Source organism: Meriones unguiculatus, chromosome 1, assembly GCF_030254825.1.
Source record: "Meriones unguiculatus strain TT.TT164.6M chromosome 1, Bangor_MerUng_6.1, whole genome shotgun sequence".
Taxonomy (NCBI): Eukaryota; Metazoa; Chordata; class Mammalia; order Rodentia; family Muridae; genus Meriones; species Meriones unguiculatus.
In genome coordinates, this window is record NC_083349.1 from 70,726,029 (window position 1) to 70,843,459 (window position 117,431).

At 44.4% G+C, this 117,431-nt stretch overlaps 2 protein-coding genes across 7 annotated transcripts; one reads left to right on the forward strand and one right to left on the reverse strand.

The window, feature by feature from the left end:
* Window positions 1–303: 303 nt before the first annotated feature.
* On the reverse strand, window positions 304–20,344 carry Dclre1a (DNA cross-link repair 1A). 5 transcript variants are annotated; one of them, XM_060391553.1, is made up of 10 exons: window positions 20,087–20,344; window positions 18,592–19,653; window positions 16,007–17,620; window positions 14,629–14,762; window positions 13,630–13,748; window positions 12,360–12,500; window positions 10,476–10,621; window positions 9,466–9,620; window positions 1,945–2,086; window positions 304–827 (listed from the first exon to the last, which is right to left on the reverse strand). In XM_060391553.1, exons 2-10 carry the CDS (start codon window positions 19,040–19,042, stop codon window positions 667–669), a joined length of 3,063 nt encoding a protein of 1,020 aa, XP_060247536.1. In that variant the 5' UTR covers window positions 19,043–19,653; window positions 20,087–20,344; the 3' UTR covers window positions 304–666. The 5 variants fall into 5 exon arrangements, with proteins under 5 accessions (XP_060247536.1, XP_021486668.1, XP_060247543.1 ...); XM_021630993.2 differs by lacking the exon at window positions 20,087–20,344 and adding an exon at window positions 19,901–20,039; XM_060391560.1 differs by lacking the exon at window positions 20,087–20,344 and adding an exon at window positions 19,760–19,895.
* A 79-nt stretch (window positions 20,345–20,423) lies between these two features.
* Nhlrc2 (NHL repeat containing 2) lies at window positions 20,424–74,286 on the forward strand. 2 transcript variants are annotated; one of them, XM_021630994.2, is made up of 11 exons: window positions 20,424–20,741; window positions 23,476–23,628; window positions 38,968–39,423; window positions 43,184–43,305; window positions 45,273–45,402; window positions 58,662–58,761; window positions 62,271–62,502; window positions 63,006–63,128; window positions 64,242–64,448; window positions 65,326–65,542; window positions 67,797–74,286. In XM_021630994.2, the coding sequence occupies exons 1-11, from the start codon at window positions 20,564–20,566 to the stop codon at window positions 68,051–68,053; spliced, it is 2,175 nt and encodes a 724-aa protein (XP_021486669.1). In that variant the 5' UTR covers window positions 20,424–20,563; the 3' UTR covers window positions 68,054–74,286. The 2 variants fall into 2 exon arrangements, with proteins under 2 accessions (XP_021486669.1, XP_060247567.1); XM_060391584.1 differs by having other exon boundaries at window positions 74,120–74,286.
* Window positions 74,287–117,431: the final 43,145 nt, after the last annotated feature.

The window sequence follows — 117,431 nt, forward strand, 5'->3', positions numbered from 1 at the left end:
CCCTAAGGGTGATGTGTTACATATGTGTCAAAGCCCATAGGATGTGCACCACCAACAGTGAATCTAGTGCAAGCTGTGGATGATGGTTACAGAGTCAACGTATATTCAGCAGTGTTCGTATGTGTACCATTTTGGGAAAGGATGCTATAACGGGAGAGGCTATAATCAGTATGGGGCTTGATGCAGACGGAACTGTACTTTCTATTCAGTTTTGCAGTGAATATAAAACTGTTCTAAAAAATAAAGTCTACTAAAAAAAAACAAAAACAAAACAGGAACAAAACTCACCAAAAGATGCTACAGTAAATTCCATACTAATTTTTATTTAAGAATATATATCATATAAAAGATTTATTTCATAATTACATAGATAATGTTTTGTGTCTAGTATCCATTAACATGAATCGTTTTGGTTTCCAGCCCTCATGTTGCTGCAAATTACTATTGCCTCCGTGGAAAAAGCGATTAAGAGTTGAAGGAACTGGGAAGGCCCACTCTCAGCTGTCACTGAGGATTCTGAGGGGCATCCGTTTCCTTGGGTGTATTATTATTCAAGGACAAATGAGAAGCAGTCCTGAGACTGTTTTCATGGCACATACTCGTGCCTGCTTAGGCTAGACTGCTAACACTTGCTTGTGCACGATTCAGCTGACTTCTGTGGCAGGTTCAGTATCCAGCTTCCAACCTCCACTCTTTAAAGTATTTCTCCATTGTGCTCCGAGACTTAAAGGTGCCGACATTTACAGTGGGTATGATTTTCTGTGGCTTCAGCCACTGGACAAAACGTTTCATTTCTAAATAGCTGCTGTGTTCACTATAGGGAATTCCTGTAAGAGCAAAGGGAAGAGATTTATGAAAAACCTAACTAATAAAAGAAGATAGAAAAGCAAGCTATATTACTGCTGTCAAAGAAACTCCGGTGCTTTACTTATGATAATAAACTTTGATGTCTCGCTGGCTGGTGGTGGCCCATACCTTTAACCCCAGCACTCAAGGCAGAGGCAGAGGGGCAGAGGGGCAGAGGGGCAGAGGGGCAAAGAAGCAGAGGTAGGCAGATCTCTGAGCTCCAGGCCAGCCTGGTCTACAGATTGAGTTTGAGCATAGCCAGGGCAGAAAAACTGGTCTTGAAGAAAAAAACAACAAAAACTTGATGTCTTTATGATTAGTAAAGATTAAAACATTAAGGGTAAGCCAACCCCAATGCTAAGCTGTACATAAAAAGCAAGAAGGGAAAAAGGAGAATTCTAAAATCCTTTATTGTGTTTTTATATTTGGAGAACCGTGGCGGGAGGTCGCGAGAGAACTCCTGCAGGAAGTCCTCAGTGGAGCGAGCCAGCAGCCTGGTGACCCCCAAATCATCTGTACCCACCGTCAAGGTGCTAAGCCAGCTCTGAGGGTGTGCTGCCACCCGTGCCACCACCACATCTAAGCCACCTCTTCCTGCCACAACCTCACTGCTTCCTGTCAGCTAAGCACAGACAGAACCACAGCGTGCCTTTACAAGCAGTTCTATCATTTCCTCTAAAATCACGGAGAACTGCAGGCAGTGAGTGATGTGCACTGGCCAGCATCGGAGCCAGCTCTTCCGAGCCGGCTGACCATAGACTGGGCGGGCTTCAGAGTCAGAGAGGGATGGGGCCTGGAACGCCGGAGCTGCTCAATGCTTTGCCACCTGCTTTCCTTGGTTGTTGATTTTATAGCGCTTTTAAGTAACACAAGTATTAAAGGTGAGAGACACACTCTGGACCAGAGAGAGGGTCTGGTGGTCAGGACCCTTGCTAGCACACCTGACAACCAAGTGTGACCCCAGGACCCACACAGGAGGAGAGCCAACTCCGACAAATAGCCCTCTGACCCCCACATCCACACATGGTACGTGCACACAAAGAAAGAGGGGAAGGAAAAGGAGAAACTTCTGACAATAGGGAACTTGGGTAATTTTACCATATATTGATATATTTCCTTTCATCTGGGGAGTGATACCCGCTATGCTCGTTATGTTGTTAGAGTGGGTCCATCCTGTAGGTCGAAAAGCCAAAATCTGATCGTATTTCCCACCACACTTCTTCAAATGGCTCTGTAAGCCCTGTTGAATAAAAACAGTGAGTTCATTTGCTAGTCAGTTGTCAATAAAGTCAGACCATGAGCAATTAACGGGTGAGATCAGAGACATGGGCTGATGGTCACGGACAGCAGCTGCTGTTCACACTGATGTGAACAGCACAGAAACCTGGTGCCCTGCTTCTCAGGAAACAGTCCTGGAGAGTACATTCCAGCTTCTCTTTTTGGCTTTTCGAGCAAGCTAAGGCAGTGCCTAGGAAGAAGTACGATGGGTCATTTGAAACCTACTTAACGGAGTTAAATGAATTACGGTCTGAGTTAGCTACAAAAGCCCCACCTCTTTCCAAACCCACATACAGACACTACTGAGAAATAATAGAATAAATAAATAAATAAATAAGTAAGCAGAAATAGAGAGTAAGTCTGGGAGCACACGCTGAGGGCCCTGAGGAGGGGCATTGGAGTCAGAGTGGCACTGCCCTCAGCACAGACCACAGTCTGAAGACGCAGCTCAGCATTCTCCTGGGCATTTGCTTTTTACCCCTCAGCTGTGGACTGGAGTCACCTCCTGTCTTCAGGTTACTGTAATCACAAGTAACGTGCTTAGTGATTGTTTTTTTTTTTTTTTTGCTGGTTGGTTTTATGAGACATGTTTTCTTTGTATAGCCCTGGCTGCCCTGGACTCACTCTGTAGACTAGGCTGGCTTCAAACTCAGAGATCTACCCACCTCTACCTCCCATGAGCTGGGATTAAAGGCTCATGCTACCACCACCCCAGTTGAATACTTAAAAAAAAAAAAAATATTAGTTACTTAGTTATTTTGTTTTTTAAAAACAGGTTTTCTCTGTGTAGCCCTGGCTGTCCTGGAACTCACTAGGTAGATCAGGCTGACCTTCAACTCTGAGATCCACCTGCCTCTGTCTCCCAAGTACTGGAATTGCCACCACCACCAGGCTTAGTTACCATTTTATTGCTGCAAAGAGACACCATGACCAAAGCAACTCTTATAAAAGAAGCTTGCTTACAGTTTCAGAGGCTTTGTCCATTATCACTAAGGCAGGGAGCATGATGCAGGTAGGCAGGGTGCTGGAGAAGTAGCTGAGAGTCCTACATCCTGAACCAAAAGCAGAGAGAGACTGGGCCCATCACAGGCGATCAAACCCTCAAAACCCACCCCAAATGATACACTTCCTCCCACAAAGCCACATCTACTCCAACAGGACCACCTCTTCTAATCTTTTAGTGCTACTCCCTAGTGACTAAGCATTCAAATATATGAGCTTCTGGCGACCATTCTTATTCAGGCCACCACACTCCCCTCCCCAGACTCCATAGCTTTATAGCCATATCGTAATGCAAATATATCTGGTCCAACTCAAAAGTCCCCAAATGGTCTACCACAGTCTCAGCACTGCTTAAAAGTCCAAAGTCTCTTCTGAGACTCAAGGCAATCTCTTAACATAATTCCTATAAAATCAAACTAAAAAGGATTACATATTTCCCATACACAATGGCACAGAACACATATTACTATTCCAAAATGGAAGAAAGAGCATAGTGAGAAAATATGTGGCCAAAGCAAGACTGAAAACTCAGCAGGTCAAACTCCAAATTCTACAACCTCATGTCTAATGCTTCAAAGTGCTCTTCAGATTCCAACTCCTTTCGGCTTTGTTGACTGCAACACAAGTCTCTTGCCTGGCCTGGTTCCACCTTTGGTCTGCAGCTCTTCCTGGCAGGGATCCTGACTCTGGCATCTCCCACATCTTGGAGTCATCAAGGCAATCCAGGCTTCACCTTCACAGCTTCACATCCATGCAGGGATATCCTTGACACACTGCTGGCCTCAGTGGCTGTCTTTAGCCATGAAGGGAGACTCACAATTCCTTTCTTCTATTCTTGACTCTAAAGCCAGAACCACGTGGCCAAAGTTGCCAAGTTCTTCTGCTTGCTAGAGCTAGAACATGGTTCCCTCTTCAATTCCATTTTCATCAGCTTTCTGTTTCCGATGGTTTTCTTCACTACTAAAGCTTTTCTGTAATTCCCTTTCACAAGCTGGAAGCTCAGCTGTGTGAGGTCTTGCCCGGAGAGCACCACTCCTTTTACTCCACTGAGCATCAGGCTGTTCTTTAAAGTTCCTTTCTCCTTGAGCACTCAACTTGCTCCATTACACTTCCTGGTGCTCCCCTTTCCTACAAACTGCACATTTTGCCTTTCTCTTTTTCTAGCTTGCTCCTTTTCACTATAGTCTGCAGAAGAGTGACCATGATTTACCATGTGACATAGTCAATACTGGGCTGTCTTAAGATTTCCTGTCAATGACATTACTCCAAAATGCTTTAATTTAGCCTACGCAGATTTTTAGGATAAGGGCAAAAGCAGCCATATTCTTTGTCAAAATATCTCAAGAATGGTTTCTAGGCCATTACTAATGTCCTTACCCTCTGAGACTTGTTAAGCTGGGCTGCCATAGTTGGAATCGCCCTCAGCACGGTCGTTTGTGCTCCCTACCAGAATGGCCTATCACGCCCTATTAAAATGCCCAACTACTTTTCTAGTGCAAACTTCGGAGTGTTCCATATCCCCCAACGAGCAGCATGTTTAGGGCTGACACAGCAACACCCCAGTCCCTGGTATAAGCTTTTGTAGTCACTGTTCTGTTGCTGTGAAGGGCACCACAACTATGGCAACTCTTATAAAAGAAAACATCTAATCAGAAGCTGGCTTACGGATTCAGAGCTTTAGTCCATTACCATCAAAGCCAGGAGCATGGCAAGTGTGGTGCTGGAGAAGTGGTTCAGAGCTACGACGGCCTGATCCTCAGAGACAAAGGCACTGGGGCTATCATGGGCTTTGAAAACGCAGCAAGACAATTCCTCCAAAAGAGCCACAGCTTCTCATCCTTCTCAAACAGTGCCACTTCCTGATGATCATGCATCCAAATATGTAAACCTAATGGGCCAATCCTACTCACCACCTCACATGCTCCTCTTGCAAGTGTTGAGTAGAATAAAGTGTCTCAGCTAACATCATAAGCAACTACAGCATTTCAAAACCTCAAGAATCCATTCCAAGTCAAATCTTTAAAAGGAGGGATAAATTCAGCTCAAGAGAACAGAGGGGTGAGAATGGTGATGGTGACATAAGGGATTTTTTTTTTAAGGTCAATGGTTTTGATTGTAAGGTTGAAACCTGGGATTTCAAAAGCTTAGAATGAATTAAAATTCATTTTGTTGATGAGATAATCTCATTTTCGTGTGTGGGGGGTGGGGTGTGTATACACACATGTATAGAGGACATGGGTATCTTGCTCTATTGTGCTCTGCCTTGTTCCCTTGAGTCAGAGTGAATCATCAGACCTGCAGCAGGCTGGTGGCCAGTAACCCAGCTACCCTTCGATCTTTGCTCCCACAGCTCTGGGGCTGTAAGCACTTGCACCTGTGCCCAGCTTTGTACAGGGTGCTAGAGACTTGAGCGCAGTCCTCCTTGACCTCCTTTTGAACCAACCAAAACCCTTCTATTAATTTGAAACAAATATAAAAATACCTATCATGAAAAGACGGTATTTCTAGTCAACTCCTAAACTTGCTATTAAGAGCTGGAGTTATAACAGTGTTTCCATCACACCATCCCTGCACTGTAGTTTTCAAGTTTTTGTTTTGGTTACTTGTTTAATTACTATGTTTCCTCACTTTACTCTCAGCCAGAAAGGAAGTAACTGAACAGAGCCAGTGGGTAGTAATACACATTAACTATACTCTACTCCCATAAACTGGGGTCTAGTGTGCAGTATTTATCACCAATTTATCTATTTTTATTTGTTCCTTCAAAACTACCTGAAAGAATTAAATGGAAACCAATTTTTGGTTCCTATGAGACAAATTGGTTATTCTAAAAATAGCTCATGAGAGAAACCAGTGCTACAAATAGAAACCCACAGTTACAGGAGCGAAGTCTACAGAGAAGGCTGCCAGAAGCCCACTGTACATTAACCACACTGCAGGACTGCTCTCATGAGGAAAGTTATTACAAACAATTCAGTCAACACAAAATCCCTGATTTATGACTGTCTCTCTCTGTTTATTAGTAACCAGTTTGGGAGAAAAATGCCTTGGCAATGTCACTAAAGTTTCCTTCAGAATGCCAACAGCCCCATAGCCTCTCTGTATTGTTTTACCACACCTAGTTAATAAGCGTTGAACCAGAGGTGGTGGTCGGCCAGATAACATCTCTAAGACCTCAGGATGAGTCAGAGAGGAGGAAGCAAGTATCACCGGCAGCATTTCGGCCTTCATTCTTAGATATGAGAGTACAGGAGCCTGAGTGTGAGTCATGCATATGGTCAGGTATGTATGTGTACACACTTGTGGTGGTCAGAGGGCAGCCTGTGTGTAGTTCACTGGGACCCACCTACCTTTAAGACAGGTTGTCTCACTACCTGAAGCTTGCCAAGTGTCCTAAGCCACTTGGCAGGGAGCCCCAGAGATTCAGCTGCCTCTACTTCCCAGTGCTGCACTGCAAAGCACACCCTATGTCCAGTTGTTTTGTTTGCTTTTACCATGGGTCTAGAGATAGAACTCAAGTCCTTGTACAGCAAGCACTTTACTGAGGCCACATTCCAAAGCTTTCTGAGGATGCCCTGAACACCCTGAAAACAATTAGGTTTATATTTTAACAGAAGCCATTATGTCTGTTGTGTCAGATGCTTGGGGCCAGTACATTTGGCCATGATCATCACCACACAGCATTCCAATAACCACCAGATTCTTCTCCTGTGTTTATTAGGCAAGGTGCTTCAAATGTCACTCTCTGCTCACTTTCAGGGAGAACGGCGGAGTCCTAAAGGCAGAACCAGGGGATACCTGCTCTAGTTCTACACCCGGCATGGGCGAGCAAAGAGGGCATGGCTGACTTTCTGGAGCCTCACAGCCTCATCTCTCAGATGTGTCTGACCATTCTTAACTTTGCTACACACTCATCATCTGGGAGCCCTAAAAACACTGCCTTTTCAGAAAGGAGTGATTTTTAATATAAACTTCCAGAAGTGGTGAAATACCCTTAGTGAATATTAAAATCCTGACAATGGTACCAAGTCCCTCCCTCTTCAAGGACACCAGCCTAAATCGTGCTCAGAATAAAGGCTTCCAAATCTTAAAGCCAGTTTGAGTTCCTGCATAAAAACTGTACTTGAGTTTGCAGTTGCCTCAAGATTTATTTCTGTTTAGGTCTGGAAGGATAAAAATACAATCTAAAAGAAGGCCACGAGGACCAGACAACAGTCTGTGAAGCTATTGGCTCTTCAGGAGCATTGACTCCTCTTTCTGAGGAAGGCTGCTGAGAAGCTTGACTTCACCAATTACTGCCTTACCTCAGTGCCACCAGTTTCTCCCTTGCCCCACCCACAGCTAAAACAGTCACTTCCCTAAGGAGCTCTGGCTCCATGTGCTATGGCTGCCTCTTAACAGCCTGGGCTTGGCTTCTGGACTCCACTTCTTTATTCTCCTTTTCTTGTTCATTGTTTGTTCTTTTCTCTTGACTTCGAGGCAGTGTTAAAATCACACAATTCAGCACTTTTAGTCTGTTTACAAAATCAGCGTTATGCAACATTATCATTATCAAATTCTAGGACATTTACATCATCCTTAAAAGAAATCATTTGCCCCTGGCAGGCACTCTCCACTGTCTTTCTTCTAAACTCTAGCAAACCTGGGCCCGTAGATTTACACACTCTGGGTATTTCAGATGAATCAAATCATTTAATATATAGAATTTACATTTGTCTTTTTTATCTTGCATATTTTTCTCATATTTCATTCAGTAGTATGTACTATGATTCCATTCCATTGTATAGATGACGAAGATCCTGTTTTATGGATGCATCACATTTAATTAGTTCATTTACTATTTAATGGGCATTGCAGTTGTCTCTACTTTTTGGCGGCTATGGATCAGACTACTGTGAATATTTTCACAGTTTTATGCAAGGTGATGCTTTTGATTTTCTTAGGACTGGAATATGCTCAGGACTGATCAGGTCAGCACCAAACTGAATGTAAGAACACCATTTCCCAGCCCCATGAGTGAAGAACAGGGTTCATATTTCCCCATACCATCAACAATGGTAGTTACTGTCTATCTGTTTTACTAGAGCTATCCAAGTGCGTGCTGAGGGGTGAGCACGTGTAACGTCCTGACAGAACAGCACTGTGCCTCCTTTAGTATGTGTAGGGGTTGGCCATCGAAGTATGACTTCTCTGGACAGTCTTCTCATTCCTTCCTTAGCTCTCTGCCATCAGGCCCTTCCGTCACTATTTTACTGCACACAGTGGAGCATGGCTGCTCTGGTTGAGGACTGCCTTCCTTCCCTCACTTGGCCTTCTCTGCAGCAGACAGCATTCATGAATACACTTGTGAAAAAAGTTCTAAGCCCTCAATGTCCATAATACTGACTCCCCTGTCCTGATAATCTTCTCCCATGAAACAAGCTGAGTAGGAAATAAAGTAATGCTGCCTGTTCTCCAGGACAGCAGCACGTGTCCTTCTGACCAGCATCTCAGAAGATTCCCCACCACATGGGCAGCTCCAAACTCAAGATGCTCACAAACTGACTCAATTAATTACTAACATGCAAAACCCTGCTTGGCTGTATCTGAAATTTGTGTGGATTATGAACCCAGGAAAACAGGCCCTGAACCTGTGTGTTCACCGTGCACAGCAGGGAGCTCATTTGTTTTCATGATGTCTTGTTACTTGTAAGGCCCAAGCTTCCCAGTTTCAAAGCTTCAGAAACATTATTTCATGATATGATGGCAAAGCAAAACCATGTTTTTGTGCATCATGTTCTAAATCATGTTTATTATACAACATTATTTTATTGGCAGGTGTCAAAATGTTATAATATGGAATGAATCTTAGAACTTAAATCTGAGAGACAGCCCCAGAGCCACAGTGACATCTCAGACATTTCACATGGCATGTTCTATTTTATACTTGGTAGCTCACACTAGACTTTCCTGTTGGGATACACTGCCACTAAGTCATTCCACAAACACCAGTGTTCTAGGGGCCAATATCAGGACTGAGCAGAACAGGCCTGCGGAGGACTCACGACTGCCGAACTCCCTCACTCCCCCAGAAATGACTAGGAAAAATAGGCTTAATGACGACCACATGGCTATATGCTTTTCTATTTGTGCTACTTCCTTTGGGCTAATCCTCTAGTGTCTAAAGTCCTGGTGGGCATGTGACTTTTTCTACAGAGATGCTCACACAGAAAAGCTAAAAACATTAAATATTTCTTTCCCCTGTGGGAAATCTTTATTCTAACAGAATTTCTTAAGAGTTAAACTCAGATAAATACCTTTCCTGGTGTATCTTAAAGGACATACATCTTGAACGCTTACCTTAAAATTAACTTGTGTCATTGGGAGGAGGTGGACCGAAGAATTGCACATGTCTGTAGTTATGAGGGAGCTGATTTCTGGTATATTGAGGCACTGTAAAGTTTTATATTTTTCTTGGGACATGCCCACTTTTGAACCCAAAACATCAGCAATGGCTGTAGGCAAAGCAAAAGAGGAAAAAAAAAAATCCTAGTTTGTTAAATAAACAAAGTTACAATTTACTCAAATATTAAAATAAGTATTTACCAAATAAAAAACAAATTCACAAAACAAACATTCACATTCTAATCACAAATAACCAGTGCAGAGGTGTTGCGATGGTGCAGTGGCTGGGAGCACACACAGCTCTCACAGAGGCCCCATTTGGTTTCCAGCATCCTAGCTGGGTGGCTCACATGTAATTCCGGCTCCCAGGTAATCAGATGTCTTCTGGCCTCTGTGGGCACCTGTACTCACATGCACAGACACAGATACACACAGTCACATGCCTAGAAATCAAACTAATGTTAAAAGAAAGTAGCATGAAAGAGGCAGATGGAAAGGAAGTACATTTGAACATGTCAACGCCCTGGCTTATCATGTCATCTCTTGAGGCTGACACAGTGTCATCATATCTAAGAAGAAATAGGGAGCACTCCGCAGAAACAAAGCAATGTACCTATCACTAGACAAACTACAGGAAGACAGAAGACTCACCGGGAGCACAAGTTAAATTGCTCTCTGCTGGTTCCTGGTAGATCTGCAAGGGATGATACACGAGAGCTGCGCAGTAAGACCAAGCCAGCTGCGAGCACAGTGCCACACGACTTAGCCTTTGTCGGACACTCCCATCATGTTTAGCCTCCTGTTTAAATGCACCAAACCCTACACTTCTCCCCACCTCCAAAGGTGACACTGGATCGTTTCAGAAAACGAATGTCGGGTGCAAGAGTAGAGACTGAAAGGGCCTTTTGCAAGAGAGTCTGATCTTTATAATCTATTAATGTAAATTAGATCCTGCTTCCACCCACCGAGGAAAACTTTCTCCTTTCCGATACAGTAAGTGCCACAGACGACAAGAGCACGCGGGTTTAGGGTTACGGCCTCAAAGGCAGTGTTGATGGCAAACTGGATAACCTCCTGCTGAGACGGGAAAGTGTATTCTGGGCTGCAGTATCTGTGACAAGGAAACACAGTTCTTAACAAGGACTACAGAAGCTGTGCTCTACTGGATATTTCTTTACAAAAAATCAAGCTAGCGAGTTAGATGCAGCAGGAGTACAACCTATTAAAACTACAGTCTCACACTACCTAAAATGAAAATACCTGTTTCCAGCTACTGCCAATTTAGAGTAGAATAACATTTTTTTCACTATTTATTTTTAAATTATTTTTATCATCTGCAAAGAAATTTTCTATTTGAATACTTTTTGATATGCCTATGTACAGTTAATAAGAATAAGAATATATTATATAATAAGATATACCCAGTTATTCACTTTAGTTATGAATGATAAAATTCATTATTTTTAAAACCCAAGTCAGTATCAAAGAAAATACAATTGAAAGAGATTCTATTTGTAGAAAATAATTCTGACTTAATAAATATAAATTCATTAGTGTTCAAATTAAAGTTGATATCTATATGGTTATTACCTTTCACAGATGCATAAATGCATACATCACAAGAATATAGCAAACCCAGGGGCTAGAGAGATGGCTCATGGGTAAAGAGTGCACATTGTTTTTCCAGGGACCTGAGTTCAGTTCTCAGCACCCACAAGAGTCAGATCCCAAGCTGCCCTGTAACTCCAGCTCCTAATGCCTTAGGTCTTCACTGGTACCTGTACTCAAGAGCGCATATTCACACAGACACATAATTAAAAACAAATCTTTAAACAAATACAACAGAATTAGCTGGACCAAGATTCAAAATCACACAGTGAAAGGCTGGCCTCAAGTTATTATTTATATATGTTTTGAGATGAGAAGTGCGATTTTGGCAAAACATAATAAACAATAAATACCACACAAACAATTTTTCTGACTTTCAGAACTGACTTTGCTACTCAATTGTCAAAAAGGGGAAAGACTCTCAGTCCTTTCTTCTGTGAAAACCCACAAAAAAAAATTCGGAATCATGTAGGAGTAAAACTACATGTCTTAAAAACGTATTTCTTTATCTACTATTCAAAGTACACATGGAAGAATGAACTATGTCACTGTGGGCAAATGGCCAAGGAAAGGCTTGTCTTTGATGTTTCTGCTCTTTGGGAAAGATTATCTTTTACTAAAATATCTCATAAAAAAAAAATCCTTGAAATATTTATATAATTAATTCCTAACTAATCAATGAGTCATTTTAAAATATGGAATTACACTGTATACCACAAATATATACAATTTCTGTCAGTTATTCCTTAATAAAGTTGAGACTACATAATTTAAATAAAAACATTTATGTGACTATGTTTGTATCACTGAAGGATTCAAACGTTTAACTTACAAATTACTTTTTTAAGAAAAGGACAAAAGTAATTTCAGACCTGAACTGTGGCCTCTGTTTTCTCTTTACAACTATACAGTAATTACACGGACTCTCCAGAAAAAAAGTAATTTAAAAACTGTTTTCCTAACATTTGTTTCCCCAATTTTTTTTTTTTTAAGTAACAGGACTGTCCTATAAACATTTTCAAAAAAATAACAAAAATTATGACATATAATTCTAAATTTGCCTTTTAGTAGTTTTTTTTTTTTTTTTTTTTTTTTTTAATGCATCCTTTGGTCAAACACTCTTAAAAAATAACTGGCTACAAACCATCATTTAGCTTATCTAAACAAATGCTTAAATTACCCATAAAATGCAGGGCACAACTAACAGTGGGAAAAGGCAGAACTCAAAAAGTGTTTCTCACGTGGTGTCTAAGTACAGCGTGTGGACTTTACGGCCCGCAAGAACAGAGCGCTCCATGCTGGGGTCTGCCCGAAAGTCTCCAGTGTGCAGCAGGACGGCACCATTAGCAAGCTGGAAGAGGATCATGGTAGCACCTGGACAGCTGGACACAAACACTTTAGAGGAACACCCAGAGACACAGAGCACTTGCAGCAAGGGCACTTCTCTCAACATCAACAAGAGAATGCACTTTATCAGCTGACCACCAGAGTGCAGGGAAGGTTGCCCAAGCCTACAGGGTGCACATTCCCAAGACGGTACTGTCTTCAGGACAGGCTGGCCTCTAAGCCCTTAGTACAACCTGCCTGATAAGAGCATTGTCTGAGACACTAGCTTGATTAAACAATCTATGTGAAATATGGAAGCTGTGGTAAATATTTCAATAACAACTCCAAAAAGTATCAGAACTCAAATGGACAATGAAAGAAGAAATATTAGCAAGGCTAGAAGACAACTTCTTTAAAAACAAAACAAAACCATCCAACAAACAAAAAAACAAAAACCAATCTAACATGATAATATTGGCCTGGACTTCAGCAAATCTAAATCTTGCCTTATTTCTTTCCCAAGATGCTTATGGTCTCTATGGAACAGGCTCACATCTCAGAAGCATAGTTGATTGCTACATTGGGGCAGTATGAATCCTGACAGCACCTTACAGTGGGGGTAAGAGGGGTGTAAAGATGAATGCGGAAAAGGGATAGAGAGGGAGAGGGAAGGAGGAAAAAGAGAAAAGATGGGTAGGGGAGGGAGACAGACAGAGACAGAGAGAAATCTATTTCCATGGAGAAAGAAATCTTCCAAATCTTTAGAATCTAAAATTGAATGATTTTTTTAAATTTAAAGGTAGGGTAGGACCAGAGGACCAATCCTCTGGTATCCAAATAGAATATAAGATTTTACTTCATGTAAATTATGTTAAGGAGAATGGAGAACTTCATGTTTAAAGAACAGTAACAAAGTATTTTTTAATATAAAGTATCACAAGTCAACTGCACAAAATGAGTTAGACAACTGAATCTCTGTACATTTAATCTAATAGTAAAATTATTTTCTTCAAAAGTAGAAATAGGATTGACTACAGTTCAAGAATCAAGCTTATTGGCTCTAAGCTCCCAAGACAACCATGCTGCCATTTTCTTTTCCGATACTGTTCAAAACAGGTGCCTTCTATGACACTGGTATGCTGCCTGCTGTGCCAAGCGGGAGACTGAGGTGACCTTCACACTTACTGATTGGCGTCCAGCAAAACAACTTTGACACCATCCACTATACATTCAGTGTCCATTGGCAACTGATGGACGTATTGGGCTTGCACATGAAGCTTCTTCTTCAACAAATTGCCAGTTATCTGCAAGACAGGGTGCATTTGCTAATGGTGCTGTGTTTCACATTCAGTTTAGAGCCACGGTGGGTTAGCACTCTCAGTTTTCCCACTCCTATGCATGTGACCTCTCCACGCCAGGAGAGTCTGGAAGACAACCATATCACTCTTCGCCTGCTCACCTGGGGCAAGCTGGCCATTCCCACAGGCTGCACAAAAACCTTCCTGACCTGGTCCCTGCTCTCTACTGTGGGCTTATCTCCCACAGTTCCTCATGGTATGTTCTAAATATTCTCAACTTTCTGAAAGCCTGAAATAGGTATTTCCAAGGTGCTGTGCCTTTCCACCAACTGTTTTAATCATTCTTTCTTCACTAAGACAAGGGGGTGCGTCATGAGTGCTGTGAGGATTAAATCAAGTTCTCACTAAAGCCCTTGGGAACTGGGATTAAATTCTTCCTGATAACCAGCTCAAGGCATTCTGCACTGTGAAACTTTCTCTCAACTCAGCTGGGGACAGTCTGAGGTACCACTGTGACAGCAGTAAGTCCACCTTGGCTTTATTTTTGAATGTTACCCCTGGAAGCTACACAGCCCTACAGTGAAGTATTTTGCCTCTATATCTACTTAGGCACTCTATACAATGTTTACTGGGTGAAATTTGGCTTCCTGAGTATACTGTAACACCACTTACAGCTCTCATGTAATAAAATACATGTTTGTAAAAATAGGTTGTAACTGCTGGTAGTGACATATTTGATTTTTAAACTTAATGTACAATCAGCTTTAGCCATCTTCTCCAGAACAATGATGGCTCTTCTAGTTTTCAATATTCTATTTTTTTTTAACCAAAGTTTCTCAAAGTCACCACACTCCACAAAGACAGAGTTCAGAACGCTAAAACATACCTCACTACAATAAACTGGCATTGTGAAGTCCTTCGACAGCCCAGCATAGTGATCAGAATGGAAATGTGTGAGGAAATAGGCAGTGCAGCCTTCAACCTCGCCGTACTGAAAAGCATCCACGGTAAAGCCAGTCCCTGCAACGAGACACCACCATGGTGAGCAGCAGCCAGTGTTCCCACACCCGGTGCCTTCTAGAGCCCAGACCTCGCCACTCTGCAGCTCTCACTTAACCCTCAATTTCACTATGGCTTACGTAAAAGCATAAATTTATTGAGAGGTTACAATAATTCCTGTGTCTACTAAGTACCCATCGTAGACACTTGAGAGTAGTTTCACCAAAAAATTAAGCTACAAATCAATCTTTTCTTTGCCCTAATTAATGCTTTGTGGTTCTGACACCTGGGGTGGGGCAAGTGGACTCTAATTTCTGCCAAACAGTGAGAGGAGAATGGCTTAGAACTTTGAAGCCATGAGTTTCAATGAAGGGGTGAGATTGATCCTTGAGCTTCTCAAGGGTCAAAAAGCTTATCAAAGTTTGCAGTCTTCCGAAGGGCCAAAGTTAAATAAAAAAGAGAATATTATCAATAGTCCTTGATTTCATGGTAGCAGAGGAAGAAGGAAATAAGGAATTGTCTCAAAAACTCAAAAAAGATACACAGGGAAACTCAACCTCAAAATGCTGTTGAGGTTATCAATACACAGCACATTTAAGATATAAAAAGTAAATCATAATAATAACTGAAAAACAGAACTAGCACTGGCCGCCACATATATCTGAGAAACATTTTTATGCAATCTTTAGAAGCTGACTATTCTTGCTGTTCTATTGTTTACTCCCAATAGAAGAGTTAGTGATTTCTTTAGCAATCATTTCTGTGCACATTTTGTCTATGAACTCACCTGTGAAGGCATGGGCAGATATCCAGCTGGAATATACGAAAGCAGAAAAACCTAAGTTTCCACATTGCTTTAAAACTGGCATTTGTGGGAGTTACATCCTGCCAGTGCCCCTTTTTTATTCCCTGAGCACTGTGTCCCCTCAGCAGTGCTTAAGTACCAGCTTTTATTCTATTTACACCAATGTTTTACCTTCCTTCAGGTTACGTGGAATCTCCACTATTCGCTCGCCTTTCTATAATCTATAATGACTATCTAATCATTATATATAACATGTATAAAATTTTTAATAAAAATTTGCTGATAATGGAGAAAAAAATTTTAAAAACCAAAAACCCAATCTCATTAAAAGACTCAAAAATATCATAGAGAGCAAAGAGAACATATACTTTATGAAAATGATTTGAAACATATCCACCCAGTGACAAAGAAATGCGCGCCGTGTCTTCATTGATAAGCTGACACTGGTGTTCCAACTTACCAGGGATTCTCTTATAGAATGGACATGATCTTTGCAATTTCCCCGTGCCAGCCGACTCTGAAATGGCCACATTCCCTCTCTGTGGCCTGCCATGAGTCCATCGCACAGAGGCTTTGCCTCTACTTAAGCTGGCTGTCCCCATCTCTGGACTGGTAAGAAGGGGACCTGACCTCTGATACATTCCTTCCCGCAGTGAACTTGACTTTCTAGGTCTCTTTCTTCGATGCTGAGCTGTCTCTCCAGACAGTTCCGTAGGGCACAGACTCTCATTTAAATTCCTTGCATCAAATTCTAAGTCACTTACAGAGTTCTCGGCTTTCCTCTTTCCCAACCGTGGCCTCTTTTCTTTAGGACTCACAATGGGACTCACATTTGGCCTTTCTAAAGCACTTTTCCTTGGCGACGTCTCTTCTTGTCTTTTGGGTGGTAGTCCAAAAAACACACCTATATCCATTTGCCTCATTACTTTCTTAGCAGGTTGGCTTGCATTGTAGCTAGGACTGACAGGTGATGAGCTCACGGACTTGGCAAGAGGCGTGCTTGAACACTTCTCTACCTTTCTGCAGGCACACGTCGAGTTAGCACCCGCAGCATCCATGCCCTTACGCTGTGATCCTTTACTTTGACTTTGGGTTGGGTTCACAGACCGACATTCGCCTTCCTCCTTCTCAAGTGGTTTTGCCATGGTGCTTGTAAGTAACGGCAGGGAAATTTGATTGCCAACAGCTGATGTTTCGATTTTCTGTTTCTGATGACTTGATCCAAGTGAGTGAAATTCTGGCTCTTCAGGTCTTGCCTTAGTGGTCTGACAATTAGAAGCAGCACGTCCCACTGCCAAAGCATGTGAAAACAAGAGAAAGCCAGAGCCTGTGTGTGCTCCGTCATCTTGGGCAAGCCTGCCCTGGGTCTGGGAGATAAGCTGGAAGGAATCATTGAGAGCACGGCCTTTACCCGATCCCCTGAACTCAGCCTGAGTCCACAGGCTCTCCACTGAGGGGCAGACTCCCTCTGGCTCCTTTGGGAAGGAATGGTGAAGCTGCTCAAATATGGCAGAACCATTCTCTAGGCTGCTGTCTTCAGAGCTCTGTGTAAAGAACAGCTCCTGCTGTGAGTCATCCAGCTCTGTGTCTTTATCGTGAGTCTCTTCGTCACTCTGCAGCGGAGAGTACGAGATCTCATAGTCACTTTCCGGCAAACTTGGACCCTGTGAGTTGCTTTGACTCTTTAAAGTGTCCTCCACAGGAGGCAAGCCATCCTCCCACAGCTTGTCTTTCTTAACAAACTCTGCACATTCTGTAACTACTGACATCTGAGAACATGCAGAAGAGGAAATCTTTTTGTTGGTTTCAGCTGGAGGCTGAGATGTTCTTAGGCACTGTACCATAGACAGAGAATCATCTAAAACCTTCCTTAAGTTCTCAGTTCTCAGATGCACAGGCAGTCTCTCCTCAAGGTCACAAGAGTCTGGCTTTGCTGCAGTGAGACGTGCAGCTGGCACGTGGGATGGGCTGTGGACAGGCTCCTTGCTAGCTCTACCCTGAGCAAGCAGGAGATGTGTGTATTTCTTATAATGAGAAGGAATTGTAGAGGAACATAGAAGACCCTCAGGACACTCTGAAAAGTTAAAGACAAACAGAGCATTTTATACAATAAAGTTTGGCAGCGCTGACGTAAAGTAGCCTCTACACACAAAACCATGGGCCACCATTTTGTTTTGTTTTTGAGACAGGGTTTCTCTATGTAACCCTGGCTGACCTAGAACTCACTATGTAAAGCAGGCTGGCCTTGAACTCAAAGATCTACCCACCTCTGCTTCCCAAGTTCTGGGATGAAACGTGTGTGCCACCATACCTAGCTCGCCATGGGTCACCTTTAAGAACTATGGCAATAGCTATGGTGGCCTGCATAATAACAGCTGTTTCCAAGTTCAACACTAAAACACCAAAAATTAATCCAAAATAGTTTTACAAGGCACTACTTATTACACTTAAACATACTTTTAGATTGCTTTTTCAGATCCCCTTTTCACAAGGAAATTTGAAATAACTTAAAAAAAATAAAGTCATAACTCATTTTCTATATAGTCCTAGTAGAATTTTCTATGTTAAATACATTTATCTTAAAATATAATAAAAACACGGCATCACTTCTGTTACTGGCACATTTTTGTGAGACTGAGTCATCTCAGACTACCTTCTAGTTCTTCCGGTGTACCAACATGCACGACGAATACAACATGTCCATAGTTAGAAACCAAATGTATTATAATTTATGATTTGATTCTAAACTAGGATAACAAATCATCCTGGTTACTTAACCTGTAGGAATCTTCATCTACAAAACGTTAATGCCACCCATATGTCTGGTCCTTGTAAGAGTTAAGTAGGAAAATGCGAAAGTTCTTAGCTCATGCAAAAGTTCAGTGAGGAGCTGGGATGATAGCTCAGGCAGTACAGTGCCTGCTGTGCACACAGACACACGAGTTCAGACCACAGCCCTTACAGAAACCAGCCAGGCATGCTTGCACATGCTTACAATCCAGCAATAAGGAGACAGACACAGGAGTATCCCTGGGCTTTTCTTACCTATGTTGGAGACTGGGGGAGAATCCAAACACTCAAAAACATGCCATCGGGGTGTCTGACCAAGCAATGAGGAAAAAGGCACCTGGCAGCTTGGGCAGTATCCTTCATAAACTGGGCGTACTCTTGGGGACAACTGTTTGCTTCTGTGAGCTCTACGGTGCTTTCTTGGAGTAGTATCTTTGCTTTGAGACTGTTGAATCTCATCTCTGCAACTAGAATTCTGACTGGATCCTACAGAAATCTGACTGTTTGTTTCCCCAAGGCACACTTTGTGGTCTTTCGGTGTGCCTTTATCTTCTTTGGTTCTTTTTTTGTTTCCTTTTCGTTTTGTCTGGTATTTTCCATCTGTTGCTTTTTCAACAGATTCTGAAATATTTGGATGCACTGGTTTGGGTTTTCTTTTAGATTTATATTCCCAGATGTCTTCTTCCCAAAATGTGTCTTCTAACATGGCAAAATGGTATTTATGAGTCCAACATTAGTGTTTAGTAAATTCAGAGTCCATTTCTTGTCACAGTTTTTTTAATAGGAAAAAACGTAACCAAAATCGAACTAACTTGGTCAGGACTGAAACTTTGGTGATGATGATATTGGAACACAACACAATCAGCACCTATGCAGACTTGCTGTTCCATTTATAACACAATAAAATTAATTGAAACAAAGGGTGAGATTTGTAATTTTTTGGTTTTTTTTGTTTCGTTTTTTACATTGTGACACTATTTCATTCAAGTTTTTTTTTTTTAATGTTCCAGGATTTGATTTATAAAAATAAGAATCAATGGTGCCTTGAAAGGTAAGCACTGATGAGAAATACAGGCTCCACATCCCCACTAGGAAGCTATCCTGGCTCTCATTTACGTGGTCAAATGTCCATTCACAAGTCCAGTCACAGACCCTAGCCAACGGGGTACTTTAGTTCACTGCTGAAACTAGTCACACCATAATCAAAGAGGTGTTGGTCACAAAACCCGCAACTGCCCTTATTCGTGACTCATGGATATCCAACCAGCTTCAGTTTCCCGGGTCACTCCATTTCTTCCTCCATCACAGGATCAAATCCTGCACAGTGAACAAAGTTCAAACAAGTGAGATCGCGCTGAGGCCTCGCTGTACCCCACACCCCTGGGGCTGTCTGTCCTGAAAGTGGTCGGCCACCCCTCCAGACCTGCAGAGAAGTCGGGTACCAGAAACCTCCTACAGCTCGCCCTCTTTCCCTCGGATCTGGGGTGGGGAAGGCCCCTGCAGGACTCTCAGCGGCTCTCCGAGCGGCCCCTCCTGCCAGCCCCGGCGGGCCCCGCGCGCGCACCTGGCCTGGCAGCGCCGGCACCCGCGGCAGCTGCTTCCTCTCCGCGCCAGCTCCCCGCTCCCGGGGCACTCATTCGCGCCGGCACTTTCGCCACTCCCAGAGTCACGGGATACAGTCGTTAGCGCAAACCCACCGGCCTCACTACCTACGCGACACAACTCTGAAGACTGCTTCACCCCTCTTTACCTTCCGGGTCCTTCTCCGCGGGAACCGTGTCTCGCTGCCACTCCCGTGCCGAATCGGCTAACCCCAGCCTAGGCGTGGGGACACCCGAGGAGCTTTTCCTGAAGTCGGCTCTTTCTAAGTTACAGAGCTCCTTGGATTTTGTTTGCGTTGGGAGCCCTGTCGGGTTTTCCCGGGAAGGGGCTCCCCATCCCCTGCAGAGCCCGCGCCCGGAGGCTTCCCCGTGTCGAATCCGGCGCTCCGAACGTGCAGGCTCGGCGGCGGCCGGGACCTGGAAGGGGCGGGCCGGCACTTCTGGAGTTGAGTTACGCGCGGGGGAAGCTCGGCCCTTCGGACTCCGGCCTCCGGGCGCGGCTGAGCGCAGAGGGAGGCGGGTGTGGCGCAGCTCGGGGCCGGCCGGGCACCGCGCTGAGCAGGAGGGCGGCGCGCGCTTCCCCGGCCCTCGCCCTCCATCCCGGAGCCCTCGGGAGCCCGCACAGCATGGCGGCCCCCGGAGCGCGGGGCGCGAGCCTGTCGGGCCTGCTGCCCGCGCAGACCTCGCTGGAGTACGCCCTGCTGGACGCCGTCACCCAGCAGGAGAAGGATGAGCTGGTCTACCAGTATCTGCAGAAGGTGGACGGCCGGGAGCAGGACCTAGCGGTGCCCGACTTTCCGGAAGGTGAGGGGCTGGCGGGGGTAGGGGCCCCCGGGTCCTCCCCTTCCTCGGGGATGGCTCCCTCCCGTCGGAGGTCTGCTGCCCGGCCACCCGCCCACGTCCCTGAGGTGTTACGGAGTGGCGACACGCCGGGGGAGGGGATCTGGAGGGCGGGGACCAGCGTTTGCTTCTTGGTCTTGAATACTGCTTGGCCTCAAGACCCCGGGGCTTTTTAGCGGCCTCGGTTTTCAGTGACCGGACTACCCAGACAACCCAGCCAGCCCGCAGGTTTTCCATCTTTCTCATCCCCACTGACGTTTGTCGATCATTTTCCACTTGCAACCGACGGTTTTAAGCACTTGGTGATATACCTGGTACAGCCCACTAGGGGTGCTCCTAATTAGTCTTGTTTTACAGGTAAGGAAACTGAGGCACAGGAAGGCTAAGGAACTTGCCCGTCTAATAACTAGTAGAGCTGTATTGCGTTCTGCAGACCTCAGATCTGATGAAAGCAGATGCTTTCATCTGCTTTGTTAGTGCTGCCTGCTTTGTTTCCACGTTCAAAGTACTGAACCTGTTGAGTTTTAAACTTTGGAGTCAGTTTTAGCTTAGTACTCAGGGTTGAATCCTAGCTGTGGGAACTGTTGGAACACGAGGAAATAGATACTCCCAGCAGTGCAGTTTAAACAAAATGCTCCTTTACTTTCTTTAGTTGGGAGTGTCATTGTTTAGTCTGCTGGAGTTGGCATGTATCCTGGCATGACACTGAAACCACATGCATAGTTAATTTGTTACCTGTGGCAGGGTTCAGGTATCTCCCGGAAGGATATATCAGTTCCTCCTCAGTCCCACAACAGTCTTGGATATCTCTCTTCCCCTTTTGCACTTGAGGGGGCATACCCCTCCCCCCTTTATTATACTGGATTTATTTATTATACTGGATTTGAAATACTGCGGAATTGCAGAAGAATTGGCTCCATCCCATCAGAGGTTGGTTTATCCCATCAGAGAAACTTCAAAATGACACATACATATATACAGAAGTATACATATCTTCTGAAAACTTTGTAATAAAGCACATAGTGAATACAGTATTATAAACTAGCAGGCCAGAAGCTAGATTTGTGGGAGAATGTTTTCATTTTCTATTTTTTTCTGTGTTTATAAGTTTACTATATTATTACGGTATTTGACCACTATGACTCAAGTCATACTCACTAGATATTAATCAGGCTTTGTTTCTGATGTACTCTGATATCTGCTGGACCCAATTTTTAAGGACAGAATGTTGAAGACAAAGCAGATTTTCAGGTAAAGTCATGTTCAGTGTGATTGCAGTTACTGATCAGCTTAGAGAACACTCGTTCGTCGAAAGATATCACCTGCAGTAGAACGGTGGATCCAGGCCAGCCTGAACCTAGATCCCTGTACCCTCCTTTGTGAGCTTTTTGATTTTTAGCACATTACTTTATTTTTCCAGGTCTTGATTTTTTTTTTTTTTACTCAGAAAGTGGAGCTAATATTTACCTTTTAATGATATTATGTGCAAGTAATTCAGATAAATTCTTAGAAAACAAGGAGACTTATTAAGTGTTGGGTATTTGTTGTATTCATTGTAATTATTGCTACTTATATACATTATTATCATTAAATCTGGTAAACACCTGGCACAATAACTTACATATAATAACTGTCTCTATGCCCTCACTAAGGCACCCTTAACAATTTAGAGGCAGATTCTTAAATATATTGCAAGTGAGGTGTGAACTACATCTTAATTAGTAGGTATAATTAATAGTTCTGTGTCATCAATTAGGTATATAGTTAATGCTTATCAAAAGGAATAATTAAATGTTCGCTGAACCCTGAATACTTTAGTTGGGAGTATTTAGTGGAAATATAAATTTGTTTGAGACCATTATTTTTAGAGGTATAATTGAACAACCAGTTTTTGTTATTGGTAGTCCTTGCTCCGTTAGTCTGCCCTTATGACTGGGTGTAGGGATCTATTGTTAATCACCTGCTCAAACTATTAAATTGAAAATTCCAGAAATAAACTGCTCATAAGTTTTAAGTGGTACATTCTGAGTAGCATGCTAAAATTGTGTGCCGTCCTCTTGTGTCCTTTCCAGGAAGTAAATCATCCTTCTGTCCATGACACTGGTCAGCCCTTGTCCACATCTCAGCATTGTGTGTGTTGCCCACTGTTAGTCATTAAGCAGTTATTGTGGTTTTCACTGGGACCATGATGCTTGTGCTTAAATAATTCTTATTCCACTTAATAATGGCTCCAGCATTCAAGAGTAATGATGGTGTTTATTGGATACACCACAGAGAAGCCATAAAGTTCCTCTTTTAAGAAAAGGTAAAATCTCTTGACTCCATAAAAAAGAACAACCACATGCTGTGGTTCTAAGATCTCTTGTAAGAGTGATTTTTAGCCCTTCAAATTGTGAGTGAGGAAAAGCAAAGTGTGCAGTTTTGCTGCCGCATCTCAAACTGTGAAGCTGGCTTAAGGATGCAGTATGTAAAGTTGCAGTAGGTCTACTGACAAGGTCCAGGGTCCATTGCAAGGATCTGAGGGGAATCCACCAGAGACAGCTGGGACTGCTGTGTCTGTCCTCTATCCAGCTTCAGCTCTTAGTTTCTTTAAATTGTTTCTAGCTACTTCAAAGTATAGTTAATACTTTAATAGCTGTGTAAATGACCCCGTTGTTGTTTCCTTTAATCGTTGTAATTTGCTTTCTGTGAATTCCAGGGCTGGAATGGCTGAACACAGAGGAGCCCCTTTCTATTTACAAGGATCTATGTGGGAAAGTGGTTGTCCTTGATTTCTTCACGTACTGCTGCATTAACTGTATTCACCTGTTGCCTGATCTCCATGCCCTTGAGCACAAATTCTCTGATAAAGGTACCTGCTTTTTTGATTTGTTCTCACAGACTGTTGTGCAAAGAACTGGAAAGGATCATACTCCTTTCTCGGAGGAGAATGAGCCTTTCGCAAGACTAGGGAGCTTCTGAGTGTGATCTTACCCTGTGAGCTAAAGGCTGTCTCCCTGTCTCCCTGCACTTTCTAATGTGAAGATAAGATAGCACACCACAGCCAGGGTTATCAGGTTGGCAGTGAAGCTCTAGATCCCCTGATTTGCCTCCCAGGCACAGCTTGCCTCACTGTGCCTGATTTTCATGTGCTTTTTCATGAGAAGTTGAACTTAATGATCATGGTTTGCCTAACTGAGAACCAAAATTTAGGATTCAGGTTTTGTCTGAGCCTAATTTACTTTTGTCATGATGAGATATTTAGAAAAGTCTTTTTCTATCCCAGGCTTAACTAAATTTGTTCTGTGAAAAAAAGTGAAACATCTGGCCACATTTTATACTCTTCTCCATATGATGACAGGAGATTTAAATTTCTTAACAGGAAATGTTATTAGACTTCTGACGTGAACCACAGTGGAATGCAAAGTACAGCAGATACTTTTCTTTGACCTTTCGTCATTAACAAATGATTATTAAAGTTAATGTTTTCCAAAGCACGCTAGGAAATCCTCTTAGAGCATTAGTGTTTCTGGAGATAGAAGGTATTATACTTCGTGTTTACTGTCCAAGTTAGAAAATAATCAGACTTTTATTTTCTGTTGACTTCTTTCTAAAAACAATATGAGAGTAAATAAATTGATAAAATGATTTCATTTAATTCAAGTTAAACTAATCAATCAGCCTGGCATCTGTGGGAAAGCAGTAGAGTTGTTGCCTTTGTGAGTAGATATTGGGGTGTGCATGGATGGATGATAGCGAGGAGTGCAGTTGAATAAGGCCACTGATGACGTCTAAAATTAGTAAAGACTGAGACGCTTTTTAGCTGTCATATATTCTGTTTTAAAAACACTAACCAAAAGATTTACAAGTGACTAGATCATCAAAAACTCATGTGTGTAGATTTAAGAACGGTTTTGTTATACCCTAGGTAGCATATGCCTATGTTTCTTACTCTAGCTAGCACACTGGTTGAGCATGGTTATGTCATTATAAGTATGTTTTTAGGAAATGTGTAACAGATCTGAATAAGAGCATTAAGGTGGCAAAATCCATTATTTTGTAAAATTTATGTATGTAAATTTTTTAAAAGTCTTGTGAACCTCTCTACCCCAGACAGTAATAACTCACTTTGCCTGTGACACTTTAAAAAGATTTTCCAGTGAAACAGAATTGACCTAAAATTAAAACTAAGCAAGAATGCATGTGAAATAGAAAATGGGTCGAGAAAGTGTCAGGCAAGTAAGCATAAATGCCAGAAAAAGTAGGATTTTTGGTCCAAGAATAGGTTTATTGTGGCAGGGCTTGTGGTAAAAATAAAGAGACAAGAGCTAGAGAGATGGTTCAGTAGTTAAAAGCACTGGCTGCTCTTCCATAGGTCCTGAGTTCAGTTCCCAGCAACCACATCATGGCTCATAACCATCTATAATGGGTCCTGATGCCTTCTTCTGGCATGCAGGTGTACATGCAGACACAGTACTCACATACCAAAAATATATATAAGTAAATAAATCTTTAAAAAATAAAAGTAAGTAAATAAATAAATGGAGACAAAGACCGATAGGTTAAGGTTATGTTGTGAAGTGCTCTTTAGAGCATTTGTAATAACTCAGAGTGTCTTCTTCCATTGAGGGTATGGCAAAGGTAAACATTGTTTTTTGTTTGGTTTGGTTTGGTTTGGTTTTTTTGTAGGATACATAGTAAAAATGTATTTTAGAACATACTATGTTAAGAATCCCAGTGTTTCTTTATCTAAGGTCACCCTTAAATGACAGTGTAGTTTGTAGAGGAATTTTAATTCAGAACATAGTTGTTCTGGCAAGAGATCACATCCAAAGACCTTCTAGATCTGTGTGATCTGCTGGAATACAAACACAACTTTAATTCAGGAGACAGAGGAGAGCAGATAGCTTGAGTTCAAGGCCAGCCTAGTAAAAAGAAAGGTTCAAGTTACAAAAAGCTTAGTTCCAGGCTTAGTGGTACACACCATTAATCCCAAACAATGAAGGTAAAGTTAGTTTGTAGAAGGAATTACCCATGTTTGAAAATGAGGCCTAGCTGAGTGGCAGAAAAGGTGAGGAATCAGAGAAAGTTTTGACAGAATAGGATATGCCCAGCTCTCACAAGAAGAGAGGGGAAAAGGAAGCTACTGAAGGAGCAGTGCAGAGGAGGGGAAGGAGGGAGGGAGGAAGAAAAATAGGAGGAAGGAAGAAAGGGAGGAGGAGTTGTTTTACCGGGACAGTAATAGAGAGACAGGTTGCAGAGAGAACTCAGGTGAAGGAGCCAGGAGATTAGAGCAGATTGCTTGAGTTAGTTTGAGGCCAAGCAGAACATCTCAGAGGCCAAGAGAAAAGCCAGATTCAGTAAGTCAGCTGGGAGAGGAGTTTGAGCCAGAACAGCTGAGTTGAACCAGCCAGCCCAGAGCTCAGAAAGAACAAGAGAAGGTGAGCTTTTTAAGCAGTAAGTCTCAAGAGGCTGAAAACATTCTAGGTCTAGGTTAGATTGTATGGAGGCTGAAAGCTTCCAGGACTAGGCCTAGGTTAGCAGACAGAGACAGTGAGCCTCCAAGATAACAATTGAACCAGTCAAATAAAAAAGTTCCTTTTTCAGTAGTTAGCCTAATTGGTTGACCCCATACCCAGAGCAAATTCAGTGACTTCCTCTGAGGGATCTTTGTCTTCTGCAAGTTGATGTGTAATTCTGGAATTTCTTTTACAGCACATGTATATATAAATAAGCCTCTGAAAAGTATAATGCTTGTAAGTAGAAAGGATTCTAGGAAGATAGAGGAGGAAGAAGCAACAGAAGTGATGTTGCATAGATAGTTGTGTTGACAGAGTCTGTCTCGGGTAGAACTCTCATTTTATTGAAGGCAGAGCTGCTGAATATTTTCGGCAAAAGTCTTGATAATTTAAAACTAAACAAAAAAGGCAAGAAAAGTAGCCTATTCAAAGAAAATATAAACCCCAGAAATTGTCCCTTTAAAAGACCAAATGGCGGGCGTATGAGACTCTCTGAAACAAATATTAAAGATGCTTAAAGAACAGCAGAGAGATGTAGAAAAGATAAAACAGTACATGATTAAAAGGAGATAACAGTTAAGAGATAGGAGTAGCTCTAAAAAAGCACAGAGCAGACACTGGAGCTGAAGATGGAGCTATTGAAGTGAGCACTTGGAAGCAGACTTAAGCAGCAAGAGAGAGGACTCTGAGCTTATAGCCAGGGCAGCAGAAAGGGTTGAGCACTTTGTAAAATGTTTGAAAAGATTAGAGCCCAAGGAACATGTGGAGTACCATTAAGTAGACCATGCTTTGTAGTACAGGCTTTAAAAAAGTAATGGCCAAAACCTGCCCCTTCATGGAAGACATGAATATAGACCTGTGTGGTTCACTGAATGCTTAAGTAGAATGGATTAGAGAGAACAAGACCAGAATCAATGCTGAGAGACAAAGACAAAGAGAACTCAGCAATAGGAGAGAAGCAGTTCATTGTACTCAGAGAGTTTGGAAAGTCAGCAGTCTCCTCAGATTGCTGGGTTTTGATGAGATTGTAGGCTGAAGGCAGTGGGCCAGCGGATTCAAATTCCTAAAAAAGACGACTTTGTAAAAGAGTTTGCAAGTTATGTTTCTCAAGTGGGAGAGAAAAGAAAACATCCAAATGCACAGGCAAGAACTGAGAGGCTGTCCTTAGAGTCCTGCAGGTGGACATGAACAGAGGCTAGATACTGTTCTGAAGCCTGAGTAGAAACAGGTTTAAAAGTAAATACGTAATAATTATAAAAACTACATTATTGTAACAATGATGTTGTAGCTTTATTTCTGCAAGACTAGTAGGCACATACATAGTAAAAATTAGCCTAAAAGTTATTGGCAGACTTGAGGGGAGAAGTAGACAATTTTATGATAGTAGGTTAAGAATTCAGTGCCCATTCTCAATAATGAATACGATATCCAGACAGAGGGTAAGTAAGGAAATAAAGGACTTAAACGATACAGTAAACCAGCTAGGCCTATAGCCTATAGAGAACACCTTAACAGTGTCAGATTGCACATTTCTTTCAAGTGCACACCACCATTTTCTAGGGCAGACCATATATTAGCTCACAGTTTTTTGGTTTTTTTTCAGTAGGTTTTAAAAGAATATACCAAGTGTCTTCTCTGTAAAGTTTAGAAATCAGTAGAAGGAAAGCTGTAATGAAGAAAGCTTTGTGGAAATTAAACACATCTTTAAATACCAACAGACCAAAAAAGAGGTTACAAGGAAATTAGAAAATACTTAGAAATGAAGATTTATGCCATATTATAAGAAAGAATACTTACAGAAACATAAAAAATATACCAAGCAAACTTAACAGCATAAAGATCCAGAAAAAAAAAAACAAAACTAACTTCCATTAAATTAGCAGACAGAACAAAACAATGAAGGTTTGAGTAGAGAGAAACTGAATAGATAGTAGGAAAATAATAGAAGCTAAAAATTGGTTTCTTGACACTATCATTATAATTGACAATCTAAGCTAGATTACTAAAATCAGAGATGCAAATGAAGCTGTTACTACTCATTCCATTGAAATAATTAAAAGAGCATATATACTTGTGTGTCAGTAATGAAAAAGAACTGTCTGAAAACAGAGCCTACCAAGAGTAAACCATGAAAAAATAGAATCCCCAACAGACCTTTATCTACTCTCGTTAGTCACTGCAGCCAAGCCACAGTAACAACAAAACTTTACTGCAGGGTGAGAGGAAAGAGAGGCATGCACGCTGGGGGCAGCCATTCAGCCTTCAGAAGGAAGGAAATGTTGACAACTTTGAGCACCCTTAAAATATGACATTATGCTAAGTCAGATAAACCAGTCTTAATCTCCACTTTCTTCCACTCCCCCTGTCTCTCGCACACACACAGTCCACTTACGTGAAATATCTAGATTAGCATGAAACATACAGATAGGAAGTAAACTGGTGTGGGACAAGCAATAAAGGCTTACTGTGCAATGACTAGTCACAGGGTTTTATTTGAGACAGATCTCATTCCTAGCCCAGGTTGGCTTGGAACTCTGGTATAGCCCAGGATGGGCTTGGCTTTATGCCTGGCATTTTCAGTTTTGCCAGGCGAGCCGTTCAGATAGGGATGGTGATTGGAGGTAGTTTTCCAACAGGGTGAATGAATTTACTACACTTAAAAGTTGTTACGGTAGTAACACAGAAAACAAACCTGCCTGAACACAGAATGGCTGCATGTGGTAGCGATGCCTGTAGTGCCAGCACTTAGGAACCTGAGGTAGGAAAGTGAGGAGTTTGAGGCCAGCTAGAGCTACAGAGAAAGATGCTGTTTCCAGACGAGGTGTGGAGGTACTTCACTCCTGTTTTTAATTTTATAATTAACATTATAAAGACAAATTTGGGCCCCTTTGGAAGAAATTCAGTCTGTTCACCAAATTCAGTAGCACCAAATCCTCCTGACTAGTGGGACCCATTTGTCAGACATATAGACAGTTTTATGACCCAACTAAGCTCAAAACTGGCCATAGTGGAAGTACTTATAACATAAAAGTTGACAAATCAGGGAATTTAAAAGTAATTTTTGGTCATTTTATCAAATAAAGAGCTTACTAGCATACAGGGGGTGTGATTTGCTACCCAAATGACTTGTTACCCAAATGACTGGTAGACTGTAGACCAGTGGTTCTCAGCCTGTGGGTCGTGACCCCACGACGGGTCACATATCAGATATCCTTCATTACAGTTCGTGATAGTAGCAAAATTACAGTTACGAAGTAGGAATCTAGTGATTTTATGGTTGGGGTCACCACAACATGAGGAATTGTATTAAAGGGTCACAGCATTTGGAAGGTTGAGAACCACTGCTATGGACTGACTAATTTATGTTTCTGCATTTGACTGTTTTAAATACTGTTTGTCTAAGTGTTCTTACCCTTGTAATTTTAAAGAAACATTGCTGAAGTAATATGCTACTATATGAAAATCTGGATAACTCAAGAGCTTTTTAATTGTCAGAAGATAATTCATGTTGAAAAAGACATGCCCAGAAATTATCAAAAGGAAATTCATTGAGCTGTCGCCAGAGTAAACTTGCTCTCTTGCAGCCAAATGTCCTCCACTATCTGATGCGTTTGTGAACATACTGGAGCAAATGTTCTCCCTGCCCTGCTGGCTGGCATCGCATTTTAAATCCCAGCCCACAAGAGCTGCTCAGCAGAGTGAGGAGTTTCTCATTAATTCAAACACCTCAAAAGAGGCTCTGTTTCTACCCACTCTTATCCAGCAATGGTAGTGCAACCTTCACTCAATGAGCAGAGGCTGGAATTACAAATTCCAAGCCAGCCTGGACTCCGTAGCAAGACTTTTATCAAAATGCCAGCATAAACAAACAAACAAATAAATAAACAACAGCTTTTAAACTCAGGTCTGTAATAGTGACCAGTATCATTTTTATAATAGCATATGAAAAACTATTTTCAGCAAAAAGCAAATAATGCTTAATTGTAGTGAGTTACTCTAATGCTTAAACATTTTAAAGGATGTAACAATGCCCTGAGGTCATTAGTTCATAGTAATTCAACACATGTTTATGTTGAATTAGAAAGAGCCCAAGTGATTTCTGCTTGCTACATGAAAATTTCTAAGATTTTTAACTCCTTTATGCTAATACTTGAAAAGTATATTGTTACAGTACTTATTTAGGACAATGGTAGTTATCACATTCTTGATTTATGCAAAAGCATTTTCTTAGGAAAAGCTTTGCCTATTTTAATGTGATGTCTAGGTATATTTAATGTGTTGCTGCATCAGATTTCTTGTTTTGTTTTTTTGTTTGCGTTTTTTTGTTGTTGTTTTGTTTTGAGGCAGGGTTTCTGTGTAACAGCCATGGGTATCCTGGAACTTGCCTCCCAAGTTCTGGGATTAAAGGGATTTGCCATTGCCACCCATCTTGCATCAGGTTTTTTTTTAAACCTGAATTGTTTATTACTGTTGAGTAAACATTAGTACCTGTCATCCAGTATGTGAGGACACTTTACTCAAGTCTACAGAAGTACATCTCTTAACTTTATGTTGAAACCAAACCTTGAAGTGAATTAAGTTTAGTTTCATTTTGAGTCAGTTTCCAAACCACCTCAATGATAATTCATATAGAGGACCAGGTAAGGGCTCAGATTCAGGATTCATAGTATAGTTGCCTTTGTGGTTTCAGTTGATTACAGTGAAAGAACAGGAGCAAGGCCAAGAATGAGGAATTATGAAGGAACAGATCTTGGGAGACCAGATGCAAGGTGCTAATCTTCTCTTGATGGGTATGCATACCACACAAGTCCTCCAGCCAACGAGGAACTTAGGTCTGAGTTGTCAGGCTCACCTCCCAAGATTTTAGTGGAGATGCTCACAGGCAGCTTCTGTGCTGTGTCATATTCCAGAACAGCAGACTCCCAATAGGAAGACATTTGATCAGCATCAGTCTCAGGGTTTGCACACAGAGTGGACGCGGTGAGAGCCCTCCCAAATCGAGATGCTTGGCCAGAGCCCTTCTTACACACAGGCCTTTCAGTCAGTCAGGTCTGCTGTGTTCACTCTTATCCATGTGTAGTTTATATTTTTTCCCACAACTCGTCTATCTATTCTGTGTTCTTAAATAGTTAAGCTCCTATGAAAATGTTGATCATTTTATGGCACATTCTTAGGGATTTAGTCTGACCAGAAGCCTAATGACTGTTTCTTTGTTTTGTTTTTTGTTTTTGTTTTGTTTTGTTTTTGGTCTTTCTGTCTGCTTCTGGATCTCTGCTTCAACTTCATCTTTAGTGGTTTTGATTTCAGTATTTCCACTGCTTTAAGTACATACACCTACTGTACATTGTCTTCTGTGCCTGGGTGCCTTTCTCTCTTTCATTCAGCCTCCCTAGTCTTACCCCAGGTCATCTGTGTTATTGTTGCCTGGTTGAAGGGAGGGGTGCCCATGGGTGTGTATTGAGGCCTCAGGCATCTTCCTCAGCCTCTCTCTGTATCAGTAAGGACTTTCTCTGTCCACCCTTGCTCTGAATAATGACAGGGCTCTGTTAAAAGCTTCAGGCACTGTAGCTAGGCAGATACTTAGCTATTCTAACCTGACAGTACTGATCACGTGGCTCATTACCTGTCTTTCTTAGTCTCGTCTTGGCACTTGCTTCTTCATTGTGTCTGGCTGGTGACCTCTCCTTCCTCTAGTCCCTATCTGAGACCTCTCTCTAGGCTTGGAAGTCCCACATTATCCTCTCCTGCCCAGCTATTGGCTGTTCAGCTCTTTATTTAACCAATCAGAAGGCGATGGAGAACAATGTTTATAGCATACCAAGACAGGAGATGCTTCGTAATGACAATGACAAAGTTCAGACTGCAGCCAGATCTCTGGGTACAGAAATCAGCATTTGAATACACAGTTCACAAAACATCCTCCAACATCTCCCCCTTTTAGTCCAGTAAAAGGCTTTTTCTCTTACATTAATAAACTATATAAAATAGGCAGACACTGCTTGTTTCTAGCTATTTACTCTCTGGTTAACTTTGAAAACATCTATAGAAGGCTAAATAAAGCTTATTTTGTGATTAACTAATCCAGTACCTAATATGACCGTAAGTGTGATTGACTGACTACTAACCTGTGTCTCTTAATAACCCTAAGCAGTTTGTAAGCAGTTAGCTTCATATTGTGTTTTTAAATCAGTTGCATAGGTACAACACCTTAAACAAGTCTTGAAACATTGTATGTTTGTATTGTGGAGATACAGTGATCCATATCAATGTAAAATATTTGAGACTAGTACTTTAGTTTAAAAGTAGATTTCAATAATCTACCCCTTTATCCTATTATTCCTATGCACCCCCTTTCTACTTAACACTAGATAGGAAAGAAGAATAGAGGAAAGAAAAAGAGATACCTGAATCTAACTTCCTTTAATTCATTTCCTCTGACCAAGACCATTAACAATTTGCAACCAACACACCTTTAACGGTGACAAACATCCATCACCTTGCACGACCAAAAACCGCCCACCCCATGTTTTGAGAATGGGACATTGTCCTCTTAAAGTTGCTTGCTGATGTCTAGGGTGACATTCTCTTTTTGAGACCCTAAGAGAACTAAATTGGAGTCCTTCTGAAAGCTGCTATTGCAAACAGTTTGGGATAGTTGTTGAGGAGTTGGGCAGTTGTTTAGTTGGATAGCTGGGCAGGATAGTAGGATAAAAGCTTGTTATAAAGTGCAGACGGCATCTCCCTAAGGATGGATTCTATTGACTGAAGAATGATGCTCAAGATAAAGGTCTAGGGAGGAAGAGTCTGCAGTAAACATAACAGTCTGGGGGATCCTGCTGTGGCCTGTAGGAGCTGGTCGAGATCACTGGGTTATTCACTGCATCTGCTCCTAGCCTTATAGGTGCCCATCTCCTCTCTTGAGGAGACAGCCCTGTGAGTCTCACATTCCTGCGTTCCTTTCCCTAGTGCTATCTGTGAGCACAGGGCTCTCTACAGATGGTAAGAGGAGGTCGGTGGTAAGGCAGTTCTACTCTGTGAGATAGGATAACAGGCTGAAACCAGTTGTAGGAGATAAGATCAATAGGATATGGCCATGAATTATATATGGATGAAGGCAGCTCATGGGATACCACAGAGACATTCTAGATTGAGTTCTTGCATATCCAGTGGATGTATAATAATGCAGTTCTGTAACAGGAAACACCAAAGTACAGATTTAGAGGTAAGATCATGAGGTTAGTTTGAAGTATCTTTGATATGTCCATTTTATTTTCCATGTAATTTCAGTTGCACTTAGAATAAAGGTTTAAATTCTGGCCATGACTTTCGAGGCAGACTGTTTTTCTCTTTTGTCTTTATTGTCTCCAGCTTTCATCCTCTTTGTATGTGCTGTTTTCTTTCCCTGAGTGTCCTTTATCACTGTCTTTACCTCACCGCAAGTTTGTATCATTGAGATGTCACCCCATTCATTGCTTCTTTGGGAAACTACTGGGATATATTGATTTGGGGGGAAGTGGGTAGGAATTATCATAATAAACTTTGATTAATATTATTGTAGTAGCTATGTAATTTGGCTTAACTTGTAAGTTCTTATTTGTATTTGGTGAATTCTGGATCATTACTGTTATTTATTTCCATGTTTGTGTTGTCCCAGATCTCGTCAGTGTCTCGCCCCACAAGCTGCGTCCTGTGCACGTGCCACTTTTGGAGGACTTCCTTTTCATACCAGAATATTTCTAGTTCCTCCTGTGCTTTCAAGTTACCATTTCTCTAAGGAGCTAATGATTCCTAAGCTGTTTTTTGTTTTTAGTTTAGTCCCTCTTAAACAGTTTTTGAGGCAAGTCTTTCCAATTGCCTCCACCCAGAAGTTACAGTGTTCATTTGAAGATCAGGAGGAGTCATTTGTTGCTCCTTATATTCATGTTAGCACCCTTGCCATCTTTGTTGCCTTGATTTGTGTGTGTGTGTGTGTGTGTGTGTGTCTATGTCTCTCTCTGTATGAACAACACAGTATTTACAGTGAGAACGAAATGGAAAAGTTAGTCATTCATGCACCTGTTTCTTTACCTGCTTCTGCCTTGTACTTTATTTCATTTCTTATTACCTTTTCTCTTAAACAGAAAGTGATATACTTAAGACATTTGTGCATAATAGTTCACAGTGTACATGTAGTGTAATTCATTCAGCCATTTTCCTATCTGTTGGCTCTCAGGTTGTTACTCATTAGTTACAATGGATAATTTTGTAGAGGGTTAGTTGTTCATATACTAGTGGTCTGTCTTATGGGGCCATTTCCTAGAAATGAGATTGTAAAAGTAATTTGTTACATATTTCTAAATTCTCCACAAAGAGAGAGACACAAGAGAGACAGAGCAACAGAGAGACAGACAGCAATACAGGGAGTGTGTCTATCTCTCCTCTGCTTCAGCAGAGTTTTAACTTTTACCTATCTAAACATCATTTCATATATCTAATGTGGCAATTTAGCATGCAAGTAGTTTTTTCTATCAAGTTGATAACTGGTTATTTGGCTATGTAAAGGCTGTGTTCATGTATTTTATGTTCAAAATTGCTAAATCTTTAATTGAGTCAAGGATTTTTTTGGTAAACAAATTATATCACGTGCATGCAGATGTCTTTGCAATGTTCTGTCTTTAGATGGTTCTCTTGTGCAGTCGTGTCTGCAGTCCCTGCCTGTGCCTCAGCTCCTTGTCAGATAGTACAGCAAGCAGATGTCTTTGCCTTGTGCCTTACACTACAGCATTCTTCATTTGGAGACTCATTTTGGGACTTGATTACATTTACTTAATCAACTAATAAGATATGGAAGATAAGGGTTTCTTTATGCAAGTTATAAACATGATGTTAAATGTGTTTGTGCTACTTCTAGGATTGAAGGGGAGTGGCAGCCACCTGTGATAGTTAATGCCAACTTGACAGGATAAGGATTATCTAGAAGACCAGTCTCTGGGCATGCCTGAGAGATTTTCCATACTAGGATAACTGATGTGTAGAAACCCACCTTAACTTTGAGGGGCAGCCTTCCATGAGGCTGGCTTCCTTGACTGAATAAAAAGGAGAGAGCTTGCAGAATATTAGTATTCAGTGTTCTTTGCCTCCTGGCTGGATGCATCACCCTCCTGTCACAAGGACATTGCCTTCCATCAGGTTTCTTCTTGTCGAATATTTCATTATTACAATAGGAACGTAGCTAATACACCTAATTTTTAATCTTTCCACTTGACCTCCCAAAGATTAAAATAACAGGGAAAGCATGCAACTCTATTTTACCCTGAGTTTTACAAGATTACTAGACCGACAGTTTCATGGCCTTCATATCACATGTCCAGCAAGAAACAAACTAAATTCTGGTTAAAGGTGCTGCTGATGCAAGCTGAGGACAAGGCCCGCAGAGGCTTAATGAGCACCAGAGGAAAAAGTAGGAGTGCTTGGCAGACACAGAACAAACTCTGTGGGGATTTTGTTTATTTGTTTGTGGGCTTTTTGTTTCTTCTTCTTCTTCTTCTTCTTCTTCTTCTTCTTCTTCTTCTTCTTCTATTTCTTCTTTTCTCCTTCTTCTCCTTCTGCCTTATTGATTTTCTGTTTGTCTTCATATTTGTTTTTTTGTTATTGTTTTGGGGATTTTTTTTGTCGGTTTTTTGAGAAAGAGAGAACATGAAGTTGGGTGGATAGGGAGGTGGGAATCTGAGAGGAATTGGGGGAAGGGAAAACAATAAAAATACATCATATGAAAAAATTTTAAAGAAAAAACAAAATGCAACAGTTTTGAAAAAGAAAAGAAAAAGAGTAGTTCTGAGGACTTAGATAAAATACAAACAGAATAGCCTCATTGGCTCTAGAAAGAAACACCCAATACAAAGTGCAAAATATCAAAATAGATGTGGATGTCCTAGTTATATTGCAGCTCTACAATGTTCAGGAAGGATGAGGATGCTTTGGGACGAGCATCAAATGTATAGGCAGGGTGGGGTTTCCCTCAGATGGATCCTCGAAGCAAACGAGGGGTCTAAAAGGGAAGGTTTAGGATCCAGTATAAACTTAAGGATAATTACATACAGCAACCTGTTCACAAGTGATGTCCATAAATGAAACTGCACAGAAAACAGCTGTCAGAAGAGGGCGCGCTCAAGCTAGGAACCTTGTTTACAACAATGATAACGTGATCATCCATATAAAACTACAGTAAAGAAAATGTATAGAGCTTTGTACTCCATGTTTTAATTGGATTACTTGATTTGTGGGTGTTTAACTTGAGTATTTTATATAGTCTGGATATTAGCCCTCTGTCAGATGTAGGGTTGGTGAAGATCCTTTCCCAGTCTGTAGGCTGTTGTTTTGTTCTGATGACAGTGTCCTTTGCTTTACAGAAGCTTTTTCAGTTTCATGAGGTCCCATTGATTGTTGATCTTAGAGCCTCTGCTGTTGGTGTTCTGTTCAGGAAGTTGTCTCCTATGCCAAAAATAAGTTCAAGGCTCTTCCCCACTTTTTCTTCTAACAGGTTTAGTGTATCTGGTTTTATGTTGAGGTCTTTGATCCACTTGGACTTTAGTTTTGTACAGGGTGATAAATATGGATCTAGTTATATTTTTCTATGTGTACATATCCAGTTAGACCAGCACCATTTGTTGAAGATGCTGTATTTTTTCCATTGTATGGTTTTGACTTCTTTGTTAAAAATCAAGTATCTGTAGGTGTGTGGATTTATGTCAGGGTCTTCTATTCACTTCCATTGATCCACCATTCTGATTCTAGACTGGTCCATGCAGTTTATAGAGGAATAAGAAATGGCAGAGAAACAGTTAAAGAAATGCTCAGCATCCTTAATCATCAGTGAAATGCAAATCAAAACGACCCTGAGATTTTACCTTTCACCCACCAGAATGGCTAAGATTAAAATCTCAAGTGACAACACATGCTGGAGAGAATATGGAGAAAGGGGAACCCTTCTCCATTGCTGATGGAAATGTAAACTTGTACAGCCACTTTGGAAATCAATCTGGCACTTTCTCAGAAAATTAGGAATAGTGCATCCTCAAGATCCAGCTATACCACTCCTAGGAGAATATACAAAATATGCTCAAGTATACAACAAGGACATTTGTTAATGGTTCATAGCAGCTTTATTCGTAATAGCCAGAAGCTGGAAACAACCCAATGTCCCTCAGTTGAGGAATGGATACAGAAATTGTGGTACATTTACACAATGGAATACTACTCAGCAATTAAAAACAAGGAAATCTTGAAATTTGCAGGCAAATGGTGGGAAATAGAAAAGATCATCCTGAATGAGATAACCCAGAAGCAGAAAGACATTAGACATATAATATAGGATATTGGATATTAGACATATAATATAGGATAAACATACTAAAATCTGTACACCTGAAGAAGCTAAGGAAGAAGGAGGACCCTAGGGAAGATGCTTAATCCTCATTCAGAAGGGCAAACGGAATAGACATCATAAGCAGGATAAAGCAGGGAACAGGACAGGAGCCTACCACAGAGGGCCTCTGAAAGACTACCCAGCAGGGTATTAAAGCAGATGCTGAGACTCATAGCCAAACTTTGGGCAGAGTGCAAAGAATCTTATGAAAGAAGGGGGAGATAGAAAGATCTAGAGGGGACAGGAGCTCCACAAGGAAACCAACAGAACCAAGGAATCTGGCCCAGGAGTCTTTTCTGAGACATACTCCAACCAAGGACCATGCATGGAGATAACCTAGAACCCCTGCACAGATGTAGCCTATGGCAGCTCAGTATCCAAGTGGGTTCCCTAGTAAGAGGAGCAGGGCCTGTCCCTAACATGAACTCCGTAGCAGGCTCTTTGATCACAGACCCCTCCCCCATCCCCCACCTCCACCCCCCGATGGGGGAGCAGCCTTACCAGGCCACAGAGGAAGACAGTGAAGTCAGTTCTGATGAGACCTGATAGACTAGGGTCAGATGGAAGGGGAGGAGGCCCTCCCCTATCAGTGGACTGGGGGAGGGACATAGGGGGAGACAAAGAAGGAAGGGTGGGTCTGGGAGGGGATAAGGGAGGAGGCCACAGCTGGGATACAAAGTGAATAAATTATAATAAATAAAAAATAAAATATTTTTTAAAAAAGGAAAAGAAAATGTGTGGCAATCCTCATTGATAGTCACAGACTTGACAACTGTGTTCCTTACTGGAGTAATATCTTCAAACAGCATTTAGCACTAATGAAAACCAACTTGGGTCAGAAATACTAAAAGTATATGTACTTTAGAGACATGGAAGTTGAGACATGAACATTTTCACTGTTTCCCCCAGCTCTCCAGCCTCTGGTTCTCTACCCAGAATGCAGTTGGTTTTCCCTTAGAGTGTTAGCAACCCATGTGGCTTCAGCTGACAGCAGAGCTTCTGGCTTGCTGACACTGGACAACTGTGGTTTACTCCTTCCACTCACTGTAATAGCTTTACCTGAAAAACAAAGTTCTGATCCTGTACATGGATCTGATCCTGTGTGTTTATATGTAGAAGTCAGGATTGTGTGAGATTTAGATTAGCTTTATATACTTGAGTTTAATGGAATTAAACACACTGTTGCAGTTCATTGTTAATCTGTAGATTGTTTATATTAATGAGAAAACTCTGATATATGGATGATTTTAAATTTTCCTGGTGTTTAACATACACTTTTCCTTTGCAGACGGTCTCCTGATTGTCGGTGTTCACTCAGCCAAGTTCCCAAATGAGAAGGTCCTGGACAATATCAAGAGTGCTGTCCTTCGATACAACATAACCCACCCTGTGGTTAACGACACAGATGCCAGCCTTTGGCAGGAGCTTGAGGTCTCCTGCTGGCCAACACTGGTCATCTTGGGACCGCGTGGAAACATGCTATTTTCTTTGATTGGAGAGGGACACAGAGATAAGCTATTTTCATATACTTCTATTGCTTTGAAGTACTACAAAGACAGGGGACAGATCAGAGATGGAAAAATTGGAATAAAGCTCTTCAAAGAGTCTCTGCCGCCTTCACCGTTGCTGTTCCCAGGGAAAGTAGCAGCAGACCGCACAACTGGTAGATTGGTGGTGTCAGATACTGGGCACCACAGGGTCCTGGTCATTCAGAAGAACGGGCAGATCCAGCACAGCATTGGAGGTAGGTCTGCTTCTGATCATGGTCTGGAATACATTTCCAGTTTAAAAATAGCTCAAGTACACACACAAAGGCAGCCTGAGTTGCCTGTGACTTTATCACCAAGTTATTTTGTTATTTAGTCTGTGGGGTCTGAGCTAACCTCCCTGCCCTCTTCAGAACAAACCAAAACCAGAAGCTCCACATCGAAAGCAGGAGATCAGTGAGTTATATAGTTTTTAGGGATATTTGTGTGTTCCAGCCCGTGTTTTCAAATTAAAAGTCACATTTATTTGTTCATGGAAATATATCCCAAGATTTTATGTCAGTGACATTTTATGTGGAAGTTTCATGTTTTCTTCTCTACGAAAATACGTCCATATAGTTTTCAAGACAAGAACTCAGGAAAATGATCAAGAAACTTGATATTTAGAAATAAACAAGCTAGGGTTTTCACACAATTTTACTTTTTTCTTGTTTTGTTCTTCTTAAGAACTACAGCATACATCTGGACCCCTCTTCTTTCCTTGTAAGCACAGCTCATCCCATTCCACATCTCCCTGTTTTAGATAAGAAACTGCCTCTAGCTTCCATCTGCACGATTAGTAAGATCTCCTAAGTACATTCAGACTAATCTGCTTATCTGGGCTGAACTGACACATCACAGATTAGTCAGAGGGAAAGGAACACCACCTCCTTATAGCCAACCCCACTTGATAGCATAGGACTCAGTTCACATAGGGAAGTAGATTAGCCCTGTTCCTAAGCCCTTGTGCTGGGTAGTGGGCCAAGATTCTCTCATCTTTGTGTCATTCTTTACTGTTTTTATTAGAGTATGTGTTGTTTTGTGGAGCTTTTTTGTTGGGGCTACTTGATATTTTCAGTTGTAATAGGCAGTTTTGAAAATTGTTACTTGGAAAATGTCTTGAATGTAACTGGTCCTTTGGGGTTTTGGTGTGTGTGGTATAGATACATGTTCTTGTGAGTCTCTACGCTGATAAATAGGCTGATAAATAGAAGCCAGAGGTGGACACTGTGTATCTTTCTTGATTGCTATCCGCCTTCTTTTGAGACAGGGTCTCTCAGTGAATCTTAAGTGAATCTTGGCCAGGCTTACTGACCCCTGAACCCTAGAAGTTTGCTTGCTTCGCCTCTCTAGCCCACCACATTGTGTTGTTGTTGCCCTTGTTGCTGTCCAAGACGGGGTCTGACTATGAAGTCCTAGGTGGCCTAGAACGCTCTATGTAGACCAGACTTGTCTTAGCTCTCACACGTCTGCCTTCTGGGATTAAAGGCATGTACTGCTGTGCTCGACTTTCTGTGTACACTGGCATCTAGACTCAGATCCTTATGGTTGTAGATAAGGCACATTACCAACTGAGCCATCTTCCCACCCAGATCTATTATGCTGTAACATTCGAGGTGGTGTGGGTTAGTACTCTTCTCTTTTGAACACAGACTTGCAGTGTGCACCTCTGGTTAGCCTGAAGCTCTCTGTAGCTCAGGCTGCTATGGAACTCACAGAGATACACCTGCCTCTGCCTCTTGAGCTGGGATTAAAGGCATGTGTCACCATGCCCAGCCCAACAATATTCTTTGTTAACAGAAAACATCAGTAAGAGATGTTCTCAAGTGTGCTTCCATCTCTGACATAACTCTAACATGCTGCTTTTTACACAGGGTCTTTGTCTCTAGCTCAGGTTGGCCTGGAATTCACTGTGTCCCAGACTCACCTTGAGTTCATAGCACTCTGCCTGCCTCCAGAGTGCTAAGATTACAGGCATATGCCACCATAGCCACCTGATATTATTTCTTACATTTGTTTGTTTGCAGTGTGTTGGGGAGCAGAAGGATGCTGGCATAGAGGTCAGGGGGCAGCTCACAAGAGTCAGCTCTTCCATCTTTTGGTTAAAAAGTCAAACTCAGGCTGTTAGGTCTGGAGGAAGCTCTCTGACCTGCAGCGCCAACTTGCTAGAATTCATTGGTCACATATTTTCAAGAAATATTGGTTTCATGTGACTTAACAGATTTTGTCTGTGGTAGTGTAGTATTGTCAGGGTTCTTAGGCACTTGACTCTGGCAGTGCCTCATGGATATTCAGGTGGTTGAGGTGCATGGTGTTTTCAGATCTGAAGTGCCATAGAGCTCTTCCCCCATCACTATCCTTTTTTGCAAAATTCTTAATGTCAACAATTAACAGTATTAATAGTAATGATGGCAAACCACATCCCTGGCTTCATTCTAAGCGTACTGCCTGCATTTCCTTCTCTTCATTCCTGTGATGCTGTGAATCAGGGTATTATTAGTTCTGCTTTACAGAAGTAAAACTAAGACATAAAGCACGTACTCAGACCGCCAGCTAGAGAAAGCTGGAGCTGGGAATTAATGGGACTTGCATGCATTCCCTAGCCACCAGGTGTACTGCCTCTGCTCCTGCTGTGTACAAGCCTGAGAGTCTACAAAGGAATTGTGAGTGCTGACTTAGAGGCTCCACGTAGCAGAAGTTGTACATTGCTGTGTCAGGCTGTTCCTTCTTGGAGCTATGGTGTTCTAGAACTTGAGAGGATAGCTATGAAGCCAGAGTCACTCTGCCTGTCCTACCATATGCCTGCCACGTTGCGTGGCTTTATGACAGAAGCAGCAGGAGGGAAGGAGTGTTACCCTGGGCTTCTTGACTCAGGAAGACACTGGCTCTCAAGGCACAGGATAGTTTTGAATATGAGTATTTTTCATGAAAAGGAGTGTATATGTAGTTTGGTTTTATTGTCAAAGGAGTCTATTGTTCAAAATTGGGTTTTATTTATTTATTTATTTTTATTATCCCTTTTGGAGCTAGAGAAATGGCTTAGTGGTTAAGAGCACTTGTTCTTCAGAGGGCCCAGATTCCATTCTCAGTACCCACATGGCAATTCACAGCCATCTGTAAGTCCACTTCTGGGAGATGTGATGACCTCTTGTGACCTGTGTGGGCACCAGGCACACACATGGTGCTTATTGTATACACATGCAGGCAAACACACACACATACTTCAAATACATCAGCTTTCTAAAATTATCTTTTTAGCTGCTGAAAGGATAAAGTTATTTTTAACTTTCTAGTTAGGTAATATGTATTTAAATTTTTGTTGTTGCAATATGCTACTGGAGTTCACTAGGACCTACTCTAATACCTGTCTTTACCCAACATAGATAGACACAGAGAAATAGAAGAAAATGGCATTTTCATTTAAAGTTTTTAATGATTTAATTTTTTTTTGTGTGTATGATGTTTTGCCTGCATGTATGTCTATGTACCATGTATGTGCAATGCCCTCCAAGGCCAGAAAAGGACATCATATCTCCCTGGGACTAGTGTTACAGCTAGTTGTGAGCTTCCGTGAGGGTGCTGGGGGTCGAACCCAGTCAGATAGAAGAGTAGCCAGCACTCCTGACTGCTGAGCCATTTCTCCTGCCCTAGATTTTCATTTTTAGAAAAAAATAATTAAATACTGTGTTACTTAATTTTAAAATCCCAGAATTAAATGCTTTTTTTTTTTTTTTTTTTTTTTGAGACTGTTTCTCTATGTAGCCTTGGCTGTCCTGGAATCACTTTGTAGACCAGGCTGGCCTCAAACTCACAGAGATCTGCCTGTCACTGCCTCCCTGAGTACTGTGATTAAAGGTATGTGCCACCACTGCCCTGCTTAAATGCAAAGTTTTAAATTATTTATTTGGAGGATATTACTTTGAAGTTGACTTTTTAATGTAAAGAAAAAAAATGTCTCACAACTCTCTTATCTTTTAGGCCCTAATCCTGGAAGGAAAGATGGAATGTTCTCAGAGTCGTCTTTTAATTCTCCACAGGGTGTGGCTATAGTGGACAACATCATCTTTGTGGCTGACACGGAAAACCACCTCATAAGAAAGGTAATTTTCTGTTTTAAGGCAAAGTTTTTTAAATATTCTTTTCAAGAAACCCTGATGTTTATGAGGGCCCACACTCATCCTGGATTACATGAGTTGGAGGCCAGGCTGTGCTAGTCCTGTATTAAGAAAGAGGAAAGGGTAGGAAGGATGGAGAGAGGAAGAAAGGGAAAAGAAAAAAAAATACAGTAAGGTTTCAGAAAAATTCCCTGTCCATATACTCTTGCAAATTTGGACTTCAAAGACTATTTCTAGAGAGTGTTTTAAGCAAATAGAAATTTTCTAAACAGTATTTTGCAGGTTTTATTTATTCTATATTAGTCACAGAAATCATATTACTATCATATTTAAATTTAGATAAACCAAGTTATTTTAAACATTTCATTAAAGTAGTGATTTTGATATAGTCTATTGGTCACTAAGTTATTGTCAGTTTGGAAAATAACAAATAAAAGTGCCTATAATACACCTTGTTAGGTAAACACAGTGCTCCTGATACTTCACTTTCATTCATTTGGCAAAATGCTCGCATAACGTATGTGTACTAGCAAGCATATATCTAGAATGTAATGATAACACTGCAATATATATCTTAATAAAAGCAATGTGTTTTCTTTGCTTCTGGGTAGGACTTGGCCTGTTAAAATGTTCAGTAGATATTTGTTAAGTAAGTTTATTAACAAATTATATATATTTAATAAAACATTTTGTATGAATTTATTTTTATAAATATATATTGTGACTTAAAGAATTAAATAGGATGTGTTTTTCTGAAACACAGAGTCTCGGAAACTCCTTCTAGACACTTAAATGTGCTAATATGTTGTTGACAAGGTTAGCAGGATACTTATTTGATCACAAACCCCCCTTTTTAGGTAGTACTTTGTTAATGTTGTGTATAGGTTACAAAAAATAATGTGGTTTTAATTACTGACCTCTTAGAAGTCAGTTCTTGTGAATAGTCTTCGCTGGGCGTTATTTCTGTGGTCTGTCAGTGTCAGAGGCGGGGGGGGAGGGCATCACCAGCATTCAGCAGCACTTGTCTGCTGCTATTTGTGCCCCCTGTCCTGCCTCACAACTTGTGATTTCCCAGTTGGACAGGGTGCTGGGTTTAAACCCCTGGTTACTGAAGTAGTGTGATCACAAGAGTCCTGGATTTCCCACAGTCAGTCCATTCTGTGTGACATGACTTAGTGTCTGTCAAGACAGGAAGCGGAACTGTTTCTTCTTTCTTTTTGACAGAAAGAGTTACTGTGTGTATTTTGAAGACCTCATTTGCAGAGGTCTAAGCTTATCATCCTCTCACATTCACACACAAACGTCATTGTTCCATGCACACCCTTCCTTTGGCTAGGATAATTTCTTTATTAATGTATAGATTCCTTATGTCCCCTTTCCTGGCTCCCCTTGCTACTCCCTCACATGAGCAAACTGTAGTTAAGCACCTTAATATGCTTGTCTGTGTACTACCCTGAAACATGCGTGTACTATGCATGTGATTGTCCTAGTGACATCATTGCAGTATGCACCAGACAGTTCACCATTGAAGTGAAAACTTCCTAGGTTTTAACCGGGTTAGCAGGCTTTCTACTCATGACTTGTTTCAGAATGTTTCGGCTCCAAGTAGGAACTGTCACACACAGCCGGTCACCATCCCACCTCACGGCAGTCAGCTTCCTGTCACTGATGCCCTTACTGAGCTTCCCACACAGATAGAATCCTGGAATGTATGGCTTCTTCTTCTTCAGTCCCATTTGTTATTTTAAGGCATGATGTAATATGTCGGTAATCCCTTTCTTTCTATTACTGGGAAATGAGAGGGACTAACTGCACACATTTGAGCGACAAGTCCTTTATAATTAGCATTCTAAAACATTATGTTTTCATATTCTTTATGTTGTTGCAGTTATTCACATATTGAAAGCACACATAACATGCATTGACTAAAAGACGCACTGACTTTGTTGTAGATTGACCTAGACGCTGAGGAGGTGAGCACTGTCGCTGGTGTCGGCATTCAAGGGACAGATACAGAAGGGGGAGGGGAAGGGCAGAAGCAGCCTATCAGCTCCCCTTGGGACGTCGTGCTCGGAACCTCAGGTATGAGAGCTCAACAGCAGATGCGGAAAGATTCTGCATATAGAAATAAAACCTTTAAAAATCCCTTTCTGCTGGGCAGTGGCGGTGCATGTCTTTAATCCCACTCAAGGCAGAGACAAGGAGATCTCTGAGTTTGAGGCCAGCCTGGTCTACAGAGCAAGTTCCAGCACAGCCAGAGCTACACAGAGAAACCCTGTCTTGAAAAACAAAACAAACAAAAAGAAAAAAAATCTTTTCTAATGTTTTTACTTAAAATAGTCTTGAATTTTTTATTTAACTTAATTATGTAGCTTGTTTTGTATATTTGTACTTAATAGCTCAGAGTTGCCTGGTTGTATAAAGCAAAAGCAGCCATAACATATACAAATAGAATACATGTTACGTATAACATTACATTATACTTTACAAAAAAGACAAAAATAACTAGTTAGCTGACTCACCCTTGGATCAGTGCTCAGTACACACTAACTTCTAATTTAAACAATATTATCAACCTGGATCTTCCGATTGATGTAGTTCTAAATATTTTTAAGCTGGCAGGATTGTGGTTTCAGAAATTACAAAGATTATCCATCAGCTACGTACCACTTAACAATATCCTTCCTTACTCTAGTTAAAAAGGCAGTTGTCAAAGAGGAAGCTGCCTTATCTTTTCTATTCTTAAAAAAGTTTTCAAATATTGAAATAGGATAGCATCTTTTGTTTAATTACAAAATACTAACCTCCTGAGTTAGGCCATGCTAGTAATAAATGAGACATGCTTTCTCTGTGATCTGTGTTGCCCGTATGAACACACTAAAAGAAACACCAGTATGCTTATCATCGGTACTCAGCAGTGCTGCTGGCATGATTGTTATCTGTGTGTCTAATATCAGACGTGAAGAAAGTAGGATACCTGGGAAATAGAATTTGAGACTGAATGGTCCATATGATCTTGGCTTATTTGAATGGCTTCACATTTAAAATTCTTGCTTTGCAAGTACCATCTCTCAGGAGAGGGAAAACTCTGTGCTTTATATGTAAGACTGATGGCCAGTAGTTACACAGTGACTTAGTTACTGGTGTTTGCCACTGTGCTTTCTGTATCTATTAGTAATTATCACAGTTATGTCATGTTAGGTAGATTCATCAAGCCTAAGCCCTTATTTTGTACACACAGATAGTGTTGGGGATGAGTCAGCTAAGCCTGAGCTGGCCTGAACTTGCCCCAGCTATGTCTTGAGTCCACATCTAGTTATGTAGTCCTCACATGTGACAAGTAAACTCTGTGTTGGGTGTTTGTTCTTTGACAGAAGGTAAAAAGCACAAGAGAACAATAAGCCTTGGCTCAGATTCTATCTATTGTTACTAAAACAAAGCATAGCGTTGAGACCTGGCATACATTAAGAGTGCTGCTCTTCGAGAGGACCTGTGTTTGGTTTCCAGCACCCATGTTGGGTGCTTCACAACCACCTATAATTCCAGCTTCTGGGGGTCTAAGAATAAAACAGAAACACAAGTCACACAAGCAAGTTAAAATCAGGGGACAGGGATGTTTACTTTGCCCACCAGGAGGCTGTGGAAAGCATGTAGGTATAGAAGACATGTTCAGCTTATAGCATTTCTATCAAAATTTGTGTTGCTTAAAATTACAGTGTGCTTTACTAAGTTAGATGTACATAATGGCTAAGGAATATTTAAAGTTTTATCCATGCTAAGAACTTCTCAGTTACAGCTCATGGTGTGGTATTTATTGCTAGTTGTTTATCTTTGTATTGAAAATCCATCCATCTTGCTTCCTAAGAATCTTAACTATATTTATAGATACTCTGTTAGTGTCTAAGTATATTTTTATTAACCCTGGTTTTCAAGTCCTGCTTTAGCTCAGCTCGTGCCTCTGCATTCAACCTAATTCTGAAAACATCTGTGGTGGTTTGAATGAGAATGACTCCATATGCTCACATCTGGATGCTTGATCCTCTGTTGGTGGGCTGTTGGGGAATGAGTTAGGAGGTGTAGCCTTACTGGAGGAGGTGTGACGGGTGGGCTTTGAGGCTCCAAAAGACCACACCCTTCCCAGTTAGCGCTCTCTGCCTCTTGTTAATGGATCAGACATAAACTGTCAGTTACTGATGAAGCCCCATATCTGCCTACCTCTGCTGTGTGCCTGCTATAATGATTATGAATTTCAGCCTTCTGAACTGTAAGCAAGACCCCAATAAACTCTTTCTTTGGTCATGGTGTCTCTTGAAAGCAATAGAAAAGTAACAAGGACATATTTTCACTACAGAAAGTGGGCAAGAGAAGTAGTCTTGAATCCACTGAAGTGTTGGCTAGTTCAGAAGGTGTGGTGTGAAAACTGTCTGAAGGACCTATTCCCCGTGGTCATGCTAGTTCAGGAGTTATCTATGAGATAGCTAATCTGGCTATCTATACCAAGTCATCGGTAGGAAGGCTTTATAAGATGACTATAAATTACTGGGTATTCCCAGAAATTTTATTTAACATTTGGAACACTTGTTTAGATTCTCATAAGACTTTCAAAGTGATATGTTGCCCAAAGCATCTTAATGACTAATGCTTTGAATTACTTTAAAGTCCTAACCTATATTAATATATAATTCTTTGATAACTGGATCATAGAATTAGATTAATTGTTCTTACCAAATTACATGTTTGCTTGATGTCACTTAAGATGTATTTACTTATAAACATGATATTCATTTATGTTTATATGTGCATATTTATTTCATATTATTTATTAAGTCAAAATATATCCCATATATTTGTAATTATTTTAAGAAATATAAATGTATATTTCAAAGTCGGTTTCTCCTTTGTTGGTGGTGGCTTTTAAGACACAATCGCCATATACTTACATGTAGCCTAGGCTAGCTCAGCATAGTGTGCTTGTGTCTGTACATGTGTACCGTCACACCAGCTAGTCAGTCTCCTGGCTAAGAAAAGAGCCTTTTCTTTAAGCAGGTGCCACTGGCCTCTTTTTCAACCTCAGATAAACTGTCTTTATTTTCTCAAAGTGATGAGAATTTTTAATACATGTAAAGAAATAAATATGAGGGCTAAAACAATTATATTTTTCATACATTCAACAGTTGACTTAGCCACTTGCCCTTATTGTATTTTCTTTAAGCATTCTTCTTCTCAAAGTATGAACAATCTTTCTATTCCCATTTCACAAGTGTGTAGATATTCAAATTATAAGATTATGTAACAGATGCTAGAGTAAATACTTGAAAGTTTCAGCAGCCCAAGAAAATGGTTTTTCTTAAGCTCTTTTCTAATGTTTCAAAAATTTTATAAAACTTTCTCAAATTCTGCCATAGTTCATGAAGTGAGAGGAGAAAACATGAAAAATGGGTTGCTTTGTAATCTTTTTAAATCATAGATTTTTTCTGGTGCACATCAGTGGAACACAGCTACCTGCACTGTGGACAAGCATCAGGAACCTCCATTGAGTTTCGTGTAGAGGTTAAGATACAGGGAGCACTGGAAGATACAGCCGTACAGATGTAAACTTAGAAAGAAAGGAATGAAACAGACAGATTCCGGCACCAGTGACTTCTGAGAAGAAGGGGGACATGCGGTCATAGAGCAAGAAGGGCTGTGGTCATAGGGCAGTGCTTCCAGTTAAATGATGCTCTTTTCAGGTTTGTACACACATGTGCATGTAGGATTTAGAGAGGTAAACTTTCCATGCCACATGTATTCTCTGTATGGTGAATCTAATTAAAGTTAAACATAAAGAAAAATAGGTAAGTAAAAAGAATGACAGTAACAAAGACAGGTAACTGAAATATGTACTTGAATTCAGCTTAGAGAACAGCGTGCCTCAAGGAAACATTAAGGAATAGCCTTAAGGGGCTGGCTCAGCATTTAAGAGCATTGGCTGCTCTTCCAGAGGTCCTGATTCAGTTCCCAGCAAGTACATGGTGGCTCATGACCATCTATAAACAGGATCTGATGCCCTCTCCTGGCATGCTGGAGTACATGCAGACAGAGCACTCATACATAAAAAGAAAAGAAATAGACTTAAAGTGCTTGGTTATTCTAAATATATATGTAATTTTTAAATATGTGTATTTTTAAATAGCTCCAATGCATTTGACCTAATTATACAGTTGCTACAAGAAATAAAAATAATTAGCAAAGTAAATTTCATCTTACCACTTTAAATACGATAACATCACTGTGTAATACTGATGTCTTGATGGATTCATCTTTTAGCAGCTATTTTACCATGCCTCCAGAATGTGTTTTGGTTCTCTCTTGATTCTTCTGATGCCAAACAATGGCCTGTAAAGGGTTTTATTGCAGAGGTCAGATCCCTGCCCATCCTGAGTGCTTCAGCTGGTCCCAGGTTTAGAATCATGTATAGAAAGGCTCCTGTGCTTGAATCCCATTAACCTTGCCTGACTCTGTAACCAGTGTTTTCCCCAGATACAGACTCCACTTTTCCTGTGTCATCTTTAGTGGTTAGAATCCAGCACGAATGCACTCAGCTGATAGTCTGTTAACAAAATATTAACTTACACGCATAGATATATCACGTGACATCCATTAATATTCTATAAGATACCGGTAAATATTTTTGTTTTAAATATAATTTAAGCCTGGTGTGGTGGCCCACGCTTTTAATCCCAGCACTCAGGCAAAGACAGGTCGAGTGCTGTGAGTTTAAGGCTAGACTGGTGTACAAAGTGAGTCCAGGACAGCCAAGGCTCTACAGAGAAACCTATCTCAGGAAAAAAAAAAAAAAAGTAAGCCTGTGATGTAGGCATGTTTAAAGGGATAAATTTTATGCATTGTGGCCTGTGTACTTTTGTTTTGAAGAACAGCCGTATCTTTATATCTAAAATTTGACAGAAGATTCTTCTAGGTCCTCCCCACCACCCCAGCACCACTCCCTTTCTTTTTCTCTCTTTAAAAAAACAAAAAACACACATAAACACAGACACACTAATAATGATAAGCACTAGTAATAACAATCAGAAACCGTATTATATACACAAAAGACCGATAAGACAAAAAGAAAATAATCCTGAACAAAGCAAAATGAGACACAAAAGGTCTACGAAAGTACTGTTGAATTTATTTTGTGTGGCTCATCCACTGCTGGCCGTGGGGTCCACCCTGAAGTTTGGTTTGTGTACCCAGTGAGGCTTCATTGGGGAAAACTAACTTTTCTTTAGCAACCAAATGTCAGTTGCAGATAGCTTCTTGGTTAGGGGTGGGGGTGCTGTGTCTGCTTCCCTCTCTCAGTGCTGGGACCCCATCTTGTTTGAACCTGTGTGGGCCTTGTGCTGCCGTTGTCTGTGTGAATTTTTGTAGTCTTGCTGCATCTGGAGAGTACTTGTTTTCCTTGGAGTCCTCCATCCCCTCTGGCTCTTAAAATCTTTCCACCTTCCCTTCTGCAGAAATCCTTAGGCATGAAGGGAGGGTTTCAGGAAGACATCCATTCCGCTTAGGACTGAGTGCTGCAAAGCCACTCACTCTTTATGCATCATCCAGTTGCAGGGCTCTGTGTTAGTTCCCATGCATTGCAGGAGAAAGCTTCTCTGTCAGAATATTCCTAAACTATCTTGTTTCAAGTTAGTGAGGTAAACTTTACAGAAAGTGGCTTTTATTCTTACTGTATAGATCTGTGACTGTGCCTACAGTCACGATCACCCCGGAAAGTTCCCTGGTGGTACCTTTGCTCAGCCTCCCTGCATCACCACACCCACTCTAGCCACAGGCAGCAGTGGTTTTGTGCTTCTTCAAAACAGATTTTTCTGTCTGTCTTCTTCCACTGACCACACTGTGTTCAGATCCCTGTTGTAGTTTGCTGAGCCCATTGACTGGCACTCAGGTGTCTCTAGTCGCTAAGTTATAAATACAGGACTGCCTCCATCAACATCTGTACTTTCTGTTTGTGTGTGGTAGTGATTCATTTGCTTTTCTTGGGTAAATGCCTAGGAACGAATTGGATTGCCATTTTCCCCCAGTGGTTGTCCTCTTAGGTCCCAAGCATGTGCTTGAGATCATTGCCCCTTTCCATAGGACTTTGCTTCAGATTTCTTTTCAAACTAAGCTGATTTCTTGCCATTTTCTGACCTGAAAAAATGTTCAGCCTTCATGTCAGAAGATACGATCCCTTTGTGGGAACATTTGGACTCTGCTTACATTTAATGAGCAGTCTGCTCTATCTTTTGCTCTTGGGCTTCTCTAAGTAAAGTGTGTTTTTTCTCTGCCCTCAAGCCTTTGCCTTTGGTTTTCAGTAGTTTGGCTGTTAATCTTGAGATTACCCCGCCTGGACTGTTGTGGTTGGATGTCTTTCTTGTTCTGCAGTTTGGTATCCTTCATTGTTTTCAAGGAATCCTCTGTCATCTCCTCACATCCTCACTTTTTGTCCCTTTCTGTATTTCTTGACCTCTAGATATTCAGGTCAAACTACTCAGTATTATATCCCAGGGCCTTTGCACATTTCCTTCTTTTCTACTCACTTCCTTTTTCTACATTTTGGTAACTTCCTCCCAGTCTGCCTTCAGGGTCACTGATTCTTTCCTTGACTCTGTCAGCTGGTGACCCTGTTTTCAAGGATTCTTCATTTTCAGTATCATGCCTTTACAGAAAAGCCACATTTCTGCCTTGCTCTTGGTTCTGAGTTGTGTCTGAAGAAGCTTCCCATTTGGAATGCTGCCTCCCTTTTCTCTGTCCTTAACAGACTAAGTCAGAGTCTCAGCCCACACTTCTGAATTTCAGTTTATTCCTTTCGTGCAGCAAAAGTGGGTGTTGTGGTCATCCACATCTCCTCCCTTCCTCCTCCTTCTCTTCCTCCTCCTCTTGCTTTCATTTTGTCCTCTGGTCACTAATTATGTCATTATAGAACTGTAAAGGCTGAGATAGTAATGCTTTTGTTATCGTGGGGAACTAAGTCAGTTAAGGATGCTGTGCTAGGCTGGGTTTTGTTATTGCTAAGATTACTGTGTGCATAGTGGCCTTCTAGTTCCTCTAGCTGGGCTGGTGGGGTGGCCTCTGGGTAGGAGTTGGAGTCTCCATGCTTGGGGGTCTTCCTGGTGTTGTTCTTTACCCTTGGGGTTCTCTTCTGTCACCCATTACACAGAAACCACATGGTTCTCTGTGAGCTTGCCTCTCCAGGACAGACCTTTGCTCTTTGGTGCTTTGCCCTTGGCTGTCCTTGGTGCTCCACAGTCTTCGGAGACCATCAGCCTAGCTGGGGAAAGAAGAGCCCTCTGCTACTCCTTCCCTCCTCTGAAGCACCACTGTCCTGCTTGTGGCTGCTCTGGGGAGTCCTGCTCTTAACAGAAGTCCTCCACCCACATCATGGAACTTTCTCTGCTGCCCTTCCTGTACCCTGCGGTGTACCCTGGGGTGACTGTCCCTGTTCTTCCCTGGAAGCTCAACGCAGCTTTATTGGCACTTTCAGAGCTGTGGAAACCCATCTGTCAACGTTGCAGATTTTACAGAGGCCAGCAGGAGGATGCTGCTCAGTTGTTGTTTTTTTTTTTTTTTTCCAAAGCTGAACTTCAGGTGTTTTTCAGATTTCTTTTATTGAATTTATTCCTATTTTAAAAATTATTTTAGTGATCTACAATTTTTGGACATTAGAAGGGGTAAACTAGTTTTTCACCCTAGAGTAGGAAGCTACAGGTACATATGAGCATCTCAGCATGAAAATGAGCTAGGTACACTAGCTAGGGCTAAATTCAAAGTCAGAGGCAGATGGAGGCAGGAGGGAAAGGTCCAAGCAAAGTACTGGACAGCACAAGCTCTCTTCCACGGTGCTTTCTTTCTTATCCCAACACTAACGAGTCAGCTCACTCAATTCCAGGTCTAGCTGTGCAAATATTAACAAATACCTAAACTCTCTTTCATAGAATGAAGGCGGTGCTAGGACCTCCCGAGCCCAGTGTCTTCAGCAGGATATATTCTGGTGGGTTTTGATGTCCCTCACTACTGGGTGGCTCTTAGAAGGTCCACAAGAGGACACCCTAAGTGGACACAGCCCATGCATCTGTACTTAGCTCATGGCCTAAGGAGACCAGTGGACGGAGGCCAAGAACAGATGACTGCACACGTTACCTTTGCATGTGCAGGGAACGGCCCCAGCTCTGTTGGCCTGTTGAGAAGCAGGTGGCGGAGGCCGCAGGTAGATGTGCATCAGCAGGGCTGTCCTCTGCAGGAGCAGGCTGAGAAGACTCCTCAAGTTGAGAGGGAAATTTGCCTGATCGCCTCCTCCTGAGGTCTCATCTCTGTGTGTCGTGTTTCTCTTGTCTGTTTGGAGTCAGACTCTTGCTTGTGAAGCACAAACTGGCCTGTAACTGACTGAACTCTGTGATTTCCCTGCCTCAGCTTCCTGAGTGCTGGGGATACAAGTGTGTGCCACACACCCAGCGAAACAGACAGGAGCTGTGTTTAGGTATGAACAGAGTAACACATTAGTTAAGGTGTAATTCTCCAGTAAGCCTTGATGGCATCTCAGATCGAGGTGGAAATGGTTCAGACCGAAGAAATTCCTCATCTGTTTTAAATGAGGAGCCAACAGAAGTTGCTAGTGAATTGTGTGTGGCCTGTAAGAGAAAGTGTCAGTAAGGGTGACAACAGGGTGTATGGCCCAAGAAACAGAATGGGGAACTAGGCTGTTCGTAGTGTTCCATAATGGTGACGGTGAAGAGGACACAGGCCTCTCTTGGCAGGTGTGCATTTACTTGTGTGGTGTTTTATTTTATTTCAGTTTATTTACTTTAAATCCTAAGAGCACTCCCTCCCTCCCCTCTTCTAGTCCCTCCTTTCCCTGTCTCTTTCCCCTCAGAAAAGGGGAGCCCCCCCGTATAAACTTCCCTAACACATCAAGTCACATCAGGACTGAGCTTATCCTCATCCCCTGAGGCCAGGCATGGCAGTGCTGCCAGGGGGAAGTAGTCCAAAAGAGGGGTCCTAGATCCAGACCATGCCTGCTCCTTAGTTGATGTCTCAGTCTCTGTAAGCTCCCATGGGATTGGGTTAGTTGTCTCTATTGGTCTTCTTGTGAGGTTCTTGCCCTCTGTAGGTCTTTCCATTTTTTACCCCCAACACTTCCATAGAATGCCCCGAGCTGTGTCCCATGCTTGGCTGCAAGTCCCAGCATCTATCTCCATTTGTTGCTGGCTGTAGCCTCCCAGAGGACAGTCATGTTAGGTTCCTGTCTGCAAGCACAGCAGAGCATCATTAATAGTGTCAAGGGCTGCTTCTCTACCATGGGGTGGGTCTCAGGTTGGGCCAATTATTGATTGGTCATTTCCTCCATCTTTGTTCCCTCTTTATCCCTGCACTTCTTGTAGTTAGGGTAATTTTTAGATCAATTTGTTGTTCCCCTCCCTCCGCTAGCCCTGCCTGGTGAGGAGGGAATCACTTCAGTCTCCATGCCCCCACCTCCCCCATTAGGAGTCTCTTTAGAGTTACACAAGGACATTTGCTCAACTCCAGCTTTATTCGTAATAGCTGGAAACTGGAAACAACCTAGCTGTCCCTCAGCCGAAGAATGGGTAAGGAAATTGTGGTTTATTTACACAATGGAATACTGCTTGGCTATTAAAAATAAGGAAATCATGAAATTTGCAGGCAAATGGATGGAACTAGAAAAGATCACCCTGAGTGAGGTAACCCAGACCCAGAAAGATGCACATGGTATGTACTCGCTTATAAACACATATTAGACCTATAGTACAGGGTAACTGTACTACAATCCACAGATCCAAAGAAACTAAGTAACAAGGAGGACCCAAGGGAGGGTGCTGGAATGTCATTTAGAAGAGGAAATAGAATAGACAGCAGAAGTGGATGAAGAGAGGGAATGGGGAGGGAAACAAGGGTGAGGATCAAATGTGGGGAGAATGGGAATGAGAGGTAAGAGGATTGGGAACAAGAAGAGAAACTGAGGGGGGGATATCTCTTTGTCAAGCTGAGGCCTACTTGTAAATTCTAATCATTCTTCTGCAGTTTCTTATATATAATCATGTCACCTGCTAATACTTAGTTTCATTTATAATATTTGCATTTATTTTTGCTTTTGTTCCACAAGCTAGGGCCTTCATATGATGCTGTATAAAGGTAATGGTAGGTCTTTTATTTCTGCTGGCAGGAGCATGTTTATAGTGTTTCATCATTAAATATGATGTTTGCTATAAATTCTTTTGAAAGTGTTTATCAAATTAGATAGGTTATCTGTGGATCTTAGTTTTCTTGGCATTTTTATAACTAGAAACATTCAAAGGTACTGAAAACTTGTATTTTCATATGTAACTTGAGAATTCTCAGCCCTCTTAGACTCCAAGTCCAGCCCCATTGTCAGTTACCTGAAAAAGAATGAAAGTAAAATCCACAGATGTATAATCCAACTATACTTACATGTCTTTAAAATAGAAAATGAAATAGAAGTTATTAATAATAAAATAAGGATTTATTCTAGCATGACCTTGGTTACCATGCAAGGTAATGTCTGTCTCCTGTGCTGAGGGGAGAGTCCTAGGGGGAGGAAGAAGGGAGCATACTTGGGGTAGGAGCTGAAGGCCTGCAGATATTGTCTAGGACCCAGCATGGGATGGGACTGTGTGGTGCTTCATTTCCAGAGCTGTGCTCACCCCTTTGGTCATCTTTAGAGATGGGCAGTCATAGCCTCGCTTGACAGGTGAGTAAACTGGGCAGAAGCTGCAGCCAGGATTCAGATCCTGGACTACATGGCTCCCTGGCCTTGGAAGAGACACTTCCTCTTGTTTCACAGGCTGTCACCACACCTGTGCATAATTTAGTTCTATTCAGAGAGAATTGGAGGCCTAGTAGTGGGCTTCAAATGGTAATTGTCTACAGTACTCAGTGTGTTAGTGTAAACATGTTACTGGATAAATACAGGCTTTGGAATACTGTGAGTGGGAAACAGTCCAGATTTTGTAAAAATAAGTATTATTCATTGGTGCCTTTTGTTTATATTACTTACTGAAGCTTTTGTTTTGTTGTTCATTTCCTTTGTTAATAATTATCTAATCAGGAACTTGAGCTCATTTTCATTGTTTGCTATAAAGAGTTTATAGTTTTAGATTGTGATGGCTTTAACAGGAGTAAGCAGTTGTAAACTGAGTGTATTGTTGGGATCTTGTGTTGCAAGTGCAGTGCTTATTATTGATTAGCGGGCTTTTGTGAAAGATGTCATTATAGTCCTCCTCCTCAGTGCCATCCTCTCTAGGCTGTTGAGTTTGTAGACACATTGATGCTTGCCTCATGCTTATGCTATGAAGGCTAGACCCAGATTCATGAAATAATGAACATGGCTGACAATGGAGTGTTACTGCCTGTAAGGACTTTTCATCTGAATGTCATTATATCTGAAATATTGAACTCTTTTATTGGCTTAGATGACATAGTCATTTTAGTAGTCCCAGAGAGTAGCCCTGGAATAACTGATGAAGCAATGTGTGTTAAAAAATTAATTGTGAAGGTCTTTTGGTGTGGTGATAAAGCAGAAAGTGAGTCCCCAGAATATATGGGCAGCAGAATCCTCTTTGGAATCACTTACATCTGTGGAAATGATTGTGTGTGCATGAGGGACACAGAAGTACTTTCCCCTGTACAGCAGTTAAGAACAGAGGAAGGCTCAGCACTTGATGGCTGAGATGTTGTTCTTTTTCTCTCTGCCTTGCTTGGGCCCAGTGTCGACTTCCTTCCTTTGCTAGCTAGTGACCTGGCACGCCTGACTTCCCTGTGCTTGGTTACTCATCTGGAGTTAGACTTTCTAACAGTACTTAGCTCGTGGTCCTTTGAGAAAACCAATGAGTTTTTTTGAAAATGCTTGGGATTATAGCATCCATAATTACTTGAGAACAATCATCATTGAGGGTTGTTTCTAAATTGAAAGGCGCTTAAAAATTATTACTAATTAAGGAAGAAATACCCTTCTCATCACAAAATTCTTGAAGTTAAAGAAACTACAAATAAAATAACTTTCTATAAGATAATGTCTTACCAGAGTACTTTAGTTAAAATGTCTCAGTTATTTCAGAATACATCCTAATTAAATTAAATATGTTAACAAAATTAATATGAGAACTACAGCTTTGTTCTCTTTTAATAAGTGTGATGTCACTCATTGTCTAAAAATAGAATGATAAAATTAATGGTTGTAAACAGTTACATTGTACTCTTAGTCTGTTAAACTTTTTGAAGGGTTTTTAAACCAGGGCTGAAAAGTGGCTCAGTTGGTAAAGAGCTTGCCATGCAGCGTGAGGATCTGAGTTCAGTCTTCAGCACCCACATACAAGCCCAGCCACAGAGGCATGTGCCTACAGTCCCAACCCTGGGAGGCTAAGGTAGGAGGATCCTTGGGGTTTCCTAGTAGCAGCCAGTCTAGCCAAATCACTGAGCTCCAGGTTCAGTGAGAGCCTGTCTAATAGTACATAAGGTAGAGCATGGTTGAAGGAGACACGCAACATTGCCCACTAGCCTCCACACACATGCACATTCCCACAGACATGCTCCCATAAATGTCACAACCAGCTAGACAAGTGGCTTTTTAAATGACTGTTGTACTTTGTGTCTGAGTCTCAAATCTCATGTGCTGGTGATAAAAAGACACATTCCTTAAGCTTGTTTTCATTGTTACTTTGTTTTAACACAGGGTGTCCACTTTGTAACCCAGGCTGGCCTGGAACGTTCTGTGTAGTCTTAATAGGCTTGAGCTTTTCCTGCCTCTGCATCCCAGCCTCTGAGTGCAGGCATGTGCCACCACACTGCTCTTAAAAGCATCATTTATTTCATGGAAATTGCCAGAGTTTTCTTAGAGAATGTGAGCCCACTTTTTGTGACAAAAAAAAAAAAAATCAGTGTTTAAAAACATTGTTTCCAGAGATGCAGACTGACTTATTGCTATTAAGAATGTGTGGATTTGGTTTAAGGAAATGGAAATGCTAATTTTGTCATTGCACATTGTAAGCATGCATTGAATTATACCCTGACTGCATTTAATTAAAAAAAAAAATTGGACAACTTTGGGTTTTCATGAAATTGTTGCAGGTAAGTATGCAACTGTAGGAACAAATGTCTTGCTGAGGAGTCATTTCAAAAACAACCAGTTTATAAAAATTAGTATCATCCACAGATTTCTTGTTTCTGAATTAAGTATCATATGTATATATGTATACTATATATATATGTATATAATTCTTGCTAAGATATGTATGTAATACTTAGGATATATATATATATAATACTTGCTACTTATTTTCATAAAGGTTCAGAGGTCCAAAACAATGACATCTTGTGGATAGCCATGGCAGGGACTCATCAGATATGGGCGCTCCTCCTGGACACCGGTACGCTGCCAAAGAAAAGGTAAGTGGCTGTGCCCCTAAGGGGACTGTCCTCCTTGGAGCCCCCAGTGCGCAGAAGTGTGGAGCAGGGGTTCTCTTGCTCGCTCATGTGGATTCACAGGGGAACACTGGCCTGCACTCCAGGCTGAGGAAGCAGCTGCTATCAGGAGCTTGGCCAGCCCTTGAGGCAGAGACAGGGAGGAGGAGGTGGTGAGTCACTGACTGGCTCTAAAGCTGCTGCTCAGAAGTGACATGCATCACTTGGGCTTATGTTTCATCAGCCTTGGTTAAGCCTTGTGGCTGCATGTGATTTCTAAGAGTCTGAGAAGAGCTGTTCTTCTGAGCGCCTAGAGAGAGAGAAATGCCAGGTGGGCTCGGATCCTTCACAGCATGAACACAGTACAGGCGTCTGCAGCCACTCTTCCAGGAGCTGAGTGTGCATGGCCAGTGGCTGCCAGTCCCTGCTGCTTCTTCCTGTGCGAGCATAGGAGAGCCAGCCCCTTTACCTCGCTGTCTAGTAGGAAGGAACAGTTAAGAGCTCTTTCATGTTTCACCTCTGGATTGCTGTGTGAAGGGTCTTGCGTAGCATTGGCACATACAGTGGGCGTAGGCACATGCAGCCACTGTCGGGCGTGTGAGGATGAAAGAGCAGTGCCTTGACACGTGTCTCCTGACCCCTCTTCTCCCTCATCCTCAGGCAGAGCAGGTGTGCTCCTTACTGTGGCCTCACTCTACGTCTTCTCTTGCTTCTCTGTTCTCTGTCTCTTGGGTCACACCTGCTCTTAACTGTTCCTTCCTACTAGATTACCTCTTAAAGAAAGGAGCCTCATCCTATTTGTTTTTGTGTCCCTGTGTCTAGTAGTCTGGTACATAACAGCTCAGTTAAAAGCTTATAGAATAATCAAATCTGTGAACATCGGTCCTAGTGAGGTTTCTGTTGCTTTGATAAACACCATGACCAAAAGCAGCTTGGGAAGGGAAGGGTTTATTTCAGCTTAGAGCTTATAGTCAGTCCATCGTGGAGGAGTCTGAGGAAGGGACTCAGCAGAGCCCATTACTGCTGCTCACTGGCTTGCCACGCTTGCTTTCTTGTACACCCAGAGCCACATGTCCAGGGCTGGCACCACCATCAGGGCTAGGGCCTTTCATGTCAAGCATCAGTCAAGAAAATGGATCATAAGTTGTCCACAGGTCGCTCTGATGAGACATGTTCTCAGCTCAAGTTTCCTGTTCATAGATGACTCTTGTTTATGTCAAGTTGACAAAAAAAGGGACTGGACAGACTCATAGAGCATAAAGATGTTGCGTAGCCAAGGAAGCAGGCACTGGCTGTCTTCTTCTGTTTGCTTGCATTATTTTCTGAATTTTGATTTTTTTTTTTTTTTTGGTTTGTTTTGTTTTTTTTTTTTTTTTTTTTTTTTCGTGCAGGGTTTCTCTGTGTAGCCCTGGCTGTCCTGGAACTTGCTCTGTACTCCAAGCTGGCCTCAAGCTCAGAGTTCCTCCACCTTTGCCTCCTGAGTACTGGACTAAAGGTGTGCACCACACTGCCTGGCCAATTACAGTCAAGTTTATTAGTAGAAAGGGACAGCTGCCTAGATGTTCAGGGACAGGTATGGACATAGTTGTATAATGTTTTATGACAATCATGTGTCTCAACCTGTGGGTTGTGACCCCTTTGGGGTCAAATGGCCCTTTCACAGGGGTCACCTAAGACCATTGAAAAACAGATATTTACAATATGACTCATAACAGGAGTGAAATTGTAGTTATGAAATGACAAAAATAATTTTACCGTTAGAAGTCAACACACATGAGGAAGTATACTAAAGGGTCACGGCTTTAGGAAGATTGAGAACCACTGCTCTAAAATGTGTTGAATGTGTTCATTAGGCACGTGTTAGGCAGTGGGGAGGAAAGGAAACGCTGTGGTAAAGACAGGCCTGTCCGCAGGAGAAACAGTCAGCAAACAGTGGAAAGTAGAGAAATGGTGTGGCAGAGCCTCCACAGTGTTCTTTCACACTGTGCTTTCTAGTGAGGGGGATGGAAGTGTCTGGAGGGCTTGTGTGGCAGAGATCTCCCACACAGAGCTGGTGCTAGTGGTATCAGCACATAGTCCTTTTAAGAGATTGGGACATTCCAAGGCTGTTACAGAAAGCCTTAAGCTGGGAGATGACATGATCAGATGTGTTCTTGAGAGAATCCTTCCAGCATTGAGGTGGAGCACGGTGCCATTCAGGAGGTGGTAACTGCCATGCAGGAAGAGGCGGTAGTGGCCTGAGCAATAGATTACCAGAGAGCGCATGAGGTGTAATTACAGCAGCGGCCAGAGTATGCTATCGGGGCTTCCTGCATCTCCTTGTAAGAGGAGTCGCCACTGTCTGTAACAGAAAAATGCAGGAAAGTGGTTGCTCAAGCTACAGTGATCTGCATCTTAATGTTGTGGGTGCATTAGACAAAGATAGTGTCTAATACAGACCTGCAGGAATGGTGACCTTAATGTGTTCGTGTCACTGTTCCTCCTGCTCTTCTCACCACAGATTCCTTTCTAACGTGCTTAGACCCTTTTTTTGCTTGCTGTGTAAGTTTTGCACATATTTCTCTGACCAGCTAATTTGTGTGAGTTCCTTGAATAAATGGCCATGTTTTCTTCATTCTGTTCCTCTTATTCCCTGCTTCCCGCCCTCTTTAGTGTTGGAAAGGTACCAGTCCAGAGTGCTGGTCGTGGTGTGGTGTGCTAGGTTTGGAGATGGTGCACACATAGTTTCTCACTTTATATGTGAAGTCAGCGTCCTCTTTCTCACAGTGCCATAATCCTTATAATCTTTATAATAATCTTTATAATCCTTTTGGCATAAATTTAGAAATCAAAGTGTAAACTTGCTCTGCATTACAAAAGGAACCAGCAGTGGTCCTTTGCACCATCTTGAGACACAATCTGTCTGTAGCTGCAGCTGCCCTGGGCTGGTGACAGTTGTGTGCCAACATGCCCTGTGCTGCAGAAAATTAAATAGACGTTTCCCAGTGTATAGAAGAGGTGGGTTTTGTATGATTGATCATCTAATGCAGTGCAGTCATTATGTCATTTTCTTCAGTGGTCACGCTTAGAGACCTGGCTTCCTTAAATCTACTCTCGGTGTTACAGAAGACACAGACATTTTTTAAAGAAACTTGAAACCTGAAATGATCAAAAAACTGGATCATCTCCTTATTAAGTTCTCTTCTAGAACCTGATATTGTACAAAACTAAGAAGTTAAACTGAGAATAAAACCATCTCGTTATTATATCATAATAATCTGACCATTGTTGTGGCTCCAGGGATTTCTTACCTGGTGTTTGGGGTGACTTCAGCAATGTGTATACTACAGAGGAGTGAGCCAGCCCTGCGTGGTGGCTCACCAGGAGAATGACTAGACCCTTGAGGCGGTGGACAGCAGCAGTTCTGTGATCTGTTTAGCTCTGCTATCACCATGATCTGGTCATTTACATTCCTTTAGTAACTTGTGGACCCCACCCATGAACTTGTCTTTCAGCGAGCTACAGAAAGGAACCTGCCTTCGTTTTGCTGGAAGTGGAAATGAAGAGAACCGGAACAATGCATATCCTCACAAGGCGGGTTTTGCCCAGCCTTCAGGTCTCTCTCTAGCCTCAGAAGATCCCTGGAGCTGCCTCTTTGTGGCAGATAGTGAGAGCAGCACAGTGAGAACCATCTCACTCAAAGATGGAGCTGTGAAGCACCTTGTAGGAGGAGAACGAGATCCCATGGTAAGGAAGTCACTGTGCAATGTGCAGTTCCCTGGACCATGAACCAGTCGTGAATTGTAGGAGGTTCATTCTTGGCCTGTCTGTGATAAAGTGCAGCCAGACCAAAGAAAGTGTGAATATAAAGAAACACAAGGCAAGCCTCTAAGAAAAGGAAACCGGCCCTGCCCGACTGCACATAAATGTTTAGGCTCCAGGGAAAGGAAACGATAAAGTGTCTGCTGTTGGCAACAAAACAGAGATTGCCCTGGGTTTGTAGCAGTGCGTTGGAAAGAGCGCTAGGCTGGCAGATGTGGGGCTGCTGTGAGTGAAGAGGCACGGTGGCACGCGTAGGTCGTGTAGACTGCTGAGCTCACCAGTCTGTTCACATGCCCAGTTCTACCAGGAAGCCAGAGTGTCCCCCGCTAGCAGCACAATGACCTTAGTTTTTACATTCTCTCCTGACAAGACACTGAAATTTTTTAATAACTGCTGTTTCTTTCTCTTTAAAAAAAAAAAAATAAAAGAATCTGTTTGCTTTTGGTGATGTTGATGGAGTAGGCATCAGTGCGAAGCTCCAGCATCCACTTGGGGTTGCCTGGGATGAGAAGAGAAGCATGCTCTATGTGGCCGACTCTTACAACCACAAGGTGAGTCGTGGCCCGAGTTCCTGCCTCGTGTTTGACCCCTGTGCCTCTGCCCAGCACCTCTCTCTCTGAAGAGCACAACCATGGCCCTCAGTGTTGTGCAGCTCACTCTGGGCCTTTCTTGCTGAGGCGTATGATACCTGAACTGAGGACAATGCTAAGCTAATTCCAGTGGCTGTGACCTAATATATGAATTGTGACCCATCAAAGATACTCAGTAATAAAGTCAGGAAATAAGGAAACAATGTTAGGGAGAAAGGATGAGCCAGCTATTCTGGTTTCATTCTGTGATAAAACTGACCAAAAGGAGGGGAAGGTTCTAACACACACCACCACAGTGAGTCCTTCACTGAGGGAGGTCACAGCTGACACTTGAAGGCAAGCTTGCTTGCTGGCATTCTTATGTCACCCTGGACCCAGCCTAGGGACTGGTGCCACCCATAGTGGGATACACCTCCCCACATTAATCAACAAGACAATTCCTCACAGACATGCCCACTGAGAGTCTGCCTAAAGTTCCTTACTTGAGACTTCCTTTCCTGTTGACTCCAGATTGTGTCGAGTTGACAGTTAAAGTTAACTGGGACACAAACAGATGAGGAATATGAGCTGTCACCCAATCAGTGACCATGAGCAAAAAACGTCCATCTTCTGCACCATTTCCATTTCCGTCTGCTGTTTCTGCTCTCACTGCAGAGTTCTCTGCAGTGTGATGAGCAGCCATAACTTAGTGTACTAAGATATAACCAGCATGCCTTGCAGTTGACAGAAGACGCAGTCCTCACACAGTGCTCTCAAGAAGCCAGTGTACCTGTGGAAGTATGTTCCACAGTGGGGAAAAAAAAAGCTGGTTTTAATTCCAGAAAGAAAAAAAAAATCCTGGAATTAACAAGAAAACATGGTCCAACTAAGATTTTATAAAAGGCATACTTTTAGGATGAAATTTCTCTCCTTCAGTGATGTAGTTTGAATATTGGGATTTTTAGGAAAACATGAAAACATCTTTTTTGAGGTTTTTACTGAAAATACTAGGCAGTTGGGAGTCCTCTGGTTTCCCTGGGGCTGCTGTAAACCAAGATGGCTTCAGGGGAAATGTTTATTTGTTTGTTTGTTTAGATTAAAGTTGTGGATCCAAAAACAAAAAGCTGCACAACGTTAGCAGGGACCGGAGATGCAAGTGATGCCACTTCCAGCTTCGCGGAGTCAGCCTTTAATGAGCCCGGGGGCTTGTGTGTCGGCGAGCGTGGGCGGCTGTTATATGTAGCAGACACGAACAATCACCAAATTAAGGTGATGGATTTAGAAGCAAGAACAGTTTCTGTGGTGAGTTATCTTAAAACGTAGCTTAAAGGATGTGGATTTCAAGAGCAACACTGAGCTTTGAAGCATGTTTGCTTTGGCTATGGAGAAAGGGGCCAGAAGTGGATACCCCTGTGGTGTTCTGGGATGACTAGACCAGAAGGCTTGCTTTGAGGATCTCCTGTTAGTCTTAAAATATAGTGTTTTGAGAATTTAAGGAAAACGCTGTAATTTGGAGTGAATTGGATGAACCTTTAATAAAAATAGAGCCCTCAGGTCTGTTTTCAAATGTGTAGAAGTCATGACACACACTATATTTGTGCTGTGTGGACTGGTTGTTTATTGTGATCGTTAGATCTGTTCTTGTGATGAATCCACTACCAAATTGTCAGAAGTCCCAGCCCCCCAAACTCTGAAAATGAGGTGGTCTGAGAAAAAAAGTGACCAAGTTCAGATCAGTTTTCAAAGAGAAAGTTTGTTGCCCACTCACTGCCGTTTAATGTACCGTAGCTTGGGGGAGGAGGGGCAAACCTAAGGAGTGTTTGCAAGGTAATTATTTTAAAATAAAAATTACAGAAGAGCATCAAAAGTGTCATCTCCTGCATAGATTTTTCTTGGCGTGAAAGTTAGGAGTGTATATTGTCCCCATGCCCTTATGTTTGTAAAGCGTTGCTTACTTCCCTCATTTATAGTCGTGGGACAGTTAGTTTAACTCTTTGTCCCCGAGAGTCTGACTGCTGAGGCAGACTGTTTCTGCACTCGGGGAAATACTCTTTAGATTAAATGGCAGCTGAGTTCATTGATGGGAAACTTCATTTTTCTGCCCAAGTCTAAGGCTCAGCTCTCTCCAGCTTTGTCCTAACAGTGCTTCTGCTTTAATGCACGTCCTCTGGTCTTCTAGCTTCCAATTTTCAAGTCTGGCAGTGCGGTGGTAGATGGCCCCTTCCCTAAAGAGAAACAGAGAGTGCCCAAAGTGCCGAAGTCTGCCCCCCACATTAGCCTCCCCGCTGTGACCGTGCATCCTGGCCAGACCCTGCAGCTCAAGCTCAAGCTGGACCTTCCATCAGGGGCAAAGCTGAGCGAAGATGTACCCAGCTGCTGGTTTGTAGCAGCTGAAGGTATGTGCATAGTGCTAAGACTAATTAGGAAACTTCTCCTCTTTAGACTGGTGCTTTCTGTCTGTTAAGTATTTTACTGAGGGTTTGGGCAAGAGTTGAAGGAAGTGATAGGCAAACACATGAATGCAGCTCTAACCCACTTAGATAGTTCTCTCTTGGCCTTTCGTCTTCCCTCTTCCCTTCCATTAAAATGTTGTGGCCTGTGAGACCCCTGGCAGCTGTGTGCATCGTAGGCCCTGGGAATTAGACTTGCTTGCATGTCTGCCACATTCTACCTTCTTCATTTTGTCCCCAAAAAGGACCACTTAAAGCCTCACCTGTGATCCCAGCACTCAGGAGACTGAGGTAGGAGGATCAGGAGTTTGAGGGTAGTGAGCTACATAGTGATTTCCAGGCCAGCTGGGTTACAGAGCAAGAGCCTGCCAAAAAAAACCAAAAATCAAATAAATAAATAAATAAATGAATAAATGAATAAGGGTCCGATGAGAAATAAAGAGGAGCTTCTTTATTTAATATCTTTACTGTAGTCTTCCTTCTCAGCCCCTGTGTATATAAGTCCTCCTTTCAGAGTGGACGGTGAGGAGTCAGTGCTGCTGGACGTTAGACTATGGGAACACAGCGGATAGCAGGTCTAAGGTGAAGCTCTGGCTCCAGAGCTCTCTCGCAGGACTTGCTGTCTCAGATGAGCTTCCTCTGTCCGAGTCTCCCACGCTCTTTCACACGTTCTCACTCAATCTTCATTTCCTCAGTTCCTCCTCTCTCATGCCCTCTCACACACTTGTTCTCAACACAGAAGCGGCTGGTGTGCAGCCTCAGTGAGATGTCAGGACCACGAGGATGCAGCAGGTAGACAGCTGCTCCGAGTGTGAGCTCACTGAGCCTGTGCAGACCCCTCACCTCCTTCCTGGCCCAGGAGGTCCTAGAGGAAGTTGAGCTATTCTGCTCGTGTCTGTGCCTATGGCAGCAAGCCCATAGTAGGGGATCGCATATTTAACTTCTCTCTCTGTAAAGGCTACTATGTTCTTTTTTAAAAATAAGATTTTGACAATTTACCTTTTTAACACTGCGTTCTTAAACATCCAGATTATTGAATGCTGAGTCATTGCCCTGTAAGGTGAAGATGATGTTAAAGTGAAGGAGTCAGATACTGAGATATTTCATTATTTGTGTAAAATATTGGCTCTGTTTTTACTATATAGGACAAATAAGCTTTTATACAAGAATCCAAGTAATTCAAAGATGCTGAAAGTATTACAGGGCCCATGTCTACACTTAGGGATAGAAGAAGCTTTCTCTTTGGGGCTAGTTCTTTAGAAATAGTTAAAGTGGTTAGCATTTGTGAATGTTTTAAAGACATGGGCATCTCGTGTCTTCATAAGCCATAATTGTGATATATGTGAAAAGTACACAAAGAAATGGTTGATGTCCTATTTCTAGATTTGAATGTTAAAATAACAGTTTGTTGTTGTCTTGTCTGGACTTCGAAATCACTGCTGAATTGTGTGGACACTTGTATCCACTAAAGCTCATTTTGTAGTTTTTAGACGTATCCCTGAAGATTGTTTTCCCTTTGGTTAAAAATTATCTACTGCCTCGTGGTTCCTCTGCTTATTAATAAGCAATAGCCCTTACTTTGAGCTGGGTGTGACAGAGCTAAAGAGTCATCCCTTCAGTTGTCAGCTTCATTTCAGTAGAAACCAGGTTGTGGTGTGTTTTATAGATCTCACAGAAGGGAGGACCCTCACTGACGAAACAGGAGCCGTCAGTCTGACCTCATGGCAGAGCGAAATGCCTGCCACTCAGACTCGAAGTAAACACTTGATGGTTGGGGGCAGCTTTTCTTAGAATTTTCTTGGATTTCTTTCAAATACATGTATGTATATTATGCATGTGCGTGTGTCCACATGTGTGAGCACACATGTATGTGTAGGTGTGTGTGTACGTGTTTGTGTGTTCATGTGGCTAATGTCATGTGTCTTCTTTGATCTTGCTCCCCCTGAAATATTGAGGAAGGGTCTCACCAACCCCGAGCTCACTGTTCTGAATAGGCTGACTGGCCAGTCTGCTGCGGGCATGCCCTGTCCCCATCTCCCGTGCTCTGGGGTTACAGGTGCTTGTCACATGCTCCCAGCGTCTGTGGGTCCTAGGGATCTGAACTTTGGCTGTCACACTTGGGCGGCAAGCACTCTGCCCAGAGCCATGCCCCAGCTTCCTGGGTTTTTACAATCTTAATAATATTCTCTCCTTTTTCTAGGCAATGAGTGGCTTCTTCAAGACCAGAACCCATCTGGAGACATAGAGAATCTTTCCCATCAGCCAACAATTTCCTTGCAGATTCCTGCCGATTGCGTGTCACTCGAAGCTGTGGTGTCTGTCGGAGTGTTTTTGTATTACTGCAGTGCAGACAGCAGTGCCTGTATGATGAAGGCTATCTTATTCAGGCAGCCTCTGCAGATAAGCAGTGCCCAGCCAGGCTCTGCAGCTTCTGTGGAGCTCACACACGTATTCTAGAAGCCGGCCAGCAGCCCTGTCCATCCTGCCATCGTCTAGGGAAAAAGCATAGAAACCATTGCTCAGTTGTAACAACTGATACCAAAATAAAATTGTGCTCCTTATTAACATTCCATTCTAAATAAATGTCTTCATTTTAGCTGTGTGCTAGCCAAGTCCTCAACTGTCATTTAAACCACAGTGCTGTGAGCTGTACTGCTATTTGGCATAAGGCTGCAGTCCCTGCAGTACTACAGAATATACTCATAATGCCAGCTACTTAAATAGCCTCTTCAGTGTTTCTCAGCAGCAGCCTATCTCATGTGTAAGTGTCACAGTAACTTCAGGCAGGCCTGAGCTGTACACCTGGCGCTGAGGTCTGGTCAGAGCCAGGGCAGAAGGTATTCATTCAGGGGAAGCTTAGAGTACACAAGTAGGTACTGACCATCTCCTCTGTGGTTTTTATCACTTGAGATATTTTTAAAAGAGAGTTTTAATCTATTTTTATTAAAAATTATTTGTTTTAACATTCTGTTATTAATGCCTTATAACTTTATATGAAAATAAAAAGAAATAGAGAATTTCTAAGGGCGTGCAGACCTACTCTTAACTGTTTTTAATGAACATAATTCATAGCAGGCCATGCCTTGATCCCCAGAGCCATATTGGCCCCTGGGGCGGGTGTCAGGCTGTGTTGCTGCGTGTATGTGTGTCTCTGTGTGTGTGTGTGTGTGTAGTAATGGTTGAGCTTGATAAAAATGAGCATTATGTTGTTTTGGAAATTTACATTGCACTTTTAAGAGTTAAATACGGATTTGTTGGGTCTGGGATTTTATTGTTTTATTTTTACTATTATAAATAGTTCCCTATTTAGAACTTAAATTGTCATTAATTCTGGTATTTTTAAAAAATCATATGTAAGCCTTCAAATTGCTGTTTTCAATGTAAAATGTTTTAATGTGATTGGCAGGTAAAGTTATTTTAAAATACTCCATTTAGAATGTGAGGCTGAACCACAGCGGTTTACTCACACTGCTCTGGTATTTGTTTTCTTGAACCCCGTAAGAAAGAGCATTGAAAGGGATATTGGGAGGCCTGGTTTTCATTGTGACTCTAGTTATCATAGCTTCTCGTCATAACTGTGTAAAAGCCTGTCTTTCAGGGACTAAAATTTGTTTCTGAGTCTGAAACTGACTTGACATTTACTCAGATTACAAGATTTCAGAAGCATCGGCTGAGCTCCACCTATAAATTAACTGAGTGTCTGTAAGAGTCTAGCATAGCCTGCCTCCCCTCCTGCAAAAGTCCTAGATGGAAGTGTAATCATTCAAGTATCACTCTACTTATTTATTGGTTGATTTATGAAGTAGTTTTTGATAGGAAATATTTGCTTGTTTTATTATTGAGTTAGCTAAAAAGAAATCTCTAACATGAGAATGTATAGATCATGACTTTAATTAGTAACTTTCAAAAGCTTTAAGAGAAATGGAAATGTAAACAGAAAGGGATCGTGTTTAGAGTTACACATAGTTATCCCAGAAACCTTTGCTTCCCGGAGCAGCCAAAGCGAAGGCTCTGTGACTCCAGTCTGGCTGATGTTCTGTGGGGAAGGTACCTTCCAGGCATTGCAGCCACATTTGATTTGCTCTATTCCTCATTTCCAGTTGCACAGGATGAGACTATTTCAGCTCAGCCATTCCTTGTTTGAGGACATAAACAGTATCACTCTCTGCAGCAGTTTAACTAGTGTAGAAATAATGGTAACTTAGTTTTCACACTAAAAGCACAAGTATGTATTCAGTAGTTTTATGTACCTTAAAAATCACATAAGTACTCTTTGGGACCCCTTTGCTTCCCGTTTGTTTGGGTAGAATCTTCATTGGTCTTCGGTGACTCAGTAGATCTTCACAGTCTGACTGCTCACTCCCCTGCCTGTCATGCTGCTGTTAGACTAGAGTGTCATTGCTAATGGATTAGTGTGGATTGAGAATACGCACACTGAGTAGTGTGCATTGCTTCCTAGATTCATGAGTGACAGAAGTGTCTGACAAAAGGACACCCTGGAAAGTTTAGTTTAGAAACATCTGGATCTGCAGCTGCCTTCTGTTTCCGCTAAGAGCTTGTTAATTGCTTTATGGCCTGTCCACTTCGGGGCTTATACCAAGAAGATAAGTTATTTTGGTCTATGTTTTACAATGTTGGAAATTTGGGGAGCATAAAGAACATGTGTAACTGTGATGTTTCCACACACGCAGAGTTGACTGTTTTGTCAATCAGTTGTGACGCATCAGCTGAGCTGTTGCCTCTGGCATGATGTTACAGACCAGTCACCAAAGATGACTCGGTTGGAGGATGTGTCTTTGCTATGCGCAGAGGCTCTAGGTTCGGTCCTCAGCCAAAAACAAAGTCATCAAAAGCTCAGTTTTGTCGTGCACATGGCAGGAGAACACATGTAGGGGCTGTGTCGCTGATCCATGCCTAGAGCAGACTCCTGCTGTTTCTACTTCTCTGTGTCTTTCAGCAATCAGCACTTTAGGAAGAAATCTAACGTTGTTAAAGCTAAGCTAATCTGAATTGTCAGCACTAGTGTAGTAGCTTTTCTAAAGCTACTTCCGTCACCAAAGATGGGGACATGTTTTAGAGGACATTTGCCCACTTCCTTTAAAGTGTGAGCTGATAGGGACAGGGATGGTTGTGCTTCTGTTGTGTAGCACAGTGGAGTGGCGTGAGTGTGCACTGTGTGGCTGGCCTAAGCCTGTAAAGCAGGGCTGCTGGGCTGCCTCCTGGGCTTGCTGCCAGGATTCAGTGACACGTACATGCGGCGTTTAGCACGGAGTAATTTATGAACTGCTACTTATCAGTTTAGTTACTAATAGTGACAATAATTTATGGCCACAGACACATGCTTGACATTTTCTTCACAACTCCAGTTTCTACAGCAAAATATTTCTCCACCATTTGACATGTTAGTAGTTCCAACAGAACCTGGGCTCAAGAGTTCTTTATGGTGGAGCGTATTAGTGTCTCATAGACAATATTGTTTATGAAGAAGCATCTCTGTACTGTATTGAAGCATTTAAAATGACCTCCTGGAGCTGGAACCGTAGCTGAACACCACACGCGCTCTTGGGACTTGCACAGAGTTCCCCAGTTGTAGCCTGAGCACCCCGGGCTGTGCTCCTCTCACCTGGATCCTGTTCTCCAGGACCTTCAGAGTGCTTTCACGTGTGTTGCCTGGAGTGGGCTTCGGAACAGTGTTGTAGACTAGGTAGCTGTGTGTGTGCCAGAGAAGAAAGCTGCTTTGGCATGTTGTAGCTGTCGGAGGTCAGGAAGCTCCTAGGCTAGTGCCCGGTGCCTAGGCAGGACCTAGTGCACAGGACGCTGGGTCTCCTCTACTGACTCAGCCGTGGCTAGGGAGCAGTATGCTAGACTGAGGCTCTCCTGCAAGAGGCGGATGGGGAGTCACTGAAGGAGGGGCGTGTCTGTGGCTCCCCCTCGGGCTTCCAGACGGCAGAAGGGTGCTCACCACCTGCCGGTACTTTCCCACATGCTTGGTGTGTGGGGAGCACACCTAACCCTCCCAGCAGCCTTCCTTCTTGAAGCCAGGGCTTAGGCACTTACCCCAGCAGTCAAGGCCATGCCCTAAGACAGTGCCAGCCTGCACAGCTGTCTGCTCCACTGCCTTCGGATTGTCTGTCAGACTTGCGTAGTTTGGCACCTTTATGTAGTAACTTATCAATCCAGAGAATTCCAGGCGCCCTAGGAATGATTGTTTTTGAAATGCAAATAAAGCCATTTAACTTACTCAACATTTCATAGATTCTTATCACCTGGGCCTTGGAATGGTATATAGTTTCCCCAGAAGATTGTCTGTGCCCATAATTTCAGCCATTAGCCACAGTTTTTCTTGGCTGCTGTATGTACTGAAATCCTGGTTAGTTCCAGTGGGACTGTCCCGGTGGCCTTGTCGTAAAGAGCAGGGCAGGTACAGACCTTGAGAAGTCCACTCATATTTGAGACACTGTTTTGTGAGCAGTGAGGTGTAGAATGAAAAGTCTTCTGCCTGTCTGCAGCCTTGGTGGTTTGCTGTGCAGGCTCCTCTAAAGCCTCAGAAGTCGATGTGAGGTCAGCTTGGCATTGTGCAGCAAAGTGTGTTCCAGTGGTGGTGCACAGTAAAGGCCAGCCCAGTGCAGAGGGGCTGTCCGTTGACAAGGAGCTTGGTAGTGAGGTCCTGCTGTGTGGTGCAATGGGGAACGCACACTCTGCCTGTGTCAGAAATGCCGTTCCTGGCATCCATGCGAAACCTGTCAGATCTTACCAAAGCAGTCGACCTTAGGCCTCAGTGCTAACCAGCATGCTGCTTTTCTACCTGTGCCGCAGAGCGCACCTGAAGATTTCGCACTGCCCGAGTCTCTGTTTCACCCTGGCCTAATCATGTTGGCTTTTCTCCCCTTTCTTTGTAATAGGCTAATGGAAAGAATGGTCACAAAAGTTAGAGGCTTGTTAAGAGGACCATGTGGCATTCTAATAAGCCTTGTCTCCTGCATGTGCTGACTGTGTAGACTGGTGCCTCTTCTCTTGGGTGGCCACTGTGAGCTCACAGGCTGGGAGGAATAGGACTCAGCCCTGCCTGCAGGCTTTGCTGGGATAGCCTTTGCCTTAGTGTGCTACTTTGGTTTAATCATTGCCAGGGGTTATAGTGCAAGAGCTAAACCCTCAGATACTGTGGAGTATGTGCCTAGGCGTAGTTACTCATTGCTTGGTGTGTCCTTTCCTCCCTTGCATGTCACTCCAATGTGCCTTTGGACATCCTGCTATTGGCAGCCTCCAGACCCAAAGGAAAGTAGTGCAAGCACTTTCCAATACACTTCTTCCTGGGTCCACATGAGCCTTAGGCTAGAAATGAACACTAAACCCAAAGCTCTCCATCAGAAGTATTCTGTGGCTGTCCTGGCTAAGAAGTGGACCTGGGCAAAAGAGCTTCTTTTAATACTAACTCTGAAACTGTAACTCTTAGGGCACTTGGTCTCAGCTTTGCACTTGAAATAAAACTAAGGGGAGGTCAAGATCAATGCTGAGATCCCCTCACCCCTCAGAGAGGGTCTCTCTGTGTAGCCTTGGCTGTCCTGGCTTTGTAAACCGGGTTGAACTCACAGCAATCCCACCTGCCTCTGCCTCTCTGAGTGCTGGGATCAAAGGGGTGTGTCACCACGCCCAGTTAAAAAGAAATATTATTATTCTGTACCTAGTTTCATGAGAAAACATTTTGAGATAAGAAGGATGAAACAATCAGTCAATTATACTGATAGGGGTAAAAATACTCAAGTTCCTAATATAGCCACTGAGCTATCTTCTATTTTTAGTTAGTTGTCTTTATTTTTAATTCCACCAGAAACATAAAGTAGTTTTGTTTGCATAGCGTTGGGATATATTGTTGATGCATAACTGTGCTGTCATCATTGTAATTTACCTACAGAAAATAAGGCAGAGCCCCTCTCAGCACCTTGCCGTCCGCCCTGAGAGGCAGCTGTGGTTTCTGTAGAGCCTTTGCTGAGGAGCCGGGGTTCCACAGAGCCTGGCGTGGGAGTGCTGGTGCAGAGGTTGTTTCTCTGAAGTTCCTAGAAAGTGCTCAGTTTCCAAAGGCCGGTGACAGGACCCTCTGTGACTTTACACGAGCTGCTCTGCTTTGAAGTTAAGCGTCCTAACTGCACATGCCTGACAGTGTGGTCTTACATCCCTCTGTCATTAATTACTTCATGCCTGCTAGATAATCATGATTTCCATCTGTCACTCCTCCAACAGTTCATAGGTGTGTCACGTTAGAGACTCTTCCAATCATGTATGGATACATTTTGTAATTTAATTTGTGAGCCCAGAGATGGTCTGCTGTGATGACTTCATGCCTCAGCAGTGTAGTGAAAATCCAGTATACAAGTTTAGATGCTGATATTTGTAGACATGGCTTAGTCCTGAGAGAATTCACTTGCTATGCATTTTAAGTGTTTGATGTGGGTGGAATAATATGTTTTTACACAACTGTGTGTTTCACATTTATTTCTAGAGCAAACTCCTCATTGGCTTTTTCAGGTGTGGTGTTGGGTGACAGGACCATGGTGGCCTTTCCAGCTCCAGAGAAGTGGGGAACCTCGGGTCTCGGGAGCACAAGTGTGCTTCTACTGTACATGAAAACCTAAACCTCTTCCAAAGCTCTGTACTTGTTTTTGATGAAACAGATTAAATATTTTCTCTCCAAAGCTGTGTTTCTGTCCTTAATATGCTGTGTGTTTTAAGTATGTCGCTAATTTTACTTCTTCGAAACATGTAAACTGGGGCTGGAGAAACAGCTTAGTGGGTAAAGCTTGGAGTTTGGGCCTCCACACCCACATAACAACTGAGCGTGTGTGGATGACAGGAAATCAGCTCCTCTCTTTGAGTTCTTAGTCTCCTTAATCCAAGAATGTATGAACGGCCTCAAACGGAAGCAGAGGGACATTTTCATTAGAGTTTAAAAGACAAACCCAGGCAGGCAAGCTGGGAATCTCAGCAGCTACATGGGGGGATCATTGAGGCTTGCCTGGAGGGCAGATGTGCTCATGCCGGGGCGGGGGGGGGAGGCAAGCCCCAAATGTTGGGGGAAGGGTTGAGAAGCATACTTGGAAAGGAGAAGGAAAGGAGAAGTTGGCCTTTTGTAGGTAATTTTTAAAAAGCAAGCTGACTTTGGACCTTTGTGTGGCTGTGGCTCAGAAGCTGCTGCAGGAATCCTGGGAAGGAAAAGGCACAGCATCTCACTGAAGCGCTAATTACTCTGTCCATCTCCTTACCATGGCTTAAGGTGAGCCCCTTCCAGGGACAGTCCCTTAAAATGGTTGCGCCCACCCCACCTGGAATGGGAGATTCCACTCAGTCCAAGAGTTCATTCTCTTAACTAGGACTTTTGTTGACTCTTAATATGGTGGCCTGCCTGTAATCCCAGAGGAAGAGATAGGGGATCCAGTGGGCAAGCAGCTGGCTAGAGCAACTGAATTGGGGTGCTCTAGGTTAAGGGAGAGACCCTGCCTCAGTAAGTACTGTGGATATCTTAGTGATCTCTTGCTGTGAAGAGAATTCATGAGCTCAGCCCTGAGTGGGGCTGGCTCAGTTTCAGAGGTTTGGTCCATTGTCATCATCGCGGGAAGCGTGGTGGGATGCAGGCAGACATGGTGCTGGGGAAGGAGCTGCGAGCTCTACATCCCGATCCACAGGCAGCAGGAAGAGACACTGAGCCTGGCTTGGGCATTTGGAACTTGAGCTCCCACTCCCAGTAACACTGCTCAACAAATCCTCACCTCCTCATCCTCCTCTAGTGGCGCTCCCTGATGACTAAGCATTCAAATAGACGCGCCTGTGGGGGCCTTCTTACCCAGACCACCACATCAGGCATCGTCTCTGCCTGCCACATACATGTAGAAAAAGAAGAAACCTTAAGACATGGTTTAATGAACCTTGGAGAGTATAAAGAAGACAAGTTGTTTTTTTTTAACTAAAACTATTATTTATTCTCATTTTCTGTATGAGTGTTATGCCTACATGTATACTTTACATTCAGTGCCTACAAAAGGCCACAAGGTCCCTGGTCCCCTGCAATTGCACAAAGAAATGAAAACTTGAAACCTGAAAGAGACCTAGAGTTAATATTGTAAAATATGTGAAACTTACCAATTATAAATAAAAACATAGCAGCTGGAAAGTTATCAGGACGTCAGCATGTGACCGCTGGGGATTTGCCTTAGTGAAGTGCCACTCCCTTCTGAATCAGGATGTATCTGCTTATAACAAACGTGGAACCTGGCACGTGGGCCTGTCGCGGCCCAGCAGCTGCATGTGAGCAGTGAGTGCTCCATTTCCACACGAGTCTGTGGGCCAGTGCCCGGGCCGTGCACCCAGAGGTCCCGTCAGTACATGAGAACTGGTGGGTCCTCACAGTCTCCAACCCTGTCCTGTCAGAATTGAATTCTTGACCTTCAGTCATAAGGTGTCATCTCATTGTGGTGCAGATTTTGTTGCTGTGACCACCAGCAGAACTGGGTTCTGTTCTTTTTGAGGCAGGGTCTGACCTAGAACTCAGTGAACCTGTCTCAGCCAGAATGATACAGTAGAAATTGATTCAGTAGAATGTTTGTGCACGTACACAAAAATATGTTAGCATGTTTAAAAAAACAACAAATGCAAATACTCATCAGTAGTGAAATATTAAGTAAGCAATAGCTCATCCAGTCAACTACAACAGCCATTAAAAACAACTATCAATGTGTGCTTGTAATTCCACTATTCAAACAACATATTTCAGAATACATGTAAATATTCCATTTTCATTTTTAAAAATCAACTGTGCATATTCATAGACAGACGTTGCTTTGCAGTTGCACAAGACTGTGAAAGTGATTGTGTAAGCCAGAAGTCATAGCATACACCAGAATTCCTTGATGGTGGGAGGCCAAGGCAGAAGAACCACAAAATCAGGGCCAGCCTTGGCTGAGTTTAAACAGCACACACATGTCCAGGCAATCTGAACTACAAACCTCCATAATCCATGGGGGCTGCGGCTGCTCCGTGACCGCCTGTCACCAGAGCTTTGCTCTGCAGGGTGTGCTATGCTGGTTAACCACTTCCATCTTTTGACTCAGCATTTTTGTTATCGGTCATGGGTCATTGTCACTATGAAACAGGAAACAGAGCTACATGCTTTGCTGTCTGTGAGCAAAATCAGTCAAAAGAGGGAATGTCCAGTCACTAGCAAAATTTGAGGGAAACACTAGTTTCTGAGCATGGGACACCTATTACACAGTGGTTTGTGGGCAAAGGCAGCAATGGAGTTTGGGACTGAAATTTGGATTGTGTTCTCAGAGACTGTGTCATACCACAGAACCTGAAATTGTGCTTATCGGAATTGTGCAAAGCAAGGTGTGCCTGCAGAGACAGATAGACAAAAGTGAGGAAATACACATGCACACACATAAATGAACATATATATCCGTGCATATATACGTACATAAGCACATATAGATATATGAATAGGTAAACCAGAAAGGTAGTAGGGCTCAGCACACTAAGTGTGAAGCCTCGTGCAGAGGACCTAGTGCTGCCCTGTGTGTTTTGTGTGGCTTTCAGCACAGAGGGAGACGAGAAATGCTGTTTCCCGAAGCACGTGGTTCACCTGTACACCTAGAAAAGAGCCGGAAACAATGGAGGAATGGTGTGAGAGACAACATGAGCAAGTGCTTGCTGCAGGGAGAAACAGCCTCGTGACGGGTGTATGCAGAAAAGGTGAAGTGAGTTTCAACCCACCTCCACCGTAATGCCACAGCCATGTCACAAAAGGGCAGCCCCGAGCCGTTCTCCTTCTGTCTGCAGCAGCCAGCGTCCTGCTTCAACAGCTGGACTTATTTCAGATTGGTGCTGCCTGGAATCTTCTTATGCTTACACAAGAAAAGAGACTAAGAACTGAGAAGGCCCCAAACCCTGCATTTCCTGACAGCGAGGGTCTCCAGCCCATTGTAGTTGGCCCGGGATTCACCGTGCCCCGTGGGAGGTAGCAGCAGCCCACCTCAGGCTCTGCACCACTAGAATGTTGGAACATGTAAGGACAAGCCTGATGAGTGACTTCCCAGAAAGGAGTTGGTTATTTCTGCCTTGAGACTTGGAGATGTTGTTACTGTATTTGTGTTTGTGTGCCATGCGTGTGGGAGCACGTGCATGTCCGTGTGGTTGTGGGGTTTGTGCGCGCACACGGTTGGGGCTTCCTCCAGTGGGAGTGTGAGGTCGGGGGTGACGTGGGATGTCTTCCTTCTCGCTGGGTAGCACTGGCATTGGCTGGTCTAGCTAACCAGCTTGCTCAGGGTAAGCCGTCTCTGCCCGCCAGTGCCGGGGTCAGTACCCCAGGCTCTGTGCTCACACAGGAAGCTCTTCACCCACTGAGCCATCTCCCAAGCCAGGACGCCATTGTTTTAAAAAATCACACCCATTATAAGCCAACTCAGGTATTACTCTTAGAATTTGAATAGGACTCAGAATTAAGTACATTTCGTCTAATCCCAACCTTTAGCTAATTGAGTTTATGTCATGTATAATAGACATGAATATGTGTCAGTAACAAACTTCAGTCAGAAGGACCGTAAGTGAGGCATTCTCTTCTCCCTTTATTTTCTTTATGAATAATCTATAAAAATATTTGAAATGCGTTTATGTACCAAAAACTTTATTCAGGGTAGTTTAAAAGTTTGCTGAAATGAAATGTTAAAAAAAAAAAAAGTGTGTGATTTCCAACATATGATGCCATGACCACAATCCTAACCATTTGTGACCACAATCTTAACCATTTACAAAGAACAGATTGCTCCTTCTTCTGTTTGGGGTTTTGTTTTGTCTTGTCTTTAAACCACGGCACAGGGATGAATCTAGTCCTCAGTCATATTGTGCGCTGGCTGCTTACTGGGTCAGTGGTTAAGAGGAAGCTTGAGCCAATGGGGCCAGAGCAGAGCAGCAAGCACTAACTGTGGTATTTTTTAAGACACCCCTTCAGTAAGCAAAGGGCTTGCTTCCTGTCCGTTCTTAAATCAGCTTAGTAAAACTGAAATGAGAAAGGCCACACAGGGAGTGTCAGCATGACGTTCATGAGCACTTCGAGGGGCCTCAGCTGGAACTTGGCAGGGGTGTCCCAGCGCCACAGAAACAAACAAGGGACTTGAGGGTCGACCGTTGTTCCTCTAGAGTTGAGGTTTTCAGTTGAAGACATCTCCATGACTCGTAAAGCATGCTTCTGTCTTTATGCACACACAAATTACACGCATGCTGTGTGCTTATCTTTACATGTGTGTAAATGTATGTGTGCAGGTACAGATGTGTGTATATATTTGAACAGTTGCAGCTTTTGGTTTCCTGTTTGTCCTTCCAGTCAAATTCAGTCAATCCAAGGGTGTCAGTTTAGTAAGTGGCTGCTATCTAATTAAACTTTGCAAATATCAATTTTAAAGTCACTGAGTTATTTTTAACTTCAGTCTTCAGAGAAGCGAGAAGATAGCATTGCTGAGTGCTGTGTCTGTGGTTGCTCGCCTTAAAACAAAGTCCCTGCTCTGCCAAAAGCAGAGGGGACTCCCTAAAGAAGGCTGAGCTCTGAAATCCTGCCAACATGTGAGGAGCACCCATTTCCCTCGTGGTTTTGACCTGAATTTGAAAAGAATCATCCACTGAATAATTTCTGTGTAAATTGAAATTGTTCTATATTTAGCATTTCATTTGAAATGTCATCACAACCAAACCCCTTATTAGAATATACAAGATGAGAAGAATAAATATTTAGAGTGTACTTTATCTCCCCATCCTGGAAATGGAAACACAATGGCTTGGTCATGCTCAGGAAGCTGACAGGACCTGGAATCCCAAGTGTTGCCAGGGGCCTGGTTGCCATGTTGTGTCTTTAAGTGGCCAACATTAGCCCTGCAGAAAGTCAGGAGGAAAAACAGCTGCTTCTATCTGTTGAACCCCAAGGAAGAGCTGAACAACCCCCACATGGTCAAGAACCTTCTTTGGTTTTCTTGTATCTCAATTTCACTGGCTTTCAGACACTCTGAACGCTTTCGCTGTAGGCTAAGCTTGGCCATGAGTCTGAATTTCTGAAGTTATTTAAGGAATTTCATTAGCAAATGTCTCTCAGATTCTCTTGGAATGAGTGTGAATAAAGAAACTAAGATTCTGCCACTGTGAGGTTAGCCTTAGAAAGATAAGGGCACATCCTGCTTTAAGAGCTAATCTGGAAACTTCTGGGAAGTACAGCCAGCCGTTTAACCCGCCTGCCAGGAGACTATCTCTTGGCTCTAATCCACATGCTTACCCTGTATCAGACGCATTCCGTTGGTTTCTCATTCAGGGAACGTGTTTGCTGGCTCTGAATGACCTTAGTTAGCCATGTGTTTCAGGCTGATCGTTTCAGCACCTGTGATAGGAATTCACCGTGTGCAGGCCCAGGGAGCCGCCAACTGTCCGCAGCTCAAACTGTGAAGCCAAGAGCTAAGCAGGACCTCTTGTAGGAGTCAGTGACGTCGGAAGTAAATGTCGATGGGCCTCCTGAACGAGGCTCAGGGGCTTCGAGGTCCCTCCTCATAGCGATTCAAGAAAACATGCTGGATTTCAGGCCCCAAGTGACTATATCCTGGCAGCCATGACCTTCCTTGATGCACAAGGCTATATTGGACATTCCACTCCAGGTGTGGCTACAAGGGCAGGATTCCCATCCCAGTCCCAAATACAGCGGTAGTCTCCAGGAGGTCCAGACCATCAGCGCCCTCCCCTGCACACGTTTACGGAGGGTAAAACCAAATAAAACCGACAGCATTCCCACATGCTTCTCACCCACACGTGCCATGCCCCTCCCCCAGGATCGTGCCTTATGTGGCATAATCAACCCACGTGACCCTCACCCCAGGCTCACAGTTCACACTCTGGTGCTGTACGTTTAATGCTGTCTACCATTGTGGGAACGCAGAATTTCACTGTCCTAAACCTTCTGTGCTACACCTAGGGATCCTCCTGTTCCCACTAATCCTGCAACCACTGATCTCTATACTGTGTCCATCATCTTGTTTTTTGCTTTTCCAGAATGCTAAACAGTACAGAGCCTTTTTGAATTGGCTTCCTGAACATAGACGCATGCATAAGCTTCCTCCAAGTTTTTCATGGCTTTGGCTCTTACGTAGCTATCCTGTTACCGGGATGTGCCACAGTTTAGCTAGTCCTTCACCTCTCCCGTCATGAAAGTGTTTCCTTGAGACTTGGACTCCATTTTCCAGGTGTGTTCTGTGTGACAGGGACCTCCACCCCCACCAGTGAGGGCTGGACAGAAAAGAGTGCCTGCCCCTTGCCCACACTGGCCATGAGCTTCACTACGGGTTGCTGATCACCTGAGAAGCATGCTGACGTTTCTCCTCCGTGGAGAGCTGGGGGAGGTGCCCCACGTCCCCAGCAGCAGCAGACTGCGGTGGAATCTGCCTCACTGGACTGTGGGAGGAAGGACAGCATAGACTACCTATTAGCTGGATTTCTAAGAACTTCTTAAAGTACAGACATATGAGGCAAGTGGATCTCTGAGTTCAAGTCCAGCCTGGGCTAGCTTGTGAATCCTGGCCAGCCAGGACTGCAGAGCAAGACTCAGTCTCAAAGCAAAGGGGAAAAGAAAATGTGGTTTGGAATGTTTCCCTGTGCTGAGGGTGGTATTGAACCAGCTGAGGCAAGAAGGTTGCAGTGAGTTCAAGGCCAGTCTGCACTACATGGAGTATGTTAGGCCAGCCTAGGCTATATAAGGAACACCCGTCTCAATTAATTAATTAAAAAACAAATAGCATCCAAGAATGTTAGAGCTGTCTCAATACCAACGACTGTTATTACCAGTGGATTTTTTAAAAATTATTTTTTTACTTTACATCCCAATGGTTCCCCCTCTCCTCTTTTTCCCTTACCCCCCCCCCCCATGCAAAGGAGAGCTCCTCCCCCCCCTTTCCTCATATCAACCTTCCCTAACACATCAAGTCACATTAGTATCCTCATCCCCTGAGGCCAGGCAAGACGGGGGGAAGTGATCCAAAAGCAGGCAATAGAGTCTATGTCAGAAATAGCCCTTTCCCTTCCCCCCAACTCACCAGGCACCCCCCATGAAGACCAAGCCACCCATCAGCCACATACGTGCAGGGGACGTAGGTCCAGACTGCGCATGCTCCTTGGATTTTCAAGCACATTCTTTAACGCAATTGTGAGCATTCGTTTTTTTGTGTTAGGTGCTTACGACTTGCGTATAAGAGTTGCAGTTCTACTTCCACTCCAGAGAGAGCTTGGGGCTGTATTAAGTGTTCCGAGTTCACTCATTAATTCTAGCATTTTTGTTAGAGTCTTAGTGTTTTCTATATATAAGATCATATCATCTGCAGAAATTTTTTTACTTCTTTCCAGTTTGGATGCTTTTTATTTCTTTTTCTTGCCTAATTGTCCTGGCTAGGATTCTCCATTCGGTGCTGAATAGAGTTGCTTTTAGAAAAAAAAAAAAAAGTTTTCATTATTGAACATAATGTTAGCTGTAGATATATAAATCATTTGCTATATTGGGATTCATTCCTTCTATACCATATTTGTTGAGCATTTCTATCTTGAAAAGATACTGGTTTTTGTTATATTACCTAGATCTCCATTGACAAATACATGAATATAAAATGTGATGTGTTCCCCTGGCAGAGACGCCTAGTTGGTGGTGGCGTCTTATATCAGCCCCTGACTGAGGGCAGAGCAGACGGCAGTGGTTCTTCATCCTAGCTTGATGCCTGGCTTGGTGGCCAACACCATTTTGTTTTATGTTTTATGTTGGGGGGTGTTAGAAGGGCAAAGGGCAGATATGAGGAGGTAGGGAGATGAGCAGGACTGGGCTGCACATTGTGGAAGTCATGAAGAATCCACAAAAAGTTTGAAAAATAAAATGTGATGTGTTTATACAAGGGAATAGTATTTGACTCACAAAAAAGAAGGAAAAGGAGGAATGTGAAATACGCCAGATGCAGAAAAACAAACACTGTGGTCTTATTATGTAGCAACTAAAATAGTCAAACTCTGGCTTGCCTAGTGTGCAAGGCCCTGGATTTGATTTTTAGTACCAAGAAAAGGAGGAGGAAGGGGAGAAGGAGGGGGAAGAGAAAGGGGGGGAAAAGAAGGAGGAGGAGCCATCAGTCTCACAGAAACGTGAGTGGGCTGGTAGATCCCAGCCCACTAGAGGGAGAGGAAGTGACAGTGTTGGTAAGGGCTACAAAATTCCACTAATGTAGCGTGCGCTGATTCTAGAAACTCAATCAATAACATGTTACTACACTATCCATTTGAACTTTGCCAGAGAATAGATTCTAAGTGTTCTTACCGCCAAAACAAAGAACACTGGTCATGTTAATTAGCGTGGCTGTGGTAGATATGCAGTGACTGTGTGTATCACATCGATTGAATGCTGTGACGGCGAGGTGCCACGTTGGCACAGTCTAGAGTCAGCCAGGGTGTGGGTGGGGCAGGAGAGTCTCCCTGGGACTTTCTAGATCATGTTGGCCTGTGGGAATGTCTGTGGGGCTTACCTTGACTGTGTTAACTGTGTTAACTGGGAGGTCGGAGGGTCCCACCTTGGGAGGTACAATTCCCCAGCCAGGGGACCGAGCTTAGGAGTGGAGACGACTGGCAGAGCACCGGCATGCATGCAGAAACTAACTTTTCTCTGACTCTTGATTGTGGAAGTGGTCTGACAAGCCGTATCGGCTTTGCCACTGTGGCCTCCCTCATATGATGGACCAGCAGCCTGCATCACTGAGCTGAAATAAATGCCTTCTGCTCTAGGTTGCTTTTGTCGAGGTATTTTATCATAGCAACAGAAAAAGAAACCTTAAATATACAGAGTAATAAAGATACTTAAGTTCAAAATAAAGTAAAATTTTATTCAACAAAGAACCTTAAGAATGTTTTTCAGATGTTTATGTAGCTAACACATTTATTTACTTTTTCTTATTTTCTGGCAAATTTCCAATGCTATCCAAGCCTGTTCAGGAAATAAGGTTAATTTATTTATCCCTTAGAATCAATATATGGCAACCAGATTAAAGATTAAAACAAGAGAGGTGCAGAGGTGGTGAGGAGATGATCAGGAAGAAGGTAGGAGGAGGCATGAAGGGTTGAATACAACCAAAATACATTTATGAAACTCAGAAAAGTAGTAATTTTTTGAAGATTACAACGATGACATCAGGTAGCATGACTTTACCTGGCCTGAAGGATTGTCAGCTATGGTCCTGGTCTAATCTATGCCTGGGGAGGAACAAACACTTTCTTCTATACCTAATTAATTTGTGGAGAATTTTCATCTTGAAAGCATGTTGAATTTTGTTAACTAACCTGAATGTCCATGGGCAAACACACAGATATATATGGAAACAGCAACAGGGAGAAAGGCCTGCAGGAAACTCAATGTACCCTTCCCAGATCTGTCTGCCTTTTAAAATTCTCATTCCGCCTTGAGGCCTCAAAGAAAGGTATTTCCCTCAATGGTACTTATTGTCCTGAAGGCTGGAGACATCTTTATAGCTCTTGTTTTGGTGGTCCCAGCTGCCATTTGTTTTATGGAAGGAAATCCAACAATGGTGTCCACTTTGGGAAATTCCTGATTTTATTTACACAGACAATGGTAAACACAGGCAGGGCCGGAGTACACTGTTGCCTGGCACAAGCTCAATTTAAAAGCACTCTTGGAGGTTTTCTGTCTCTGTGGAAGCACCAGCCATTTCCTCACAGGCTCACCTAATCCACGAGTAGCAGGGGCCGACTTCAACAGGGGAGTTTTGAAATGTGAATTTGCAGTAGTTACACACACATGGCACTGTGATGTCAGTTGATGTTTTGGTAGGATTCCCAATGAACTCTAGTTTTGCAAGAAAGAAGCAAAAATGATGGACTTACTCCAAGTCCAGCAGATGCTCTGGACTCCCAGTTCATTCAGTCACTGCTGCATAATTATTGTCCTCTTCCCACCCACCCCGAGCTCAGAGAGCTGGACTGTATGGTAAGCAGAACAACAGCCCCTCAAGGATGTCTGCAGCCTGCTGCCCTGGACTTTGTCAGTGTTTGGCAGGTGTGATTAAATACCTTGAGGTGAGGAAATTACCCTAGATCAACAGGGTTCCTTGAAAGAACTGTAGCCACGGGAGCAGAGATAGGAGGGAAGCTGATGCTGGAAGAGTCCACCCAGGGGTGAGAAGCTGGGAAAGATCAGGAGGCCTGTGGCAGGCTCATCGCTGCTGACATCGTGATGTTGGTTCCCTCCGGACCGTTTGGACTTGCAACCTCCATAACTAAGAACACATATGTGTTGTTCTGAGCCTCTGTGTTCATGACCACTTACCACAGCAGCTTGGAAAACTAATAACAAGAGAGGGCTGGGTGGGTGGAGCATGCCTGGGATCTGTCCCAGCTCTGGAGAGCTTGAGGCAGGAGGATCACAAGTTTGAGACATGCCTGGACTATCGTTTGAAACAACAGCCTGCTAAGGAGAGAAAGGCTTTCTCCACCAGGACTACATGTGAGGGACAGACTATCTGCAAAAAGAAAATAAAAACCAACAAAAAACACTTTCCCCTGTTGTAGTAAATAAAAAAATGAGTGTTGAGCTCTAAAATGTTTATTATTATTAGCCCTATGATTATCATGGCAATATTATCTAACCTGCTATCACAAATAATAAGACACAGACACCTGTTAGATTTTTATAATTGCCTTATTTACCTTGGGCCAGGCAGATATTTCTACCTTTACCATCTCAATATCCTCACCATCCTTTCCCAGACCCTATCCAATGCCATTCTCCTTAACCATCCTATCTTCCATCTGTAATCTTATAAATCCTTGCTTTTATTCTTCATCTGGGCCTTTTCACTCCATTATTGGAGTCCTTTCTCCTGACCCCACGTGGTTTCTTCTCCAGCTAACCCATCCTCGTGTCCTCCTTCTTCCTCTCTTCCTGTAGGTCTTCTCCCCTGATTCTCCTGATTCTCTGTCCTCAAAAGACAGGCAACCTTAGCCAGGCCTACCCCATTCTGCCCTGCCCAGGTACAGGCCATTTAATGAACCAATCAGGCATAATGTTTTAGGGAGGTTTATACAAACAAGGATGGGTGTTTCCAGTGGGTAACCAGATCTTGAGCACCAGTAAATAGCATTAGACCAACCTCCAACACTCCCCAAAATGTAAAAGCAATATACAAATATTAGAAAAGGTAAGTGGATGCTATACAAAAGACCCATGAGGATCCTGAGTATAGCCCAGCAGGACCAAGCATCTCTCTCTGGCCCCTGTCCACCTCCAGAAGCCCTTAATAGACTTATTTCTACCACTTATCATGTCCTTTTATTCTTTGTACTATGACCCAGATACCCCAGGTGCCCTTCAGACTCTGATCCAGGGAGGGAAAGAGAGACAGACCTCATAGCCCCACGTTCCTTGGTCAGCTCAGATGTGTGGTTATCTCGCAGCACCAAACTGTTATAACAGGGCTGCTCTCCTGTGGAGGCTGGCAATGCGAGGCCAAAAGCCAGAAGGTGTCCTATGGCTTAGCACTATGAGGGCAGAGGTGCTCCATGAGTCAGTGATGGCTTGCCGCTGTTGCCTGAACTCAGCGTTTTTTATAGCAACATTTTTATTCACCTTTTGCAAGTGTAGTAGAATGCCACCCTTAACTGTCACCTCAGCCTTTGCTAGGAAGAAATGATAAATGAAGCCTCCTCCCTTTAAACTCAGCCCTTCGTGCAGCCGGTAGGTAAGCCTAAGGAAGATGGAAAGAATGAGAGGAATGTTCATTCTGCCGGAAGCAAGGCCATCACCACACACACACACACACACACACACCCCACTTGGGTCTTGGGGCTCTTGGTACAGATGTTGCAAGCGCTGGTGCGAAGAGAGAAGCAAGACAGCTGCGTGAGGCGTACATTGCGGGGAGGTTGCATCCTTTGTGTTGATTCTCCTGGTCTGCTTCCATGCTCATACTCTGCATACACTGGAAAATATTACCTATACCTTAACAAGTAAGCAGTGAGACCAGACTCACTGCTCAATGGCTGACCCAACTTCTAACTGCAAAAGGCAGCTTCAGCGTCTAACAACAAACGGACATAGACACTTGGCTCTAAAGCTCTTCTTGCTGGGGCAGAGCGGACATGGCTTTCAGGTGGAGCAAATGTGTGCCCTGGTGTTGGAGGAACTCAGATTAGGGAGTCACAGTCACACGCAGCAAACCTGAGGACAGCTGGCCCTGTTTGCAGTACGGATGCAAGGACCTGCCATTTAGACAGAACTCCTAAAAGATGGCCCGTTGTCCCAATGGACACTAAGTTTTGTTAGTCATTAGGGAATGATGAGAAGCTTCAGTAAGGGTTGTTTCTTCATCAAGTAGACCCCAACCCTGGATTAGCACAACACCCATCAGCTTGATGGGGCAACGCCAATGAGCACATAGCTAGTGGCTAGCCTGCCTGTGTCACTTCCCAGTCCAGTCTTGAGGGTTCTTTTCCATAGATAGGGCCACTTTAGAGGAAATCCTAGCTGGCCTGGGGCCTCTTTGCAGGATAGGCATTCTTAGATGGGCCCGATGCCACCGCCTGCAGCCTCTATTAAGGCCAAAGTGGGAAATGGCAGCCATGAGGGCTGGCCCAGGGCACCAAGGGCTCGAGAAAGCATGGGCCTCAGGTTAGAATCATCTCACTTTGGGGAAAAGGTACCCAAAAGCCATGGTGACTTTTCTAGACTGGAGAGATGAGCATCCGTTTGTTGTTGCTGCTGCTGCTGTTGAGAATAGTCTTGAACCCACTGTGTAGACCAGACTAGCCCTAAACTTACAGTGACCCTCATTTCTGCCTCCAGCAGGAGGTTACAGGTTTGAGCCACCTGGCACAGCACTCACGTGTTCATTTAGTCCCCTGTGCGGCTGTGGGAAGAGCCACAGGCTTTGGGAAAAGACTACGTCCTGAGGATTTCACAAATGGAATCGGACCTTGTGTAGAGAGGCTTGAGAAGCCCCTTCTCCCCTTCCGCCATGCCAGGCACCGCACAGGGCACCTTGGACTACCCAGGGCTGTGAGCAGCACATTTCTGTCATGTCTAAACAACCCACTTTTGCTGCAGCACCATGGACAGGCAAAGGCTTGGCAGAGCTGGGCTTGGAGACCAGCAACCCGGAAAGCCCGGCTCTTCCTGTCAGCAGCACCAGCCAGACCCATTCATTTCTCCAGGGGTGCCTGAAAGGCTGTTCAGAAACTTCAGTGCAATATTTCACCCTGCACAGCTCAAGAATTGTGGGGAATAGTGTCTCCTTGTCTGCTGTTTACAGTCTTGAGACTGATAAAATGTGCCCATAGCAAAATGCCCTTGCTTCCCATGAGAAGTCTGGTATTTACTCAGGGTTTAAAGCTGGCCCAGCATTCTGTCACCTGGTTTTGTCCTAGGAAAATTGGTATAGAGCACGGGGACCTTTTCAGATTCTACACTGCCCTAATGAGTCAGTCCTAGCCCTTTCTCGGAAATCCCCGGTAGCAGCTCCTGTTCCTCGGTCTCCAGGCCAGCCCTGCTGTAAGGGGCACCCTGAGCTCTGTCTCTGCAGCATCGCCAGAAAACCAAGGCTGTTGTAGGCCTGATTACAGAGGAGGAAAGGGAACCCAGGAGAGGGCAAAGGTGTGCCCAGAGCCACTAGTCCTGTGGTAGATCATTCCCCATCTTGGGCAACCAAGCCCTTTTAGCGAAGTACTGTCAATACATCTGCCTTTTAAAAGATAGAAATAGCCTATAAAAAGACTAAGAGACGGTGTAGAAATTACATAAGATGCTACCTCAAAACATTTCAGCCTATAAAAAGACAAATGACACATTCGTTACAAATGTTGTTTTTCCATGTAAGCAAGCTCTAAAACCCTCCCTCTCCTGGGCAATTCTTTATTGATTGTGGGAGGCTGAAAGTAACCTCAGTGTATCTCCTTCAAAGCGTCTGGAAGGAGCTCTCTCGCTGTCCTGGTGTCCTCCTTCCTCCCTGGCTCCGCCTTGCTTTCTGCCTCCTCTTCTGCAGGGTTCCCTACTCCCTGAGGGGAGGAGTTTGCTGGAGAAATCCTACTGAGGGCTGAGCGTCCCAAGGGGCTCACTCCCTGCACTTCTGTCTGTGAAGTCTCTGTTCCCACCTGCTTCAGGACGAAGCTTCTCTGATGGCGAGGGCCCTTACTTGGGAATACAGCAGACTGGTGACTCAGCTCACAAAGACATTGCTCTTGAAGAGGATGTCGGGCTGGTTCTCATTCACATGGCTCCAGCTCTAGGGACCCACTGGCCTCCGCAGGCCACTCACTCATGTGCACGAGCCCTCACAGGCACATGCGCATAATGAAAACAAAAGAATATTATTTTAAAATCAGCTTTCAGAAATAAATTCCCAACAGAGTTAGCCACATCCAGCTCCCGTTAAAGTCACCAACTGTCTCTACCTAAGAGACAAACATCAGACTCACAAGCAAGCCAGACAGACATCTTCAGCGTCTGTGGCCAGCATTTACTTCTGTTTGCCATCCAAATGGACCCTTCCTTTGATGTCCCTGTCCTTCAGATGTGCACGCACAGCATAACTTAATTTGAAGCCCCGTCAGCCTGGTTTTTAAAACCAAGCCCAACCACACCGCCTCAGTCTGCCCTGGGGTCAGGCACTTGAAAGGTGCCCTCACAGGTCTGAAAATTGGCATCTGCCATAGTCCTGTTACAATGGTTGGGGGTTCAAAGGGCAGGTTGCTTTCTCATTTGGAGGAGGCAGGCTGCTTTTCAGGAGGTTTTGCCAGGTGGAGCTTCATCTAGCCTGGCTGTGAGAAGGAAGGGCAAGGAGAAGTTGGCTGGAGAACCATGGGAAGGAAACGTATCGTTTGGGCAACTCAGTGTTCAGTCAATTGGCCTGCTGACAGACTTTTCATCCAGGACTTAGGGGTGGGAGAAAAGGGTGGCAGGGGAAGGAAGGTACATTTCAAGGCAGGTAGAGTCCCCGGGAGAATGGAAAGGGAGCAATGCTTGGATGTCCTAGGGACCCCGAGACTTTGGCCCAGGACTCCAGGCCTGCCGGATGGACTGGGAAGCACACAGGACCAGCCCTGCGGCCAAACACTGGGCAGCTGGGCAGTTGGGCAGCGCAGTGCTGGGGCCTTCACCCCGGAAACAGCTAAAGGTTCAGGACAGAAACCTCCTCCAGGGAGTTCATCTACAGACCCCGGGGTGTTTTCCCCTTCTTTTTACTGAGATGTAAATCCAAATGGCTTCACAACACAGTGTGTGTGCTCATGTTGGTGCATGTGTATGTGTGTGGGGGGGGTGCGTGTGTGCAGCATTTGTGTGCCGGCCACAAATGCTTGGGTCTGGCTTGGGTGTTGCTCCTCAGAAGCAGTTCACCTTGCTTATTTGAGACAGGCCACATCACTAGCCTGGAACTCACCAAATAAGCCACAGAGCCACAGAGAGCTGGCTGTCCTGGTGTCCCCAGCCTGAGGACTACAAGCCACTCTTAGCTCTGGAATGTGGAGCTTAAACTCAGGTCCTTACACGTGCTGGCAAGCACCATATAGATTAAGCTTTTCTCTTTTCTTTCTTTCTTTTTCTCCAGCCCTGGGAACTTCTGTCTTTTATGCCTAAGAATCTACAAACCCTCTGGAGCGGTGCTGTAGAGTCACTGAAGGTTAGCATCAAGGAAACCTATGCATTCATGAGGCTTTTGACATCCCACAGTCAGAACAACGTCTTCACTGGGGTGACGAGGAACAAGCACTCCCACCCCCCCACCCTCACCCCCAGGCTGAGAGAGTTAGAACCTCCCGGAAAAGCGGCACCGAGACCCTTCACTATGCACATGGTCACAGCTCCATTCTCCTTTTCTGGAATCCTCTGCAGTAGCACAAGCCAAGGAAAGGTCTGCAGCGTGGTAGCTACAGAAGTCACACGATCCCTTGCTTCTTGGTTTTTCCTTTGTTCCTTTCAGTTAATTTCCCCCTGAACATTTCCCACTTGAAGGCAAACTTTGACAACCCCTCATAAGCCTGCATATTTGGTGACAGATCTGTGATTATAGTTAAGCAGCATTGTTAAGAGACACTCACCACAGCTTTTATTTTTTGCCTTGATTCTGAAGAGGGCCAGGAACTCCTGGATACTCTAATGAGAGCTTTCTACACCTAAGGAAAGCGGGGCAGGGATGGCTGGCACTTGTGGAGAGGGGGTGGTTTGCAGGGGGAAAAATGAAAGAGAAATTAAACACACACGTACCAAGATTAGCCACGCGGATTTAATTTCCCAGAGAACCTGAAGCAGAGAGAGGGCCACTGGTCCAGTCAGGCAGTGGGTAGAGGTGAAGATTTAGGGGGCCACAGGGACCTAAAACACAGACTTTATTATGGAAGCTCTGGAACACAGCCTCCAGGGATGCAACGGGAAAGTTGATTTCCTCTGCTAATAGGGAAGAGCCTGACAAGAGTCAGCCAACCTTGTGAGTGGAAGGACATCAAAGAAATCACGCAGAATCTTTTCTTCAGCAGTGGGGCAGCGCAGGGCCAGTCATCACCTGGCTCCATGAGCATAGAGAGCACTTCTCCCTGGTGCCGTGGTGCGGCAGTCCGGGAGAGAAGGACTAGAACGTACTCCAGCTCACAGGCTCCATTCTCACGCGTCATGGGTCACTAGGCCACGGAGGGCCCCGGCTCCTTCACAGGGAGAACAAGGTCACAAAGTGGGCTGTTCCCAGCCTCCCCAGACGGAGATGGCACTGTTAGCCCTGGCGCACTCCTGACACAGGCTGGAGAGTATGACCATGGAGTGATGAAGGCAAGTGCCAGTCAACTGCTTTCAGACATCTTCTGAGCTTTCTTCTAGATAATGCTAACCAAGATGAGCGTTCGAACCAGCACCTGGGGTTTCTTTCGGGGAAACCTAGTGGCGCTCACCTGTGTCTCCTGGAGATTTGATCTGTAGTATAAACTCCATGTCTGGGAGGCTTGTTTTGAAAGAGGAAGAGAAGAGGCACATTTCTGGCCTCATTGCCTCGGTTCGAGGACTCCTGCCTTTCAGCTCCATAAGGGTTTGGTATCCGGTTGATGCTCCATATGTGTTTGATTGGGCCACATAGTTTTTTGAAGGAAAATGCCTGTTCATAACAGATCTAGTCTAAACTTGTCTATTATACCTGGAGTGTGCATTTAACATATTTTTTAACAATCCTAATTAATACCCCAGAAAGGCCAAGTTTTTGAGGAGATGAGGGGACTTGTGATAGCGATGAGGCTGCCATGTATCCAGGCACACAGGCTGCCAGGCACAGAGCAGGGCCAGCACACTGGAAGAAGTCCCCAGCGGCTTCAGACCACCCCTTGCAAGCTCCTTGACTCTGTTGAGTTTGTCCTGGTTACATGAGGCTCCTCATCTCCAAATGCAGGAAAAAAGGTGAACTGAAGAAAGGTGTTCTCTTATTTTTTTTTTCCAAACTCTTAGGGAGTGAAAACAGGAGGTTCCTTTAACAATAAAACAGAATTGCATTGACCTTAGCCTTCTGTATGTGAGCTTCAAGTCTTCAGGTCCCAGCCCTTGAGCTCTGGGTTAGCAGAGTTCATGCCAGGGCAAGTAATGATAAGGAGGAAAGAGCCCTCTGGCTCTCCCCCACCGAGGTCTTGCTCCACCTCTTCTCCAGCACTCACTGAGGCCACAGTGGGTAGGGCGCCTCAGCACACTTTAGTGCCTATCCTGGGTATTCACTGCCTCCTTCTTAACTCAGTAGTGCAGAGCCCCGCCCTCCGCTTCACATCCAGCATCCCATGGAAGTCTGTGCTTCAAGTGGCTGATAGAGATCTAGCCACCATATGGCTGTACTGTACTAAGTGGACATACTGGAACGGGAGACGAAGGCTGTCTGAGGTACTGAACAACACCATGGAAAACGTTTGAATTCAGCCCTGTCTCTAGCCCAGTACCCAGATTTCCCTGAGTAACATCCAGGACACAGGAACTAAAAAGAGAACAGAGTATTTTAAGTTAGAGTTATTTAAAAATTCAGGATGTCCGGTTGCTGAATATATAGTTCACTAACTTTTCAAATTATATAGGTCAGTAGATAGCCCCTGCTTATAGATAGAACTGCCTGTGTTCTCCCTCTGCCAAAAACAGTTTCTCTGGTTCTTCAATGGGGAGGGGACTCTATAGTTTTGCTCAGTGGGGAGCTACTGCTTTGAAGGGGGTGAGTTTGAGACTATTTTTCTGCATACATGGTTTTTACATCTCTGAGAGACCATCATTAGGATCTGTGCCCGTTAGGGTACACACACATAGTGGTGTGTCCAAAGCTGTCTGCTCACTAGGTATGGCACAGCTGGGTGGCATCCAGGTTTCATGTCTGCTGCTATGATAAAACATTATGACTAAAACCAATTTGGAAAAGAAGGGATTTATTTGGCTAATAGTTGCTGATAATAGTCCACCATTATGGGGAAGTCAAGGCAAGAACTTGAAGCAACTAGACACTGCCACAGTAAAGAGCAGAGAGAATAAATGTGTTCGTGCCTACTGTGCTCATGCACCCCTCTACAGTGACCTAGGGAATGGTGCCACCCACGGTGGGCTGGGTCTTCCTGTATCAATTAATATAATCAGGACAACTCCCCAGAGATAACGCCCACAAACCAACCTAATCTTGACAACCCCTCATTGAACTCTTTTCCCATGCAGTTTTATACTTATATTGTACCAAACTGACAATTAGAATTAGTCATCGCAGATATGCCGGTGGGTGGATGAGGAAAGTGGGTGGAAGGATGTGTAGTTGGATAGCTACCCCCTCCTGGAGCCCACAACTTAACCTACAGGTAATGGAAGGCCAAGACTGTGTAAGATAGAGGCAACCCAGGGAGAGCGAAACAGAGAGAGGAGCAAAGCTGCCAGAGCAGGGCCCGTTGCACACTTGTTTGGGGTAGGGCAGTGGAACTGGACAGAATCCCGTGCTTAGGCGTCTCAGGGTGGAAGGATTGTGTCGGGAGCGCTGTTCACATCCCTTCCATTCAACAGCACACTGGACCAAACTCATGAATTCCCAGTTGCTGGGCCCTGGTGAATGTACCCTCCCACGAGAGGAAATGCTTGCTTTTCAAAAGCATCCCTCGCCATGGCGTTGAATCTGAAGAACGTCCTTGTAGCCTCCTTCTTCTTTGTACAGCATTGTTGACTCCTCTGTGTGAACCTGCCAACTTGGATGCACAGAACAGCATGTCCCACAGAAGTCCCACCCCACCCACCCCCTCATCCAGCTGAACCTTGACCTCAGCTTCTTATTATAAGCCAGCACAATTATGGGCGGCAGGGACTACTAAAAACTACACGCACGTGGACATAACCAGAGCCGCTGTGAGTAAGCTGCTCAAGTGCACTCCAGTTCAAGAACATGAGTGGGAGAAGGGCAGAGAGATTTTAATCTTTGGCCTGTCACATGGAATAAGAAAGAAAATCTCACGTACCTAAGCCTGTGTCCTGTAGTATTTATCTTCTGGGATCACGGGCAATGACTCCACTGTGTCCTTTGTCTCACCCAGCCCTGGCTTTGGCTTCAGAATTTAAGAAGACAGAATGTGTGCTGGTCAGGGGCAAAGACTGAGTTCTATGTAGAGCCTCTGGGGTACAGCCTAACCCAGGGCAGGGTGGGTAGCTAGAGCACCTTGGCCTATTATTGGAGGTCCTTTCAGTGCTCTGTAGCAGTTAGGGAAAGAGTATGCCTTCTAGAGATGGTAGCATGAAGACCTCAAGCTAGGAGCCATGGAGATGGCTCTACTGAAGAAGTGCTTTTGTGTGTCTTGGTGCTTCCATCCCTGTGATAAAACACTGTGACCAAAAGCAACTCAGGGAGAAAATGGTTTATTCCAGCTTACAACTCCCAGGTCACACAGCACACTCTGTCATCAAAAAAAAGTCAGGGAAGGAACTGAAGGCAGAGCCTGGAGACAGGAAAGAAGCAAAGCAGAAGCTGTGGAGGAAGGCTGCTTACTGGCTCCCTCCCCGTGGCTTCCTTCCTCAGCCTCCTTTCTCAGAGTGCCCAGGGCCACCAGCTGTCAGGTGGCAGCACCAATGGTGAGCTGGCCTCCCTCATCAGTCAGTCAGTCAGTCAGTCAGTCAGTCAGCAGTCAGTCAGCAGTCAGTCAGTCAGCCGGTCAGTCAGTCAGTCAGTTAGTCAGCACCAACGGTGAGCTGGCCTCCCTCATCAGTCAGTCAGTCAGTGAGTCGGTCGGTCGGTCGGTCGGTCGGTCAGTCAGTCAGTCAGCAATTGTACCACAGGCCAATCTGCTGGGAGTGTTTTCTCAGTTGAAGTTTACTTTTCCGAGATTCCAGTCAATCTTGACATAGAACTAGCCAGCATACTGTGCAAGCATGAGAAGCTCAGTTTCTCCCCAAGAACTCACTGACTCCACACCCTCCACCCCAAAAGAGCCCAGTATAGCAGCACAGTCATCACCCCTCTGCTGGAGAGGTGGATCCCTGGGGCTTGGTGGCAGGAAGCACAGCTGCTCAGAGAGCAAAACAAAAGCAGCAAGGTGAGCAGGTCCTGAGGAACAACACTCACAGTTGACCTCTGCTGTCCACATATAGGCACACACACACACACACACACACACACACACACACACACACACACATGTGCACTCACACAAACATGTGCATGCCACCCCCCCACACACACACAGAGACATGTACAAATCACAAACTAGATGTCTCACAGCCATGCAGACTTACTCTGTTATGTTCTGGAGACAGAAGTGTGAAATCAGTGTCAGCAGGACCACACCCCCTCAGAAGGTGCAAAGAAAGAATCCCCCCATGACTCTCACTAGTCTCTGGTGGGAAGAGACGAGCCCGGCATTCCCTTGTAGTTTTATTGCTTTAATTCCCCCCCATGGCCTGCTGACAAGGACATTAGCCCTCGGATTTGGACCCAAGCTAATCCAGTCTGTCTGTCCTCATCTTTAGGAACTCCTACATTTTCAAGTGCTCCAGTTCCAAATAGCATCATATTTTGAGGTTCTCTCTCTCTGTGGGTAGGGGCGGGGCTTGGGGGTATTCCTAGTACAACAAAAAGCCAACTCCATAGCCTAGAAATCTAGAGGTGTGGGTTCAAGGTCTAGCTCTTACTTGACTAGCAAAGTGGAGTGAGACAAATAACCTATTAATGCATCAATTTGCCCTGCAATGAAATGGGAAATGATGATGTTGGTGACAACAATGGTGATGGCAATGATGATGACAATGATGATGATGGTGATGATGATGGTCATTGATGACGACGAGGATGATGCCTTCATCTTGAACTTACTTTGAGTGGAGAAGGCTGAAAGTTGTGTCACAGAAACAGCTGGAATGCCACAGCCTGTATTGGGAAGAGGAGTGTGGGGAACCGCCATGAGAGGGGAATTCTGATTTGCAAGATGAAACCATCTTGTTTGTGCCACAGAACGCATGTTGTCAGTGAAGCTATGGCACACACTTGATGGGATTAAATGTGCTTGTTTATTTAAAAGAGTGATTGCATATTTATTAAGGAAAGGTGAGAAAGAACTCTGGAGAATGGGAGGGTTCCAGGAGAGAACATGTAGGGTACTTTAGGGCACATTTAAAGAGTGTTCTGTGGACATGTTGTGCATTGATATAACAGACTTCGATCCTATCTGCCTACCACTTCCTCCCTCTAACACCTCCTACCGCCCACCCCACCTCCCCCCTCACTCCACGCCTCTTCTTGAAACAATCACTGTTCATAAGCTCTCAGGTCTGGTTAGCTCGGCCCTCGTGTGCACGTGGGTGTGGAGCCGTCCACTGTGGTGTGGGCGACTTTCCAGCAGCCAGAACCCCAAAAGACACTGGCTCTCCCTCCTTTGGCAGCCATCCACTGTCAGTGCTGGGTATGTCTCAGGGGCTCCTCTCCCACATCCATTCTGGATTCTGACTGGCTTAATCTTATGCAGGTCTTGTTAATACAACTCTTTGAAGAGGGGAGAATGGGGTAATCTTCGCTTCTAAAAACATGTGGCTCAGTAATGTGACTCTAGATACAATATAAGACAATACTCTTTGTCTCTCATCTAAATTGCTCGGACAGTCTGTGCTCTGGGGACATCTAACCTCTACACCACTCTCATGAGAGATAAGAAGGAGGTCCAGTTACTATGGTGTCCCATGAGGCTTCTTGTAGGGCTGGAACATTCTGTGCACTGTATTACCTTTTTTACACCCATAAAAGGTCTTTCTCCCATTTCACAAATGTGTATGTGAATGGTAGGCAGAGGAAGGGAGTCCTCACATTGCAGAAGAGAGGCAGCTTCTTAGATCCGCCCAAGGACGGCCAACATCTGTGGGTACCTAGGCATTCCATGCACCCAAGTCCAGACCACTCTCCATGGTCCATAACAACAGCTGTCTCTCTTTCACTGGGAACCCTCACATACATAAACATAGAATGCTTTAGAGGCTAAACTATCCTGTCTGTAATCCCCAAATAGGCATGGTCAGTCTGGAGCTCTGCATTAGGAAAGCTGTCCATCGTCATGGCTGCTTTATACCCCCTATGCACAAGAATCGTCTTTTTTCCCATGGATGTTGGAGATAGGGCCAGACCTTGCCAGCAGCCACGTTTGCTGTAAGGGTTCACGTGTAGAAGCTGTCATGCTTTTCTCCAGTGTCAACTTGAGACTCATCTGATTGCTAGGAGTTGGCCTGTGTTAGCAGGGTTTGAGGGTCAGAGCATTCCTTAATAGGGCTTTAATGTTCTTGAGAGACTGTAATTAAGATTCTAGTACTCTCACTTGAGGTTTTCAGCCCCATTTGAACTGTGCCTGTCCAGCTAGAAGTAAGGGCACAAAAACCTTACTATGGTTCTCCTTCAGGATCCAGCCAGATAGAAACCACACGTCAATTGTCAATGGCCCCAAACTCCATACAATCTGCCCAGCCTGGGAACTCCAAGCACTTCTCAAAGGCCACCAGCCTTCTATTGACTTGGGCTTCAGAAGACACCAATTTGGATTTTGAAAGTTCGTTTCAGCAACCTCCTGAAAACATTTATCAGAATGTGTTTGAAGTCCAAATTATCATCAGATGATTTTAGCCATGGTGCCCCTCCCGTCTTTGTGATATAAGATCACTTTTTGTAGATCTGGAAAAGATCTAGTCCAACTACAAAGATCTAGTCAGTCTACAAATGTGGTAACTGGGCAGGCCATGAGTCCATGGGGGTCATGGAAGGACACACTGCTGGCTGGTAACAGACACAGGGCCAGAGCCCAATCCCATTCTCCCTACTACAGCGTGTCAGAGTTTCCAGAGAACTCAAACACTGGCAAACCCTGCTAGCAGCCCACCAACTTCAATCAATATTTGCTATCACAAAATTCCAACAAAACCTAGAGATTCTGGAATCAGTGTTCATGTGATTTCACGTGTTCCACTGGAAAAAGATGAATTTCTCTACACGATCAAGGCCTCTGTTGACTTAGGTCAGCCACGTGGAAGAGTGTTCTGTACTTTCCTAGAGTTCCACTTCATAAATGCTCCATAAACATCCCGCCTGTTTCTTCCATTTCGTCACTCCCAGAAAGGATCCACATGACAAACACTGCTGTTCCCCTGAGGCACGCGCTGACCTGAGGTAGCAGAGTCGGAGCAAGGGCTCTCTGGCATTTAGTCCTGGGGGCTTCAAGTAATGCAACCAGGGACCCCAAAGCTAGGAAGACTGGTTTTAAGTTTTGGTTTGGTTGGCACCTATCTGCCTTCTCCAGAAGGGTTCATTCCTGCCATGATGTCAGAGGCCAGGAAGGATTAGGGGCTCCTGTATGAGTCCCCACCTAAGTTGACTTCTTGTTTTCCTGTTTGGTGTTTGTGACTTGTCCCTGTTCTGAGGGCTAACCTGCCATGGCGTCTGCTGGAGCCTGTCCCAGGCTCTGCCCTACGCTCCCTCACAGTCCTCCCTCACACCTTTGTCTAGAGCTTCCTGAAGCTCAGGCCTGAACGTTCTAGCCAGCCCTGCCCTCCTTTTGGGACTTATGACTCTTGTTAGGCAGCCCTGACCCTGAGGGCTGGCTTGGGCCAGGGCACAGGTCCCATGGTTCCAATGTGGATGTCTGTGTGCAGACAGGTCCCCAAGCTGATGTCCACTGGGGTCAGGGAGCACTAGACAGAGCTGTGCTGTGGCCCCCTTCCAGTCTCAGCTAGGCCCACCCTCTCTAGCTTCTCCTTCAGCCTGGCTCTGGAGCAAGGCTACCCTGTCCTGCCAAAATAAGGGCCCTAGCTAGGTGCATGCTTTGTAGCTGCTACGCAGTCACAGGCACAACAACACAAGCATGGTGGCCCAGGTTCTGGTGTGAGAGATAAGTAGAACAGACTGAAGAACTTTGCCTTAGAAAAGTGAGGCTGCTGGGACACACACACAAACCTGATTCTTATATCTTTAAAGCAACTTTGGATGAGAATTGAAATGAACTCGCTCATTCAGAAAGATAAACGTTTGAAAATGTGAATACACCAACAGGTCATCCTGACTCCACTTATGCTGCCACCAAAATTCAGAAACTCATTGGCTAGACTCATTGACTAGAGCAAGACCGACTCTTGAAGACAGATTTCTTTCTTTAAACATCAGTGTATTTCTTGATAAAAGCTCTAAATCTGGTAGCATAATGAATAGCCTCCGTTTCTATTTAAGTTTTGTTGATCAAAAAACTATGGCTTCATGATTTGTCCTCTTGGCAATTTCCAAGACACGTGCCTTTGTTCCACAGTGCTATGCTGAGCCTCGCCCAGCCTCATCCCGCGTCCGGAACTCTGTCTCTCTCCTGGACCCTGAGAAAGGTCACCCAGGGAGTGCAGTGGGAATAAGCTTACGACCCCTGGGTGGACAGGGCAGGCTGAGCAGGACCAGAATGCTCAGGCCCCCAGAGGCCTGTGGAGATGAAAGCGCTTCGCTGATTCTGTGGCAGGACTTACGCAGAGCTGGGCTGTGGTTGGGTTCGCGTGCAGTGACACTCAAAGTGACTGTCCCCACAAGAAACTGGTGGAGAAGAAGCAGGCAAAGGTGTGACCCTGGAGCATAATTACACTTCATGGTGTTTCAGTGACCCCTCCCACCCCCTACCCACCCCCCACTCATCCTCCACCCACTCTCCACCCCCCCACCCCCATCATGAGGAATCACACATGAGGACTAGGAAGAGGCCTTGTCAATCTGGACATTTCTGGGAAACAGACTTCAGAATAGGTTGTTGGTGTCTTGTTTTGCTTTGCTTTGTGGTGTTTGTGGTGTGTGTGTGTGTGTGTGTGTGTGTGTGTGTGTGTGTGTGTGTTTGCTTGTGTGTTTATGCACTCATTCACATGATGCACACATGTATGCAGGTGCTTTGGAGGTCAGAGGACGTCCTGGAGTGACACTCCTTACGCTGGGTTGGCTGGCTGCTGGGCCCCGGGGACCTGTCTGTCTCCACCTCCCACTGCTGTGCCTGCCTCTTTGACATGGGTTCTGGGGATCAGACTCAGGCCCTTGGGCTCACACAGCCTTCCCGCCGCTGTCTCCACCACCCACCGGCTGTTTTGGATCAGCACACATGGCCTGCATCACACTCTACCCCTTCCTCAGACTTGAGCTACCTGCACACTTGCAAGGCATGCCCGCCCAGCAGACGGCGGCCCTCCTCCTGCCTCTGGGCACGTCTTAGCAGGTGCCTCCACTGCCCAGGTCCACTGACCTCCTTAGAGATCAGCTGCGCAGCCTTGTAGGTCACATCTCTGCCTGCCTGAGTTTTTTCCAGGCGAGTCTGATGCAAAGACCTAGCATTTGGGACTGTATTCATACAGGATGCCACATTTGATATATCTTCCATCATGCTTGGCATGACAGAACTCAACCGTCCTGGTACCTGGGCATGGTGGCACAAGAGTGACAGAGGCAGAGAAATCACCAGTTTGAAACCAGCCTGAACTGTATAGTAAGACTGTGTTAGTTAGGGTTTCTATGGTTGCTTTTAAACAACATGACCAAAAGCAAGTTGGGGAGGAAAGGGTTTAATTGGCTTACACATCCACATTGCCACCCATCATTGAAGGAAGTCAGGACAGGAACTCAAACGGGCAGGAACCTGGAGCAGAAGCTAGTGCAGAGGCCACAGAGTGCTGCTTACTGCCTTGCTCCCTGACTTTGCTCAGCCTGCTTTCTTATAGAACCCAGGAGACATGCGTAGGGTCAGGGATGGCCCTGCCCACATGGACTGGACCCTCCTCCATCAATCACTAATTAAGAAAGTGCCCTGTAGCTCGATCTTAGGGAGGCATTTTCTTAATTGAAAAAATTAAGATGACTTCTCTCAGATGACTTTAGCTTGTGTCAAGCAAACAGAACCATGGAACACAGACACCCTGTCTGAATGAATAAATGAATGAATGACAAGTTCATCAAGCAATGTTGGAGGAAGAAAAGTAAAAATACAAAGATTCTGAGTTGGCAGAAATGCTCATTTGGGTAAGTCTTTCAAATCGAATTTCCTGTCTGAACTGGACACTCTGTGTTCAAGTCTATCTACTGAGATGCAGCAGAAACGGGCAGTTTCTGGAGTCAGCCTGCTGCCTGGGTGTTACCTGCATGGCCCAGGTTACAGAGCGCTCTTCCCTGACTGGGATTTTTTTTAAGATTTATTTATTTATTATATATAGTGTTCTGCTGGCATGTGAGCCTGCACACCAGAAGACAGCACCAGATCTCACTATAGACAGTTGTGAGCCACCGTGCTGTTGCTGGAAATTGAACTCAGGACCTTTGGAAGAACAGCCAGTCTCTGCAGCCCTGACTGGGCTTTTCGCTCTCCCGAACAGGGAGACAGCATACGTGTCATGGCACTTCAGGAGAAAGGTGGCTTTGCTGCATCAAGCCTTGGAGGGCCCGGGGGAGGATGCTAAGTCACCTCGCTATTGTTGCTGCTGATATTTCCCAAGAATCAAAGGGTTAAGGACTCTGCTTACAGTCTACATCTAGAAAGCTGTGCACACACGCCGTTTGTCAGGAAGGCCTTCCCTGGCCACCCTAGTTTAGGTGATTCTCCTTCCATGCTTGTTACCTCTACCCTTCCACTCGCCTCTCTCTATCTGCCTTTCTCCAGTAGGGTCAGAGGCAAGAACAAGAATCCCAGACCTGCTGATCCCATTGCTTGGAACACAGTAGGGACACAGGACAGCTCTGTCCAATGAGGAGGTGGCAACCCCTGATCAGTGCCTCTTCAGTGGCCGTGAGCACCCCCAGGGCCTGTGCTTGGGTACAATCACAGTGCTCGGCCCTCTTCTCTGAGCAACACCCACCTGCAACACCCACCAACACAGCAGCATCCCAGCAGCTAACCACACAGGTGCTCGCACGTCCAGAGTCCGCGAGGCCAGCCTCCAGGCACAGACACAGCCAGTCCCCAGCGTGGGCGGCATCTCTGCCTGCTGCACCCCCCTCTGGGACAGGGTGGCCCTGAGGCCTCTTCCAGTTTCCTTGGTCCTTCTAGAAACCTCCACCCTAGAAAACCCAGGAAGGACTGAGTGTCTGTATTCCTAGTCGTCCTTGATCTAAACGCAGCCCTGGCAGCTGAAGGAAACCAGGAGAAGACCTCTCAAGAAAGGGCCATCGAGCTGGCTTGGACTGGGCCTGACCCTGAGCGTGAGGAACCCTTTGAAGCTGGGACAGTCCTTAGGGCGGGGCAGCAGTTTGCTGGGAAGGATTTTTCGTATTGGCAAGCATTTCCTTTCCTCTGGCATCCTTTTTCCCCAGGAATTCCCTTTAGCTAAAAGAGAAAAGAAAAAGCAAACAAAAGCCGCCCTTGCTGTACACGGAGCTCCTGATAAGAGCAACAGTCTGCCACTGGTGGCATCCTGTTCCAGGACCCTGTAGCTCCTCTGCCAGGCAAGGCCACGCTGGCCCGTGATTAATGGGCAGCCAGGGTGGGGTGCATCGTGCTGGATGGCCTTCAGGTGGTGGCCTCAAGGTCAACAGTAGGTGACGTTTTTGAATGGGGCTAGAATTCAAACTGCCGACCAAGCATGTAAACCTGCCCAGCTGTGCCTGGTTATGACTTTACCTGGTCCTCTGCTCCCTCTGCTTAGGACTATCTCTTAACACCTTCCTGATGCATCCAGGCTGTGGGACTGGCAGGTGCATCCCAGAGCAGCTCCGAATGGGGTCCGACACACTTCTGGATAGCATCATCTCAGACATCAAAAAGGTGGATGTCCTGGGCTGATGGGATGGCTCAAGAGTTGCCTGTGCCTACCACGCTCAACAATCTGAGTTCAATCCCCGGGAACCCCAGGTGGAAAGGGGAGAAGCCACTTCTGCTCCTTCTCTTCTGACCTCCACACACATGTGCGGTGTTGCACAAGTCCCCCCACAAAATCGAAATATATAAAATGTAAAAAGAAAAAACTGTTTCTTAGACACATAGCCTGGTTTAAAAGAGAGGGAAAAAAATAGAGCCGGGCAGTGGTGGCACACACCTTTGATCCTGGCACTTAGGAAGTAGAGGCAGGGGGACCTCTGAGTTTGAGGCCTGGGTAGTTTACAGAGTGAGTCCAGGACAGCCAAGGCTACACAGAGAAACCCTGTCTTGAAAATATCAAAAAGAAGAGAGAGAGAATTAGCCAGATAATCTCAATCTCCTTCTCTCCCTCTCTCTCTGTGTCTCATGTGTATTTGTCTGTCTTTGTGTCAGTGTGTCTGTGGGCCTGTGGTGTATACCTGTGTACATGAAGGTGGTTATGTTCACGTGGAAGTTAGAGGCTGAAGTCAGGTGTCTTCCTTCATCACACCCCAACTGATTTCAGTGTCTCTCAGTTTCAAAGCTCATCAGTTTGGCTCAGCGATGGCCCTGTCTCCATTCTTCCAGCCCTGTGGTTACAGTGCTGGCCACCTCACCTGGCTTTTCTGTGTGTGTTAGGAGTCGGAACTTGTGCTCATATGACTGGCCCATCTCCCTGTGCACTCAGGCTGCCTTCTCTGTTCTCAGGGCTTCCGCTTGGGTGGAGACGTAGCTGAGATGGCTTCTGCTGGGAGGAGTTCTCCCACTCAACACAGAGGCCGCTTGCCACGTGTGGCTACCACGCTTCTGAAATGTGACCCACCCACACTAAGGTGGGACAGAGACGCAACATGGGCCCAGACCTTAACCACTCAGTGTGACCCCGGCGCAGGCAAGTGCAAGAATCCAGCGATAACCTTCACAGTGATTCCATGGTAACATGATCATGTTTGGAATATATTAGTTTAAATAAATAGCACTAAATCTACTTTGAAATGTTTTTAAAGTGATGAATAGAAAATTCAAAAGTACTCGTACAGCGCATACTGTGTTGTGTTGCAGCTGCTGGAACAGAACTCGATTTTCTTAGACCGCCAAGTCTGTCAATCAAGCCAGGAAAGCCAACATTTTGCCTCTCCCACCGTGCATATCCCAGAACAGTTTTCTCAGGCTCCAAGATACCCCAAACCTCTACACTTTAGTGAGCTGTTCAATCCAAACATCCCAAGAAGGGAGGAAATTAGAGCCCTTACCAGTCAACAGCTCCAGAAGGAATTGTGTTCTCATTTTTCTCTTGCATCGAAACAAGGAACCTTCTCCAGCGGTGCTTGTCCCTTACAGACCTAGGCTCCTATAGGGACCAACACATGGTGCCGGGAACGCCACTGATCAGCTGGACTGGGCTAGCCCTGGTAGGAAGTGTTTAGGACCAGTGTGTCACACTCCCATGTGCTGTCATAGCTTGACACTCAAGAGACATTTCTCGTAGTAGGACTTGGCAGACTTGAACCAGCATCAACCCTCTTTTAGTCACCATAGCACCTGAGAATCCCACTTCCCTGGACTGAAGTTTTAGCATCTGTAAACTGGTCAGGTGACTGACCAGTCCTTCCCTGTTTCGGAGTGAACTTCAACAGCTCCCACTTTCTACATTACATCTTCATTAAGACAAGCTTCCTGATTTCTGTCATAATTTTTACAACAATGGGGCCAGCAAGATGGCTCAGCAGGTAAAGGCACTTGCCATCAGGCCTCACATGAACCAACTCTTGCAGGCTGACTTCTGACCTCCACTTGCACACTGGCACACAAATAAATAAATAAATGCAAGTAAAAGTTTAAAAAAAAAATAGCAAAGTTAAAGGTTTTATATAAACTCTCTAATGCTGTATAGGAGTTTTCCCTCCGGTGAAACTTTTTCTTCCTCTAAGTTTGGCATTATGAGATCTAAGCAGCAAAGATCCCTTCATGTGTATGGCATTGTTTTAGAGTAAGTCATATGTGGTCCCTGCAGTCACTCCAGCATGGGTGTTTGGTAGTGTCTCCCAAGGATGGAAAAGCTGCTGAGTGTCCTGGCATTTTCCTTTAATTCCAGCACTCAGGAGGCCGAGAGGCAGGTAAGTGTGAGGACAGGTTACTCTGCATGGTGAGTGTCAGGACGGCCGGGGCTACAGAGCAGGACCCTGTCTAAAAACAGAAAGAAAGGAAGAGAGAAAGAGAGAAAGAAAAAAAGAAGGAAAGAAAAAGAAAGAAAAAAATAGAAGGAAGAAAGGAAGGAAAAAAGAAAGGAAAGTAAGAGAAAAAGTGAAAAGAAAGAAAGAACTCTGATGATTATCTCCCATGGTCCTATAGTTTCTTTCTTAGAATCTATCATCAGGAAATTAGAAAACTGAATAAAAATTTATAGGAGCAGCTAATGAGCCAGGCTGCTTAACATCGCAAAATAACACAAACAGTAACTTCTGAGAACTCCATGCAAGTAAGTGTCTAGAGAGAGAAACGACACGCACAGTAATGTTGTTGCATTAATAGTGGTTTTAAAAAGCTGCTTTGTGGCGACAGAAAATCCTCCTAATACTCTTTTAAAATCAAGATGAATGAAAAGTCTTTAAAACTGAAACAATAGTTCTCCTGGGTAGAGCAAGAGGCAGATATTCTGACTTTTGTAGTTGTATTTTTTTGAACATTTTTCCAAATTCTTGACCAATACCAGTTACTTCAATTATCAGAAAAATAATGGTCCTCAGAGCTGGAAAAGTGGCTCAGTGCTAAAGATCTCTTCCTGCTCTTCAGTTCCCAGCACCCAAGATGGACGGCCTCAGTGCCTGTAACTCCAGCTCTGGGACTCTGACGCCCTCTTCTGGCCTCTGCAGGCTCTTGCATGTCCCTGACATCCACATAGCTACATATAAACAGATTTTTCTTTTTCAGGTAAGAAGAAATATACTGACTTTTTAATGAAACATCCTGTGCTTTTGTAGCTCGTAGTGTTGGGGGCAGCTTTTGGTTCTCTGTGAATTTGTAGGCAAGCTGGGGAGCGTGGCAACCCACTTACCTTAGAGAGCAGTTAGGGCCCCAAGCGGTTCTCTGAATCAAATGAAGACTCAGAGACTCGGCGGAAGAGGAAACAGGAGATAACTTTTAAATTTCAAGTTGCATCTTTCGGATCAACGATACAGGGACTAGCTGGGATGAGGGGGGTAGCTGGGAAGAGTTTCCAGCCGATGACCTGACCGTTTGTGTGCCTGGCTCTCCTGATGAAAGATCACAGGTGGTGGCTGAAGCCGCCCGTGTTTATTTCTTACATTCTAGAGGCCTGAAGGCCAAGGCGTGGGCAGGTGTGGTTGCTCCCACGAGCTCTCCCATTAGCTCTGAGTTCCTGTGGTGTTCTCTTTGTATTTGTTGTCTGTGTTTGGATTTGTTGTGATCATGTTCACCACCCCGCACTTTCTCTCATTCCTACTCCTATGAGGACCCTTCTTTTCCTCAACTAGTCCACTGTCTATGTGTATGTGTGAGTGTGTGCAGGTCCTGTAGCCCACAGCTGCTGGGCATTCATGATTACAGCTCTGCCACAGTGGGAGAACACTCTTCATAGCACCCTTCTCATCCTTCTTATAGGCTTGCTGCTCCCTCTTCCACAATGTTCGAGCCGAGGTAAAGACATGGATGTCCTGGTTAGGGCCACGCACCCAGTAGCTCCATTTGCATTTCTTTTTACGAGGACGTCTGCAGACATTAGAGCCACCATGGAGATGCTCCCTTTAATTCAGGTGCTCTTTAAAAGTTCTTTCTCAGTGCAGTCCCAGGGTGGTCTACCAGGACTTAGAGCAGCAGCATGGGAACGTGGGGAGGCCCTAAGGCAGCCTGGAACCCTGCCCAGCTTATGAGATCCCCCATCTGGTGAGCCCCTGTTCAGTCAGCCTTGGCCAATGGCTGGCATGGCTGGGAAGGCACCAGCCCTCTGCTGCTTCCCAAGAGTCCTCAGGGATAGCGGGTCTGAGCACATAGCTCCAAGGCACTTACTGAGGGCTCCTGGAACTGGGGGTGTAGCTTGGTTTGTAAAGCGCTTGCCTAGCACACAGGAGGCCTTGGGTCTGAGTCCCAGTTCCACATAAACTGGGAGGGGTGATGCACACTGGAGACATAGAGGCAGGAGGACCAGAAGTCCAAGGGGGCCCATCGCTGCATAAAAGAACCAGGCAGCCCTGGGAAATAGAAGACCTCTTCCTAAGTTTTTTAAAAGAGAAAGAAGGAAGAGAGGGGCTACATAAGGACCTTTGGAAGGAAGACTGAAGTGCCAAGTAGGTGAAGTCAGAATGCAGCAGACCCCTTTGTCTGGCCAGAGCCCTTGAAAATGACCCTGTTGATTTGTGGAGAGTCCTGAATAGTCCTAATGCCTTGCCCTTGTAGCTTCCCTCCTCATTTGTCTGCGTGTGTGTGTGTGTGTGTGTGTGTGTGTGTGTGTGGTTTTTTTTAACCCTGGAGACTAAAATGACTATCATGCATGAGATGGCAAGCATGTTGCTTGTTAACACAGAGAGTTTAAATAAAGATAATCTCAGCAAACAAGTCTTGGAGTTGAAAGAAAAGATAGCCTTTGTTCTCCAAATGAAAATACCCACACCCTATAAACACGGCGCTGTTTCACAGTGCCTCCAGAGCCAGAGCGGGTCTGCTCCATTGCGCACACAGTTCTGCTGGTTCAGAGCTGTTGTCAGGAAGGGGCCTACCTTCAAGTCCAGAGCCATTTAAATGCAGAAGAGGAAACAAATGGGGCATGCAGAATTTTCTTTTCTAAGATGTGAGCTCCCAGTCTGAGCAAGCTGCCTGACTCTTTCTTGACCTTTGACTTTCTTTCACACTCCCACAACTTGCCAAGTGCCCTCAGAAAAGACCCCAAGAGGAAGGCAGTTACATAGAAGCTGTCAACAGGCTGAGATGGAGCCTGATTCTCTTATTGAAATGGAGATTTTGGGCCAGAGAGCCAAAAATAAATAAATAAACAAATCCACAAAACCAGGCTCATCGAAATGCAGGTCGGTAACTGAGAGGAACACCAGTTAACTCCTAATCTAAAAGGCAGATGCGCCAGCATGCACTGGCCTCCAGAAAACATGGCACCATTCCCCACTCTGCCCAATAGACTGAATTCGCCTTCTATTTTTAGACTTGGTCCATATTTTGTCCCTTTCCTCCTGTTTCCCTGTTACTTCATCTCTAACTAATGCTTATGTTCATCACAGCTAGGCATCTTTAGTCCTTTTTGGAACAGGACACACTGACCCCAATGAGCAGTGTTTGCGGCCCCTCCTTGGCTGCATGACAGTGGACGGAGTCTTTCTCTTTTTTCTCCCACGTTGTCCTCAGAAGACTGGACTGTGGGAAGGGAGCAGCCCTGTCTTAACTGTTTGTGGGCTTGGTTGGCGGTTGGTGAGGTCGAGCCCGGAGAACATCCTGCAGAGGCCCAGGACCTGCACACTGGATAGCTGCCATGTGCAAAGGCTGAGGACTTGAATCCACACGCTGTCCTTGCCGGGTTCTGCCAGGGACTCTTTGGGAAGAGAATGCATTTAGCTTTAGGTGGTGACAGTGGCCCTCAGGGTAGAACTGCTGCCCTCATAAGACAAAGAAGCAAGGCCAGTGTGCACCCTTTGCCACATGAAGCCGGCAGGAATATGGCTGTCTACAAGCAAGGAAAAGGATTGGGACTACAAGCAGAACCTGCCCCAATCCTGACCTTGGATGACCCTCTAGAACTATGAAAAATGGCTGCAAGGTAGTCCAACTGATGGAGACTCTGTGGTCGCACTGGCCCCAAACTCCAGCCGCGCCAACACACCTTCCCTCTGAACTACCTGGCATCACCTTCCTGCTGGGTCCTGAGGCTGGTTCATCCTTCCTCACCTCCTTACAAGGAGCACTGGCGCTGGCAGGCCCCCTACACCACACACTCCCTATTTCCTTCTGCACCCTGCATAGCGGAGTGAGCCAGGGAGTATGTTTCCCCCTGTGTATCCATCCTCTTGGGAGCTGACCTTTTCCCTGTCTGTGAATGTTGTGCATTATGTCAGCGGCCAATGTGCCAGCTGTCTACATTTAGGGCTAATTCCTCCCTCCCTCATTCTATTCAATGAAAGCCACAATAAATTTTACATCCTGTTTTATAGCTGGGCAGATATTCCAAGTTGACAATATGTTAATTATAGGAGCTTGTCTTGTTCATCTACATGAAGACAGATAAAACCTAACTTTATAAACTGGGAAGGCACAGGAGCTTGGCGGAGTGATTCTCAGGCTCCTGCCATTGCCCAGATCTTTGCTGCCTACTCAGCAAGCTCATCACGTCTCCCCTAAGTGGTTTACAAGTGCAGTGAAGTCAGGATAATTAGTCTGAAATTAATCTACATGGAAACCTACGTAAACCAGGGTGGCATTTAGATCACAATGAAAACACTACCTTATCCCTTCCCTCGGCGGCATCATGTTTCATGGTGCTCAGGTGCGATTCTCTCACAGCTGGCTTGCTCAGGCCTTTCACCATCCCACAGTCATTCAGATGCTGGACAGAGCTTTGACCTGGTGAGTGGAAGATGCTCCCGTTAACCTGCTGTGTGCAGCACTGAAAGCCATGGGCCCTGAGCAGGACTTCCTTCAGTAATAAACAGCAATGCCGAACTTTGAGCCAAATAAATAAACCCTTCCCTCCTGAACTTGTTCTTGGTTGTGGAGTTTCGCCACAGCAAGAGTAACTCTGGCTATGACAGCCCTGGAGCTCCTTCTGCTCCAGTTTCCCCTCAGGCCATCATTTGGGTTAGATCTAGGATGGCTCCTTCTCTGGTTTGCTCCTGCTGTGATAATAAAGTGCTGCAGACTAAATAATTTGTAAACATCAGTTTACTGCTTACAGTCCTACAGGCTGAGAAGCTCACCAAGACACCAGAATTTCCAGAGCTGGTCTCTGCTTCCATGGAGGCAGGGCTACCGAGCCTTCCAGAATGGATAACTGCAGAGTCCTCACATGGAGCTAAGTATGGAAGGGCCGAAGGGGCTTTGCAGTCTTTCCTGCTTTTTCTAAGACCCTGATCTCCTCCGTGAAGGCGGCGCCCTCCGTGCCAATTGCCTCTTCCTACGGTGTGTGAGACCCTGAGTTCCAACATGGCTTTGCAAGGACCCTGCGCTCTTAGCATCTGTAGGAGCCCCCTCTCCAGCAGCTCTCTGGCTCCTCTAAGACAGTTCTGATTTCTCCCTGAAGCACTTAGACCGGTCCACAGAGCCAGAGCCAGCTCTGGGGTATCCAACACTATCAACACAGAGCCAAAACTCCACGGGCTCTCTGGGGACCCTGGCTGGGTCAGGCAGGGGTGGAAGGTGGGCAGGACTCCCAGCGAAATCTTACATTCTCTCAAGTGTCCATTTCAGGGTGTCTGAGCGCCTCGTCAGCTCTGTTCCAGCTCTGGGCTCTAAGCATCACGGAGCAAACATCCCATAGACGTTGCTTAAGGGAGGAAGAGTTCATTTTGGCTCACAGTTCAGGGGATACAGTCCATCACGGCAGAAAGGCGTGGAAATGGAGCAGAGTATGTTCACAGCTCTGGATCAAGAACCAGAGCTCAGGTCAGAAGCCAGGCAGGCCAATAACCTTCAAGTCCCATCCCGCAGTGACCCAGTACCTCCTTATCTCCTAAAGGTTCCTCAACCTCAGGCCAGAGAGCTGGCTCAGCATGTAGACATGCTTGCAGAGCAAGTCTGACCACTGATTCCTGGAACCCAAGGCAGGAGAACAGACTTCAGAATGTTGACTTCTGACCTCTGCATGCACATCTTAGGGGCATATTTGCTGGCCACCCCAACACCACCCACACACATTAATAATAACAATAATAATGCCGATGATGATAATAGTTCTTAAAAGAAAAGACTCTACAATCTCCCAAAAGCAGCCCCATCTATTGGGAAAAAGGCATTTAAGCACAGGAGCCTGCGGGAGACATTTCACATCCGCCATCAGAGCCCCTGCCACTGGGACACGGCCAATCTGGGGAGAAGCCAGACCTTGGCTATGACTCCTTGTGTCACCCCAGCTGGTGGCACAGCTGCCTGCTCCCACATTTCTATTCTGGTCTTAACTTTCTCCCTGTCCCTATCCAATGCTGCCTGGAAAAATTGCCACATTGGGCTCTGGGGCAAAAAAATTCCCATGAAAGTGTTAACAGTGACAACATATTAAGGTAAGTTGTGTTTCAGCTTCATGATTCAGTCCCGGCATCTCTAAGAGCAAGCTCCAGATGATGGTCTGTTAAGACACAGCCCTTTCTATGTCTGCCCTAAGCCTGTCAGCGATGGTGGTCCTATGGGAGCGAAGTGAAGGGTGATGTCATCCGAAGTTTGTTCCCAGTTAGAGATGCTGTTTTACAGGTTTTAGTCTTTTCTTTATCCAATTTTTAAAAATTTGTTATGTTTACTGTGAGTGACTGGTGTATGCTTGAGTGTGTACATGTGTGTGCGTGTGGGTGCTCACAGGCATGTCCTGGTGTGTATACATGTAAGTCATAGGACAATATTAGGGAGTCAGTTCTCTCCTTCAAATGTGGGTTCCAGGTATCAAAATGTGTCATCAGGCAAGGCACATATCCCTTGCCTAATGGATACACCCTAGGGAGAATCTATTTACTGAAGTCAAGGCACATATGCTGAAGTGCTTCTGCCTTCCTGCTCCATGCCTTAGTGGAGACTCCAGGCCCTGCTTCTACCAGCCAGGGTAAACCTTGAAGGGAACAGAAGAGAAACTGGTACCGGACATCTAGGGACCATCTGTGATGCCCAGTAAAAGACCTTCAGCCTGGGCTCTCTGGGATCAAGGATACTGGGATTTACCTGAGACAGGCTCCCCAGACTGTGGACTGTGAGGGACACAGCCCTCCATGACAGTGAGGGAATGAGGAGCCCAACAGTTTTCTCAGATAAAGCTGAGCTGCCAGCTGAGGCATTCTCAAATGGTTGCCATGACATCCTTTGGGCAAGAGGGGTGGCCTTTGAGCCTTCTCATCACCTGGCTGCCACTTTCCCTGGCAGGGCTGACTTGTATGTCTTGGGATGAGAGCCCTGCCTGGGAAGAGCACCTGGCTCTCTTCTGGAGGAGCGCAACATCCACAGGACCCATGTACACAAACCACCCACATGCGAGTGCTCTGAAGCACTGAAGTGCTCCTAGAAACAGAAATAAACTGCAGTCCAGCTGGGAAGAGTTTTTCTGGCTTTGAGGCAGTTCCAGGAAAGAACTTTCCAGTGTGAAAAGGAGTCTTAGATTTAAGGTAAGTAATGATTTACCACAAGGCAACTTGATAGAAGACGTGAAAAAGTGGACATAGCACCTTTTTTAAAACTTAGAGAAAAATAACTCTATATACAAGCCGGCTGCCTGTGAGACCCACACCACAGAACTCCCTCTGAGAAGCATTGGCACCAGGCAGTTAAACGTTTAGCACCTCCCTGGCGATGTGACAGCTCTGCCTGTGCAGCTGTGTTTGCTGCACAGTCTGATGGAACAGGGTGCAGTTCTATCGATTGGCCAGGTCTGCTCCCCTGGTGTCTGAGCCTGTGATCCTTTGGTAGGTATATGTGGGCTGGGGTGGGGCTGGAGGGTCTGAGCCTGCGGTCCTTTGGTAGGTATATGTGGGGGTGGGGGTGCATACCCTGTAGCTCCTACAGCAAGGAGAATGGCTCAAAGGAAACCTGACTGACGGTGGTTGGATTTTCGTTGTTACTGTTGTTGGTGGTCTGATTTATGGTCCTTATGGGAGCCACAGTGGCAGAAACAAGGTAGGCATGGCCTCTGTCATGCTGGAGTGCTTGACCAGGCCTTCAAGCCAGCACCACCATGCCTGGGTTTTCCTTTCGCTTTCCGGACTTGTCAGCAGCAGAGTAGCACTGATTTCCTTGGCGTAACTTCTCTGCTTCTTTATTACTACATACCAGGTCTGCAACAGTTGGCCAGCCTGGCCTTCCTAGGGAGAAATCCTGGGGCTCTTTAAGCTAGATATGACCCTTAAAGTCCTTCAGCCCATGATGGCTTCTCAGTCTCCAGGAATCAGCCTCTATAGACGCAGTATCTGTGCTGGATGACAGCCAACCGGCACCCTAGATCACACAACTAAATTCACTGTCAACTGTCTCATGGCCTCAATCACGCACCTCTCACTGTCTCTGTATGTAGGGCTATAAGGTGTTAGTACTGGGGGCCCGGAGAGTTTGTGCTCCAAAGAGTTAAGAGTCTTCAAACCAAGGCAGGCCAGGTCGGTGCCATGGGGAGACTGTGACCCACCTCCCCAGCCTCCCTGACAGGTGCTGGGGACTCCCTGGGCCCTCCAGAATCTCTCGAGCACTTTGAAAACCTCAGACCTCGTGTAACCCCTTCTGCTGCAAGGAGACGGGCACCTGACAGGTGAGTCCCCTTTCCAAGAGGCACAACCTCCCCAAGTCCTTCCTGTGGCCTGCATAGCTACGCCCGCCTTCTTGCTAGAAGCAGGTCCCTTCTGCCATCATCCCCTCTGCGCTGTCACTGCTCAGCACTAGATGGCCAGGCCTGGTTGTCACTTGTCCTCAGACTCCTGTTCTGTTCAGTGGCACCAACCCACGTGCCCTCTGAGGCCCTGGCCTTACCTGTATAATACAGAAGGAGACGTTCAGAACGGGCAGCCACCGTTTACCGTGATGAGGCAGGGCAAGGCCACTTCCTTTTCTGGATATTGCATCGTTGTTAGGATTGGCAAGCGATGGAGGCACTGGATGAAGGACAGCACCACCTTCCAGAGCCACGGAGGTTGCCTCAGGCTCTGCAGACAGGAGGAAAATGGCAAAGGGTGGCGCTGTTTGCCCTACAAGCTCTGCAATACCGCCATTCACGGCACCCGGAACAGCAGACATTGCTTGTCCCCCCCCCCCGTCTTTAGTCGCTTGTAGCTGTTCTTCATCTACCGACTTTAGCTGTAGAACTGCATCTACCTGTCTCCTCTTTTTCCTCTTCAGTTACACATGTAAAGTGTAAATACTATACACACGTGTACATGTGCAGTCCCTTGCAAGATTATAGTCACAGAACCACAGAGCAGCACACTAGAAACATGCATATACCAAACAAGCACGTACAGATGTGATTACCAACAATCTCGCACAACTCCCTCCAGCCCTACACAGCTCACATAGCCATACACGCTCACATATACACTGTCACACACATACACACACCTGCATGCAGGCATACACACATGTGCACACAAGTACCCCCACCCCCACACACATACACACTCCACCCCTTTCCTGCTGTAGCCCAGGCTAAGTAACCTCAGAAGAGACTAGCTCTGTACCCACAGGCCTGATGGCATCTTTTGTCTTAAGAGTGATTGGTGGCCATGGAGCTGCAATTGGTCCATGGATCAAATAGATCAATAAGCTGGGAAGCTTCAGGTGCAGAAGTGAACCAGCCATAACTCCCCTATTCACCAAACAAAGTCACTTGAGCTGGTGGTGATCCTGGCGGCTGCAAACAGATTCTAAGACATAGAACTTCAGAGTGCCTCTGAACATGGCTGTGTTGAGAACTAGGTGGTCTTTGTTGGGTTGGGTCTTCTGACACTGGGTTTAGAACAAAACCTTGTAGGAGGGAGATGGGAGCCATGCTGGAGGTTTGCCTGATTGCTGTGAAAGTTCTCGGGGAGAGATTCAGGGTCTACACTCAAGCTGAAAGCAGGGGCAGGTCTGCCAGGTCAAAGTGCAAGTGCTCAGGGATGAGTCTCTACCACTGCTCTGTCAGAGGTCAGCAGCCTAACTGGTGTCAGCGAACCTCTTGAGACCTCAGCTTCTTATCTCTCCTGCCAGTAACCCAGAAGTCAATTTACTGACTGAAAAAAAAAAAAAAAAAAAAAAACCATCTGTATAGAAAGTTCTTTGTCAAGGTTGAAAAACATCGAAGAGGAAGCTATAAAATATTTTATTTCTTTTTAACATATGCAAGGAAATGCATGGCTTAGAGTCCTCTGTAAATCAGTAGGTTGGGGACATTTATTGTGAAAACAGTGATTTTACAACCACTGACCATAGTCTTTGAGCAGAGGAAAACAGGAAAAGTAGTTTGACAAAAATGAGGAAAGAGGACAGAATATCTAAAATCAGGATCTTGCCAGAAAATCTGCAGCTCATGGTAGCTTCCTGATCGTCAGCATAAGAGTAACCCCACAGAGCTGGGCAGTGGTTGAGACCCTCAGCCAGGAGTTTTCCATATGTCAGCTGAAGGAAGGTGTGTGTGTGCATTGTATATGTGAATTTAAGAAGTCTATAAGGACTATAAGTCTATATGAAAGCACTTACTGATTACATACAGATAATATTATATTTATATTACATCATCTTTCTAATTAAGAAGGGCTTTACTTTTTGATTAGCAATGTTCATCTTAAAGAATGTATAAAATTTTAAACAAAGCTTTGAGCCTCATTTACATGGAAACCCTCAGCCTTACTCTGCAAAAGCCCCAGATTTACTTGCACATCATTTATAGACAACCTCCGAGCCCATGCAGCCTCCTACGGCTTCTGAGGGCACCCCAACTTGAACCAGGGTCCTGGGTTGGTCATCTGATATATTCATTGCCAAGTTAGAAGCAATTAGTGACTTAATACACATCATCTTAGCGTTTGAAGATCCGAAATCAGAAATGGAACCACTAAGGTATCTTCAGCCCCAGTTTTATTTTTTATTTTGAGGTAAAGTTGTCCAGATGGGCCTTAAAATGTTGGTATTCCTACCTTAGGCTCCCACAAAGCTGGGATTTACAGGCCTGTGCCATCAGGCATGGCTTGTTTTAGTTTGGTTTGGTTTGGTTGTTGGTGGTTTTGTAGTTTGGGTCTTGTAAGGATGTTGGTATGGCGTAGTGTTGCATTGCTCGTTCTTCTCTTGGAGTCATGTCAACCCTGATCCAGGGAACTGAGAAGTAGGATTCCCAGGAGAAACTGCCATGCTAAGGAAGCCAGACTATTCTACGTAAAGAATGTTTCCTTATGGTCAGTGGTAAACCAACCACTCTCTGCTTGGTCTTGGGGCCTACTCCGTAGGAGGGAACTTGTGCCTGCCACTGTAAACCTAGCCATAAATCAAGAGGAACCTGGTACTATTGTTTTGCAAAACAGACAAACCAAATTGCCTTCTAAACATTTGTTTGTGCCCATAGATCACCGTTGGTCAGAGAGGCTTCTTTTCGCAATGGGAAGCAGTTAATAGAGTTAATAATAGAGTGCTGAGAATAGTGACTGCAGAGTGTTGAACACTGATGCCACCCCCTCCAAGACTCATAGGAAGCAGGCAGCCGGAGAGGAGAGCTGCACACTGCCGCTTTCCGGGCTCTCGGGTGAAGTCACAGCAGTCCCTGCTGTGTGGACAGTTACGGGCAGGAACTTGAGCCAGTCAACTGTCCAGCATAGATGGAATCGACCATGAGGCCCCACCCTTGGCCGTGGAGCTGTTGGCAGCTGACAGCTGCTGGGGAAAGGGTAGTCATTTTTCCTCAGAAGCACAGGCCGTTCCTCACACGCATAGGCCGTTCATGGCTCAGTGGGTGGACTCACACCCACGTGCGCTCAGGCAGCACTAATTGGACTCAGTGGTTATTACAAAATAAAAAGAGGATATTAAGAGGTGGGGGTGGGGAGATGTGTCCGGAGGTGTGGGGGAGGCGGGGGTTGGAGGTAGATGCGGTTAGGATACATTGTCGACATGTATGAAACTCAACTCATACAGTTTAAATATTCTTTCTTAAAAAGTGGGTGGTCAGGCATGAAGCTCTCTGCTCAAGTAAAGGAACGGTGGAGTTTGTGTTCACAGTTAATTTTTACATTCTTATGCCCTGTATTAAATCAATGTCATTTCACAGGTCAGTTCGCAAGGTCACAGGTTTGTCCAGGTGGCAGGTGCTAAAATAACAGTAAATTCTTTGTCCATATAACTAGTCAGATCACGGACTCTGTTCACTATGGACTTTTCCGGTTGGTCTGTGCCTAAGGGCTCTTGCTGTGTCTACAGTATTCTGGGCTCTGTACCCTGGTTGGATTCTCCTTCGGATTAAAATCAATTGGCTTTTGAGGCAGCTCCCTTGCAGGCTTCCGGAACTTTGCAGGCATTTTCCTTCCTTGGAGATGTCTCTGGTTCATTTGGGGGCGGTAGCCTGGTGATCCCCTTCTTAATTAAGTTCTGGAGCTCACTCTCTGATTATCTCCCTGGAGTTGCATTACAAAAGATTGATCCCCACTAAATGTGACCTTGGGGAGTTTGTGAAGCTGGGGGAGATTTGCAAACAGAAACCCTGAGAACAATTAATCCCTCTGGCATAACAGCATGGCACTGGCCCACAAAGACAACTCTGTGCAGAGATTCTCAGAGTCATTTTTAGCACAGTGCTTGCATTCTGGCTGATTGA

Excerpts from the sequence above, each read along its gene's own strand:
- Nhlrc2 (XM_021630994.2), top strand. The coding sequence starts at position 20,564 with ATGGCGGCCCCCGGAGCGCGGGGCGCGAGCCTGTCGGGCCTGCTGCCC. Across the intron at positions 20,742-23,475 it reads GGTGCCCGACTTTCCGGAAG|GGCTGGAATGGCTGAACACA; the intron begins GTGAGGGGCTGG and ends TGTGAATTCCAG. Across the intron at positions 45,403-58,661 it reads CGTCGTGCTCGGAACCTCAG|GTTCAGAGGTCCAAAACAAT; the intron begins GTATGAGAGCTC and ends ATTTTCATAAAG.
- Dclre1a (XM_060391553.1), bottom strand. The coding sequence starts at position 19,042 with ATGTTAGAAGACACATTTTGGGAAGAAGACATCTGGGAATATAAATCT. Across the intron at positions 17,621-18,591 it reads TCCCCCAGTCTCCAACATAG|AGTGTCCTGAGGGTCTTCTA; the intron begins GTAAGAAAAGCC and ends TTAACTTTTCAG. Across the intron at positions 14,763-16,006 it reads ATTCTATAAGAGAATCCCTG|GGACTGGCTTTACCGTGGAT; the intron begins GTAAGTTGGAAC and ends GTCTCGTTGCAG.